Source organism: Lucilia cuprina, chromosome 2 (genome assembly GCF_022045245.1).
Source record: "Lucilia cuprina isolate Lc7/37 chromosome 2, ASM2204524v1, whole genome shotgun sequence".
Lineage (NCBI taxonomy): Eukaryota > Metazoa > Arthropoda > Insecta > Diptera > Calliphoridae > Lucilia > Lucilia cuprina.
In genome coordinates, this window is record NC_060950.1 from 50,758,445 (window position 1) to 50,862,715 (window position 104,271).

The window sequence follows — 104,271 nt, forward strand, 5'->3', positions numbered from 1 at the left end:
CACGACGTCAAACTTAGTCCTAGAATGCCGGGCATCCCTTAACGAGATGGCGAAACATTCCACAATAGGACTGTATTGGATTCCAGGACATCAGCAAATTCCTGGTAAAACCATCGCGGACTCTCTTGCCAAGCTAGGCTCCTCACTTGCAAGAGAGCATACCGACCCTTTTGTCGGTATACCGCTTTCAACCTGCAAACGCTCGATACGTGAAAAACTATATGAGCTTGCGCAATGCAGATGGTCGACTGAAGCCACCTCTAGACAGGCAAGGTTCATGTGGCCATCTTACGACCCACAAAGATCCCAAGCCCTTTTCTGCATTCCGAGAGTTAATCTACGGAACTTAACGGCAGTGGTAACTGGCCACTGGCCTTTCGGACTCCATGCAAGAAGACTGAACTTACCCAGTAACGACTTCTGCAGGAGCTGCCAGGATGAAGAGGAAGAAGAGAGTATAACTCAGTTCCTCTGTCATTGTCCTGCACTAGCTGATCACAGAATGGGTCTGCTAGGTAGCTATTTTCTGCACGACCTAGCGGATCTATCGGAGGTTGATATCCGAAAGATAGACTCCTATATTCGTGCGACAAACTGGTTCGGTGGAGACCAGAGTGATTAGGTTGAAGTGTACTAATACGCCGACCGTTCCCTCTCGTTTCAGGTATCACAAAGGGATCAGAATACTGGACCCAAGTGTGTCCAAAGTGATGACATCGCGAGGACGACCTGCCTACCTAACCTATCCTAGACTAGAGACAGCCTACCATGCGCCCCTGAATTCCTTAATGAAAAACTCAGGTAGCAATTATTGTACATGGTAGTCCGAAATACCCAACAAAATGGATCAGGATCCCTCTCTTATGAACCGATCAGTGTAACAAAGGAAATAGGAATTTCCAAAGTCAATTAATTCCTATAATTGCCCCGACAAATAGTCGCGCAGCATGTATCAATATATCCTGTTGAGATGGCAACAGCACTGAAGAACTTCCCCGAAGCCTAAAAAGGCATACTATATCAGTACTAATCTCCAATATATGAAGACTTTCCCGATCTTTCACCAATTTTAGCATCAGTTCCATTCCCATGATCATAAAGGTCGATCTACGGGATGACAGGCAAGCATTCAATCGGGTTTAGGATTCCAGCATATGCTGCCGACCATATAATACCCTACACCATGAGTAATGTTTACTTTTTATAAAATTTTTATTTTTTATAAAGAAACTTTTATGTTGAATATTACCATGATTCCAAAATATAAGCAATTTATTGATAAAAAAACTAAAATTTCTAAATGAGGCTTTATATATAGGTCAAATATAGGTCAAATATGGGCCGATCATCGGTAAAGGGAAAAGGATATATTTCTAAATAACAGTTAGTTTTGTTGAGTTTCATTGCGATACAAATGGTTACAAGTCAATTTTAGACGTTTAAGAAATTTTTTGTAGGGGGGTTTGTATGGGGGCTAGGGTCAAATAAGGGCCGATCCTTACGGAAATCTGCAGTGTCATTTATACTTATATAAAACATATTTGTGCCAATTTTTAAAGAGATAGCAGAATATTTGACGTTATTATATCATAAAAAGTTCAAATCGGGAGGTACGGTTGTATGGGGGCTAGGTGAAATAATGGACCGATTTCAACCATTTTCCATTTCCATTTCAATAGGCTTCGTCTCTGTACCAAAAAACATGCTTGGTCCAAATTTCATCAAATTATCTTGAAAATTGTGGCCTGTACCTTGCGCACAAGGTTTACATGGACAGCCAGCAGACGAACGGACATGTCTTAATCGACTCTGATTCTGAAATAATTCTGAATCGATCGGTATACTTTAAGGTGGGTATTGGACCAATATTTTTGTATGTTACAAACATCAGCACCAACGTATAATACCCTCCCCACTATAGTTGCGTAAACCACCGTGTAGGAAAGAGAAGTACTGTTATAGGTCATTTTTATGACGAGTGTGTTTTTTGTTATTGCTTCACACATATGTATATTCATAACTGTTTATTACTTCGTTTTTCTTATTATTGTATTTTTTGTGTATAAAATGCAATCATTACAGTTACATCTTCTTCCAACAACCAATTCAAAGGTAAAGCAAAAAATGACCTAGCGTAAACCAACGTTATGGAATGTGCGTAAATAATAGGAAAGAAAAGTTCCAGGTCATTTTTATGACGATTGTGTTTTTTGTTATCGTTTCACACATACTTACATACATATGTATGTATATACAAAGCCAAATATAAATGGTTTTGTAGACTTTTAAATTTTTTACATATAGTGAATCAACTAAGTTTTTTGCCTACCTTTTTTAAGAGAATTTAGTTTTTTGTTCATAAATATAAAAGTAAAAAGTAAACAGGTAAAAAGTAAATATATGTTTTCCAATTAAAAATAGAGATTGTGTAAAATGGGAAAAATTAGAAAAAATATTAAAATAAAAATTTTGGTGCATTTGTTGTTGCATTTTATAATTATTCATCAGAATTTGCATGCCAATAAAGTATTTTGCATATTAAGAATTGCGGTTAATTTCATTGGGTTTTTCAAATTATTTTTGGAATTTATTGTTTTATTGTTAAAAGGAACAGTGCTAAATATTTTTCAATTGCGATTTGCAAAAATCATATCCTCATTGGGTGAAAATGTGATGTTATTTGCCTTAAAATGTTTAAAGGATAATAATGAGGCAATTTCGATATAAAAAATTAGTTTAGATTTCTAGAACAAGTGTAAATCAATAAAACCTAATTATGAAATGTTTAATCAATAACATTAAAAAATATAAAATAGTGTAATAGATGAAATGTTCCAAAGATTTATTACAAAAAACGTACTGAATGCTCTTTCAAAATCTTTAATATATATACTAACTAGGAGGAAGACTATGTTTAAATTTAGACCTCTAAACATACCTTAGGTTGCTTGGAACCAATGTAAAAGGGACTGTCGTGTAGTACAGGAAAAATACTTAATTTAGATATTTTAAAATTGAGGTGGTTATCATACCGTAACGTCAACAAATCCAATATTTTTCACCTAATCCAAATATGCCTACTGTATCTTATTCATAAAATAAAGGATTTAAAATATGAGGTTGAAATTAAGATTTTAGCATTTAATATTTCTATAGTGGTATATGGTGATGTCCCCATACTTAGAGTGGCTAGGATGGTACTTAGTGTTGGATTTATTGAATAAGAATCAATATTATACAATTCCAAATAAAATTTACACAATACTCCCCAAATAGATGGAATTTCCGTAATGTAGTTTTTGTTTATCAATACAAAATGAACAAAAACCCGGAATATTTTTGTTTGTATAGATTTATACCTCACAAAACATTTGTTCTAGGTCCAAATCTATTAATTATATAATATATCATGTATCCAATTCAAAATTACTTATTATTTTCGAATTTTAATGAAAGAAACGATAGATTTCATGTTAAGTCAAATATTGATAAATTCTCATAGGTATATAGGATAATAAATCGGTTAAGAAATTTCCAAATTTAGTCGTTCCACTACTAAAATATCTAAAAAATGTTATTTTAATATATAGGAGTAATAGAAATATTAAATTTTATAAAATAATGCATAAATATTAAAAAATGAACAAAAAAACCTAAAAAAGTAAAATACTTTATTGACCCAAAAAATTAACAATACGTTCACATTTTATCAAAAATCTCGTTAATTAATATAACGATTTTACTTTTTATAGTAGAAAATTAAAATATAAGATATTCTTTAAAAAATACTACAAACAAATTGCTTTATTTTGCTAAAAATAATTGTTGAGATAAAGTTTTTTCTTAAAATTTATAAAATTTTACATACGCAAATTACTTAATTGATTCACTATACATAGATATAGACGTTTTCAATTATTTGCTAAATAAAATTTGGTTATATCTTGCATACATTTTTCACATTTTATAATTTTTTAAGTTTAACATGAAATGTTAAATTTTAGACCATAAGTCATTTCCTATAGTAAATGATATTTAAGTTTGGTAGTATAAATATTGTAACCTGATAGTCGCGACTATCGTTTTGTTTCGTGTTTTCGTCGGCACATATATGATCTGCTTGCGTACATTTCATGTTCGTATATTACTGCTTGCATGGCTTCAATATTGTTGACTTCCAATAATTTGTGTAGGAAAATATTTTAATATTATAGGCAAGCCATATGAAATATATGTGGGTATTATAAATATGTTAGCGATTTGCTGCGTAATATATTATGTATATGTGAAAACATTTTATATTTGTCTGTAAGCTGTAATATGCAATAGCTTGTATGGGTAAATATTTTTAGCAAAAATACTAGAAATATTTCGAATGGGAGCAATTAAATATATTATATTCATAAAATATATTTATATTTTAATATTACATACGTATGCGTAGGAGAAAATATGCATTTTGGTTACTAATATATTGGTAATTTTAATCACTGCTTTAATATTCATCTGAACGTTTTGAGGATAAAGGGCGGACTTTAATCTGGGAAACTTGAAGCCCCCACATGAATAAAATAGAAAAAATAGTTACCTAAGAAACTATTAAAGCTAGAATCCTCAAATTTTATATGAATAAGTTAGACGTTCATGTGAACATTTAGAAAATTTCGGAATGTTATTGGGGGGCTGGGTACCACATATATGAACTAAATACACAATTTCGTATATCTTGAAAACTGTTAGATAATTCAAATTTTTCATAGATAGATAGAAATTGGCGAACTTGCTATTACTATTGTGGTTGTAATTTTCAAAATCGTTAAGTGGGTTTTTTATTTATATAAGAGGGTAAAAAATATTGTATATCGCAAGGCATTAGAATTATTCTTTAAGACTAAAGGTATATATTAAATTTTAGCAAGTAAGAAGTAAATATATCATTAATGTATTATTTTAGAATTTGAATGAAATATATTGTCATCAAGATAAATTATAATAAACCTTTATATATAATAATATATATATATATATATATATATATATATATATATATATAATATATATATATATATATATATATATATAATGTATATATATGTATATATATATATATATATATATATATATAATATATATAATATATATATATATATATATATATATATATATATATATATATATATATATATATATATATATATATACTTACATATATATATAATATATATAATAAGTGTTTGTTTGTATGTTTATGTGTTTTGTTTGAACGTTATAGACTACTAAACGACTGAACTGATTTTCTTGAAATTTCACAAAAATTCGTTTATCTGGGAAACTAACACAACGGGGGAGTTTTCCCGTTTTTCCTACCGAGCGCGTCCCCGGGTGGCGGATAGGGGGTGGTGATGGACCATCTGTCCTCCCCCAGTTTTAGTTTGACTCAAGCTGAGGGAAGGCAGATTGTCCACCACTTGGGAATATTACATTCCCCGCGGACCAAAAAACTGGAAAAAAAACAACATGGAAAAGAAAAATAAAAAGATAAAAGTTACGGTGCAGGGCCTAAATAACCCAGTACCGGCGGCAAGTGTTGATCTACTCGCGAGTCACGTGTCGTCGTCATCCTGCAATCGTGAGCAAAATACTACTACGGAGGTGGGTACCTTGGCCTCCGTGGCGGACAATGCGTCAAGTGTACAGCATGCCACTGGCAAAAACATAGGAGTGAAAGAGAATGATGTACTCGGAGAGAGCTCTAAGCTACATCAGCCTTTCAATATAGGTGAGAGTTCCGACTCTGAATCCTCAGATGATAATAACAACACCATTATAGCAAATCCCAAAAAGGATGAAGTAGAGCAAATGGTGAAACAGGTGAGTGATAGCATAGCTAAACTACCTATTACTAAGAAAAGACTATCTGGAGCACAGAGGAGGAAGTTGAAAAAGATGCTTCAGGAAATCATAGTTAGTCAATCCAACGACACTCCAAAAGAAAAATTGGACTCTCTTACAAGATCTGAGGCAAAGAGGATCAGGTCTCCCGAGGAGTTGACAAATGAGAATAAACCGAAAAAGAAAAAGAGCTCCCCGTCTTCTTATATACAGTCGAAGCCAAGCCATACTTCACTCAAAGGAACCTCAAGTCAGAATCCTGCGAGTAAGGGTGACAACGCCAAGATAGATATTCCGAAGGCGACCACGTCGGCGAAATCAATCTCGAAGGCACGAGTATCTCAAAAGAAGGCCCGAAAAGAGAGGAAAGAGAGGCTAAACAGTGGAAAAGGAAAAGAGCCGCCATCTTACGCCAAAGTTGCCAGAAGAAGACACCGGGACGATCTCTGCTATGCAGTTTACGATGCCGGTAACCCGACAGGCAAAATTCCAATAGACCAACAGAGTAAGGTAGAAGATCTGGTGAACAATAAGATAGTGGACCACGCAATCGCTTCAAAGGGCAGACAACCAATAGAGAGCGTGAGCTGCGAGTTCAGCATGGGCGCGATGTTGATGAGATTGGCATCTCACCAATGTGTTAGCACCCTAAAGAACTTGGTGGAAAGTATCCCTCCTCCCTGGGACGGCGCTAAGCTGGGACTGGTAAAGAAGAGCGAGCTTCCGGTGCTCTTAAAGTCCACTGTATACATAAAAGGATGGGGCAGTAAACTGACAAGTGAACGTATACTGGAAATTCTTGGTGGTCAAAATGCTGAGCTGGCCGTGGAAAAATGGGAAGTCTTTTACAGGAAAGAAGAACCTGAGGGAACTTTATTTGTAATAGGTATCGACCAGAAATCTATGGCTAGTCTTGCCAAGAATAAAGGTAGGGCTTACTTCGCCTCTAAAGCTGTCATATTCAAAATTGGGAAGGTGCCGATTGGAAGGGTTGTTACAACAAGCCTCGAAAAGAACACTTAAAAACCTAAGAACACAGCATCAGTAGCAACTACTGATAACGTTGAGAAGTCAAATCCTAAAAGCGAGGAAGTTACCACTAACTCGCCAAAAGAAGGTACAGCTGCCATTTCCAAAATCGGAGAGGCGCCGATTGAAAGGGCTGTTAAAACCGCTCCCGATAAGGACACTAAAACACCTAAGACAGTAACCAAAGCATCATTAGCAAGTACTGGCAATGTGGAGGAGTCAATCCTAAAGGCGAGGAGGAAATCACTCACTCGCCAGAAGACAGAACAGCAGAGCTCTCCAAAATTGGGAAAGTGTCGATTAAAAAGACTGCTCTTCCTATGCCTGATAGGGACACCGCAGTGCCATCAATAGCCACTTCAGGTTACCCGGAGGAGCCAAATCCAACGGGCGAGGAGGTGATCACTAACTCGCTGGAAGACAGTTTAAGTGGATGACAATGATTGAAGTTATCCAAATAAACCTCCATCGGAGCGAGACGGCCACAAACGCTCTGATGGCTAAAATTAACACAGGTAAGATACATATAGCTTTAATCCAGGAGCCTTGGACGATTCGCAACAAGGTTTCTGGATTAAATCACATAAATTTCCAACTTTTCTACGCTGATACAGGGTCTCGCCCGAGAACATGTATCTTATGCCACAAGAACTTATGTTTTCTTCTCTCAACAGGATTATCTACATCGGATGCAACGGTGCTGAAGCAAGGTCGTGGCAACATATACCTTGCATCTGTTTACCTGCCTTTCGATTCTCCGACACTACCACCAACGTCGGAGCTGATGAAACTGGTCGAAGAGGCACAAAGGAAAAATAAGAAAATTGTAATAGGTTGTGATGCCAACTCCCACCATGTAGCTTGGGGTAGTACAAACACCAATCGCAGAGGACAAGCCCTCATGGATTTCCTTAATACTAAAGACTTGATAACATCGAACTTAGGTAATAAAGCTACCTTCGTCAATAGAATCAGAGAAGAAGTATTAGATATAACTATATGTTCAGAAGAGCTTATAAACGAAATTCAGGATTGGAGGGTTTCCGACGAGCACTCCTTTTCTGACCATCGGTACATAAGATTCAAAATACTACGGCCGCCACCAAAGCCGATAAATTTTCGGAATAAGTCTAAAACTAATTGGACAATGTTCGGTTCCTTACTAAAGAACCGTTTATGTCAGGACACTGTTCAATGTCGAAATAAAGAGGACATAGACGCCAAAGTAGAAATGCTCACAAGTGCCTTGGTTGAATCGTTCGAGGACAGCTGCCCTCTGCGAGAGCGGAGATCTGCCCAGGAGAAACCCTGGGTAACCGGGGAGATCCGGAACCTTGGTAAGACTCTTCGCAAACTATTTAACCGGGCACGGCGTAAAAAGACCGCAGTATACTGGGATGAGTATCGTAGTAAACTTGGTGAATATAAAAAAGTTGTTCGTAAAGCCAAACGAGACTCCTGGAAACTTTTCTGTGAACAGGTAGACAGCGTAAATGACGTATCGAAGATAAAAAAATTCCTATCCAAAACTCATGTCCAACCGGAATCTATGGTCGATGACACGGGCAAGAGGCTGGAGGATATGGAGGAGACAATGAAACTCCTAATAGACTCTCATTTCCCACCAGGTATATCGAATAACATAGACGAACCGATATTGGAGGAAGAGGAGGCAAACACGAAAATTGTAATTACACCTGATATGGTTAAAGGGGCAATCAAGAGCTTCGCTCCCTATAAAGCTGCAGGGCCGGATGGCATTTTCCCGGCACTCTTACAGATGGAGGCGGAACTGGTCTCCGTACATCTGTCTCTGATATTCACTGCATGCTTGCAATTCACATATACCCCCATTAAATGGCAGGATGCAAGGGTAATATTTATACCTAAACCAGGGAAACCTAGCTATGCGACACCTAAGTCTTATCGACCGATAAGTCTTACGTCCTTCCTACTTAAAACCTTGGAACGGATTGTCGATAGTATGGTTAAAAGCAGTATACCCGACAAAGACCTAAAATTTAAGCAGCATGCTTATGTAAAGGGACGATCGGTGGAAACCGCTTTAAACGAAGTTGTCCACTACATAGGTGCATCCTTTGATAGCCTTCAATAACGTGCACACTGATACTCTTATCCAATCCATAGACCAGTTTTATGTTGACCGGGTGCTCCGTAACTGGATCAACCACATGCTAAGGAACAGATGGATAAGTTGCGAGATGTACGATATAACTATCAGGAAAAGGGTATTTCGCGGTATACCACAGGGTGGCATTTTATCACCTTTACTCTGGGTTACCACGATTAATAGCCTTCTAAGGACCCTAACTGAGAAAGGACTTAGACCCGTCTGCTATGCAGACGATGTCGTAATACTTTTAAAGGGAAAGGATCCAAATTACTTGTGTAGAAGAGCTGAGGAGGCTCTGAATACGGCCTTGGGCTGGGCTCAACCGAGAGGCCTCAATGTTAACCCGGCAAAAACGGAAATCTGTCTTTTCACAAGAAAGACAAAAATTTCTACATATACTGAACCTTGCTTCCTGGATAATACCGGTAAAGTTAGTTTAGCTGATAGAAGATAACGGACAGAAATTAAAATGGAAATACCACATAGAGGATAGAATCAACAAGGCACATCGGTGCTGGGCGATATGTAGGAAAGCTATAGGCATGAAATGGGGTCTTAGTCCTACTATGATAAACTGGCTTTATAAAAGTGTAATTAGACCAATTCTAGCTTATGCTTCAATAATCTGGTGGACTGCTTTAGACAAAAAGTGCAATATCAAACTTCTACAGGGAGTTCAGCGTACATGCTGCTTGGGTATAAGTGGTGCCATGTGTACTACTTCAACCAAGGCTCTGGAAACGTTGCTAGATATTCCACCCATTGAAACATATTTAAGATATGAGGCGGCGCTTACAGCCGAACGGCTCTATACTTTAGGCGAACTGGCCAAAAGCGGTTATAGGACACGTCATCAATGTATACTGGACACATTGGAAGGTTATACACAATCATCGGACATGCCAGATCGTATACCAGACACAGAATATGTCGGAAACTTTGAAACGCTGATCCCAGATAGAATGTCTTGGTCAAGCGGAACATTGGAGCAAGTACCAGTAGGAGTCCGTTGTTACACGGATGGCTCTAAATTGGAGGACAAAGTGGGGCTGGGGTTCTATATTGAAGACCCAGAAACGGAAATATACCACCGCTTACCAAATCATAACACAAGCTTCCAGGCAGAAGTACGAGCAATAACGGAATGCGTAAATTGGATTAGAATAAACATGGCGCCCACAGCGCTTAATATATTTACCGACAGCCAGAAGGCAATTAGGGCGATATCAGGTGATAGAACCAAATCTAAGACAGTAATGGATTGTAAGAAAACTTTAACTGAATACTCTTCCAGAGGTAAGGTTCACATTATATGGGTACCAGCCCACTCGGGAGTAGTCGGTAACGAAAGGGCGAATGTAGTAGCTTTAAAAGGAAGGGAGCTCGAGGCAGTTAACCTGACAAACGCAAAACCATTCGACGCAACAAAAACTGATCTAAAAGTATGGGTGAGAGAAACCCATAAGGCCTCTTGGAATAATGAAACAGTGGGTAGAACCACGAAGATTCTATGGGGTGACCCTGATGAGAGCAAGACGAGAAATCTCCTCAAAATGAGCAAGTCTGAGGTTAGTATGATGGTACGTATTCTGAGTGGACACATAGGATTACGTGCACATCTATACAAAATTGGACGTGCGGATTCAGACGAATGTAGAGCATGTGGAGAGGACAGTGAAACTCTGGAGCACTTTCTTTGCCACTGTCAGGCATTCGTCGAAGTTAGATCCAAGTATTTTGGAAGTGATGTTATTCCGGAAATAACATTCCTAACTAACACTGATTGGAAGATTCTTAGGAATTACGTTCAGGAAACTGAGTTCCTGAACACTGAAAAATAATTCAGTCAGTTCCGTTTTTTTTTTTTTTTTTTGATAAGGAGCGCACAACAGGCCCGATAGTGGCCTAGGTGTATTTCTTCGGATTTGATGTAGTATACATCCTCCTATCAACCTAACCTAACCTAAAATTTTACACCAAGAAAAACCAAGTATTCATTAAACAATAATTAAGAACAAAAGAGCGAACTTTAATAGGGATTTGACATCTCCATATGAATAAATACAAAATATATTTGTCTAGTGAAAAATATAGAACTAGACTCATAAAATTTTTGCCATAAATTACTTCAATATTCATCGGAAACATTTTGGAGGAAAAGTGCGGGCTTTTCATCTGGGAAGCTTGAAGCCCTCATATGAATTAAATTAGAAAAAATCATATATTGGAGCTAGAATCTCAAATTTTATATGAATAACTTTGAAATTCTTGTAAACATTTAGGAAATAACGGGCGGACTTTCAAAGGGGGCTTGGCACCACATATATGAATTTAATACAAAATTTCGTATATCTTTAATACTGTTAGATACTTCAAATTTTTCATATGTAACATATTGTTAATCTTAAAAACTATTGTGGTTAGAATATTCATAATCTTTAAGGGGGTTTTTCATTTATACTAGAGGGTAAAATAAAAAAGTATTGTATATTCCAGGGCATAAGAATATAAATTATTTTTTATAAGAATAAAAGTATATATTAAATTTTAGCAAGTATAAGAGTAAATAGATTTATTAATGTTTTATTTTACAATTTAAATGAAATATATTGCCATCAAGAGAAATTATCATAAACCTTTAAAAAATATATATAATTTTTTGGTTATTATTTATTTAATTTCGATTGGGGTAACCGGGTATTAGCTAGAAATTTCTATAACGCTAGTAAATTCTATACATAAAATTTTTATTCATAAAATCAACAACTTTAATTTTTTACACATCATTTCATTAATTTTTGCTTTGTTATTTGCTATTGTATTGGTGAAATACTACGTATTCGCATACTCCAAACCAGTCATGGGCAAACACATACCACCATGTGTATATTTGTGTGCGTTAAGCAGCAGAGAGATGACTGCACGTTATAACAAAATGGTGGTACACTGAGAAAAGTTTTGAAATTTGTTTTCTATTGCAAATACTTTTTACGACGAGAAAAACTCATGAACTTTTGGGCATTTTAAACAAAAATGGAATAAAGGGAAAGAGTTTTTCATTTAAGAAAAGTAGTAGTATTTTTAAAAAGTAGTATTAAATAAAACTACTGAAATATCATTAAGAAAACACGACTTTCTATTCGATTTCGAACTTTTAAGGGATATTACCGAGATATTAACTGAACTTAATTTAAAGTTCAACTAATCTATCCAAATCAATGTTTCCTTTATATTCCTTAATACGCAATAAGTCACCAATGTGTTGATCGGTTAGCCTATTCCGCAATTTACTTAAAATCAGTTTCATACTTGAGAATGCCACCTCACAGTTATATGTGGTGCCAAACATGGAATATAGCTTATATATTTCGTTTTTTAAATTGAAATATTTTGTATCATCTATCTTTTGCCAAAATTTTTCCCCAGATTCCCATAGGAACTTCAAAATCATTACGCATTTTATGCAATTCTTCGCGAAGAAAAGCATCTTGCTCTTCTATTTCACATCTAAGGGGATTATCATGTATTTCTATTGTTTTTTTTATAAATTTTAAGTCTTGAAATCTGTCATTGTAATTCTTTTTTATGGACTCAACTATTTTGGCGTATTTCTGAATACAATCAAACGTATTAAAATTAAATTCTATGAATATTGATGAAGTTTTCTTAAGATTTGATATACTATTACTTTTAATTGATTTATTAAGAGATCTAATTTTGTACTAAATTGGTGAATAATTCTATTCAAATGAAATATTTTTATATTTTTACCTTGCAGGTAATATCACATAAAAATGCGAAATCTAATAGAAAGTCGGGATTTTCAAGACAATTAGTAAGGTGTTTTGTATCTTTATTGGATAAAGTTTTTAAAGATTCGAGTACTTCTTTCTTAAATGGAAAAGTCTTTCCAAACTTTTGCCTCGACTTAGCCAACGGACTTCGGTATATAAAAGTAAATCTCCATAATCCGAATTAAGGTTTTCTAGAAAATCTTTAAATTTTCTGTGTGTCAGAGAATTGTGCCCCCTCTTATTATATTTATTATTTTTACAACAACATCCATTGTGTTTTTCATACCCAACTCTTTGGAGAAAAGAGCTTGTTGGTCAATTTATTCCATTTTTGTTTAAAATGCCCAAAAGTCCTTTATTTTTGCCTCTCATTACCTTTGCTCCATCCGAACATATGAGGCTAATTTATTTTGTCAGCAAATGCAAAAACATTAACATCTAATGCATCATACAGAACTTGTCCTGCTACATGACCTTGAAGTGAAACCACTTCAAACATTTCTTCGAAGCACTCTAAATTTGCATTAACTGTTTTAATACAAATAATTAACTGGCAAATATTATTGTTGTCCGTACTCTCATCTAGAGAAATCGAAAAATATTTGCAATTAATTAATCTTTCTTTTGCTGACATTTTAATAAATTTGCTTATATCTTCCGTTCTTCTTGTTATAGTACGACGAGATTTCATGGCATTTTTCTCCAAAACAACTCAAAATATCTGTAGTTAAATTTAAGAAAAAAATGCCATCCTCAAATGGGCGACATTGTTTTGCTAACGATAAAGCAACTACATAAGATGCCTTTTTATGAGGCAATGATTTTTTTTGGCTATTTAAAGGAAGATTGTTGCAAATTATTTGCTGTTGTTTCATTAATTATAAATTTTAAAAAAAAACTCTGCTTTTAATTGCAAAAACTTTACTTTTTTCTGTCATGTCCCCTAAGGTCATTTAAGGGTCCATGGCAAGTTTCAAAAAAAATAAAGCTTTTCTACATATAATTTTATAACATACGACGCATTGTGCCTCACCGTCCATGTTTTCTATAAAAAAGAAATCATTTCCCAATTTATATCAAACATTTTGCTAGGTGTAATAAAAGAGAAAAAATCATAAGCATAAAAAAATCCGCAACGTGATCTTGCTTCTACAAAAGCTGAACAGCAACTGATTTGATTTTGATCTCTGAGATCGTAACAAAGCAACAAACAAGTGGTCATTTTAGTAAAACACAGACACACTAATACACACAAGCTTATAGTGTAGGTGTGTCAACAAAGCGTCAGCAGAATTTCTTGGCCTATGCACGCGTGCATTAGAATTTCAGTTTTGCTCGTGACTGCTCCAAACATACTTATATTTATATTCACATTGCTTACGTCAAACCTGTTATATTTGAAAGAAAAATGTATGAATATCCGACACAACCAAATGCTGATATTTGGTATGAGTATGCTGAATATGATTGTGCGCTTTGTGTTTCACGATACATATACATACTTGTTTAGTTGCAATACATTACGATTACTACTTTTGTCATTCTCTGACAAGTAATGATGAACTTAATAGCCCTATTCAGCGGATTTAATTGTATGGGGAATAGGTGAAAAAATGGACCGATGTTGTTATTAACTATTTTCAATAAGCTTTGTCTCCGGTACCATAAAATATCATGTTATTAATAATCTCCCAAAATATCGACCTGTAGTTTGAATACTGAGTTTACATGGACGGACGCACTATATGGCATTTAGCTTGAAAAGCTGGCCTAAAAGCAAAAATAAATTAATTTTTTTTAAATATGTACACAATTCGATAGACAACAAAATTCTGCATTAGATTACGATTTGTAGTCAGGAAAGTAATTAAAATTAAATGCGTTTTTAGGGGTTTTCTCATTTTAAGAGGTAAGTATAGGTATATATACTGATTTTTTTCAGTTGAAAGCTATGTACAGTCAAGCTCATTTATAGCGAAGTTCGTATAAGACAGGTGAAGTTTTAGTAGTTCCAAAAATAATATTTTAACTTATTTTTGATTAACAAGTAAGAGTTCTATATTAGTCTGTGCAGAATTTTATATACCATTCACCATGATGTGTTTAAAAAACAGTCAGTACGAATTTTGTTACAAAATATAAAAAATACCAATTGTAAAACGGAAATGTACTTTAGGACTCTTCATACTTAAAAAATTTAAAAAGTGTCTTTCAAAGCCTGAAAAAGTGCCAAAAAGTCCAATTTTATACGTTGTAACTTAATCCGGGCTCTACATGCTTAATTTCTTATTTCTATGTTCAATATTATAGAAATTTCTAAACGAACCATTTGAAGAACGAAATAGTTTTTATTTTTTCTCCTATCCCTATTATAATGCCCCCTTCAGAAAATAACTTTATCGCTAAGAGATGTATCAATAGCGGTGAAATTCAACACAAACATGTTTAATGAGAACTTAAACTTATGCTCATATCTGCTCATAACATATATATAAAGCAATAAAATTCGACGTAAAAAAGTTTTGTAGGAAATAAAATCATTTTCATAAATTTAATGAAAATGGATTTATAATTGACTTTACCAAGGTCCCCTTCTGAAAATGACTTTAAGACTTATTACTGACCTAAAAATGTGAGTACATCAGTAAAATTCTACATTAACATGAATGATTTGATGGTGGGTATATAAGATTCGGCATGGCCGAATATAACACTCTTACTTGTTTATACTTAATATAAAACGTTACCAAACGATAAAATTCGAAAGAAATATAATTTAGAATTGCGTTCCACTTTCAGAAATTAAATTATACTATTTAAGGTTGTTTTATAGTCTTTATATTTGCCATTATCAAGCAGTCCTTAAAAACCTGTATTTAGATCTGAATATCTATTAATATGTACCTTTACAAAGAAATATTTTTGGTGCATATTTTTTACATTTTCTTATTTTATGGTCAGCGCATATTTTATTTTTTTCATAATGAACAGCTATTTGATTCTAAGGCTGATCTGTTACAATCTAATACCGATTTAACACCTTATAGGATTTTATTACTGAAAATTTTAGAAAAATTAATTATTATCGCCTTGTAAAAAATACATTTATCTTAAAAAATATTATTTTGAAATGCATTTTGAAGAAAGTGTACATTGGTAATGTTAATCGAATTTAAATATTTGCATCCCAATTCTGATCAGTACTGCATGTTACGCAGTTTTAAATTCTGTTAAATGTATAAAATATCAATAAAATTAAAACATTCCCTGTGCCAAATCTTACATACCTTTCACTATGCTGTGTTAAAAATACAGTCAGTACCAAAAAATCCTCATTTACATCACTTACTTCGGGCTCAACATGCTTAATTTCATGTTTCTACATTCAATCTATCTATATATATAAAATTCTAACGTTACTGACTGACTGACTGATTGACTGATTCATCATCGCACAGCCTAAACGGCTAAAGCTAAAGAGCTGAAATTTGGACAGGGGGTTGGTCTCCCACCAAATAGATCCACTAAGACGGGATTTTTGGAAATTCGAATGTTTAGGGGGTAAAAAAGGGTAAAAACGGGTAAAATCGGTAACCTCATATCTCCTAAACTAGAAAAGATACAAAAATAGTTTAAAGCTTATCGTCGTTCATTTAAAAAATAAGCGGACAGGTGTCTGGTACTTTTTTCAATTTCGGCCCCTTTAGGGAATAAACGGGTAAAAACTGTATTTTGGAAATATTTTGGAAATTCGAATGTTTAGGGGGTAAAAAAGGGTAAAAACGGATAAAATCGGTAACCTCATATCTCCTAAACTAGAAAAGATACAAAAATAGTTTAAAGCTTATCGTCCTTCATTTAAAAAATAAGAGGACAGGTGTCTGGTACTTTTTTCAATTTCGGCCCCTTTAGGGAATAAACGGGTAAAAACTGTATTTTGGTACTTTTTTTGCACCCCATGTATCTTTTAAACCAGTGAACATTCAAACAATATTTTTGACTCCTTCATAACTTGACGAAAAAATAAAAATATAAATTTAGTACTTTTTGGATATTCGGATGTTTAAGGGGTGAAAATTGTACCTATTTTTGGTACTTTTTTCATAAAACATTGATTTTGGTTTATTAACTTATATACATATAAATACATAATAACGGGCTCCCACTACGATGCTGCAACATTTTGGAATAGAATTTTTATTTCGTTAATGGGTAGAAAAAAGTACCAAAAGGGGTAAAACAGGAAATTTGATTTTATTCAAACACAATGATCCAGTTTAGATAAAATTTTTAGATTCAGAAACACTAAATATGCTAATGAGGTGTTATTTGGAACCCCGGTACCAAGTGATATTTTTTGGTACTTTTTCATTCTCCATCTGGTACCTTTTGAGTTTTCTTTGATATTGAAATCGAAACATGAAATTAATAATAAAGGGACTTTTCGGTACTTTTTCGTTCTACACAGGTATTTTTTGAGTTTTCTTTAAAATTAAACCTAGAAGCATGAAATTCAGCATGTAGAGCCCGGAGTAAATGAGAATCTATAAAAGGGGGCTTTTTGGTACTTTTTCGTACTTCGACTGGTACTTTTTGAGTTTTCTATTAAATTTAACCTAGAAACATGAAATTAAGCATGTAGAGCCCGAAGTAAATGAGAATCTATAAAAGGGGACTTTTTGCTACTTTTTCGTTCTACAAAAGGTACTTTTTGAGTTTTCTATAAAATTTAACCTAGAAAAATTAAATTAAGCATGTAGAGCCCGGAGTAAATGAGAATCTATAAAAGGGGCATTTTTGGCACTTTTTCGTTCTGCAAAAGGTACTTTTTGAATTTCCTATAGTATTGAACCTAGAAACATGAAATTAAGTATGTAGAGGATAGATTAAGTGAGAACCTATAAAAGGGGACTTTTGGTACTTTTTCGTTCTTCAAAAGGTACTTTTTGGATTTTTGTATAATTTTGAACCTAGAAACGTGAAAAGCCCGGAGTAAGTGACAACCCATAAACAGGTACCTATTGAAATTTCCATAATATTGAACCTAGAAACATGAAATTATGTATGTAGAGCCCGGATTATGTGGGAACCTATAAAGGGGACTTTTTGGTACTTTTTCGTTCTTCAAAAGGTACTTTTTGAAATTTCTATAATATTGAACCTAGAAACATAAAATTAAGCATGTAGAACCCAGATTATGTGAGAGCCTATAAAAGGGGACTTTATGATACTTTTTCTTTCTTTAAAAAGTACTTTTTGAATTTTCTATAATATTGAACCTAGAAACATGTAATTATGTAGATATGTATGTATGTATGTATGTATGTATGTATGTATGTATGTATGTATGTATGTATGTATGTATGTATGTATGTATGTATGTATGTATGTATGTATGTATGTATGTATGCATGAATGTATGTATAGCCCGGATTAAGTGAGAACCCATAAAGGGGGACTTTTTGGTACCTTTCTGTTCTTCGCCTGGTAGTTTTTGAAATTTCTATAATATTGACCCTAGAAACATGTAATTAAGTATGTAGAGCCCGGATTAAGTGACAACTCATAAAAGGGCACTTTTTGGTACTTTCGTTCTTCAAAAAGTACTTTTTGAAATTTCTATAATGTTGAATCTAGAAACATGAAATTAAACACGTAGGTCTGGATTATGTGAGAACCTTTAAAAGAGGACTTTTTGGTACTTTTTTGTTCTTTAAAAGGTACTTTCTGAATTTTCTACAATATTGAACTAGACACATGTAATTAAGTATGAATGGCCCGGATTAAGTGAAAACCCATAAAAGGGAACTTTTTGCAACTTTTTCGTTCTTCAAAAGGTACTTTTTGAAATTCCTATAATTTTGAATCCAGAAACATGAAATTAAGCGTGTATGTCCCGGATTAAGTGAGAACCTACAGGGACTTTTTGGTTTTAAACCATTATTAAGTTAATAATCTTTTTTGGACATATATATCTTCTATATATAAAAGAGTAGCGTTACTGACTGACTGATTCATCATCGCACAGCCCAAACGGCTGAACCTAGAATCATGAAATATTGACAGTAGATGTGTTTTTGATTATGTAGATCTACTAAGGAGGGATTTTTGGAAATTTGCACATTTACGGGTAAAAAGGGGAAAAACGGGTAAAACAGGTTTTCTTAAATATCTTACATAATATTAGTGATACAAGAAAAATTTTAAATGCATCTGAATCTACACTTAAAATGAGCAGATGGGTGTCTGGTACTTTTTTGAAATTCGTACTTTTAAGGGGTAAAAATGTGTAACAAATGTGATTTTGGTACCTTTTTTGACCCTATATAACTTTTAAACTAATTAACATAATCAAATTTTTCTAAATATTTTGGATACATCTCTCAAAATTATGAGACACCTGTTTCGTACTTTTTTAAAATTCAGTCCTTTTAGGGTGTAAAAGGCACAAAACTGTATTTATAGTACTATTTTTTAGCACATTAAGAAAACTTTTTCGGTTTATTGAATTATTCTTATTAAATTACGGACTAACTCTGTAATATTTATGGTAATAAAATTTTTGCTGTTTTACTGGGTAAAAAAGTACCAAAAAGGGGAAAAACGGGAAATTTAATTTTATTCAAACTCATTGAGCCAACTTTTATAAAATTTCAAAAAGTAGTTTATTTACTACCACAAAATAAGCTTTTGGTATATTATTTTGGAATTCTAGTACTAAGGGTATATATAGGACCAAATTCGAGTAAATTGTTTGGTACCTTTTTTTAAAGCACAATTTTTCTGGAATAAATGAAAGCAGATTTGAATCGTTTGAGTTTTATCTGTGATATATATGCAGATTTAAATGCGGAACATTTTGTAAACTTAATTATCGAAAAAGTATACTTCTAAGCGAAAAGGGGAAACATTGTACTCTTTTTATTAGTACTTTCCACTTAGGTAAACTTTATTCCACTTTTGGTACTTTTTCTACCTTCAAATGATACTCTATGTATGTTCTTTAATATGAACTGAAAACACATGATTATTAAACATACACGGTCCTCATTGAATAAGATCCTTTAAGAGACAACTTTTTAGTACTTTTTATCTCATAAATTGTAGTTTTTTAATTTTCTAAAATATTCAACCTAGGAACATTAATTTTAACATACATGGTCTTGACTGAATAATATTCTGGAAGTGGGAACTGTTTGGTACTTTTCTATTATTCAAATGAATTCTTTATAATGGTTAACCTTATTAAATGAGAATTTATTGAAAGAGATCTTTGTACTTTTTCGTTTTTCCGATGGTACTTTTTGATAGGCATTTCGTAGACCAATAATTGACCGTGTTTGATTTTTCTTTATACTCTTCTATACTTACATGGTCGTGGGTAAAAGGTACTCACGATCACAACTCTAGTTTACATAAAGAATTGAGAGCTGGTTTTTATTACATAGTTTAGCACTATTTGTACATTAGTGTTCATGTTTCTTAATAATAGGGAGCTTAGATATTATAGGTTCCTTATAACCTCGGATACAGTTATGTCTGGTAAAAACAATTTATATGAATTTATATTAGTTGGTTTATGATAATAATTTTTGGAACCATGGGGAATATTAAAAAGTTTACCGCATTTTTTAAAATAATAATAAATAAACTTAATAACACATTTTAATGACATATTAAAAAAATTTGTTAATTATTTCCAAATTAATGCAAATTGGTAGTCATGCTCGTATTCAAAATAGTCTCAAATAAGCCAAAAAAATGTTTATTATTTTTTTTTATAAAATGGGGTTTTTTTGATGTAGTATGATTATTTATGAAGAAAAAAATATAAAAATTTATTTCGTTAGGTTTTTGTAAAATTATTAAAGTCGATCTAAACTCCAAATTTTATTACCGATAAAGTTATAGGCTGTGCGGTATACACGGGCATGTCGACAAAACTACAATTGAATAGCCGTTATACCGGTAATAAATCTGCCTCCAGTGAGATTTATATTAATAAATTTCTAATATTTTTGGTGGTTATAATGATAGTGGCCTGTATTATTCTATATATGCTGGGAAGGTAAAAAATATATATATTTTTAATCTTTACTAATTTATATCTAATGTTTCTTTTCTTCTTTCAGATATGAAGAACTCAATGTAGTACCTCTGATGGATTATCTTGGACCTCCTATACGTGTTAATGAAATCACTAATATTATTGAAGATTTCTTAGCATTTCTAATACTTTTCAACTATATGGTCCCTATATCGATGTATATGAATATTGAACTTTATCGGATTTTCAATGCCTTCTTTATACAGCAGGATTTGCAATTATATGACGCGGAAACTGATCAGAGAGCTGTGGTTAATTCTTCAAATTTAAATGAAGATTTGGGTCAAATAAATATTTTATTTTCGGATAAGACGGGCACTTTGACTAAGAATGAAATGATTTTTCAGCAGTGTTCCATAAATGGAAGAAAATATATGTATCGTTATGGTTATTTGGAAGATCAGGAAACGCTTGTTCGTTGGGAAATGAATGGATCGGATGATGTAAGTAAAAATAGAATCAGATGATAGATTAGAAATTACGAAAGTAAGATTTTTGAAATCAATCTTTACGAAAACAACAGATAAATCCCTCAATTGTAAAAAATAATGTCACACTATAAAATGTTAGGTATCCAGGGGGACCTCAATCTTGAGTGTGATAACAAGGGTGGCTTAGTTTTGTTATGGATTACTAGAGGGTCTCTGTTCAAAATTTAATGTCGGCTCGATTCTGGTAGATGGTAAAATAAGGGATCATGAAATGAATAAGGGTCATCATTATTCTTTTTAGAATATAATCTTTTTTGATTTAGAAATAACAGGACTACCTTTCATATACGATTAACACTATACTAGCATACCCTGGGTGCTTCGCTACCCTAACTATGTTCAATATCGTAAAAATATCAAAAAGTACCATCGGAAAAACGAAAAAGTACAAAGATATCTCTCAATAAAATTAATGTTCCTAGGTTGAATATTTTAGAAAATAAAAAAAGTACAATTTATGAGATAATAAAAGGACCGTGTATGTTTAATAATCATGTGTTTTTTCAGTTCATATTAAAGAACATACATAGAGTATCATTTGAAGGAAGAAAAAGTACCAAAAGTGGAATAAAGTTTACCTAAGTGGAAAGCACTAATAAAAAGAGTACAATGTTTCCCCTTTACGCTTAGAAGTATACTCTTTCGAGAATTACGTTTACAAAATGTTTCGTATTTAAATCTACATATATATCACAGATAAAACTCAAACGATTCAAATCTGCATTCATTTATTCCAGCAAAATTGTGCTTTAAAAAAGGTACCAAAAAATTTACTTGATTTTGGTCCTATATAGCCTTAGTACTCGAATTCCAAAATAATATACCAAAAGCTTATTTTGTGTGAGTAAGTAAACTACTTTTTGAAATTTTATAAAAGTTGACTCAATGAGTTTGAATAAAATAAATTTCCCGTTTTACCCCTTTTTGGTACTTAATGTGCTAAAAAAGTACCATAAATACAGTTTTCTCCCTTTTACACCCAAAAAGGACTGAATTTTAAAAAAGTAAGAAACAGGTGTCTCATAATTTTGAGAGATGTATCCAAAATATTTATAAAATAATTAGTTTAAAAGTTATAAAGGCTAAAAAAGGTACCAAAATCACATTTTTTACACATTTTTACCCTTTAAAAAGTACGATTTTTTAAAAAATACCAGACACCCATCTGCTCATTTTAAGAGTAGATACAGGCGCATTTAAATTTTTCTTGTATCACTAATATTATGTAAGTTAATTAAGAAAACCTAATGTTTTTCCCGTTTTTCCCCTTTTTCCCCGTAAATGTGCAAATTTCCAAAAATCCCTCCTTAGTGGATCTACATAACCAAAAACACATCTACTGTCAAAATTTCTTGATTCTAGGTTTAAGCCGTTTGGGCTGTGCGATGATGAATCAGTCAGTCAGTAACGCTACTCTTTTAATATATATAATATATAAATATATATATATATAATATATATATATATATATATATATATATATATATATATAAATATATATATAATATATATAAATATATATAATATATAATATATTATTGCAGAAATCTCAATTGGAATTCTTTAAAGCTCTTGGACTTTGTCACACCGTACAAATTGCACAAACTACCAGTGAAATTGACAATAATATAAGTCATACAAACAGCCCCCAATATCAGGCCTCAAGTCCCGATGAAAAAGCGTTTTTGGAAGCATGTTCCAATTTAGGACTTCATTATCTAGACGATGAAAATGATGTCATTAAATTAAAAGTTTTAAATTCCAAACAACCAGAAAATTCCGAAATATTAGAATTTAAACGTTTGCATACTTTAGAATTTACATCGGAACGTAAACGTATGAGTGTTTATAATATCGGACGGAAAGGAACGTAAATGGTTATATACAAAAGGAGCTGAAAATGTGGTCTTTGCGTTATGTGGGGAAAAGTCAAAAGACTTGATACTAAGCACCAATCAACATATAACAGAATTTGCACTACAGGGTTTAAGAACATTAGCTATAGCTAGAAGATTTATACCCGACGAAGAGTATGAGGAATTTCTTAATGATCTAAGGCAGGCACAGTTGGCCTTTGACAAAAGGAAAGAGTTAATGGAAAATTGTTATAAATCTATAGAGTGTGGTAAGTTTAGGGATGAAAAACTCGTTTTATAATCTCAAAAATGTTTGTCTTTTGTATATAGATCTTGAGTTACTAGGAGCTACTGCCGTGGAGGATGCTTTACAGTATCATGTAACTGAAACATTGTGGTCTCTACAAAGGGCTGGTATTAAATCTGGGTTTTAACGGGAGATAAAGTTGAAACTGCTGTTAATATAGCTTTAGCTTGTGGTCACATAACCCCCGATTCCTATAGACACTTTATATTAGAGTGTCAAACTAAACAAGAATTTCTAAATTCTTTAGAGGTTATAAAAGATAAAACCAATATAGCCTTAATAATGGATGGTATTAGTTTGTCTACGGCTTTATCGCTAGCCCCAGATGAATTCCGCGCAATGGCTTTAAAATGTTCGGCGGTTTTATGTTGCCGTCTAAATCCTTTGCAAAAATCCGAAGTAGTCTCTTTAATTAAGCAAGAAAAAGGTTACCTAACCGCTGCCGTAGGCGATGGTGCCAATGATGTGTCTATGATTCAAGAGGCCGATGTGGGTATAGGTATTATGGCAAAGAGGGTTTACAAGCCGCTAGATGTTCCGATTTTTCTATATAGCGAAATTTTTTATGTTGCAAACGTTTATTGCTGGTACATGGTCATTATAATACAGCCCGTTTATCGTTTTTGGTTTTATTCTATTGCTATAAGAATATTTTGATTACCGGTATTATGGTTATGTTCCAGTTGTATGATTTATATTCTTCCACATCGGTTATCATTTCTTGTATTTGTGGATGTTTGATGTGATTTAAATATCATTTAGTTTTACATTCTTGGCCATAAGTGAGAAACCATATACGGAAGAGGTGTTGTTGAGGTAAGTTGGAATGATTTGTAATAGAAAAGTACTATTTCCAGTCATTTTCAGTTCCATTTTTTAAGCAAAAGTTATTATTTTTCTCCTTCCAGCAAGCCAGAACTCTACAGGAAAAATTGTCAAAATCGTCAAGTACGCTGGTCCGTATTTTTACGATGGATTCTCAATGGTGCCTTTCACTCGATAATTGTCTTTTATTTTGGCCTATTTCTTCTTAACCCTCAATAATGTCATATTAAATAATGGACAAACTGCTGAATTTTATATATTTGGTTCGATCTTAATACAACTGTAGTTGTTGTTGTGGGAAATTTAAAACTATTACTGGAATCAAACTATCTGAGTTATGTTTATATAATCATTATAGTGGCCTCGTTTCTAGGATTCATTGTCAGTACTGTGATTTATAATTTTATAGATTTGTAAGTAAAATTAAATAAATAAGTATAAAATTTCTTGTTATATAAAATATAAATATTTTCTCTAGAGATAGATATTGATTACGACCACGGGAATGAATAAAAAAAAGTAAAAAATTACGATAATTTAAGATCACGCCTGATTCGATTATCTCTTGAGTGGTTTTGCTCGTCTTTGTTGTAAACATAAATCGAAACTGAATAAAAATACAATAACAATCATAACGACGAAAACGTTGATAAACAAATTAAGACAAGAAAATTTGGTATATATAAAGGACATATTTAAGAAAAAATAATAAAAATATTTCCAAATGTTTTTATAAATCTATTCTTTTTTCGAACACACATAATTGACTGAAGTTCATGATTCCATAATAAAAATATCACTTTTAAAGTATTAAATATGGTTATACAGTTTCAAAATAGCCCGAATTTAAATTATTTCAACTTTTTGCAAAAACATCAAAATTTTCTGATTTTAAAGCTATGTAGCAGAATAATTCAACAACATATGACATTGAAATTTTTACTAGTTATGTAGAATTTTGTACTCTTTAATAAAGCAAAAATAAATTTTCAAAAAAAAATAATTTTATTTTTTCAGTTAATCTCCATTTTTCTTAAATTCAACCCTTTGTGTGACATAGGCAGATAAGGAGTAAATCCTCTTGTTTTGCCTCGAAGCGAATTGTGATGGCATGGTCCATCGTAATTAATTCAAGATAAATCAAAATGGAAATCATGTAGCTTGGATGATATAAATACTGATTTCGAACCTCGAAAGCTAAAGATGAATATTTCCTTCTTACACAATATCAAGACGTCTTGCTTACTAGAGCTTTATAGCCAACATAATGAGATTTTTTAACTCGTGCCACCCTGTACAAAAACGGCAATTACAAAACAAGATAAATTTCAGAAGAATATGGTTGTCTGTTGGAATAGAAACCCTTACCATCAAATAGTTCACTGATTCCATTAAATCCATTGCTCTTTCATCGAGCAATGGGAAGTAATGCGATTAAATGGTAGATTAGTCAAATCACATTCATTATCTTATCGGGAGCAATGTCCCATTATTCTACCTTACGGTTGTCGGTTAGCGAAACTTAAAGCAGAATTAGTTCATCAGCTGACGATTCATGGCGGAAACGAGCTAATGCTAGGAATATACCGATGTGAATATTGGGTCCCTCGATTGCGAACATTGATACGTACAGTAGTTCATCATTGCAAACGCTGTATGATTGAAGGAAAACGTTCATGTAATCAAATTATGGCGGCGCTCCCTCAGGTGCATACAAATATTGGTATGCAAATTGGGGTTGATTTTGCAGGTCTGTTCAATGTAAAAACCTTTACGCATAGATCGTGTCGAATAACAAAGTCTTATGTACAGTATCTCTCATAAGTATTCGAATAAGTGCAAAAAAAAAAAATAAATTAATATTTTATATTGCCTAAACAGTCTTTAGGTTTGATATCGCGCTTTTTAAACTTGAAAAATTTACATTTACTTAAATTAAATTACCTTTTTTAAAAAAAGTCCATAAAATTGTATCACAAAGTATACGAATTTTTCCTGTATTTCATATTATACGAAACACAAATTTTAGTATCGAATGGTTTTTATGCTTTAAATTGTTTTAAGTGGTTACTATCAACCGAAATTATATATTTTTGGCCAATTTGGTCCACAATTTTTGGGGATTTGTATCCTTTTTTATGTTTTTTATTAAAATGGCGATTTTTGTCAAAATTTGTTGTTTTTTGTCTTTTTTCCACAGATAAAACCAAAATTTGATATTGGGAAATAAATAGTAATGTTACTGAGAGTAAGAAATATTACTCTCACACATGTACAAGTTCTGTGTGAATTTAATACACTTGTACCCTGCCAGCAAATTTGAGTTTAATTTTGGATACATGAACTGAATAGTAACTATAAAGGCTCAATTTTATGTTTCTCAGTGCTAAGTTAAAAAATTTACAAAAACAAATACATTACTTTCTAATTTTGATCATAATTTTGTTAAATTTTAGTGCGTTTTAATATACCAAAAGGAAAATTAAATGATAATAAGTAGATAGAATAAAAATTTCAAAAACTAACACTTTTTAATACACTAAGAAGATAGTTTAATGCAGAATCATTCTTGCTCTCAAAATTCAGAAGGAAAAGTAGTTGCACATTTCAGTAAATATATTTATTTCATTGTGATCAGTTGTGTGATATATTGTGAAATTTAGATTTTGTAATAAATTGTGTTAATATAAAATTCAATATATCTAAAACATAGTTTAATATCAAATAAGCATCAGTGAGAGATTAGTGAGTGCAAAACAGTATAATAAAGGAGAAATAAAAAAAATTTATAAAGTCGCGTTTATTACATAAAAGAGTATAAAATCATTACATTTTCCAGCTTCTCTATACACATACCCTACCACATTGCGAGTAAGTTGCAATAAGTTATATAGTAGTTTTTAATCTAGAAATTATATGTAAATGTACTGCTCAATATAACAATTTACAGTAATATTTTCGTATATATAAAATTTTTTTAGTCGAATTTTGTAAAGATCCTATTCTTGTATAGCATATACCGCTTCTAAAGTCTTATTTTATTGACGGATAACATCATTGCATTGACGCAAGTGTTACTAACTTCAATATATAATCAAAATGCCGTTTCCAAAAGTGTGGTGTAGGGTGTATTTAAACTGCATTTGGGATGCATTGAAATTAACAACAATCTTTTATACTAAGCGTTATTTCAAGCATTTACACAATTCCCATGGCCCAATAGTCCCTGCTTCAGCAATAAACATTGTTAAAAGTTGTGTTTTTGCCACAAAAATATTGAAAACATTTTTAGAAAAAAAAACGAAATTTTCAATTGTATTTATTTTTTTAATATTATTTTCAAGTGTCAATATTGGTCCAACCCAGCAAACACAACGAGTTTATTTCAAATTTAAAATAATTTTTAATTAAAATCGTTCTTGAATTATTCAACTGAAATTTAATAAAAATAACTAATTAAAATCATTATTACATAAAATATCGAAATTTAATATCAAATAAATATAAAAAATTCTTAAACGATAGAGTTTGTGTTTGTGGGGTTATATATTTTTCAACTAAAACACTCTCACGACTTCATTTCTATGTATACCTATTGTATGCCTTGGAGTATCTAAAGATAGTATTTTTTGTTACAAGAATCTGCATTTAAACGATTCAAGATATGTTATTGATATTATTATTCTGTCGCTAATTCAATATATTGGAACTTAAGTCCATTTTCATAATACAAGGGTCAAAAATTTTCGGGGAAAGTTTTCTAGTATATATTCTTTTAGATATCAGCTTTTATATATTTTAAGTTTTCAATGTATTGTGGAAGTGTACAACTCCAAAACATGCCTCGAAGAAACACCATTCAATATATGTATATATACCAATGACGTCCAGGCTGCATGTCACTATATCATTATGGTCTAACTCAAAAATATCGATATCTATTTTAAATATTGATTACTATGATCAAAATAAACCCAACATTTTGCACTTACTGTGTTATTGTAATGGGCAGCATAAGCCTGATATTACGAGTAGTAAAAACTGAAATCTACTGTATGGGATGACGTTTTGTAAAGGCATGTTTTGGAATTGTATACCGATATAATGTATTCAAAACTTTAAATATATTAGCAGTGTTGCCAACTTAGTGCTTTTAGCACTATTTGCGGTGCTTTTTGGTGTGCCAAACGCGGAAAATTTTGCTCATGGTGCCTTTCTTCAAAAAGGCACTAAAGTGGTGCTTTCTAATTTTATGACAGTGCATTTAGTGCTTTTTATACCCAACATATACCCAAGATGAGTGGGGTATGTTGATTTTGTCACTCCGTTTGTAACACATTGGTCGTATATATTTTGGGTCCTTATTAAATTCTATGGCGATCTAACCATGTCCATCCGTCTGTTCATCTGTCCGTCCGTCTGTCTGTTGAAAGCACGATAGGGTTAGAACATAAAGAGCAAACGAGTTAAATTTTCCACAAATTTTTATATGCATCAAAATTTATCTACCAAATGACATTAATACTCATTACCGACTTAAAAATATTCGACATAAATATGTTTTATATAAGCCAAAATCTCTCTAGCAAATTTTACGGCAATCGGTCCATAATTGACCCTACCCCAACATATGGTCACGTTCAAAAATTGATTTTAACGCTCATTACTGACTTAAAAATACGTGTTTAGCGGAGAAATTCGAAATAAACTACTTTAATACAAATGTAATCTTCCTACCGAATTTAATTCGGATTTATCGGTAACGTACCCTACCCCCTATTAAGGTCCCCTTAAAAATATGAGTACAGCGATGAAAATTGACAAAAAATAAGTTTTATATAATTTTTTTACACAATTGAATCTATCCCTCATATATAAAGCCTCCATGATTACTTCATCGTTGTACTCGCAATAAAAAGATTTTTATTATAATTCTTTATGCCGAATTTTATGACGATTGGTCTATAACTGACCAACAAAACAAAATCTATATACAAAATGTACAAAAGCAAATATTCTTCAAAAACAAAAAAACAAAATATTCCAAATACTTTAAAATAAGTTATGTTATTTACTATCAGTGAAATTAACAATTTTTTCAGAACTCAAAAAACTTAAAAATAATATATATAGATTTTGCAAAAAAAAAATATATTTCATAAGTTTTGTAAAATTTTACAATTTGGGCGTGGGTACATCGGTTGGCCAGTTGGTAGTGTGCCTGTCAGTTTGAATGTTTAATGAAATTTTACTATTTTTAAAATTCTCATCTTATTTATCTAATATTCGTCAAACATTAGTTTTAGTTCTTACGTTACTAAAAATCTAACTCACACCGGTGAAAGACTTTAGTATGACGCATGTTTTGTTTTGCAGCCCAATGTTCTAAAAAACGAATTTTGGAGTCTTGTAGGAAATGAGCGAAATAATGTGCAATTTTTATTAAAATAAACAATATTTGACTGAAAAAACGTTAGTGCTTTTTTTACCCATTTTCAGTTAGAAAATTACGCTTTTTTACCCCTTTTTAATTTTTTTGCGCGCGTTTTGCTTGACCAATGTTGGCAACACTGTATATTAGTGCTAATATGTACATCAATGTATACTAGCGAACTTTGTCGGAAAATATCGACCCTAGTGGTATGAAAAGGGACTTAAGATCCATACAATTCAATTAGAAACAGAAGAACGACACCAAAAATACAACTTGGAACTTTTAAGTACAGATTTTTATAACAAAAATTGTTATTTTTATATACCCCGAGGGGTCTATTAAATTCCAATATTAAAGTTTGGTTTTATTTCTGAAAAAAAGGAAAAAATTGCAAATATGGTCAAAAATCGCAATTTTAATGATATTACATGAAAAGTTGGTACAAATGCTCCAAACTTTTGGAACAAATAGGCCAAAAATATATAAATTCGGTTGATAGTAACCCCTTAACACAGTTTTAATCAAAAATCTACTTGATTATTATTTGGCTAGGATCGAAGCTTGTCTAAATTCTCGACCCTTGTGTCCCATACCGGACAATCCAAGCGAACTTATAGCCCCACAGCATTTTTTAGTAATTTTTTTTTTTTTTTTTTTTGTTACAATAACAAAATACATGTAAAATTTCTGCTCAAAATATTCGCTCATTATCTAGAAACAGCAGATAAATAAACAAATTAATAAAATTAAATATTTGGCCCTATGGCCTTGGTTATACAATTGTATTAAATAAATAAAAATTTAACTGTAAGAAAAAACTTAGATTTTTCGTCTTTTGACTTTTATGTACATAATCGACTTTTCGACAAAAAGTCGATTGTTCGATTATTCGCGCAGATATAACGAAGTTAATGGGGATGATAAATTAAAGAAATCCGGCAACCCTGTTACTGAGTATTTTTTTGTTTTTAAAAATAAAGAAATAATAAGTAATCATCGTAAGCAGTGAATAGAAAAAATATTGCGAAATAAATAATGGAGGAACTTTTAAACGAGGTTGTTCCCCAGGATGAGCTAGAGGTAATTTCCAAGCAACATTTAAATATTTATGGCTCTAAAATAGATTTATAAATTTACAGAAATTCGAGAAAAAATATGCTCATGAACTTGAATTAGATGGAGAAGTATCTGTAGAAACCAAATTCGAGTATGGGTTCTGCTTAGTTCGCAGCAGATATACCAACGACATCAGAAAGGTTTGTACATGCTATGTGGAGTGTGACAATGAATCACTAACTTTAATTGATTTTAATTTCGATCTCGTTAACCCGACCTACTGGAATATTCCAATAAATCTAATTTTAGGGCATTATGATATTGGAGGATTTAGCACGAATACATCCGGAGGGAAGACGCGACTATATTTATTATTTGGCTTTTGGTAATGCTCGAATAAAAAATTATTCAGAAGGCCTAAAATATTGTCGGGCATTTTTGGATATCGAATCAAATGATCAAGTTCGATCTTTAGAGGTACAGGCATAGGCAAAGTTTATCAAGCTAAAATTCTAATAACTATTATATGTTTTCGTTGTAGGAATATATTAAAAAACAAAACGACAAGGAAATGGCCAAGGGCATGGCAGTAGCTGGTGGTGCTGCTTTAGTTTTGGGAGGAATTCTTGGACTTGGGATAGCTCTAGCGAAAAAGTAATAGTCAATAATTTCTCGACATATCATATATTCATCGTTAAAATGTACATAAAAAACAATTAGTTTCTGTATTATTTTAGTATTTTAATACCATCATTAATAACGATAGATACATAACGGAAACTAATTAATTATTTAATTTCATTACTATAACATAAGTTTTAAATTCATTTTAAATTTATATATTATTATTCATCTTTTGATTTAGCATAAAATTACGTAAACAATTTACGTATAATTATTAAATTTGTTGTATATTCTCCTTTTTTGTAGTAAACAAAAACGCAATAAATAAATGCAGGATATTTGCTACAAATGTATCTAACTGATATTTGCATTCAATTCAATGGAATCACCCTTAAACAATAAAATATAAATTCATACAAACGTATGTATTCACGCAAATATTAACATTTATACATGAAAAATAGAAGTTAGAGATCACCGAGATATATCCGCTGAATGTGATACTTGTTGCATAAATAAAATAAAAACAAAAGCTTATCATTGATGAAATATATACAATTTGTATATGTTTTATGAATGATATGTGGACAAAATAACCTATTTTTATAAATAGTTAATAAAATTTTTGTTATGTTTGTGATTATAAATTATATTCCATTTTTTCCTTATTTCGTTATAAATTCGAAATAAAACTGTTGTAGCATGTGTTTTAAATAAATTAACATTTCTTAAATAAAATAATGTAATATTTTTATTTGAGATTAAACAAATATTGTACAAGATGAATTGGGTTAGTTATAATAGGAAATATTTACCTAAATATACACATAGTAGTACTATATGGCTCAGAAAAGGGTATAAAAAATATTAGAAGGTAGTTGCAATCTCTCCTTATGTCAACCGGTTAACCATCTGACAATAAAGGCGATTTGAAGTTTATGTTTAACAAAATGCTACCATATTAATATTTTTTTCTTATGTGTATAAATTTGAAATAAAAAACCTATTTTAAATAATATATTGTTACAATTCGCCATAAGACGAAAAAATTCGTCTAAATTTTAGGAATTCGTGAAAGCGTGAAAGTGTTAATATGATTGCAGCCACTTCGTTGTTGTAACAAGAGCCTTCGGATATCCATAAACTGCTTCGTACATGCAATGAAAAGATAATAACTGCATTTGGGATCACTTCTTTATATTGAATTGCCAAAATTGTTTATTTTGTAAGAACTAATGGGACGTGAACATGTTTATTACGATGCGTTTTACAAACGTATTCTGAAATCTCGTATCTACGTTCAAGTGCAATATCAATTAGTGTTCTGTTTGTGGATATGGAATTCCACTTTAAATCATGGATTAGAGTATCAAAAAGTAAAAACATTAAAAGTCCCACTAGAGATTAAAATAAGCTAGAAGTTTATTCCTAAAAACATAAAATCTCCGAAAAACTTTTTAGATCTGAAGACAGGCTATTCCATATTCAAGCAACCACAGTTAAATGCGAATATGAGAAAATTTTATAGCCTATAACAGGTATGTCAATTGATCACGTGACTTCAAGTCTATTAAGGGTATTATTCGATGAACCAGCATTAACTTCAATGCAGTAATTCAAATTCGACATCAGAAGTGGCATATAAGAACTAAAGGCCCAAATAGACTACACAAGCGGCTTGACAAACATATTTTTTTCATTTCAACACACACTACACAAACATTGCTAGTAAAAACACCGATTTTTTCACGTTTTTGTGGACTTGCAAAAATACAAATATAAATTTTTCTTCAAAATATAAATTTTGTAAAAAATTGGTTATTTATGAATATAAACAATACAAACGGTTTGACAAAAATTAAATGTGTTTGTGTAAAGTAAATTGCTAATAATTTCACACACAAAAAAGTAACATTGATGTGCTATTAAAAAATTTAATTATTTTTTTTTTTTTTGAATCCATAAATCTAAAATAAAATTTAGGTATATATGTATGTCATCCACTTTTTTAAGCCGTTATTTTATTATCTTAATATTAAGTTTAATGTATATAATATTTCATTCAAAATTTATACAGTTATACAAGTTATACATTTTTGTAATAGCGTCTTTTATAAAAGAAAACATTTAATATGCTTGTTAAAATATCGTTTAAAAACGTTTATTACTTATTATGAAAATTAAAATTACTCGTAATTGTTTATTAATTAATTTAAAATCTAAATAAATGCATCCGTTACATTAGATATAAAATTGCACAAAATAATTGTTGTATGTTCCTTTTGTTGTCGGCTAAATGTGAGTTTTATAAATAAAATCATCTAATAATTTATTAACTCCTTTATAGCAGTTAAACAACGGAACTTATTTGGTAAATAGAATGGTTCGAAAACATGAGGGAATGGTGTATCCCAACCGGTTACTCGCTTTACTGGTGCTTCTAAATGGAGGAAACATTTCTCTTGAATATAAGCAGCAATTTCCGATCCAAAGCCTTGTGTTAAAGGAGCCTCATGGGAGACAATTACTCGTCCGGTTTTTTTAACAGACTGAAAATATATTTATATATATATATTAAAATTATTAAATACTTGTATACACTGCGAATCACTTAAATAAGGAATTTAATTTTGTTAACTTTGAACGAAAATATCTTGTAAACTAAATATTGGTGTATTACAAAATTATGGACTTTAAAAGGCCACAGTCCTAAAATTAATTAATTATGTTTTCGGCCTTTAAAGTCTGATTTGGATAAATTAACATGCACGAATTTGAAACATGTCTTCAGATTTATTTGCATTTCTTTACGCGTTGTTGCGTATTTGTACATTAGTAAATCTTCAAAATTGGCTGTTCATTTCTTAGTTATAATATGACATTCGACGATATTAAATACCAGATTCCTCCTAGTTAGATGCAAAAAAAATATTTTTTTATTATAGGTAAAGAGGAAAAATTTAATTTATAAAATTCAGCTCACTTTTCATTGTAAAGTCCATAATTTTGTAATACTCTAATATTTTGTTTAAAACATATTTTCGTTCAATGTTGACAAAATTGAATTCCTTGTTTAAGTGATTCGCAGTGTATTATACAGGTTCACAAAAAAGGATTACAGGTTCTCAAAAAGATTAGAGATACAGATGTTGTGTTTTGTCATATTTTTGCTCGAAAGAGCATTTTCCACCGTACAAGATTGGCATAATCCCACATTTGGAGTATTCTGAGCTGATGGCTACAAAACTGCGCAACAAGCCTTTCATATAGCTTTATTAACTTATTATGTTATTTTAATCGACATTTTCAAAACAAAAATATATTATGTAATACGAATTACTGACTTTTTTATGAAAATTTCTTGTTAATATAAAAAATTAGTTTCACAACTTGAAACAAACAAGAAATAAATGTCAACAAATTTAAATTATTTTTTGCGAAGTTTCTGTTAACACTGCTAACAACTAAAATCTGTTTACTCAATGCAAACATCAGCTTTAAATTTCCTGTTTTACTTACCTTAGTAACAGTATCGCGATCCCATGGAAGAATTGATACTAAATCAATTACTTCACAGTCAATCTTTAATTCCTTCTTAGCCATTTCAGCAACCTAAAATATTTAAAAAAAAAAATAAAATTAATAATTATTTATAACTGTTGAGCTTAATAATGTGTATACCTCAAGAAGTACGTGTACTTGCGTTCCCCAACCAATTAGAGTCACATCTTTGCCCTTTCGAAGAACATCGGCCTTTCCAATTTCTGATGTATAGTTATCTACAGGCACTTCTTCAACAGCTGCACGATATAAAGTTTTTGGTTCAAAAACAATGCATGGATTAGGATCCTTAATACAAGCTAAGAGCAAACCCTTGGCTTTGATTGGCCCACGAGGCACAACCACTTTTAAGCCAGGAGTATGGGCAAAATACGCTTCAGGACTTTGACTGTGGTATAATGCACCATGTCCAACAGCACCACAAGGTACGCGGAAGGTCAAAGATCCGCAATCGAAAAGACCACCACTTCGATACCTATATTTAGCAGCCTCGTTTACGATCTGATCGAAAGCGGGAAATATATAATCTGCAAACTGAATTTCTGCTATCGCAGTAGCTCCTACGTTGGCAACTCCAATTGCAAAACCAGCGATACCCTGTTCACAAAGGGGTGTATTAAAAACTCGATCTTTTCCATATTTATCGCGTAGATTTATAGAACAACGAAATACACCGCCAAATCCGACATCCTCGCCAAACAACAAAGCGCTTTTGTCCTGTTCCAAAGCAATATCCATAGCATTGTTAATTGCTTGAAACATGTTCATTTTTTGAACGCCTTGTGATCCAGCTGGTGTTACATTTTTATCTGGATAGTATGTGAAATGTGATCGAGTTAAAGCTGGCTTTTTGGATTTAATTAGTCCTAACAACTGTTTTGAGTATCTATTCATTTTACACTATTTTTGTATCTTCACAATTCTTTTTGAAAGGGACTATCAGCAGATCACTGAAGACGATCGGATAGACGTATTATCGTTTTTCGAGGTTATATAATCAGTTAGTGATGTCAATTTAACTATTAAATTATTATTTAAATTTAGCGATTTCGAACTAATTTAGCCGCTAAAAATTTTTTATCGAAAAGAGGAAATTATAGCGATTTATGGTGCTGGAATAATACTTAAGACTAAAACTGGCTTTACACGATCACACAAGTCATATGATCTGTCAAAATTTTGTGTAGAAGAGTATGGATGGGATCGTCTAAACGCAATATGTAATAAAACCATCACAGATTGAGAGAGAATACGGATGGGAAATTTGACAGTCGTATGGTTCTCTTCATTTTTTGAAATGATTCAAAAAACAAGCAGAAAGCATTAGATCGGGGATGTATTTTTATGTAAATACATACAAAACAGTGAATCAACTGTTTCCATCTTACTTTTGTTATTGTTTTATACCAATCATGTGAACACAAAAAATATAAATCATACGACTTTTATTCTCTTTTTTGTAATACGGATGGAATTTCATTTTACTTTTTCATTAGACTTTACGTACGTAAAGTGTGATCGTGTGAAGTGGCCTTAAGTTCTCACGAACAGTTATTATAAATTGGTATAGCCGTTAGATTTGACGTATATATTCAACAAGAGTGTTTGGTCAACTGTGATGGATATATCCATAAAGAATGATTAGTCAATCGCGACTAACATTTCCATCATCCTTGATTGGTAAAAGCAAAAGAGTGAGCAGATCAAATATATGTTTTAAAATCGGTTGAATTCGTAAGTGCAAGGGAGATGCAAGATCACATGTACACAAAAGTTTCCATCAAATTTTTCATATTACCCTTAAGAACTTGATAGAAACTTTGTTGTACGCAATGGTCGATATTTCATCCACTAGTGTCAGTCAAATGACTGTCACTGTTCTTGTAGGGTTTGTTCTGCGCAATGATCGATATTTCCTTCACTAGTGTCAGTCAAATGACTATTCTTGTAGGGGAATTACTGTGTATATGATACAAAAATAAGATTGTTTCATTATTTTCACAAATTAGGTAATAAGTTTTCATCTTGTAATATTTTTTCTTTGTCTCTAACCAATTAAAAAAAACAGCTGATTATGTCAAATACCCCGCAGCTTTTGTAATTCGCAGATGAAATTTTGTAATTCAGTATGTAATTGAAGGTTGAATGTGGAATGAGAGTTATACGCTTTTGTAAAAAAAATAGTTGAAATATTAGATATTCATATTACAAGTTACACACTGAAGTTTGCAACGCGTCTGCAGCGAAAAGTTTGTGTAAAATAAAGATACATTAATATATAATAAAATATTAATTTTATTCCAACAATGAAAGAACAAGAATAAAAATTTAAAAAAGTTAAAGTTTTGGTTTTTAAAACAGTAATAGTGTTAAAAAAACATTATAAGAAAGATCGAATTGAAGCGTGGTGACTAATTTGCAGCTTAGACCTGGTTCACACTGGGAAATTTTTAATTTTGTGTGTGAGAGAAAGAAATGTTTGATATTTCTTTCTCTCACACACAAAAATCAATAGTTTTCCAAAAAAATTTCCTAGTGTGAACCAGGTCTTATAAAGCATGCAAGGTCTAAGACCTGGTTCACACTAGAAAACTTTTTTGGGAAACTTTTAATTTTTGTGTGTAATTGAAAGGGAAAGAAATATTAACCATCTAGTTGCAGCTCGTGTTGACTGTGTTTGTTTTAATGAGAGCGGTCACAATTAAAACGTCAAACTTGTGCATGAAGTACAAAAGTTGAAAAATATAAAATTTTGGCGTACAAAAGAGAATATGAAAACAAAAACTTTCAAAAATATTGCTTATCGACTTTTTCCGACTTTATTCGACTTTCTGATTATTTTGGACTGTTTTTCGACTTTTTCCAGTTTTTAACCTTTTCCGACTTTTTAATTATTTTCGACTATTTCTTTACTTTTTTCGAGTTTTTCTGACTATTTTAGAGTTTTTGACTTTTCTTGAATTTTGGAATTTTTACGACTTGTCGATTTTATTCGACTTTTATTTACAAAGTTGACTTTTTGACTTTTTTCATAGACGTGACTTTTTTGGAACAAAATTATCGACTTGATTGTTCGATTATAAGAAAGTCGATTTATACAACACTAAGACCTGGTTCACACTAGGAAACTTTTTTGGGAATCTTTTGATTTTTGTGTGTGAGAGAAAGAGAAAGAAATATCAACCATCTCTATCTCTCACACACAAAATCAAAAGTTTCTCAACAAAAGTTTCCTAGTGTGAACCAGGTATAATTGTATATACCATTTAACCATTTTAAATTAAATATTTTTTATATTAAATATTGAATTTTTTAAATTATTTCTTCATTCTTTATCAACTCAACGATTGGACATCTATTTTTATACGTTGCATAGCTGTGAGTCGCAGTTCGACGCAAAGTATTTCATGTGTTTGGGCCTTAACTTGTTAGACCTGGTTCACACTAGGAAACTTTTTTTGGGAAACTTTTGATTTTTGTGTGTGAGAGAATCAACGTTTTGTTACCCCTATGCAATAACATAAACAAAAAAATTTTCTGTGAATGTTAAGTCTGTGATATATAATTGTCGAATATAGACATGGGGTTTACTCTTGAATTAGTGTTTATTTATATTTAAAAACAAGTAAGAGTGCTATATTCGGCTGTGCCGAATCTTATATACCCTTCACCATAGTGTATTTTAAACATAATTGATCTTACAGTCTAGTTAATAAAAACATTAAAAAAATTTGAGTCGATTTAAGCCGAATGTTTCGGCGGCGGCTCAAGCAACTAAAAATAGTTTGGCGGCGGCTATGCTCCGACTCGAAGCCGGTCGACTTCGACCTCTGATTCATTGTTGGTAAACATTGACGAGACGTAGATTTTGTTTTTGTTTATCGTAAAAAAATTGTTTTAAAAAGCACTTGGAAAAAAATTGTATTAGTTTTAAATTTCAAACTTACATTATTCGCATAAAAATTATTGTACAATAACTCACAATCTACTCTCATATAATTGAAAACGTTTTAAATACTTTTTTCTATTCATTAAAAAATATATTTGCAAAACAAAAGGGAAAATTATTTTATTTTAACAAAAAATGCAAATCATTTTTTTTGCTGTGTATTTTTTGTATGTTTGGATTCCAAACATACAAAAAATACACAGCTGAATAAAACCAAATACATCTACACACACACGTGTACATCTATTTCTATGTACAGTGTTTTTGTTGCTTTTTTAAAAATTTTTTGATGAAATTTTCAGAGGTTGTCTTGGATTTTTGCTCATATCTCCGTTATTTACCGACCGATTTTGCTGATTTTAAATAGCGATCTTCTCGAAAGCATGTCTAATAGAATTATTGAAGATTCGGATCTCGCCGATATCTGGGGTCCTCTAAAAACTGATTTCAACAGACAGACAGACAGACAGACAGACAGACAGACGGACAGACAGACAGACGGACATGGCTTAATCGACTCCGCTATCTATAAGGATCAAGAATATATATACTTTATAGGGTCGGAAAATTATATTATAGAAATTACAAACGGAATGACAAACTTATATATACCCTTCTCACGAAGGTGAAGGGTATAAAAAGCAAAATGTGTTTATATAGAGCGGAAACTGCTTAATTGATAACACTGAAACAAAGTGTAAAAACGTCAGTATGTAATAACGCCCCAAACTATTTATTTTATTTCAATTTAAATATTTAAACCACAAATATCTGTGATTTAAACTATTTTAAACAAGTGTATTTATTATATTCTTTTCAATCTTTAAAATATATATATTTTTGTATTTTTATACTCAACATGGATTTTAAAACAGACGACACTCTGCCTGATGATGCATGGATGGATTCATTTGATAAATTATTAGACCAAAGACCGTAAGTTCAAAAATATACATGTGTAAAAAATTTAACTAAAAATCTTGCTTTTAGTGCCTTAAGAGAATTAAATGTAATAAAAAAAGATATACGTGCTTCCTTTAATCTGAACTCAAGCTACGAAAATAGTAGTTATGACAACACTATGTCTAAAAAGCATGAACCACAACAAATGGATACCTCCGTTTCATGTTCATCACAGGCATCCTTACCGACAAATGCACACTATCTTAATATACCCTCAAATTCAAAAGGAAATGAACGATGTATGCTATCTGGTGTAATTTCAACTCCCGTCAGAAATAAAAGTATAGCAAATCCATTCAAATGCACTCTGTCTCCTATAGGACCTTGGGATTTGCGACATTTCAGTAACAAAAGCCAAAATGTGTGCAAAAGCCAAAATAGTAATGTGAAATTTAACGCTACACCAATCACAAATAATCCTATAGTTAATGTTGAATACGTAGAGGAATTAAATAGTCCTAAAGAATCAAATAATATATATTCACTTGGGATCTCCCCGCTTGTATTAGTTAAAAAGAAATGGAAATCCAAACAAAGTCAAAAACAAGTTTGTTTTGCCTCCAATGAATTGAATAAGGATAATGAAATTACAAATAATTCTAAGCTGGAGGTAGTAGAGCTAGACCCTTCACCCTTACGCCCTAAGATAGATTTACAGCCTGGAAAATGGCGAAAATCGTTAAACTGCTTACGTCGAACACAACATCCTACATTAGGTAAGTGGAATCTGAGTTCAATTTGAGTAGAAATATTTTTCATAAACTCTTCACTCAAAACGAATTATTTTCGGATGCATCGTAAAATATGCATATGTTCATTTGAATCGTTCATTGTGTTGTAAAACCGTGTCACGCAAAAAATAGATAGAACAACGTTAACAGGAACCACAACGGTTCTGAATTTCCAGGTGCATTTAAAAGTGGGTAAAATTTATTTTTTTAGTTTTTGCTCAAAACTTGCCAATAATTAATTTGAATTTTATTGTAAAAGATCCTTATACATTGTGTAGATTAAACAAAGTTTATTATAAATTCTCAAATACCATTGACGTGTTGCATAGCACAAGGATTCGAAATGTGAAAACATTTTTTTTGGTTTTATTTCTAAGAAGTTTTTTACTTAGTTATTAACTATTTTAAATACCTTATAAATTATATATAAAATTCAGTCAGTCTTATTATATATAGCCGACAAAGAATATTTTAATATGGTACATTGAGAATTGCGAAGTAGTGCAAAATTTGACCTTTGAACTGCAGAGTTTATAAATTAAGATTAAATACGTATACTCTAAAATATCGTTTTTAAACCTTTTAAAAAATTAAATGTTGTTTATGAATAAGGGCTAATACTTTATGAAAAATATATTTATAAAATTACATTAAATGTTTTAATTAATTTCAATTTGGATTGTAGAAAAAGACCGTATATCATTAACGAAACAGCACCATAAAGGTAGAAGTACAGGTGTTATTGGAAGACCTAAATCATTAGCAACTACCACAAGTATCGCTGGTAACCGTAAATCAATTTATATACCATCAAATTCAACTCAAACTAGATCAGGTTCAAGGTCAACATACAGCTTAGGAAGTAATGATTTTAAGCGACAGATATTGCAGCGTTGCGGGCAACGTCGCATTTTAACATTTGATAGTGCATACAACGAAGATTACTTACGAAATTGTTACAAAATTGGAGAAGGAGCTTATGGGGAGGTTTTTGTTCATTCAAACCCTAATAATCGAGAAGCTAACAACGACAGTGTCGAAAAGACAGTATTAAAAATAATACCCATAGAGGGAAAGGAAGTAGTTAATGGTGAAGTGCAAAAAACCTATGAACAAATTCTTCCTGAAGTTATTATTTCAATGGAACTATGTAATTTAAGCGACGACAACCGCATAAAGAATGTAACGTCTGGATTTGTAAATCTTAAAAAGGTATTAAATCAATTTAATTTGGAAACTCCAAACTATTTATGAATTAAATATAAATTTTAGGTAAGATGCATTAAAGGATCTTATCCTGCATACCTTCAAAAACTTTGGGAGGAATACGATTTGGAAAAAGAGTCAGAAAACGATCACCCAAATTGTTTTACAAAAGATCAGCAATATATAGTCTTGGAATTAGCATATAGCGGTAGAGATCTAGAAGGATTTCAGTTCAAAAATGCTGAACAGACATTTTATGCTTTACAACAGGTAAGAGCGCGTGCAATTAAAAGATAATTATTAAGTGTTGGTATAATTTGCCTTTTATTTTTAGATAATATTAACATTAGCTGTGGGCGAGAATGAATTTCAATTTGAGCATCGTGACTTACATTGGGGCAATGTCTTAGTTCTTAATACCAACCGACCAAGTATACCGTATAAGCTTGGGGATGATAATATTACTATACCCACCAAGGGCATTGAAATAACTATTATAGACTACACTTTATCACGAATGACATTTAATGACTATTGTTTTTACAACGATTTATCCAGTGACGAAGAGCTTTTTACCGCAACCGGTGATTATCAGTTTGAAATATATCGAATGATGCGAAAAGTTTTAAAGTATGAGTCGCTTTTTACAATGTAATTGTAATAATTTCTAATTGTATTATTTCACTATTTTATACTTAATAGCAATAAATGGGAGACATTCGAACCAAAAACAAACATATATTGGATCTCATATATCATATCAAAAATGGTCGATGGCGTTACCTATAAAAATATACGATCGAAGAATCATTTACATTATTTGGAAAAGTTAAAACAGTTTCAAAAATCAATATTAACGTACAAAAGTTGTGTGGATTGTGTTCGGAATGTGCTTTTACAGTAATGTCTTAATTTATTTTCTACTTTATACATATGATAATATCTACTTTATTTTTTTTTTTATTTTATTTTTATCAAATGTTTATTATTTTTTATTAAACCGCTTTTTTCTAAAGGTTCATAACCTCAATTGAATCTTTTGTATATGTACATGTATATGTGCCTGTTTTTATTTTTGCTATTTAATGTTTTTTTAAGTTATGTCACATATCTTGTTAAAATGTTTTACTCGAAACAATGTTTTATAATTATGACTCTTTAGTCAAAATATAAGCGAAATTATTTAATATTTTTGAGCTCATATATACATACAATATTTTTATTTATGCAATTTATTCTGTCGTTAAAATGTAATATGACGTATATGTTACAAACTTAATAAAAAATCCCTGAAAAATAATTTGAAGGAAGTCGTCTTGCAGTTTGTAGATTTTCCATATACCGTAAAAACATTTGAACTCGGATAACTTAAAATTTTGGCATGTACACTTGGGCTTGTTCGTGTTCTGCAACCCTTTTGGCATCAATATAATCTATAACTTCTTTATGTTCATAGTTAGTATTTTTTTAATCAATTAAAAGTACACCTGTTAAAGTAAGTTCTTTGCCATATACTGATCCAGCGAGGGAAATCAGATGCATGAGCTTGAGTCTGGACAAAGGTCACCAAGCATGGCAACCGTGGTATTTTTATTTCCACATTTGACAACATCGATGCCCATGATGCTTGGAGTTCTAGGTGACTCCTCCACAGAGGCTTGCCGAACGAGATTGGCGTCCTTTGCGCAATGTGGACGATCTTCTTCCGATAGCCTACTTTGGTCCTGCTTGGCTTCGTCAGTATTAGGGGACCATGCTCCGACCATGAGCAGACACCACAGTGGTGTCATGTTCCCCGTAGGTTGACAGATCCATCTCTCCAAAATTTTATGTGGCGCTGAACTCTCCAAAGGAGTACTTCAACAGCCCTACACAGAAAAAAATATCGTAAGTAATATTATTATTAAAAATTTTAGTAAACCCTTAACGAAAAAAATTGTTAAATATACAGCTTTTTATACCCTACACCACTATAGTGGGGAGGGTATTATACGTTTGTGCTGATGTTTGTAACATACAAAAATATTGGTCCAATACCCACCTTAAAGTATACCGATCGATTCAGAATCATTTTTTGAGTCGATTAAGACATGTCCGTCCGTCCGGCTTAAATATTTTAGAATTATGGTAATATTCAACGTAAAAATTTCTTTACAAAAAATAAAAATTTTATAAAAGTAAAAATTGTAAAAATATACTCATGGTGTAGGGTATCATATGGTCGGCCATGCCCGACTATACTTTCCTACTTGTTTTTATTAAAATCTACATAAATTTATATTTTTCAATTGCAATTTGCAAAAATCATATCCTTATGAAGTTATTTGCGTTAAAATACAAGTGTAAATCAATGAAATACAATTATGAAATGTTTAATCAATATCATTAAATAAAAAATTAATATAAAATAAAGTAATTGATGAAATGACTCAAAGAATTATTTGAAAAATCGCACTGAGCTGTCTTTCAAAATCGTTAACTACCAAAGGGAGGCGACTTTTATCCATGGAAAATCATTGAACACCTTATTTATATTGTATTCATAAAATAAAGCATTTAAAATATGAGGTAAAAAATAAAGTTTATAGCATGTAATAGTTTTAAAGTGGTATATGGTGGTGTCTCTTAGTGTTAGATTTATTAAATAACTAACTGCTTATACCCGGCATTGCACGGGTATTATTGGTGATAATAAAGTCGATATACAGAATTCCCTTTTTTACCCCTTTTTACCCCCTTTTGGTGGATTTCAAAAATATGCATATTTCCGATACTATAAAAAGGCGTAGTTGCTTTAAAACATAAAAAATGGTCTTAAAGCATAAAAGTACTAATTTTTGCATTTTTCCCCTTTTGTCCTATTTTTTGTCCCCTTCTGGTACAACTTTCGCAACAGTACTATGCTAATTCATATTTCTGAAGCTTTAAAAAGCTTAATGAAATATATTTTGGCTTACGAAAAGACAATAATTGATATTTATGCTCAAAAGTACTAGTTTTGACCGTTTTTCACCCATTTTATCCCATTTTTGCATTCAAGTTTTGATATAGCGTATAACACCTACCAAGGATAGATCTACCAACGTTCCAAATTTGAAGAAAATCGGTTCAGCCGTTTAGGCGTGATTGACGAACAAACAAACGAACAGACTTACAAAGAGATTTATAATATATATTAGGATAATCAATTCTATACAATTCAAAATAAAATCTACACAGTACTCCCAAAATAGATAGGGGTTTCCGTAATGTAGTTTTTGTTTATCAATACAAAATTACAAAAAAAGATTATTTTGTTATAATATGTATATAGTTTTATACCCACTAAACATTTTTTCGAGGTCCAAATCCATAGATTTTCTAGTATATCATGTATACCATTAAAAATTACTTATTATATTCGAAATAAAATCAGAGAAACGATAGATTTCATATTAAGTCAAATATTGATCAAATATCGTTCTTATAGGTATATTGGAAAATAAATCAGTAAAAACATATCAAAAATGAACAATACGTTTACATATTTTATCAAAACTCTAATTAATTAATAAGACGATGGTAGAAAATTAAAATATAGGTTATTCTTTAAAAATACAAGAAACAAATTGCTTAATTTTGCTAAAAATAATTGTTTTTAAAAAGTTTTTTTCTTAAAATTTATAAAATTTTACATAGTGCATTAAGAAAATTTATGGCTTTTTGGATTTCTAAGAATTTGGTTGAGGCTGTGCCCGAATATTTTTATATATTTTTTATATGTATGTACGTTAAACACAAACTTTCAGTCGCAGTTCGACACAAAGTAGTATATGTGTTAGTATTTTAAATAGTAGCTTACCTTAAATTTGTTATTGTGACTACATTAGTCATATCTTTCTTTTATAGGAGTTTTTTTCTATAATAAATTTATCCTTGTTGGAATCTGAGGATACATTAGAACAACCCTTATTAAAGTCGCCATATTTATTTTCCAATTGGTAACAGCTCTTCGGAATTTCATTGGTTCAATAAAATTGGTACCATGATGGTCATGGTACTACTACAAGTAGTAATAATAAACTTTATTTTATTATAAATTAGAACAATTTGCTAGGATAGTATTTTATTAAGGTTTAGTCTGGGATTTTATTGTTCCAATAACAAATAATGTGTTCCTCTTCTGGAACAGTTCCGTAGTATCGTCATGGATCCGTTTTTACGTTTAAATTTAGCTTAAATTATAAATTTTATATTTATTTTGTCAATTTTATATACTACCAATAGAAAAGAATGGCATTTGAAATGACGCCGTGCATCATTTTTTTGACTGGAAATATTAGAAATGGCGCAATTTTTATAAAAAAAATAATATATTCCAGAAGAGAGCAGCACAGCATTCTGCTGTGCACAGAAATTTCCCCGAGCGGTGCACAGCAAAACCATTTTTTTTATATGTGCTGCGTCAAGTCAAAGTGGGCCTAGGGATACGCAGCAGCCTAGCTCCCATAAGAAATACACGTGTTTGTGTGAAGGCGCAGCAAAATCTGCTAATTCGCAGCAACTACTCTCTCTCTCTCATAGCAACTTGAAAGATGAGATGATAGCGAGTGATAATTTGTGAAAATATTTCTATGTGGTTTCAATAAATGTCATATTTTTTTCATATATGATTTGACATTCTGGAAACTCAAAGACATGTGTATGTTATGTTCTTGTATAATTTCTCTGAGAGAGAGAAGAATTTATTTTTTATGTTATATTACGCCATCTATGTTTCACCCTTGGGGTGTTTTTTATACATTTTTTAAAATTAAAAATATTTATTATATATGACACTTAGATGACACTATGCTTTATGTTTTGACTTATAGGTGGCGCTTAAATACAGGTTTGTGCCATTACTTAATTACAGACATTTTTAAATGAAACATAGATGGCACAATATAACATAAAACATAAATTCTTCTCTCTCTGAGAGGAATTATACTAGAGCATAACATACACATGTCTTTCAGTTTCCAGAATGTCAAATCATATATGAAAAAAATATGACATTTATTGAAACCACATAGAAATATTTTCACAAATTGTCACTCGCTATCATTTCATCTTTCAAGTTGCTATGAGAGAGAGAGAGAGTAGTTGCTGCGAATTAGATTTTGCTGCGCCTTCACACAAACACGTGTATTTCTTATGGGAGCTAGGCTGCTGCGTATCCCTAGGCCCACTTTAACTTGACGCAGCACATATAAAAAAATGGTTTTGCTGTGCACAGCGAGACGAAATTTCTGTGCACAGCAGGATGCTCTCTTCTGTGTTGTATGTACTTAAGCAAAATGTAACTAAAAGCTTTAGATGGTTTTTGACCTGACTGAACGAAACTATTTTTATGTACACTGACATGACAGAAAGCTTTTAAAGATTATGCTTCTAATTGTGACAGCGAACAAGGATAACGAAGGATTTGTGCACCAGCAAAACAAGTCATCATTAACATACAAACACACACATTTTTTTGTCGCAAAAATAAAAATATACTTGCATTTAGTGTTGTGCTAAATATTAAAAAAGAAAAAAAAAAAACAAATATATATTAACAATTTAAATACAATAGTTATTAAAAAAATTTATATAAAATCGGTAATAAATATATCAAAATAAAATTATTATTGCTAAAAAAATTCATAAAAGACTACTTCGTTTTTACATTTCACAAATTGCCCAATGTACAAAATCGATACACAGAGTTAATTCTACGCAACTACTCCCTTGTAAACTCATTTATTTTTCGTTGTTGCCGACTGTTGATGCAAAACTATGTGAACATTTACTTATTTATAAATGAAAAACAGGACTCAATTTGACAAATCTTTAAAATTTCAATAAAAAATCTTTAAATTACATACACACGCTTACCATACATACATATATGTTCGAGCACATCTGTATGTATAATGAAGTAGTTAAAATAAAAAATCTAGTAAAGAAACAGTAGGTCAGGGCAAACGTATTATTAATCACATTTTTTTCGTTTATTATTAGAAGAACTTAATAGGTAAGTAGCAGTTTAATATCTACATTCATGTATTTAATTATTCAGACACATAATATTATTTTCATTAAACTACATATGAATGAAATTATAATAAAAGGAATTTATTAAATATTATAAATATTTATTAGTTTTTATTGGATACATTGTATATGTCATATTCATACATGCAGATACGCATGTATGTACATACCTAAATATTATTTGGACTTATTAGTCATTTCCATACTCTGATTTTTAAAAATAAACCTGTTGAGGAAGACAGAGAAGAAACTCTTAAAATTACATACAAAGAGTTATTTTTATTTAATTTTTGTCTTCAGATATTATTTCTAAATACATTTTAAATTTTGATTACATTTTGTTAATACTAGTTAATAATAGAGTAATATGGTGTAATTCTCTTCTTCTTTATTAGGTTAATGATAAAGAGGCGTTACAAAATCTGACATGATGCCACATTTTTCCAAAATAATCAAAAATATAGATTTTATCATTCCATTTCTAACTCATCGAAATATTAGTCATAGACCCACGTATATTTTCTGGATCCTTATTGTATATTAAGATGAAAAAAATATGCGTGTTTGTCTGTTAAAAGCACGATAAAGAAAGTTCACATATATTTTCAGACAACATAAAAAGGGGTTTTTCGCCCTGTTATAACGTCTCAAATATGAGTTATTATTCGATTGTTATTAGTATTATAAATGAGACTAAACTGATATACTTATATTCCTAATATATTCATAGAATCTATTTATATATAAAACAATATATGTTTCTCTGTTTCTACCTGAACCGATCTTGAAATTTTCACTGAGTGTTTCTCTATAGTTGGAAGGAACAATAGGCTACTTTTTGCTTTGAAATTTTAAGTGTGCAAGATGCAACACCCATATTAAGAAAATATTAAATCCGTACATTTGAGATAATATAAGAGTTAGAGTTCTCAAATATACGGATTCTCGGAGCGACTTTAGTGTCAATATGATTATTTATAACAAAAAGTGAGCGGATTACCATTAGGGGGAGTGGCACCTTCCATATAAATCCAATACACAAATTCGTTACTCTTGGAAACTATTACAGTAGTTTTCGCTTATAGCCCACAACTACAGTTGCACAATTTTTATGGACTATAACCGAATTTCTTTTTAAGACACTTTGAGGACTGTAACTGAATCCTGATATAATACACATTATGTACTTTCTTCAATAAAACCACTTCTTTAAACAAAATAAAAGACAATTTGGCCTTTAAACGAAAATGGCCTATAGGCGAAGTGGACTTAAGAACAAATAATTTGTATGATATTCGGAAAAAGCTGCAAGTGAATTGGATTGTTTTGTCTTACATCCGTTTTTGGCCTTTAAGCGGAATGGACTAACACTGTGTAAAATTTTTTAAGTCATGGTTGAATAACCATATACATCACTATATGATAAAAGACCAAAAATAACCATTTTTACCCAAAGTCATGTACTTTTTTAGTTATAGGCTCAAAAGATTTGGGGCCTCGGTGTAATTTTTGAAAACAATTCTCAGGATCATATATTGCAAACCGTTCAAAATTTTGATTTACTCTTTAAGGGAATGTTGTTGCTCTTATTACAAAGAACCAAAAAACATGTAAAGTCAAAAAAATTATGTTCATGATCAGAATCGCAAAAATTAAGTAGAAAATCGTTCAAAATTTAAGAAAACCGTAAGGGGCATACAAATTTCAAAAAAAAATCTGAATTGGACAAAACAAAATGTCAAATAATTTTTGGAATATTTTTCTGTATGAGCTAAAAATTACAACAATTTTGACACCCATTTCATATAACATCATTCCAAAAAATATATGTATATTTTATTTTTCTCGCGTTCAGTACACTAATACGCATCGGTTGAGTTTCCTACATGAAATTTTTAAAAAGGCTGTTCCTCGGGACACTCTATTCAACATTGAGATACAATGCGTCCACAACCTTAAAGTGTGCGATTTGCATGTCAAGGTCCATCAACATTATAAACAAATACTAATACTTTTATATTATTTTTGTAATAGATAGCATTGCATCTTAACTTTATAGTAAAGAAAAAACAAATGAAATTAAACAAATTTCAGAAACTTTTTTGACTTACCTATCATTCCTAAGAAAGTTAAACGGTTTGCTACTTATAGGCCTAAACAAGGAAAAAATGTAAAACAAATTAAATTTTTGCGATTCTGATCATTAAGATAAAGGTTTTTATATGTTCACAATTGGTTCTTTATGATAAGAGCAACAACATTCCCTCAGAGAGTAAATCAAAATTCAAAATTCAAAAGCCCTATTTGGCAGGTTCAGTTCTATGGGGCCTAGGTGAAATAATGGACCGATGTTAACTATTTTCAATAGGCTTCGTCTACAGTACCATAAAAGATCATGTGCCAAATTTTATTGAATTATCTCCAAAATTGCGACCTGTAGTTTGATTACAAGGTTTACATGGACGGACAGACTCAGAAAATGATTCTCTATTCGTGGGTTCAGTTGTAAGGAGGCTAGGTGAAATAATGCACCGATGTTAATCATTTTCAATAGGCTTCGTCTACGGTATAATAGAAGATCATGTGCCAAATTTCATTGAATTATCTCCAAAACTGCGACCTGTAGTCTGATTACAATGTTTACAAGCCCTATTTGGGGGTACCGTTGTATTGGGGCTAGGTGGAATAATGGACCGATCTAAACCATTTTCAACAGGGTTCGTCCCTTTGACAATAGAAGATCATGTACTAAATTTCATTCAATTATCTTCAAAATTCCGGCCTGTAGTTGGATTTCAAGGTTTACATGGACGGACAGACTCAGAAAATGATACTGAGCCGATTGGTATACTTTAAGGTGGGTATAGGACCAATATTATTGTGCGTTACAAACATCAGCACAAACCCAATATACCCTCCCCACTAAAGTGGTGTAGGGTATAATGAACAACAACAACGCTAAACGAAATAAAGAACAAAATACACAAGGCATCTAAACCAACAGAAATCTAAACATACATAACGAAAAACACAGAAAAACAAAAACAAAATAAACAACGCAATAAAACCAACCTACATCCAAATATACGAACAGAATTCACGAAAACAAAATTCACAACTCAATGACGCCAACAGCATCCAAACATACAAAACGAAATACACAGATGAAAAACCAAATACATCTACACACACGTGTACAACTTTTCTAATATACAGTGTTGTTGTTGCTTATTTAACAAAGCATGACAAAAATGTGACATTTTTGATTTTGATTTCTCGCCGTTATATTGTTAAAAGGACGAGTGTTAAGTATTTTTCAATTGTAATTTGCAAAAATCATATCCTCATTGTGTAAAAATGTGATGTTATTTGCCTTAAAAATGTTTAAAGGATAATAATGAGGCAATTTCGATATAAAAAATTAGTTTAGATTTCTAGAACAAGTGTAAATCAATGAAATATAATTATGAGATGCTTAATCAATAACACTAAAAAATATTAAATAGAGTAATTGATGAAATGATCTAAAGAATTATTAGAAAAAACGCACTGAGTGGTGCTTCAAAATCTTTAACTACCAAAGGGAAGCGACTTGTATCCATGGAAAACCATTGGACTCCTGATTTATCTTCTCCAAAATCCATATACGAACTAGGAGGATCACTATGTTTAAATTTAGACTTCTAAACAGACCTTAGGATGCTTGGAACAAATGTAAAGTAAACTGTCGTGTAGTACAGGAAAAATACCTAATTTAGATATTTTAAAATAGAGGTGGTTATCATACCCTAAAAAAATTTTCAGCTAATACATACACTTATAAATATTTAGAACCCAAATCAAGAATAACTATCCAGATCCTAATACGCATATGAGGTTGAAAATCAGGATTTTATCATGTAATAGTTTTATAGTGGTATATGGTGATGTCCCCATACTCAGAGTGGCTAGGATGGTACTTAGTTAGATTTATTGAATAAGAATCAATATTTTACAATTCTAAATAAAATTTACACAGTACTCCCCAATATAATGGGTTTTCCGAAAACCTAGATTATTTTTGTTATAATATATAGATTTATACCTGACTAAACATTTTTTCTAGGTCCAAATCCATTGATTATCTAATATATCATGTATCCAGCTCAAGATTACTTATTATTTTCGAAATTTAATCAAAGAAATGATAGATTTCATATTAAGTCAAATATTTATAAATTCTTATAGGTATATAGGATAATAAATCAGTTAAGAAATTTCCAAGAAATGTCGTTCCACTACTAAAATATCTAAAAATGTTATTCCATTATTAAAATAATTAAGCAATATTGAAAAAATAACAAAAAAACCCAAAAATGCAAAATACCTAAAAAAATAACAATACGTTCTCATTTTATCAAAAATTTCGTTAAATAATATCACGATTTTACATTTTATGGTAGAAAACTAAAATATAAGATATTCTTTAAAAAATACAACAAACAAATAGTTTTATTTTGCTGCAAATAATTGTTCAGATAAAGTTTTTTCTTAAAATTTATAAAATTTTACATAGGCAAATTACTTAATTCATTCACTGTATATACATGGATATAACAAAAGTTAGTAAATGTAAAAGTACAACATATAATCTATATATATAAAATTCTAACGTTACTGACCGACTGACTGACTGATTGACTGATTCATCATCGCACAGCCTAAACGGTTAAAGCTAAAGAGCTGAAATTTGGACAGGGGGTTGGTCTCCCACCAAATAGATCCACTAAGACGGGATTTTCGGATTGGAAATTCGAATGTTTAGGGGGTAAAAACGGGTAAAATCGGTAACCTCATATCTCCTAAACTAGAAAAGATACAAAAATAGTTTAAAGCTTATCGTCGTTCATTTAAAAAATAAGCGGAGAGGTGTCTGGTACTTTTTTTAATTTCGGCCCCTTTAGGGAATAAACGGGTAAAAACTGTATTTTGGTACTTTTTTTTCACCCCATGTATCTTTTAAACCAGTGAACATTAAAACAATATTTTTGACTACTTCATAACTTGACGAAAAAATAAAAATATAAATTTAGTACTTTTTGGTTATTCGGATGTTTAAGGGGTGAAAATTGTACCTATTTTTGGTACTTTTTTCATAAAACATTGATTTTGGTTTATTAACTTATACATATAAATACGTAATAACGGGCTCCCACTACGATGTTGCAACATTTTGGAATAGAATTTTTATTTCGTTATTTAAAATAAGCATGTAGAGCCCGGAGTAAATGAGAATCTATAAAAGAGGACTTTTTGTACTTTTTCGTTCTTCAAAAGGTACTTTTTTAATTTCCTATAATATTAAACCTAGAAACATGAAATTAAGTATGTAGAGGATGGATTAAGTGAGAACATATAAAAGGGGACTTTCAAAAGGTACTTTTTGGATTTCTGTATAATATTGAACCTAGAAACATGAAATTAAGCATGTAGAGCCCAGAGTAAATGAGAATCTATAAAAGGAGACCTTTTGGTACTGTTTCGTTCTACAAAAGATATTTTTTGAGTTTTCTATAAAATTTAACCTAGAAACATGAAACTGAGCATGTAGAGCCCGGAGTAAATGAGAATCTATAAAAGGGAACTTTTCGTTCATCAAAAGGTACTTTTTGAATTTTTTATAATATTGAACCTAGAAACATGAAATTAAGTATGTAGAGCCTGGATTAAGTGAGAACATATAAAAGGGGACTTTTTGAAACCTTTTCGTTCTTCAAAAGGTACTTTTTGGATTTTTGTATAATATTGAACCTAGAAACGTGAAATTAAGCATGTAGAGCCCGGATTAAGTGAGGACCTATAAAAGGGAACTTTGTGGTACTTTTCCGTTCTTTAAAAGGTACATTTTGAATTTTCTATAATATTGAACCTAGAAACATGAAATTAACCGTTTAGAGGCTGGATTAAGTGAGAAACTATAAAAGGGCACTTTTCGGTACTTTTTCGGTCTTCAAAAGGTACTTTTTGTGTTTTTTATAATATTGATCCTAGAAACATGAAATTAAGCATGTAGAGCATGTAGAAAATGAGAATCTATAAAAGGGGACTTTTTGTACTTTTTCGTTCTTCAAAAGGTACTTTTTTAATTTCCTATAATATTAAACCTAGAAACATGAAATTAAGTATGTAGAGGATGGATTAAGTGAGAACATATAAAAGGGGACTTTTGGTACTTTTTCGTTCTTCAAAAGGTACTTTTTGGATTTCTGTATAATATTGAACCTAGAAAACAGAAATTAAGCATGTAGAGCCCAGAGTAAATGAGAATCTATAAAAGGAGACCTTTTGGTACTGTTTCGTTCTACAAAAGATTTTTTTGAGTTTTCTATAAAATTTAAACTAGAGAAACATGAAACTGAGCATGTAGAGCCCGGAGTAAATGAGAATCTATAAAAGGGGACTTTTCGTTCATCAAAAGGTACTTTTTGAATTTTTTATAATATTGAACCTAGAAACATGAAATTAAGTATGTAGAGCCTGGATTAAGTGAGAACATATAAAAGGGGACTTTTTGAAACCTTTTCGTTCTTCAAAAGGTACTTTTTGGATTTTTGTATAATATTGAACCTAGAAACGTGAAATTAAGCATGTAAAGCCCGGATTAAGTGAGGACCTATAAAAGGGAACTTTTTGGTACTTTTCCGTTCTTTAAAAGGTACATTTTGAATTTTCTATAATATTGAACCTAGAAACATGAAATTAACCGTTTAGAGCCTGGATTAAGTGAGAAACTATAAAAGGGCACTTTTCGGTACTTTTTCGGTCTTCAAAAGGTACTTTTTGTGTTTTTTTATAATATTGATCCTAGAAACATGAAATTAAGCATGTAGAGCACGTAGAAAATGAGAATCTGTAAAAGCGAATTTTTTTGGTACTTTTTCGTTCTACAAAAGGTACTTTTTGAGTTTTCTATAAAATTTTACCTAGAAAAATGAAATTAAGCATGTAGACCCCGGAGTAAATGAGAATCTATAAAGGGGACTTTTGGTACTTTTTCGTTCTTCGAAAGGTACTTTTTGAATTTCCTATAATATTGAACCTAGAAACATGAAATTAAGAATGTAGAGCCCGGAGTAAATGAGAATCTATAAAAGGGGACTTTTTGGTATTTTTTCGTTCTTCAAAAGGTACTTTTTGAATTTCCTATAATATTGAACCTAGAAACATGAAATTAAGTATGTAGAGGATGGATTAAGTGAGAACCTATAAAAGGGGACTTTTGGTACTTTTTCGTTCTTCAAAAGGTACTTTTTGGATTTTTGTATAATATTGAACCTAGAAACATGAAATTAAGCATGTAGGGCCCGGAGTAAATGAGAATCTATAAAAGGAGACTTTTTGGTACTGTTTCGATCTACAAAAGGTACTTTTTGAGTTTTCTATAAAATTTAACCTAGAAACATGAAATTAAGCATGTAAAGCCCGGAGTAAATGAGAACCTATAAAAGGGGACTTTTTGGTACTTTTTGGTTCTTCAAAAGGTACTTTTTGAATTTCCTATAATATTGAACCTAGAAACATGAAATTAAGTATGTAGAGCCCGGAGTAAATGAGAATCTATAAAAGGGAACTTTTTGGTACTTTTTCGTTCTTCAAAAGGTACTTTTTTAATTTCCTATAATATTGAACATAGAAACATGAATTTAAGTATGTAGAGGATGGATTAAGTGAGAACCTATAAAAGGGGACTTTTTCGTTCTTCAAAAGGAACTTTTTTGCACTATTATTTTTTTCTTAAACTTAATATTAGCTTACACAATGTTTTTTTTTTTTTGGAAATAATGATGACCAAATCGAAATTTCGAACTTCAAAAACAAAAAGTCATTAAAAACCCTCTAATCAACATTAGTAATAATTTATGACCATTTTAATTTTTACCCTAACAAGAGCTATATAATATCTGTAAGAATCGAAGAAAACCCGAGCAACGCCGGGTACATTTAGCTAGTTTTTAATAATTATTTAAAGTATCCAAAATTTTTGCTACAAAATAAACATCACTATTGTACATGTTCTTTATTTTACTTTTTTCTTGCAATTTTTGATAAATTATTGCAAATATTGATAAAATTCTTTGATATTTGATCAATTTTAACTTAGGCGAATATATTTTGTATTGGTACAACAATATATTGGTCTGTTTGACAGACGGGCATTTCTAAATTGTCTAAAAATTGCTGCCCAATTTGTATACTGTCAAATATCCATCTATTAATCCAATAATGCCTATATTTGAGTTTTTTTCCTTATTGTTGGCCTACAATAGAATTCAATTTTGTCTAAAATTGGTTAATAAACCCAAAATAAGTTTTTATGTTTAAGTTTTTATGAAAAAAGGGGTCTTAGCAATTCCTATATAAATTAAATTTTTCATCGATTACATAAATACTAAAATTCGTTTTTCTCAAAATTTGTACGAAGAACTTTAACGGGCGGACTATCATTAGGGAGGATTAGCACCTCCCATATTCGTACATCTGGGAAACGGTTAGAGCTAAATTCATAAAAATTTGCACGGAAAACATTACCATCCATGTAAATATAAGGGTAATAAATTGGTGGACTTTCAGTAGGGGGCTTCCATCATATGTTTGGTATATATGGGAAACGGTTATGGTCGAATTTTTAAAAATCGTAATATTAGATAAGTTGATTTTTGGAAAGGAAAGCACACAAGGTATATCTAGTATTTAATAAAAACACAATTATGTAAAAATATCAGTATTTTATTGGGGATACTTTGCATTTTAGTTAAATCTTGAATAAATTTTAGCAGATATTTAAAAAAAATATTACAAATTCAATCAAACACATTAAAAATGTGTGTGATTTTCCAATCATTGGGGAATATTATTTCCGGAATAACATCACTTTCAAGATACTTGCACGTCCAATTTTGGATAGATGTGTTTCCATTCAAAATACGTACCATCATACTATCCTCAGACTTGCTCATTTTGAGGAAATTTCTAGTCTTGCTTTCATCAGGGTTACCCCATAAGATCATTGTGATTCTGCCCACCGTTTTATTATTCCAAGAGGGCTTATGAGATTTGTTCATCCATAGTTTTAATTTAGCTTTAGTTTAGTCGAATGGTTTTGCGTTCATCAGTTTAACTACTTCGAGCTCCATTTCATCAGGGTTACCCCATAAGATCATTGTGATTCTGCCCACCGTTTTATTATTCCAAGAGGGCTTATGAGATTTTTTCATCCATAGTTTTAATTTAGCTTTAGTTTAGTCGCATGGTTTTGCGTTCATCAGTTTAACTACTTCGAGCTCCATTTGCTTAACAGCAATTACATTCGCCCTTTCGTTACGACTACTTCCGAGTGATTTGGTACCCATAATATGTAAACCTTAGCTCTGAGAGAATCAGTTAAAGATTTTTTACAATCTAATACGGTTATAGATTTAATTCTATAACCTGATATCTCCCTAATTACCTTCTGACTGTCGGTAAATATATTAAGTCCTGTGGACGCCATATTTATTCTTATTCAATTTAAATGCTATGATTAGGTAAACAGTGATATATTTCTGTTTCTGGATCTTCAATATAGGACCCAATGCCCACTTCTTTTCCCCAATTAGAGCCAGCAGTGTAGAAACGGATTCCTGTTCTGGGATTAGCTTTTCAAAGTTTCGACATATTCTGTGTCTAGTATGCAGTCAAGCACGTCCGAAGTAAACTTTCAATGTGTCTATTATACAATGATGACGTATCCTATAATCGCTAAAGTTACGTTCGGTAGTAAGCGCCGCGTCATATCTTAAATATGATTCATTGGGTGGAATAAATAGCAACGTTTCCAGAGCCTTGGTTGAAGTAGTTCATGTGGTACCACATATACGCTAGTAGCATGTATGCTGAACTCCCTTTAGTAGTTTGAAGTCCACCATAAACTAGTATTAATCTAATTACACTTTTATAAAGCCAATTTGTCATAGTAGGACTAAGACCCCATTTCATCGCCAAGCACCAATATGCCTTGTTGATCCCATCCTCTATGTGGTGTCTCCATTTTAATTTCCCGCTAAGTATTCAACTTTGTCTGTCACCGGTATTTTCTTACTCAGAAAGCAAAGTTCTGTATATGTAGAAATTTTTGTCTTTCTTGTGAAAAGACAGATTTCCGTCTTCGCCGGGTTAACAGGTCTAAGTCCTTTCTCAGTTAGGGTCTCTAAGAGGATATTGATCGTGGTAACCTAGAATAAAGGTGACAAAACGCCACCCTGTGGCTTACCGCGAAATACCTTTCTCCTGATAGGTTAGGTTAGGTTTGCACAGGTAGCCAATGTCGGCTTTACTTGGGTCCATGTTGATCCCTTTGTAAAAATACCTGTAAGAAGAAGAAAAGAGAAGAGAGGGAGAGATTGAGGAGAGTGAAAGAACAGAAACAGTTGCAAAGAGAAGGGGAAGGAGAGGATGAGAAGTGAGAAAGCCAGGGCAGTTGCCATGGGTGGGTAGTGTGAGTTATAGGATTCACACCCAATTTGACAAATTAATGAACTCTAGAAGACGTTCTAATTTAATATTTGACAGCTCGGTTAGATCTCCAAAGTAGGTCGATCCAAGCGTCTGAAAACGAGCCTCCGCCAAAGCAGGACAATCACAGAGAAGATGAGTAATGGTCTCTTCTTCATCCTCATTTTGACAACTCCTACAGTAATCGTTGAACGGGAGACCAATGCGTCTGACATGGTTTCCAAATTTACAGTGGCCAGTGATAATCGATATCAGCCTACTTAACTGCGGTCTTTGGAGACCAAGAAGATATTTAGATCTTTGAGGATCCATTTGTGGCCACAGCACTCTACATGTTGTGCACGTATGTTCACGCGACCATATGTCGCGAGCGATGCAGAGGCATTTTTCACTGATTTGCCTCTTAACTGCAAGTAGTGGTATACCGCAGAACTGATCTATGTCCATGCTGCTGAGCATAGTGCCAGCTCTTGCCAATGTGTCAGCAATACCGTTGCCATACGAAATCCCATGTCCCTTTACCCAAATTAGGGTGTTGTTCGAATGACTCGACATCTTATTGAGAGACGTCCGGCATTCATGGACAATTTTGGATGTGGAGAACACACCAGTTAAGGATTTAATAGCAGCTTGACTATCAGTATAAATTCTGATATCCCTATTAGATATCCGATAGTACCTTAGCCAATTTACCGCCCTTCTTATCGCCGATATTTCAGCCTGAAGGATACTACATTCATCATTAAGTCGGAAGGAGATTTTCGTTCCAAATTCCTCAATGAAAATGCCACCACCCACTCCTTTCGTCGTCTTGGATCCGTCTGTATAAACCCGGAAACAATTAATTGGCGGAAGGAGAGATTCCTCAGACTCCGAAGAGATAAGATATTGGAACCTTCTCACTAGAGACGGTACTGGAATACAATAATCAACAATATACTGATTATCCGATATAAGATCCATGATCCTAGCATGGCCTATAGAGCATTGATTCCACTTGCCAGTTACACTCAGTCTGGCCGCAGTTGACATAGCCAATTTCCTTGCAAGGAGATCGACCGGAAGCCAGTTGAGCATAGTAAACATCGCATTCGAAGGAGTTGTTCTGAGAGCGCCTGTAATAAGAAGCGCAGTTGATCTCATTACTTTTTCCAGTTGTTGTCTGAGTGAAGCCTTTTCAAGCGCCTGCCACCAGACAACAACCCCATATAGCATAATAGGCTTAATAACTGCCTCAAAGAGCCAGTGAACATTCATTGGATTTATGCCCCAGCATGTTCCAATGGCCTTCCTACAAACATATAGTGCCGTAATGGCTTTAGATGTCCTAGAGAGTACATTTGTACTACAAGATAGTTTCTTATCTAGGATAACGCCCAGATATTTAGCGCTGTCCGAGAGTTTTAATACTTCGCCATTAAGGCATGGAAGAGGAAATGAAGGAATCTTATATTTGTTAGAGAATAGCACAAGTTCCGTTTTACTAGGATTAACACTAAGACCACATTCGACACTCCACGAGCTAATGATCTTTAGTGCTTGTTCTAGCCTTTGGGATATGGTTTCAAGGTGATCGCCTGATACCGCAACCGCGACATCATCAGCATAGGCGACTGTTTTATAGCCAAGAGAGTCTAGTTTTACCAGAATATCATTTATGACCATGTTCCATAAGAGTGGTGAAAGTACTCCCCCTTGTGGAGTACCTCTTAAAGCTTTTCTAGAGATTACTGTATCTCCTAAGGAGGATTCAATGATCCTATTTGAGAGAAGATTCTCAACAAATCCCACAACGGACCTACCAAACCCAGCTCGAGATAGAGATTGGCAGATAGATACAGGATTGACGTTATTAAAAGCGCCCTCTATATAAAGAAAGGCGACCAGTGAATAGTTCCATACCCATGGATTTTTCAATGTGACCAACAAGAGTATGAAGAGCCGTCTCAACAGATTTGCCCTTCGTATATGCATGTTGAGAGACAGAGAGAAAGGATTTATCTATCGAGGTCCTAATATGGATATCGATTATTCTTTCCAATGTTTTGAGCATAAATGATGCCAGACATATTGGTATATAATCTTTTGCCTTAGTATGTGAAGTTTTACCCCCCCTTGGGAATAAAAATCACATTACACTTGGTCCATTGTGTAGGAATGTATGACCAAGAGAGACAGGCTGTGTATAAGTTCCGCAGCCAAGGAACTACAAGATCTATATTGTGTTGAAGATCTGCAGGAATAATACCATCTGGGCCGGGCGCTTTGTAGGGATCAAAGCTTTTAATTGCCCAACGGATAATGTCATCTTCAATAGGCACGTGGGTACAGTCCGCATTGAAGTTGGAGAGAAATTAGTCGAATCACTTATTGGAATACAACCAGGAAAGTGAGTATTAAGGAGAACCTCTAAAGTCTCCTGACTACCTGAAGTCCAGCTCCCATCTATTTTCTGTATATAGCTAGGAACAGAAGGGGACTTAGACAAGATTTTACGGAGACGACTGGTTTCGGAAGAGCTTTCAATATTACTACAGAAAGCCCTCCACGAGTTCCGTTTCGCATTCCGAACCAAATTTTTAAACTTATTAACGTTTGCCTTATAAAGGGACCAGTTACCTGATCTCTTAGCCTCGTTAAAAGACCGGTGGCATGTCCTTCTTATGCTCGTTATATCAGGACTCCACCACGGTGGTATGTCCCTTCCCAGGCCACTGGATAGTTTGCAAGATCTCTTCGTGGCAACGCTCAGAGAACTAGCAATCCAATTTGCAGCCAAATCAATATCCCCTATACTTTCTACCGTCAGAGCAGAGGGAAGAATAGTACTCAGAGAAGCTTTATGCCTCTCCCAATTTGTTTTCCTTCTATTTAAAAAGGGTTTTGAAACTTTGACCTGGACCTCTATGTCAAAGTCCAGGTAGCGGTGATCAGAGAAGGAGCAGTCATTGGAGACATTCCACTCTTTGATCAATTCTATATAGTTTGTACTAATAGCTGTAATATCAAGAACTTCCATTCTGTTTGCCACAACAAAAGTAGGTTCTGAACCTCTATTAACGACTGTCATATTAAATTCTAATAAAAAGTCAAGTAAACACTTACCTCTACTGTTGGTGTCTGAACTGCCCCAGACACTGTGATGAGCATTTGCATCAGCGCCAATTATCACAGGAACGTGACGCCTATTTGCTTTGCGCATTAAGTCTCTGACCAGGTCGTTTGTTCAACATGGTCATGCGCCATGTAGCAGCTTAGGAGCCAGATGGTGGAATTTCCGGTCTCAAGTGCCGCCGCTACCGTATCCTCATCACTGTAATCAGATAAGATGAAGATATCTAAATGGTTTTTGGCCAGAATACAGGCTCTAATATTTTTAATATTACCTGCAGGATTTGAATACAGAAGTTTGTAGCCTCTGAGAGATAGTCCAAGGATTTTGCCGTGGTGGGTCCACGGTTCTTGTACCAAGATGAGCTCCTCTCCTCTCTCAGCCAACCGGAGGAGCAAAGCAGCTGATGCTGCTTTGGAGTGGTGAAGGTTAATCTGGGTTACCTTCACCATCTCCAAGATCAGGATCGTACACGACAGTGACGTCGACGTCCTCAGGATCGGAATCCTGCGAACTGTCTCCATCCTCCGCTAACTTCAGATTGCCAAGAAGCTCACCCATCATACCTGTGGTAGACTGGGAGTCTTCTTGGTTCTCAGAACCAGCGGGATCGTCGGCCTTTCCATTATCCTCTTTGGGCGGAGCCTCCAGTTTGGAACCAGAGGCGGCGGCGCTGCGTTTGGCGTCACTGCGGTAAATGCGAAGGGAGATACTATCAAAGCCATAGTAAACCTTACCTCCGCATTCACGCAATGGCGCCAACGTTTCCTTATTAAGGACCACAGTCGCCTTTCTAACATTTCCCATCGGGGCGGAAAACTTCACCACCTTCCAGTCATGGGTAGGTAGATGAGGATTTCCGCTTTGTGTGGTCCTTATTAAGGACCACAGTCGCCTTTCTAACATTTCCATCGGGGCGGAAACCTTCACCACCTCCAGTCATGGGTAGGTAGATGAGGATTTCCGCTTTGTAGGAACGCCAGAATTTCCACCGGGTCATGTGGCTCAGTTGGGATGGTGGCAATTGATCTCGGTCTGCGAGGAATTTCGCTTACCGGGATCACGTCCAACCTTGCACCTGGCCACACTTCCCCAAGGGACTTAATAGCTAGCTTGAGCAGAAGCGCAGAGCGCTCGTTTGAACAAGCTAGCAGCTTTATGTGACCCTGGTACCAGCCAGCATCATCATTTGGGGAGCGGGTCCTGGATTCTCCATGAGGATCTTCCTTGAGGTTTCTAGCAGCTTCACTGAAAGGCCTATTGATGACAATGGTTTGCGCCTGTTTTTGACGTTTAGTCGGCTGGTCGTTCGGCATAGAAGTAAGGGTCTCCCCCTCGGATCGTTGCAGTTTAGGCCCCTCGGCAGCAGGTCTAACCACTTCTGCCTCGGCTGGAGGATTGGAGCCCTTTAGCCTAGCCAGGAGGCTTTTCGCCCAATCGAGGACGATAAACAAAAGCCCTTCTGGAAGGTGTTTTGTGCCTGGGGAAGACTCTAGGGATACATTGGAAGAGCCCGACAACGAGTTCGACGACTTTTCCAATGTAGGGGGAGGTGCGGCAGAGGAATCCGACATCAGGGTCGACGATTCCACATTCGCACAGGGCACTTGGGAGACCTTGTTGTCACCCGAAGTCAAGGATTGAGCTGACTTTGAATCAGCAAGGGCTGCTTTGGGTGGGTTGGTGTTTGTTGCATTTTTGGCCGACTGCCAGGACTATAAACTGCCGTCCCACTGGGAGCAAACAGACCATCAAGCCGCCCAATCTGGAGCAGATGCTTGATGGATTTCAGGACTTGCACACTTAAGTGCGTGAATCAAAAGATTCAAAACGGACTATCTGTTGATTGCCCTGTCTCAGTGACAGGAGAAGCAAATCAACAGATAACTAACAGACCGCCCAATGTGCCCTCCACGAGTTCCGTTTCGCATTCCGAACCAAATTTTTAAACTTATTAACGTTTGCCTTATAAAGGGACCAGTTACCTGATCTCTTAGCCTCGTTAAAAGACCGGTGGCATGTCCTTCTTATGCTCGTTATATCAGGACTCCACCACGGTGGTATGTCCCTTCCCAGGCCACTGGATAGTTTGCAAGATCTCTTCGTGGCAACGCTCAGAGAACTAGCAATCCAATTTGCAGCCAAATCAATATCCCCTATACTTTCTACCGTCAGAGCAGAGGGAAGAATAGTACTCAGAGAAGCTTTATGCCTCTCCCAATTTGTTTTCCTTCTATTTAAAAAGGGTTTTGAAACTTTGACCTGGACCTCTATGTCAAAGTCCAGGTAGCGGTGATCAGAGAAGGAGCAGTCATTGGAGACATTCCACTCTTTGATCAATTCTATATAGTTTGTACTAATAGCTGTAATATCAAGAACTTCCTTTCTGTTTGCCACAACAAAAGTAGGTTCTGAACCTCTATTAACGACTGTCATATTAAATTCTAATAAAAAGTCAAGTAAACACTTACCTCTACTGTTGGTGTCTGAACTGCCCCAGACACTGTGATGAGCATTTGCATCAGCGCCAATTATCACAGGAACGTGACGCCTATTTGCTTTGCGCATTAAGTCTCTGACCAGGTCGTTTGTTCAACATGGTCATGCGCCATGTAGCAGCTTAGGAGCCAGATGGTGGAATTTCCGGTCTCAAGTGCCGCCGCTACCGTATCCTCATCACTGTAATCAGATAAGATGAAGATATCTAAATGGTTTTTGGCCAGAATACAGGCTCTAATATTTTTAATATTACCTGCAGGATTTGAATACAGAAGTTTGTAGCCTCTGAGAGATAGTCCAAGGATTTTGCCGTGGTGGGTCCACGGTTCTTGTACCAAGATGAGCTCCTCTCCTCTCTCAGTCAACCGGAGGAGCAAAGCAGCTGATGCTGCTTTGGAGTGGTGAAGGTTAATCTGGGTTACCTTCACCATCTCCAAGATCAGGATCGTACACGACAGTGACGTCGACGTCCTCAGGATCGGAATCCTGCGAACTGTCTCCATCCTCCGCTAACTTCAGATTGCCAAGAAGCTCACCCATCATACCTGTGGTAGACTGGGAGTCTTCTTGGTTCTCAGAACCAGCGGGATCGTCGGCCTTTCCATTATCCTCTTTGGGCGGAGCCTCCAGTTTGGAACCAGAGGCGGCGGCGCTGCGTTTGGCGTCACTGCGGTAAATGCGAAGGGAGATACTATCAAAGCCATAGTAAACCTTACCTCCGCATTCACGCAATGGCGCCAACGTTTCCTTATTAAGGACCACAGTCGCCTTTCTAACATTTCCCATCGGGGCGGAAAACTTCACCACCTTCCAGTCATGGGTAGGTAGATGAGGATTTCCGCTTTGTGTGGTCCTTATTAAGGACCACAGTCGCCTTTCTAACATTTCCCATCGGGGCGGAAACCTTCACCACCTTCCAGTCATGGGTAGGTAGATGAGGATTTCCGCTTTGTAGGAACGCCAGAATTTCCACCGGGTCATGTGGCTCAGTTGGGATGGTGGCAATTGATCTCGGTCTGCGAGGAATTTCGCTTACCGGGATCACGTCCAACCTTGCACCTGGCCACACTTCCCCAAGGGACTTAATAGCTTGAGCAGAAGCGCAGAGCGCTCGTTTGAACAAGCTAGCAGCTTTATGTGACCCTGGTACCAGCCAGCATCATCATTTTGGGGAGCGGGTCCTGGATTCTCCATGAGGATCTTCCTTGAGGTTTCTAGCAGCTTCACTGAAAGGCCTATTGATGACAATGGTTTGCGCCTGTTTTTGACGTTTAGTCGGCTGGTCGTTCGGCATAGAAGTAAGGGTCTCCCCCTCGGATCGTTGCAGTTTAGGCCCCTCGGCAGCAGGTCTAACCACTTCTGCCTCGGCTGGAGGATTGGAGCCCTTTAGCCTAGCCAGGAGGCTTTTCGCCCAATCGAGGGACGATAAACAAAAGCCCTTCTGGAAGGTGTTTTGTGCCTGGGGGAAGACTCTAGGGATACATTGGAAGAGCCCGACAACGAGTTCGACGACTTTTCCAATGTAGGGGGAGGTGCGGCAGAGGAATCCGACATCAGGGTCGACGATTCCACATTCGCACAGGGCACTTGGGAGACCTTGTTGTCACCCGAAGTCAAGGATTGAGCTGACTTTGAATCAGCAAGGGCTGCTTTGGGTGGGTTGGTGTTTGTTGCATTTTTGGCCGACTGCCAGGACTATAAACTGCCGTCCCACTGGGAGCAAATAGACCATCAAGCCGCCCAATCTGGAGCAGATGCTTGATGGATTTCAGGACTTGCACACTTAAGTGCGTGAATCAAAAGATTCAAAACGGACTATCTGTTGATTGCCCTGTCTCAGTGACAGGAGAAGCAAATCAACAGATAACTAACAGACCGCCCAATGTGGGAAACAGACATCTGTTAGGTGGGAGGGGTAGTTCTTTGTTTCGTGCTCGTCTCATGACCCGTCTGACAAGGGTGACCCCTAGAAGGCAGCCAGCTCAAGCAAAGCTGTCTCCGTCAGCATGGCCCATGAGATTCATCGCACTTAAGCCTTCACATCGCGACAAGATGACTATCCTTCCTGATAGTAATATCGTAAATTTCGCAGCTTCTTCATCTGTTTTTTACTATAGAGTTCAAACAGTTACGGAGCACTCGATCAACATTAAACTAGTCTAGGCATACAGAAAAGTTTCCAGAGTCTCGTTTGAAAGTCCATTAGGAGTTTCTTTACCTCTTCCATATCATTTAGCCCGTGTCATCGATCATAGATTCCGTTTGGAAATGATTTTTGAATAGGAATTTTTTACCTGTTTACAGAAAAGTAATACTTTAAATTTCTCGTTTTAATTTAATGGATTACTTTGCCATTTAGTTCCTATACAAATGTTCATACAGCAGAAAGTGGGAAATAGAATATTGGTATTGCCGCAAAATTATGCATATGCATATAAATCTAATATCAACATTGTCTTTATAAAAACGAAATTAGACAAATTCTAATAGTACCAAATTAACTGCGATAACCAACAATACATATTTTGATATACATACACACACACATATATATATATATATATATATATATATATATATATTATATATATATATATATATATATATATATATATATATATATATATATATATATATATAATATATATATATATATATATATATATATATAATATATATATATATAATATATAATATATATATATATATAATGAAAAACATTTAAAGGATCAACAAGGCACATCGGTGCTGGGCGATATGTAGGAGAACTATAGTCATGGAATGGGGTCTTAGTCGTATTATGACAAATTGGCTTTATAAAAGTGTAATTAAACCAATTCTAGCTTATGCTTCAATAATCTGGTGGACTGCAAAACAAAAAGTGCAATATCAAACTACTACAGGGAGTTCAGCGTACATGCTGCTTGGGTATAAGTGGTGCAATGTGTACTACTTCAACCAAGGCTCTCGAAACCTTGCTAGATATTCCACCCATTGAAACATATTTAATATGAGGCGGTGCTTACAGCCGAACGGCTCTTTACTTTAGGTGAACTGACCAAAAGCGGTTATAGGACACGTCATCAATGTATACTGGAGACATTGGAAGGATATACACAATCATCGGACTTGCCTGATCGTATACCAGACACAGAATATGTCGGAAACTTTGAAACACTGATCCCAGATAGAATGTCTTGGTCAAGCGGAACATTAGAGCAAATACCATTAGGAATCCGTTGTTACACGGATGGCTCTAAACTGGGGGACAAAGTGGGGCTGGGTTTCTATATTGAAGACCCAGAAACAGAAATATACCGCCGTTTACCAAATCATAACACAATCGTTCAGGCAGAAGTACGAGCAATAACGGAATGCGTAAATTGGATTAGAATAAATATGGCGCCCACAGCGCTTAATATATTTACCGACAGCCAGAAGGCAATTAGGGCGATATCAGGCGATAGAACCAAATCTAAAAGCGTATTGGATTGTAAGAAAGCTTTAACTGAATACTATACCAGGGGTAAGGTTCACATCATATGGGTACCAGCCCACTCGGGTAGTCGGCAACGAAAGGGCGAATGTAATAGATTTAAAGGGAAGAGAGTTCGAGGCAGTAAACCTGACAAACGCAAAACCATTCGACGCAACAAAAGCTGAACTAAAAATATGGGTAAGAGAATCCCATAAGGCCTCTTGGAATAATGATTCTATGGGGTGATCCTGATGAGAGCAAGACGAAAAATCTCCTCAAAATAAAGTTAGTATGATGGTACGTATTCTGAGTGGACACACAGGACTACGAGCACATCTATGCAAAATTGGACGTGCGGATTCAGACGAATGTAGAGCATGTGGAGAGGACAGTGAAACTCTGGAGCACTTTCTTCGCCACTGCTAGGCATTCGTCGAAGTATCTTGAAAGTGATGTTATTCCGGAAATAACATTTCTGACTAACACTGATTGGAAGATTCTTAGGAATTACGTTCAGGAAACTGAGTTTCTGAACACTGAAAAATATTTTTTTTTCATGGTAAGGAGCGCACAACAGGCCCGATAGTGGCCTAGGTGTATTTCTTCGGATTTGATGTAGTATACATCCTCCTATCGACCTACCTACCTACATGTTTCTAGGTTTAGTATTGAAGAAATTTCAAATAATACCTTTTGAAGAACGATAAAGTACCAAAAAGTCCTACATACTTCATTTCATGCTTCTAGGCTCAATACATGTTAAATTTCACTATGTTCAGTATTATAGAAATTTCAAAAAGTACCTTTTGAAGAGCCGAAAAGTACCAAAAATACCCCTTTTATCGGATCTCACATAATCCTGTCCATACATGCTTAATATTATAGAAATTTCAAAAAGTACCAGAACTACCCTTTTTATGGGATCTCACCTAATCTTGGCCATACATGCTTAATTTCATTCTAGGATTCTAGGTTCAATATTACAGAAATTTAAAAGTACCTTTTGAAGAACCAAAAAATACCAAAAATACCTCTCTGAGATCCCCTACACTCATAAATACGCATATTTGAATTTAGCTAAATTTCGACAAAAAGGTTAAACATTAAAAACGTTTATTGCAAAAGAAGCATTTTAAATATACTCCTTACTGGCATACGATATCAAACGGTCGGACTTGGCCGACTATACTTTCTAACTTGTTAATTATTTACTTGTTTTAACTAGTTCAAAAACCATTTAACATTTAAAAATTTATTAAATCATTATTGTTATTTAGCCTAAAAATGCATGCAGTTGGTATACATTCCGCCATGGCAATAAAACGCCAACGTAAGAGGCGTGATGAACAGAAACGTGCTAGAGAAAGACGTTACAGTACACAGAGTTCCGAAAGTGGAGAAACATTTCATTCTCCGAGTGGATCATTTCGACGTAAATTTCATCAAGCCCATAATTCTGTTAAGCCTGGACCAGGTCTGGATAGTCAGGTAAATGTTTTCTAGCTTTAAAAAAAGTTTTAAATCATGATCAATCAAAAATAATTTATATTACTCAAAAATATATTTTGTATCATACTTGGATTATTTTGAAAACATTGATTCATATCTCCGTGGACTAAAATGAAACAAATGAGATTTGCAAAATATGTTTCCTATTTAAATTTAATTTGTATTTATCTAATATTCTTGAAAACATTAGTTTTTATATTTACAATTAAAAAAATTAAAAATTTAAATTTTATAAAATCATATGAAAGACTTTAGTAAAAAAACTCAGTTAATTATGCCAGTTTTGTAGTATTAAATGAGCGATATAATAATTCAAATTCTGTTATAATTGTTTTGACAAATATTTATGATATCAATTTATTTAATAGGTTGTAACAAGTATTGGAATGCTGCACATTGGTATTGTGTTTATTGTATTCGGTTTATTTTTGTGTGGAGCTGGAATTATACCTGATGAAACGATGTCCTGGAATGTTTTCAGTGAGTGTTTTTTTATGTATTCTGAATATAAAATAATAATATATACACAAACTAAAAACTATTTTATAGTCGCCGTTTAACTATAATTAGTTAAATAAAGCTACATATTTATGTATGTATGTACATTGTCGAGCAAAACTGGATACATATCAATCAAGTGTGTGTTAAAAACCCTATAAAACCCAGAAAATATTAAAAAATAGGTATTTGTTTTAAAATAAGCAATAGAGGAATAAGAAAACAAAACAGTAGAAAATTTAAACTTTATCTCAAGTTTTAGTTAATTTTATTAAAAATGTAAATGTTACCTCTTTTGCACTTATAAATTTAATTAATCTAGCAACACAAGTTACCGTTCTTTAAGTCATATTTGTAATATTTTGCAAGTATTTTAATTTTCCAGTTTTAATAAGAAAAATATCAAGTTTATTGGAAAACCAAAAGGTCGAAATGACATAAAATAATTACTGTACTTGTCAAATTGCCAAGAAGTTAGGAATTTGCCACCGAAAAGTTCTACAAGTGCGAAAAAGAAAAAAATATAAGCACACAAGAAGTTAAGAAAGGTCGATCGCGCTTGCTTTCGGAGAGAGATGCAAAACTATGGCTTTATATCAGCCGTAAAGCAGAAAACACCAACGTTATAAGAAAAAAATATGAAGGATCGTCTTATATTTTGGAAGACGCACAAAAAATTGGAGTGTTGATGACTGGAAAGGGTTATATGGTCCGATGAAACGAAGACTAATCGTTTTCAGTCTGTTTGCAAGGAATATTACTGGCACCGCCCTTATGAAAGCTTAAAAAAGCACCAAGTAAAATATGCACCAGTTAATAAAATATGATGCTTGATACTTTTTGTGACCCCTTGTCAAAATGAACTAAATTGGCGACTTTTTGCCCCTTTTTGAATAAAACATCCCCATTCCTCAAAAAGGATAGGGATTCCTTTTGTCATTCCGTATGTAACACATCGAAATATAGGTCATAGATTCTGGGTCATTATTGAATTCTAAGACTATCAAACCATGTCCGACTGTTTGTTGAAAGGATTATTTTCATAGGTACGGTTTGTATAATGGGCAATATTAGCCAACGTTTTCGCATAGTCCCCATTAAAGTGCCTCTCGTAAAACAACTTTAACAGATGACCCCCATTTTCGCAATAGTTATAGTTTATCGTAATGATAGATTGGCAGTTTTTATTCAAACATATTTTAAGTCGGCAAAATATCTAACTGTTAAACGATAACAAAATATTCCTATCCCCGATATAATGACCGCTTCAGAAAATCACTTTAACGCTAAATACTGGCTTGAAAAATTTGTTTATAACTATGTATAAGTTTTACTAAGTTTTTATAAGAATCGTCCATAATTGTTTTTCTGAAGAGAACCTTGTTCGGGAGCTATGACCAATTGTGGATAGATCGATATTTTACAGTGACTTTTCTGTGCATAGAAGTAATATTTTTATTTTAATTTGTTAACGAGTTACATGCGTTTAACTGATCTTATATAGAAGATATGACCAATTGTGGGTAAAATGAAAAAAGCATTTGCATCTATAAATGTGATATTTTTGTCAAACTTTGTATGAATATGACCAATTGTGGACCATTGTGGAAAATTATATTTGCGCCAAATTTTGTAAAAATATCTTAATTTTGTCTTTAAGTTATTTTCGGCAGGAGATCCTGTATGGGAGCTATGACCAATTGTTAACGGAAGTTGATAAAAATAAACACATTTTCCGGGAATATGAACATTTGTATGGGAGGAATATGAAATCGGAACCGATTCCGCTAATTTTCAATTGGTGTCAAGCTCTCATAGAGAAACAAAAGTGTGGTGAATTTAATGGAATTATATTGCACAGTTTGTTTTTCTGTCTGCAAAAATCACTTTATAGAAGCTGTATACGTTTTTTCATGCGATTTACAAAGACTACTTTTTCTAATTACTTGTATGCGGTTGTGGTAAGTAATTGCCTTCAATGACTTAAAATTATTAAAATGTCCTACATAGTAGTGGCGTTTTTGCTGGCTTCCTCAACACCAATCATATTTCCAACGTAGACTTTTATCAGTTCATAATTGGACATAGATCCAATATATAGAGAGATTTATATTGTTTTTCGAATGTCGAATATATTTGACTTTAACCTTCTATAACTCACTAGACAAAACTCAAACTCAAAAAATATTTTTCCCCAAATTTATCATACTTAAATTATCTTAAATATAAGATTTCAAGTTTTTTACTCGTCATAAATTATTTTTGACCCTGAAAAGGTTAATATACATTAATTTGAACAAATATATGTAAATATCACAATAGAATGTGTAATCAATATATATTTTGAATTTGATACATATCGTGCCTGTTTTGAATATTCAGGGGTATACTGGACCAATTATAATGCCATGCAGCGGACGTTAGCTTTGGAAACGTATTATATCTAAATTACCGGACAAATTGGCCAAAATGAAGAATTTTAGAGGGTAATATAAAAACAGGTATACAGCATCGTCTAAACAATCTAAATAAAGATCTAAAAGTCACGATCCTAATGAGATAGTGGAAGTCAATGATCATAAGTATCAAATCTTTGCGTATATCTCTATGATTGTTCGTCGTACAACTTTTGATGTTATTACAACTTTTGTAAAGAATACAATTTCCGATATTATTCTAAAGATTGAAAATAGGCCATATCGGTCCACGTTTTCGGATAGCCCCCATACAAGTGGACCACAAAAAGTCCCTGAAATTCAATGAAATTCAACATAAATAAATCGGTCCATAATTGACCCCATCCCCCATATAAGGTCCCCTTTAGAAAATGACATTTACGCTCATTACTGACTTAAAAATACGAGTTTAGCAATGAAATATGATATATAAGTTATGATATGTTTCCACATACATTTTTGATACATCCAAATCTAGTTAATCTACTAGATTTGATTTAAAACATGTCGAAATTGCATTTTTTCCAACAAGATTTGCTTATGCAACGAAACGAAAACTACAAATAGACCAAAACACCTTAAAGAGGTTTACGCAAATCTAGCAGATTTCAAGCCAGTGGAAACATACCATTAGTTTCTAATGAGCTCCAAATTAATCTATTATGAACGTAAATCTCTCCACCGAATTGTATGAGGATCGGTCCATACTTGACCCTATCCCAGTTTAAGGTTCCCTTCAGAAAATTATCCCAGTTTAAGGTCCCCTTCAGAAAATTACCTTAACGCTCTTTACTGGCTTAAAAGTACGAGTATTGAGATGAAATTCGACATATGTATGTTTCTTGTGAGACAAACCATCTCAACTGATTAATATAATATCCGTTTCAAAAAATTACTTTAACGCTCACTACTGGATTAAAAATACGAGTAAAGCAATAAAATTCGACACACACAAGTTTTATACGAGTTAAAATCTCTCTACCAAATTTATTGCGGATCAATCCGTTATTGTCCCTAGCCGCAAATAGAGTCCCCTTCAGAAAAATATTTGATGATCATTTCCTTCTTAAAATACGTGTAAAGTTATACAATTTGATATAAAAAACTTTTATAAGAACTTAAATCTTCCTGCCGAATTGCATGCAGAAAGTGTTTTTAACTTTCCCGACCCGCCCATATATGTAAGCCTCCAGAAAATTACTTTAACGCTAATTGCTGACATAAAAATGCTAGTACAGCGATAATATTCGATGTAAACATGTTTATATTAAATCGGTCAAAAATTTTAATGAAAAACGGTCAGTTTATTTGATGAGTGATGGGAAGCATTCCTTTTATGGCATATGGTTTGATGGTGGATATATGAGATTCAGTACAGCCGAATATGAAGAAGCGTTGCCGCTTCAACGCGTGTTGTGCGCTTCCACCATAAGTATTCCACGCGTTAAGGCATTCTACGCTTTTGTACTTGTAATACCTGATTTACACTAGGAAACTTTTTTTGGGAAACTTTTAATTTTTCTGTGTGAGAGAAATAGAAAGAAATATCAACCATCTCTTTCTCTCACACACAAAATCAAAAGTTTCCCAACTAAAGTTTCCCAGTACCTCATATTGCTGAATTATTTAAAAGTGTATTTTTTAAATTGAGCTAATTTATAAGATCACTAAAGACTTATTTGAAATAAAAGTAATTTTTTTTATTCCAATTTTAGGCTCAAGTTCGGCATGGTGGAATGAAGTGACATGCACAGGATTATTTTCTTTGGGTTTGGGTTTATTCTTGCTGATATTAAACTGTTTGATAAGTCGAAAAGAGGAAGAAGATCTAGAAGACTACGTACAGCGTCAACTTACTAGATCACGATCAGGACATCGTTTGGAACGGGATGTCGAAACTGGCGTCTTAACAACACGCCATGCCCGAAAAGCAGTCGCCTTGCAAAAAAATGTGCGAAATGGTTCAACTACTGATGTGGCTTTAGTAAATAGTTCAGCAACAGACAATGTACCAAATGGATCCATAGTTGGACGTAATATAAATGATTACAAATTATCTATTTTTATTATTACTATAACTACCTAATATTTTCTTACAGGTTTAAATACTTCCGGTGATATTTTATTAGAAAAAATAGTGGAAGAAGACAACTCATATCTAAATAATGGTAGTGTTGGCGTTTCGCCAATTGAAATAGAAAACGATACCAAACAGCTCCTACGAAGCGAATCAATAAATGAAACAATCAATATTACGAGAATATAAAATTACGTACTCACCTAATCTAATATTTAATATTACGAGTATTCTTAATGCAATTTATTAGGTAATAATTATTAATTTATCTTTATATCTCCTTTCCTCCTATCTCTCTCTATTTCCCTTTTTTATGCAAAACTTTAATAATAATTGTAGTTTAAAGTGAATAAAGTAAAAAACAAAAATATATACAATGTATTTTTAGGATAAGGACCATTTTCTTGATTTCTTAAGTAATAGATAAAAAAATTAGAAACAAACGACCATTACATTATTAAAATTATAATATAATCCTTATACAACGATGAAATACCATACGTTTTTATTCTTGTTAAATGCATCTTGTTTAAAAACGTTGGCAAAAATATATTCCCCATAAATATTACACGCAGCATAATAATTAAATCACACATCCTAATCTTCATTAAAAATATGTACGAAAAATTCTAACTATTGTTCTTTTTTTTATTCTGTGAACGTCAAGGAGTGTGAATAATATATATTGATAGCTTCCGTTAAGCAGTTATATTCTTTTACGTGTAAGGCAAAGGCTATAGTTTTTAAGTTATTAAAAATGTCTACAACAAATTTCCTCTTCTATGGAAATTTTGGTAGCATATTATTTTCACTTTTAATCGAAATAGGTGTCAAAATTATAGTAAAACAGTATTTTTACGGTTTTAGAATACTCATTTTAGCGAATTTAAGATTTAATGAGCGGACAAATTTTTTCAATGAGTACCTTGTAATACGAATGAATGAGTAAACTTTAAACTCGATATAATGAATTTTAAATATTTTTTTAAGATCCTCAACAAAACTTTGTATTAATATCAGAGTTTCATTGTCTTTAATACAAAATAAAATTTGTTGTCAAAATTCTCATTCACGTATTATGAAACCCGTTTTTTGAGTTTATTTTCAATTTTAAATTGATTATGAAGAAAATTATGGGAAAAAAAAGAAACTCATTTTACAAATTAAAATCCAAAAGAAAACTACAAATAAATTGTGTATTTTGTAAAGAAATAGATTTTAAAAATTTTCTAAAAGCTTAATACATTTCAAACTAAAAAATGTTTTAGTTTTTAAGACTACAATACATTATCAAATAATACTTTGTATTAATACAAAATCAGATAATGTAAAGTACCTTTAAGTGGTACTGTATACCTAATACTTTCAAAAAATCTTTTAATATAAATAAAAATTACATATAGAAAACAAATTTTTAAAATAGAAAAAAGATTTGTATCTTTAAAACAAACATTTAAACAAACAGAGAGAAATGGAATTACAAATTTACTCGAAAGAAATTCCTGAAAGTTTTTTGGAGTTTTTGCAAGTTAGACCTGGTTCACACTAGAAAACTTTTGATTTTTCTGTGTGAGAGATAGATAAAGAAATATCAACCATCTCTTTCTCTCACACATAAAATCAGAATTTTATCAACAAAAGTTTCCCAGTGTGAACCAGGTTTTATTCTCTAGTTTGCAATTTGTGCAGCTGTTTTTAAAACTTTTTTTTGCCATTTGTAAAACAAACTGCCGATCCACACTAGGAAACTTTTTTTGGGAAACTTTTGATTTTGCATGAGAGAGAAAGAATATCATTCATCTCACTCGCGGTACGGAGTTTCTCGTACTCGGAAAGTTGTTTTGTTATATTTCTCGTTCGTACAACAACAAATCAATGCAATTAACACGTAGTTTCTGAAACAAAAGTTTCTTTGTTAAGGAAACTTCAAAAGAGAATTAAGAAAAATTGTCTCTACAAAAGTTTCCTAGTGTGGACCAGGTCAAAGCTACATCAAGATACTTTGTTGAATCAAGCAACTAAAAATATTTTTCAGAGACTTTGTTTTTATGAGGATAATTGCTGTGATCACCATTAAAAATTGTGTTTTTGCAGTTTATCACTGAGAGAAACCGAAAAGAAGAACAAAATAAAATTTAATTTTATTTAATTTTAAATTTTGTAAACATTTTTAAAAATATCTGGTTAGACCTGGCTCACATTGGGAAATTTTTGTTGATAAACTTTTGATTTTGTATGTGAGAGAAAGAGATAGTGGATATTTCTTTCTCTCACACACAAAAATCAAAAATATCCCAAAAAAGTTTCTAGTGTGACCAGGTCTTATGACTTTTTGTTTAAAAGCAAAACAATAAATCGCAAATATTAATTTTATTATTTTTTATAACAAATACAAATTTTAATAATTTTAAAAAAGTAAAGAGAGTTATTTCACCGTATTTATTATGTTTTACGCACACACGATGTTATTTGCTCTGCGGTCACCACAAAATGACGAGTAAAACCGAATAATGTTGTACGACAAGCATTTTTATGTTGCGACCCGTTTGTAGAATATCAAAACTTTTTGATCTTTCGTACAACCAAATCAAAAAAAATAAGTATACAGAAATGATGACTCATTTCTTTACTAAAAACAATTATAATAATTACACTGCAAGTATGTCAAAAAGACACAGAAAAACGCCCAGACACTTAATTTTGGGTCGTAGAATATAGTGGCATACTTCGTTTTGAAAAGTTGAGTCAAAATCGGGAAATATTGCGTTTTAAAGTATGAACTTTTATTAGGTGATATTTTATTTTTTTTTTTTAAATTTTGAAAAAAATCAAAAGTTTCTCAGTGTAAACCAGGTCTTAATGTTAACCTACACAGATAAAGTATTGTTGCTACATTGACTTTTTTTGTACGAGTACAAGAAACACCGTACCACAAGAGAGATGATTTCATCTCCCTTCCACTCGAAGGTGCACAAGACTTAAAACTTTTATTAAAACAGACTTATTAAATAATTTGTTATTTTTAATCTCCATTATTTCAGTTTAAAACTAGGATTTTTTCTTATGAAATACTTTTTCAACTCTGGTTTAAGAAAATTTCATATGGAATACGTGTCAATTTGTATGGACAATTTTATGGAGTTATTTCATTTTATCCATTAGAAGTTATTTCTTTTTGGGTGCTATTACACTTTACCGCTTCCAACAATTTTTCAAAATATATAGTTAGTCAGATAATTAGGGGGTGTGATATACTTCGCATTAAATCAAAAGACAAGTTCACAACCCGTAATACCAAGTTCACACGAGTTAAATTACTTAATTCGGATTTACGTAATTCGTTCATTTATTTTATTTTTTAATATATGTGTATATGATACAAAATACGTTTGATACATTATTTTAAACAATTTTGTAATATATTTTGTATTTTTTTTATTTTATTTTTTATTTATTTCTAACAAATAAAAACAAACAGCTAATTCTGATAATGATTAAAATTAGAAATGACACTCATTCATTTGAAGGTAATCCAAACTGAATTACGTACAGCTTGTGCAATTCGCAGATGATTTTTTATGGCGAATCATTTAATACAATTAAACGTGAAGAATAAGACCTGGTTCACACAAGGAAACGATTTTTTGTAAATTATTGATTTTTGTGTGTGAGAGAAAGAGAAAAAAATATCAACCATCTCTTTCTCCCACACACAAAGTCAAAAGTTTTTAAACAAAAGTTCCCTAGATTTGGTTCACACTGGGAAACTTTTGTTGAGAAACTTTTGATTTTGTGGGTGAGAGAAAGAGATGTTTGATATTTCTTTCTCTTTCTCTCACACATAAAAATCAAAAGTTTCCCAGCGTGAACCAGGTCCTAGTGTGAACCAGGTGTAAGAGAGTAAATGTTTGGATTGTGTGAACGGGGTATAAGGAGGAAATTACATACAAAGTGACAAATTTGTATATGGTGAAGTATTAATAATTTATGTTCTTTAAATAATGAGGTCAAAATTGAAAATGTCATCCTCGTAGTTGATACGGTATTTTAAAATTACAAAAAATATAAAGTCTGTCTTGTTTTCTTTTGCTGCAATTAGATCTATTTTGATGCGTTAGCATCATTTAAGCTTTATAAAACTACAATAAGGAAAAAATATGCAGATTTTTTAACGTTTTTGTGTAAAATTATTGCAAGCAAGTTTAAAAAAATAAGAAAAAAAAACAAGTTTTCCTTTTAAATTAAATTTTATCAACCTGCCTTTATGAGTGTAATCGTAAACATAAAAAACTTAATAAAAAATAAGATTATATTTACTAAAATAAATAAATTGCACATTTATAAAAACATAACTATGTACTGTTTACATACATATAAATTTACCTACATAAAAAAAATAATTCAAATAAAACATATAAGAAACATAAACAAATAATATTAAATTATATAAAATTAAAAATATGTATAATAAAAATGTAAGACTTTTCCTCGAAATAAAAAAAGAAATCAAACTTATTTTATGTAAATGTACAAAATACTATGTATTTAACCTTTTTATATTATCGTTATTATTATGTAAAACTGAAATTGATAATTTCTATAATAAAACAAAAGACTTTTCTGTATGTAATCCGCAAATACGAGTACTTAAATGCTTGTTAAATGTATTTTTATATAAGTTTAAATTTTCTTTTATTTTATTTCTTTAAAAAAATAATTTTTAAATAATCGCAAAAGGCTATAATATTATTAAAGTAAACATTCTTCAAAAATGATAAAAATAAGATTATTTTCTACGTTGCACACTTAAAACTAATTTAAATGTAAATAACCCATAATTCAAGTTTTGTCAATAAAAAGTTAATTTTTTTCTTAACTAAAATATTGTGAGTTATATTTATATTCATAAAAATTCACAGGAACATATCTGAAGATAACGATATATGCACAATTCGGATGAACGACGAATTTAGCTTATCGCGACAAACGATTCCACAAAACATTTTACGTAAATTCGTCGATTGAAGCACAATTCTCTGCATTTCTTTGTTTTGTTTTTTTTTTATACCCACAATCAATAAAGAGGGGGGGGGGGGTCGAAATATTGTTCACAGACCCCATAAATATATATATTGTGGGACCTCGTAAGATTCTGTCTGTCTGTTGTTGGCACGATAGCAACCACAAAACAAGAGATATTGAGATGAAATTTTCTCAAAATTTATTTTATTGATCAGATATGTTTGGTATTTAAAATGCGTAAAATCGGTCAACGATTTCACATAGTCCCCATACAAATGTACACCCCGGAATATTGTATAAAGCGCTTCAAACATTCACAAATTCGTTGTTTATTAAGCAAATACCACAAAATTTCACATAGGTCAGTTTTTTGTCGTCTGAAATAAAATTCTGAATTATGCCGGACATAGGATTAAAATTGGCCCTACCCAAATATAAGGTCCCCTCCATAAAATTACTTTAACGCTCATTATTGGCTTAAAAATACGTGTACAGCGATGAAATTTTACAGATGTAAATTTTATACAAGCCAAAATCTATCTACCAAATTTTATGTGGATCGGTCTATAAATGACCCTACCCCCCAAATAAGGTCCCCTTCAGAAAATTATTTTAAGGCCCATTACTGACTTAAAAATACGAGTATAGCAATGAAATTCGACTCAAGTAAGTTCCTTGCGACCCAAAATCTCTTAAACAAATTTTTTGTGAATCGGGTCTTAATTGACCCTCCCCCATATAAGGCCCCTTTAGAAAATGACTTTAAAACTCTTGATCCATAGATATTTTTAATATATTAAAATCTTGTGAACTTAATTTCCGACTCTGAATCCTCAGATGATAATAACAACACCATTATAGCAAATCCCAAAAAGGATGAAGTAAACTACCTATTAATAAGAAAAGACTATCTGGAGCACAGAGGAGGAAGTTGAAAAGGATGCTTCAGGAAATCAAAATTAGTCAATCCAACGACACTCCAAAGGAAAAATCGGACTTTGTCACAAGATCTGAGGCAAAGAGGATCAGGACTCCCGAAGAGTTTACAACTGAAATTAAACCTAAGAAGAAAGAAAGAGCTCCCCGTCTTCTAATACACAGTCGAAGCCAAGCCATACTTCGCTTAAAGGAACTTCAAATAAGGGTGAAAACGCCAAGAAAGATATTCCAAAGACCACCACGTCGGCGAAAACAACCTCGAAGGTACAGGTACCTCAAAAGAAGCCCTGAAAAGCGGGGAAAGAGAGGCTAGACAGTGGAAAAGAAAAAGAGCCGCCATCTTCCGCCAAAGTTGCCAGAAGAAGACTCTGGGACGATCTCTGCTATGCAGTTTACGATGCCGGTAATCCGACATGCAAAATTCCAATAGACCAACAGAGTAAGGTAGAAAGTCTGGTGAATAAAAAGATAGTGGACCACGCAATCGCAAGCAAACAATCAATTGAGAGCGTGAGCTGCGAGTTCAGCATGGCCGTTATGATAATGAGGTTGGCCAATGTGTTAGCACCCTAAAGAACTTGGCGGAAAGTATACGTCCCCCCTGGGACGGCGCTTAGCTGGGACTGCCAAAGAAGTGCGAGCTTCGGGTGTTTTTGAAGTCCACTGGCTACATAAAAGGATGGGGCAGTCAAAACCGGCCAAATAGGGACACTAAGACCATACCCAAAGCATCATTAGCAAGTACTGGTAATTTTGAGGAGTCAAATCCTAAAAGTGAGGAGGAAATCACTCACTCGCCAAAAGACAGAACAGCAGTGCTGTCCATATGCCTGATAAGGACCCCGCAGCGCCATCAATGGTACCCACTGCATCAATAGCCACTTCAGGTTCCACGGAGGAGTCAAATCCAACGAGCGGGGAGCTGATCACTAACTCGCTAGAAGAAAATTTAAACCTCCATCGGAGTGAGACGGCTACCAAGGCTCTGATGGCTAAAATTAACACAGGCAAGATACATATAGCTTTAATCCAGGAACTTTGGACGATTCGCAACAAGGTTTCTGGATTAAATCACGTAAATTTCCAACTTTTCTATGCTGACACAGGGTCTCGACCGAGAACATGTACCTATCTTATGTCACAAAAACGTATGTTTTCTCCTCTCAACAGGATTATCCACATCGGATGCAACGGTGCTGAAGCAAGGTCGTGGCAACATATACCTTGCATCTGTTTACTTTTAAAGGGAAAGGATTCCAATTACTTGTATAGAAGAGCTGAGGAAGCTCTGAATACGGCCTTAAGCTGGGCTTAACCGAGAGGCCTCAATGTTAACCCGGCAAAAATGAAATCGGTCTTTTCACAAGAAAGACAAAAATTTCTATGTATATCGAACCTTGCTTCCTTGGCAAGAAGAAACCAATGGCCGACAAAGTTAAGTACTTAGATGTAATTCACGGGCGAATATTAAAGTGGAGACACCACATAGAGGATTGGCGCAACAAAGTACATCGGTGTTGGGCAATATGTAGGAGAACTATAGGCATGAAATTTGACCTTAGTCCTACTATGACAAATTGGCTTTATAAAAGTGTAATTAGACTAATTCTATCAGAATATGTCGGAAACTTTAAAACGCTGATCATAGATAGAATGTATTAGTCAAGCGGAACATTAAGGCAAGTACTAATAGGAATCCGTTGTTACGCGGTTGGCTCTAAATTGGGGGATAAAGTGGGGATGAGGTTCTATATTGAAGATCCAGAAGCAGAAATATACCACCGTTTACCAAATCATAATACAAGCTTCCAGGCAGAAGAACGAGCAATAACGGAATGCGTAAATTGGATTAGAATAAATATGACGCCCTCAGCGCTTTATATATTTACCGACAGCCAGAAGGCAATTAGGAGATAGAACTAAATCTATGACCGTATTGGATTGTAAGAATGCTTTAACTGAATACTCTCCCAGAGGTAAGGTTCACATTATTTGGGTACCAGTCCACTCGGTAGTAGGGGTAACGAAAGAGCGAATGTAATAGCTTTAAAGGGAAGGGAGCTCGAGGAAATTAACCTGACAAATGCAAAACCATTCGACGCAAATGAAGCTGAACTAAAAATATGGGAGAGAATCCCATAAGAATATGGGAATAATGAAACAATGGGTAGAACCACGAAAATCCTATGGGGTGACCCTGATGAGAGCAAGACGAAAAATCTCCTCCAAATGAGCAAGTCTGAAGTTAGTATGATAGTACGTATTCTGGGTGGACACACAGGATTACGAGCACATTTATGCAAAATTGGACGAGCGGAACCAGACGTATGTAGAGCATGTGGAGAGGACAGTGAAACACTGGAGCACTTTCATTGCCACTGTCAGCCATTCGTCAAAGTTAGATCCAAGTATCTTGGAAGAGATGTTGTTCCTGACTAACATTGATTGGAAGATTCTTAGGAATTGCGTTCAGGAAACTGATTTTCTGAACACTGAAAAATAATTAATTTTTTATGATAAGGAGCGCACAACATTTTCGAAGTTTTTTTTTTAGTTTCTATTATTCAGAGTTTATTTTAAAACAGTTTGATACAATTTTAAATGTTCGAACATAATATTGTATTACCATCCTATATAATCATAATTATCAAATCTAAGTCAATCTGTACTACAAGAGCAGGTTTAACCATGATAAAAATAAAGAAGGTAGTGTCAATCAAAAATTTTTTTATCAAATAAGGATTTTTGAAGTTTAGTTTTTTGTGAGCATTATATAAAGCGTTGCCACATTCTTAAAAATGATTTTGATTTTCGAGAAATTTTTTACAAAAATGTGTAATTTAAAATTTACAATTTAAATAATAATTTACTATTACGTTATTTTGGACTATTTGGACTAGCAGTTTAGAAATTTCAGATTTATTTCCAAAAAAAATTCGATTGTGATCGGAGATATGTATATACATACCTTAAAACTCAATGTTTGCAGATCAATTAGTATTTTAAAGTTACCTTGTGGTCATTGGCACAGCATTTTTATCCAATCTTACACGTTTTGCATTAACTGAAATATTACTTTTAATGCAATGGTCGGAGCATAAGATTGGCTCTTTTGGCAAATCTTCTTCGGAAATTTTACATATATCTAGCCATTGTTGTCGTTTGTTGGGTAATGTATGTTTGCTTAAAAAATAGTTGGTATTTTAGCAGTTGGGGACTCATTTTTAATATTTGAAAATTAAGATCTTCCCTTTAATTCATCATGTTAATAATCTCAAACTTCTTTTAACTCGTTTGTATGAATCTGGTTTTCGAGGTTATTTTGAAAAATGCTCCTTTATGCACCCAAAGATAGAGTATCTTGGTTATATTATTAGTTTTTCTGAAATTCAACAATGCGAAAATATAACAGAAGCCATTAGTAGTTGCCTCGACCAAGAAATATTGCAGAACTTTAGTCATTTTTAGGAAAAGTTAACTATTACGCTTCGTTTATTAAAAACTTATCTACAATTTGAATCTATTAAGAATCTGAATCTATTAAGAAAGAAAATCGGAATGTCCGAATGCATGTACTTCAAAAACCTTAAATGAAGGTCAGAAAAACTATAGTCAGATAGAAAATGAAGCATTATCTATTATTTATGATATTGTCTTGTGCCGAAACATTTGGGAAGGGGATAAATGGATACCCGAAAAAATAATAAAAACTATTGGGAATATGATGTTTCTAATTGATGTTGGAAATAAAGTTTGGAAACGTCATATTAATCAAATTCGTTTGAATAAATCGCTAAATAACTCTAATTTTAGCAAGACGGATTTCTATATTCGGCTGTGCCGAAAATACCAATTATGTTTTAAAAAACAGTTTTTATTTATTTTTAGAACTTAATTTAATTTTATAAAATATCAATTAATTTTTGTATTTTATTATAACTTTACATTTTATATCTGCATCAAAGTAAGTAAAAACAACAATAACAAATAAACAGTTAATTTGTAGTACAAGCCGCGTTTTGCATTCGTAATTCAGCTCTGGGTGGAGGAAGACCGTTGTGCGCAATAGTGGTGCTTAAGGGTAATCAGGTCGTCCTTTTTGCTCTGCCTTCTAGAGTTTTACGTTTCAAACCGCATTGGACAATGTGTGACGTCAGATAACTGTACCGAGTTACAGTTTTTCTTGAGGTGCATATTTACATGTGCAATCGTGTTAACTTAACCTAAGTTTTAATTTTGATTATGGTGGTGAACCAAAGAACTCGAATTTGGAACATATGAGCTATTTTTTTTTTCTAGCTAAAATTGGTGATGGAGTTGTATAACTTTTTATTGCAGGCCAAATAAATCTTAGTTTTGGAAACTAAGTAACTTAAAAAAACAAACAAGCCGCGTTTTGAATCTACTTGTATATCTGCACACATGTCACACATAACATACACACAAACAAATATAAACTGTATTAGCGCAGAAAGAAATATTAACCGTTGTACTGTACTACCACCATCAAACTGTATTACCACTCTCAAATAAATATGAGCTGTATTACCAACATTACTGCTTTATCTCCTTGTTGTTGCTTTTATGCTTTTATTTGTAATTTGTTGAGGAAATTTTCGGAGGTAGTCTCAGCTTTTTGCCCATATCTCAGTTATTTATGGACTGATTTTGCTGATTTTTAATACAGACAGAAATATTGAAGATTTTGATCCCGAAGATATCTAGAGTCTTCAGAAAACTGATTTCAACAGACAGACGGAAATGGCTTAATCAACTCCGCTATCTATGAGGATCCAGAATATATATACTTTATAGGGTCGGATAATTATGTTGTGGAAATTACAAACGGAATGACAAACTTATATATACTCTTCTCTTTCATTATAGAATCAGTTCAACCATCGCAACAAAGTCCTCAAACTTTTGAAAATTTACAACAAAATATTGGAAATAGTCAGAATCGAAGAGCTGAAGTTAATGATCCTAGAGCCCTAATGGATGAAAATCCTTCGGTATCAATTTCTGAAACGTCATTAGCAATAGCAAAACCACAACTACGCAAATCAAGCCGCATTAAGAAGTCTGATCGTTACTCTCCTTATTTTCCATGTTTTGAAATAGACGAGGAGGAAATGTTATGTTTTTACTTTCTTTAAATAATTTTGAATAATTCACTGAATTTTATAATTTTGTTTTGTCAATTGTTTTTAAATAATTTTCTTTATTCAATTAACTTTTAATAAACTTATAACTATTTGATTTTGTAAAATATTATATTGTGTTGAGTTGAATAACATTTTAGATTCAGGGACTTTTTAAGAACCATTAACAATTTTTTGACATTTATTTCTAATTTTCGAACACAATTTCGAGAATATTCGAACACAATATTGTATGACCTGGTTCACACTAGGAAACTTTTGTTGAGAAACTTTTGATTTTGTGTGTGAGAGAAATAAATGGATGATATATCTATCTCATTTTCTCACACAAAAATGAATAGTTTCCCAAAAAAAATTTCCTAGTGAGAACCAGGTCAATGTTCATCTGATTTTGTATGTGAGAAAAAGAGATGTTGATATCGCATTCTCTCACACACAAAAATTAAAATTTCACAAAAAAAGTTTGCTTTCTGAACCGGCACATGATTGCCAAATTTCATTTAATTCGAACTACGCGAACTGATGCCAGAAGCTATAAATGTTTTTATCACTAGTGAAATACACGTTGAATATTCCATTAAAACGCCATATTCCATTAAAACGCCATATTCTGTAATAGATTCTCGCCATAGTAATACTTCTGACGAATATCAAGCATTTTGAAAAATCAACTTGTGTTCGCATATGTACATAATATAAGGGTGAATATGTACTTTGAGAGCGCACATTTAAATATAACGTATATTTTCCGCATTACCGTACCGTTGGCGTTATGGGAGCGGCACATATTATGAGTTACCCTGTCTCCAATTCCACAACGTTTCTATTATGAAACAACATTTTATTTGAAAGTCAGTAAAAAAACAGCTGTAGTAGTCATCAATTTGTAAAAATATTAATATTATAAGGATACAGAGAAAATTATTGTTTTTTATTATTAAAAAAAACTGGATTACTTCTTATGTATGTTCAGTGCGTTTGAAAATATTTGTGAGATCTGGTTTTAATTTAATAAGCTTTTAAAAGAAAAATAAAAAATGTCCGAAGAGGACGTGATAAAAATCGATCAGCCCCAAGAGCTGAGCTTTGAAAAGTGTAAGTGTATGTTCGTCTACACCATTGTTAAACTTTGATGCATTAAAAATTGTGTCATTTCGTTTAACAGAAACAAAAATATAGAAAATTATTAAAAAATTATAATTTACCTTTGCCCTCAAATATCTATTTAGATTTAAAAAAAAACAGATTGATAAAATACATGCATACATATATATGTATGGGTCATATTTAACAAACAAAAATATTAATCATTTTAATATAACCTGTCCTTGATTGGGCACAGGGACTTCCACCTCTGTAGTTTATCAAATGCCGACTTCGCAATAAATGCTTTCTATTCATGGAATTAATACTCCAATTTTAAAGTTTGATTTTATAGCCGTAAGATTGTAGAATTGCACAAAAACAACCAGAATAAGAAGAAGAAATATGTTAAAGCATACGTAAATAATTTATCATTAGCAAATACACATAAAATTTTTGATTTTTGGCATACCCATATCAGAAGAGAATATTAAGAACTAGCATTTGTTTTGCGAAATCTATACATACAAATAAAAATTTATTTTCATATTACTAGGTCCGGAAAGTCAAGAGGAACAAGAAAAACGTCAGAAAATTGAACAACTATTAAAAGAGGGTAATGGAAAAATTGAGTTGAAATTGTTAAGGGAATTGGCTCGATCAGATCATGGTCTTGTAACAGATGAGTTGCGAAGAAAACTATGGCCTCAATTGGCTGGTGTTGATGTTACCTCTTTGGATCCAGCTCCCAAATTAAGTGACTTACAGACTCATCCTGAATACAATCAGGTCGTACTAGACGTAAATAGATCGTTGAAACGTTTCCCACCTGGTATTCCTTACGAACAACGTATTGCCCTTCAAGATCAGTTGACCGTCTTAATATTACGAGTAATTAACAAATATCCAAATTTACGATATTACCAAGGCTACCATGATGTGGCAGTAACTTTTCTTCTCGTCGTTGGCGAAGAGGTGGCATTCGCCGTGATGGAAGAACTCTCAACAAATCATTTTTCCGAATGCATGCAAGAAACCATGGATGCTACCCAAAAGAGACTGATGTTCATATGGCCTGTTGTTAATTTTGAAAATCCAAAACTTTTTCAATTTTTGCAACGTTCTTCCGTCGGTACTTTATTTGCTTTGCCGTGGTATTTAACATGGTTCGGACATAGTTTGAACTCGTACAAAGCAGTCGTACGATTGTACGATTACTTTCTGGCCTCTCCAATTTATTCGCCTATTTTTGTAACGGCATCGATAATATTGCACCGCGCTGAAGATATTTTGCTTGAAGAATGTGATATGGCCATGATACATTGTCTACTCTCCAAGGTAAACTCACAATAAGATTTTAAATACATCATTTTTTCTCACATATGTTCATGTGTATATTTGCAGTTACCAGACAACTTGCCATTTGAAGATCTCTTAAAAACATCGAGTAATCTTTATGAAAAATACTCTTTGACTGTAATCGAAAAGGAAGTGGAAAAATTAATTCAACTAGAGTAAGTTATATGATGTGCTTGCTAAAATTTCTTTAATTAATAAATTGCGTTTTACTTTCAGAAAACAGCAAAGAATATTGGAAGAAAAAATGGCTTTGGAGAGACGAAAGAAAATTGCACGAAATACGAGGCCCAATGGCAATTATTTGATCAATCATTTATTGCCACAGTTGCTTACACCAAAATCCTTTATTGTTACCACGGCATTTTCGTTACTTGTTGGTATTTGTGCATACTATTACAAAAGTCAATATATGTCTACCGGTATTAGTTGAGTAAGTCTGAACTTGCTGCCGTCTATGTCAAGAGCTCTACGGCATGCAACACCTCCGCATTCAGGTTGGATGATAGGATTTACAATATTTTAATTTTATTATATTATTAAGAGATTGTGGGTTGCTTTAGTCTCTATATAATTAGTTTATGGGTCTGTTCCTTTAAAAGCGAACGAACAAGTATTTCATAGTTTTATAATGAAAACAACAAACAAATTCGAAAATTTGTTATTGTTTTTTATATAAAATGAGAAAGAAATGTTCGTTCGCATTTAGAGGAACACGCAGTATATCTTACATCATTATTATTATTATTTTTTTTTTTTTGTTTACCAGCATTTAAATTTAAGTTGAATTATTAAATATCATAAAAAAATGTTATTTGTTTTTGGTTATTTGTACTACTTTAAGGAATAAACTATGTGGTATACTTACATATTTTTCTATATTTGTGGTTTACTTTCGATAATATGTAATTCTTTCAGACAAAAGAGTGATCGCATAATCTTGTATAATAAAATGATTTATGAATTTATTTATAGGTACATATTTAATTTATTTTCTATTTTTAAAATATTGTTAAAAAGACAAACACTAACATTAAACGAGCAAAATTTTAAAAACTAATAAAAAATTATTTAATTTAAAAGGCTATATTACATGTGTTTAAACATTTTTTCATTTGTTTTTATGCAATAGTATTGAATATTAAATAAAATTATTGAATACATAATTTAAATAAAACTTTGGAAAATAGAATTGTATTATTTATTAGTTTTTTTTTTTAATTTATTGTAATATTTTAAAGCCACATTTAAATATAATTATATTTTATATTATTGAACCTAGAAACATGAAATTTAGCGTGTAGAGCCTTAACTAGGTAAGAACCTACAAAAAGGGACTTTTTGGTACTTTTCCGTTCTACAAAAGGTACTTTTTGAATTTTCTACAATATTGAACCTAGAAACATTAAATTAAGTATGAAGAGCCCGGATTAGCCCAGAACACATAAAATGGGACTTTTTGGTACTTTTTCGTTCTACAAAAGGTACTTTTTGAATTTTCTATAATATTGAACCTAGAAACATTATGTAGAGCCTGGATTAAGTGGGAACCCATAAAAGGAAAGTTTTTAGTACTTTTTCGTTCTTCAAAATGTACTTTTTAAAATTTCTATAATATTGAACCTAGAAATATGAAGTTAAGCATGTAGAGCCAGGAATAATTTAGATTTTTGATTTTTTTAATAAAATTCGTAATGACTGTTTTTTAACACATCATGGTGAAGGGTATATAAGATTCGGCACAGCCGAATATAGAACTCTTACTTGTTTAATTTTTATTTATTAATATTGTATTTTTTATTGATTTATCATCAATATTATTTAATAAACTTCTAAGAAAAAACAGGTAAGAATGCTATATTTGGCTGATCCGAAACGTATATACCCTTCACCATATTGTATTTTAAACATATTAGTTTTATAAATTGTAAATTTTTCCCGATACTATTTAGAAAAATAAAGCATTTGGTTTGTTTTTTAACTATATTTCGGAATATTTTTACTTTTTTTTTTTGTCAAAAAATAGATTTTTTACAATAGGGCTCAAAGGGGAGTAGAGCAAAATATGGCCCTATCCTTAAAAATGTTGGTAGGTCTCCTTCAATATTATTTATGTAGAATTTAAAAGTGTTATTAGTGTTTGTAAGTGAATTTTGACCTTTAAGTCATTTAAGCGGTTGTATGGGGGCTAGTCGAAATAATGAACCGATTTCAACCATTTTCAATAGGCTTCGTCCTTGGACCAAAAGAAGCGTGTGTGCCAAATTTCCAATTATTCCAATTATCTTGAAAATTAATCGACTCAGAAAATGATTCTAAGCCGATTGGTATACTTTAAGGTGGGTATAGGGTATATTTTTGTATGTTACAAACATCAGCACAAACCCAATATACCCTCCCCACTAAGGTGATGTAGGGTATACCTATGGTAGTCTATGGTAGTATGTGTTTGAGCACCACTGATCTAAACATACAAAACGAAAGATACAGAAAAACAAAAACAAATTAAACAGCGCAATAAAACCAACCTACATCCAAATATACGAACAGAATTCACAAAAAAACAAAATACATAACTTAAAGAAGCCAACAGAACAAAACAAAATACGTGGTTTATCGTTGACGACATAGTGGTGGATATAATCCTATACAATGTCGTCATTGAATATATAGCTGACTTTTTACTGTAATTGTTGCTTATTTATATAAGCATGAAAAACAAATATTTTTTTCATGCTTTAATAAATCAACTCCGCTATCTATGACGATCCACTTTTCAAACTACATACATACATACATACATACATACATACATACATACATATTTTTTTTTAAATCGCGGAGATTATTGATTTAAGTTATTAATTTATTAAAATGTATTTGATACTTTTGCTACCATTAAGATTAATAATAATTGATCATCTATTTGCAATCGACAATAGCATCTTCAATCGTTTTAATAAATTCATTTAATTTGTTATAATCCATTTGAATATGCAGTTGCTGCATTTGATCATTTCGCCGATGGTTTTGACGCAAATTCAAGCTTAAAGTTGTTAATATTTTATTATTTTGTGCAAAACTGCTATCGCCCAGAATTAAACGTGTATCCCAATCGAATGATTCGATTAGAGGATACTCATTAGCGTTTTGTTCTCGTATCAAATAACACAGTACTTCATTGCGTCTGGACTGCAAAGCAGATGTAATAATTTTTTGAAATTCCGGTGTAAGGTTGGATAATTCCGATCTTACAAAATCGCTTTGTTGGCCACTATTTACATCGCTAGTGCAGATACTACGATAGAATTTTGCAATACTTTTTGTTGTTAATAGAAAGTCATCAGGATTGTGAAACCCGTATTTGTGTGACATGCGCATCGTTTGTTGTTCATCTTGATTTCCAATTAAAAAGTCTATGGAATGATTAAGAATCTAAATTGAACAGAATTTTTTACATGTATATTATTACAAAACAATAGCAACATTTTGCTTACCTCAATCAAAATCTCTTTATTATCTATATTCAATAATAATTCATGTTCCTTCATTATTTCAAAGTATATTTTTATATCTACATAGACAACTTAAACTAGCTTTTCGCATCTCCACAACAATAAATAATCCAAAAGAGCGGAAACTTTATTTTTGTTATGTGGAATAGTTCTTTTAAAGTTTGTTATTCCACTTAAATATACAACATAAGGTTGTCCAGGGCACACTCAGAAAGGTGACTGCATCACTACAACAGTACAAATACAACATGTATTTTGTTTTTCTACTAGAATCATACTAATGTCAAAAATGACATCAGAAATATAAACAAATAGCATTCTTAACATGTAAACAATAACAACTTTTGACATTATGCATACTCTACACAAAAATAAAAAAAATAATCAGCTGCTTTATTGCAGTCACCTTACTTTATTATGCCATAAATTGTCCCAAGGCGAATTCATATAAGGTGGTGTTATTCAATCAGCTGATAATTTTTGTCTTAATTCGCTGGTTTACATAGCTGTCAAAGTTTGTTATTGTTTACATTTTTATATTTAAAAATGTCCGTTAAACGGAGAAAAACTTCGTTAATATTTTGAATTATTTATGTAAAATATCTGAAAATACCAAACATTTCGTAAACAAATATCATTTTATTTAAATAATGACATAATTGGTATGTATACAAATATGTTATTTAAGAAAAATTCGAAAGAGCGAGAAATAGCTATTTCATTGTGACGTCTCTGTTTACCCTGTGATATTATATTACGAATGAGTGAATATTTGTTGCGAATGGATAATTCTATTCCAGCGGAGTATTTTTCAATATTTGGCCATAATGTAGCAGCCGCCGGACGAGTAAATACCTTATATGGGTTTTGTTATAGAAAGCGTTCCGGAACAGACTTTTTTAGTTAATCTCTTTACCTACATAGTGTATATATAAAACAATATTGTTTAATTTGTTAACATTTAATAGATTTCAAAATTAAGCCATAACGTAGAAGTCAGCTGCCGCCTGTCGGGAAAATACTTCATATGTGTTTCTTAATATTAAGTGTTCCGAAAGAGATTTTGTTAAGTTAGTCACGTTATCTACACAATTTTAATATTAAATATAAATCAATATTGTGTAATATGTTAACATTTAATAGAAAATATATTTTTCTTAAATAACATATTTGTATACATACCAATTATGCCATTATTTACGTAAAATGATATTTGTTTACGAGCTGATTGGTATTTTCAAAATGTAAACAATAACAAACTTTGACAGCTACGTAAACCAGGCGATTGATTGATTAACATCACCTTATATGAATTCGCCTTGGCCACCACCTTATCTGAATTCGCATTGGGTTGTCCTAAACAGAGAGCTGCGCCGACAATTATTAAGGGCGGCGGCGACTGACACTAAATATGTCTGCGGCGGTTTAAAAACGACAGTAATCCCAGCTAAGTCTTCAACTAAGTTTTGTTTTTAAATTTTCAACGACTTTAAATAAAAACGGAATCCGCGAGATCAGAAAGAGGGATTTTGGAAGCAAATATATTGTTTATAACAACAAAACAGAGCAGGCACAAAATTTGTGTGAGAAATTATGCTGGGATGGATAAAAAATTCTTAAAAATTAAAAACAAATCCTTTCTCTTTACGATGATCGGCCTATATTTGACCCTATCCTCCGTATAAAACGTGTTGCTGAAAATCAGTTTTTTTTTTTAAAAAATTGTATTAAGAAAATGATCAATAACGTAAAAACAAAGATATTTTATTTATTATTCAGCAATGAAAAAGCCAATTGGGGCAGTCCTCTAAAACGACACCGAGTAAATTTCTCGTTTAAAAATGAATTCGCATAATTTTTCTCGTTTTAAAGCCGAGTACACAAATCCAGTAGAAAGTAAATCGAATGTAATTTTATTTTAACCTAATAAACCAGAGAACGATATAATAGCAAAACGGTATAATTTTTTAATGCAACTATGATATTATATTTTACTAGCTATACCCAGTGTGCTTCGCTACCCTCATCGTAATGGAATAAAATAAATATCATTATTGTAAATGTATATATATCTGCAATATCAAAATTTCCCCTTTTAGAGAACTCTTTAAGTTTGATTTTATGATTCTAGTCTCAATATTACAGAAAATAAGAAAAAACAGTTGAAGAACGAAAAAGTACCAGACAGTGCCTTTTATATATTTTCATTAAATGAGGATGACGCATGTTTAATTTTCAACCAGAAACCAAAAAAATCGCATAAAGATTTTTATACAATCAGGAAGCTACATGTCCAATTTAATGTTTTTAGGTTCAATATTATAGAAAATTCGAAAAGTATTAGTAAAAGAACAAAAAAGTACCAGAGTATGCTTTTTTAATTTTCGTTCAATTGGGATACTGCGTGTTAAATTTTATGTTTATATATTCAATATTTTAGAAAGCTCTAAAAGTACCAGTACCAGTGAAGTACGAAAAAGTACCAAAGGACCTTTTTTTTAATTTCATGTTCCTAAGTTCAATATTATAGAAAACTCAAAAATTAACTGAAAATATTCCAGTTTCAATTTTCATTTACTCAAGTTCCTGATTGCTTTTAAAGATTCTAATTAACTCCGGGCTCCACATGCTTAATTTCATGTTTCTAGGATCAATATTATAAAAAACACAAAAAGTACCTTTTGAAGAACGAAAAGGTTTCAAAAAGTCCCCTTTTATATGTTCTCACTTAATCCAGGCTCTACATACTTAATTTCATGTTTCTAGGTTCAATATTATAAAAAAAATCAAAAAGCACCTTTTGATGAACGAAAAGTCTCCTTTTATAGATTCTCATTTACTCCGGGCTCTACATGCTTAATTTCATTAACGAAATAAAAATTCTATTCCAAAATGTTGCAACATCGTAGTGGGAGCACGTTATTACGTATTTATATGTATAAGTTAATAAACCAAAATCAATGTTTTATGAAAAAAGTACCAAAAATAGGTACAATTTTCACCCCTTAAACATCCGAATAACCAAAAAGTACTAAATTTATATTTATATTTTTTCGTCAAGTTATGAAGGAGTCAAAAATATTGTTTGAATGTTCACTGGTTTAAAAGATACATGGGGTGCAAAAAAAAGTACCAAAATACAGTTTTTACCCGTTTATTCCCTAAAGGGGCCGAAATTGAAAAAAGTACCAGACACCTGTCCGCTTATTTTTTAAATGAACGACGATAAGCTTTAAACTATTTTTGTATCTTTTCTAGTTTAGTTACCGATTTTACCCGTTTTTACCCTTTTTTACCCCCTAAACATTCGAATTTCCAAAAATCCCGTCTTAGTGGATCTATTTGGTGGGAGACCAACCCCCTGTCCAAATTTCAGTTCTTTAGCTTTAACCGTTTAGGCTGTGCGATGATGAATCAGACAATCAGTCAGTCAGTCAGTAACGTTAGAATTTTATATATATAGATTATTGAAAACAATATTATTATAATATCGTTTTAAAATTGTGCGTTTCCAATAAAATAAGAAAATACAAACTTCAATCTTAAAACATTAAATTTTCGAACTAAAAAAAGATAATATAAAAGCCAAATCATTTAGCAATAAATAACTATTATTAATTGTGATAACCATAAATAAATGCCTCGAGTAGAGGGAAAAAATGCCTCGAGTAGAGGGAAAAAAGTGTCACGATTATTTAATATTACACAGAATTTTCAAAAAATTCCACTTTAGAAATCCTAATATAAGAATAGAAGAGCCTCTTTGATTCCTATTTAGATCCAAATGACAGTTTTAGTGAGGGTAGTGATTTTGAAAAAAGATCAATTCGAGACCAAATAGCTGAATGGTCAATCAAACACAATATCACAAATTCAACTTTAGTATACCTAATTTGCCAAAAGACTGTAGAACACTAAAAGAAACTCCTAGAACCTGCAGCAAAGAAAATATTTAAGGCGGAATATATATCCATTATAAAATAAGTAATTTCCTGAATGAGTATCTTTCTCACAGTAAACGTCGTTATTTTTATTGTATGATGTTTCGAAAGTAATTCCAAATTCCAAAAATTTCTGATGAATATCTCAGACCTTTTGTGGAGGAGATGAAAGTCATAGTGTATGAGGGATTCACTTATGAAAACATAGTTTACAAAATTTGAGTATGGTATTTTGTTTGTGACGCACCTGCAAGGGCATTTATGCTGAACATAAAATCGCATTCAGGATTTTTTATTGCTCCCACAAATATCAAATTAAAGGTGACGTTGTTAACAATAAAATGATATTTGATAACGAAAAGTTTCTAGAAAGAAGTAATGTTGATTTCCGAAATGAAACATTCCCAGAACACCACACAATATTAAGTCCAAATGTTCTCGAAACACTCCAAATAGACATTGTAAGGAAATTTTCATTTGATTACATGTCTAGGAGTAATGAGATCTCTATAAAGAAAACTAAGTTATTCGTTATCTTCAGGGAACCTTTCAACTTTAAATTCGGAATTATTTAATCCCATATACCACGTGAATTTAATAGTAAGCCAAGAACTATAAAATAATTAGACCGTTGGAAAGCAACAGAATATCGATTATTTTTATTGTATACTGGTCCAATAATTAAGATGATGAAAGATACATACATTTTTTAAAGCTTAGCTTGGCCATGAGAATATTATTAGAAAAAAATCAGCAACAATATTTTTTATCAAAAAAATTTTTAAATTCCTTTGTTGAAGGGAAGCCTCAACTTTACAATAGTACTTTTGTAATATATAATTTTCACTGCTAAACACATCTGGCAAATTATGCTAAATTAGTTGTTTCATTAAACAATGTAAATGCTTTTGAATTTGAAAACTACTTACAAGAAATTAAAAGGTTAAATTACAAAAAACTTTCATTAACATTCAAATTATAACCGAATGATTGAAAAATAAAATAAATATAAGAAAATTTTAAGAAATGAATATTTAAGTTAACTTCCGGGATGTTACATTCGGACAATTATTTCATATTTCAAAGTAAAATTTTCAAAATTATTAGTATTATCTGCGAACGCTTCAAATATATGATTATAGGAAAAGAAGTTCAAAATTTGAGCGACATATTTGGGCTTCCAATAAAATCAACATACTTAAGCATATTTTCGACAAATTTCCTAAATTTTTCAAATGAAATATCCAAAATAAATGTTGTTTTTGTAACTAAATGTTTATGCTTACATTTTAACGATGAGTTTATTTTTATTCCTTTTATACATTAAGAAGGTAATGAAGCGTTCAAATGACTTCAATATATTCTTTGAGATCGAAGAAGATGAGTTTACAAATAATAGATGTAAGAAAGGTAAGAAATCTATAATAAGATATTTTAAATGTACTTAACTATATAATTGTTTTCTATTTTTTTATTTTTAGATAAATTGGACATAGTTTTAGAAAAACTATCTAATGTAGAGGCTAAAATCAATAACAAAACCAATTTATTATCCAGATTAACGGATGAAATTATTGCAACCAAAAATTGAATGAAAAAGTTATATTATAATATTATTCTTGAAATTTTTTCATAAAAAAATTGAAAATTCGTGTGGAGAATAATTTTGAACTAAAATTAGAAAATTTATTTTAAAATGAACAAAAATGTTTGAATAAATTAATATTTCCTAAATTTTACCATATTTATTCAAAATTCCCTTTTTTGAATTAATTTTTTTACATAATATTAAAATATTTCGTACAATTTCGTACATATTACGAAAGAATTTCGTGGTGCGAAACAACGAACGATTCGTACAATGTACGACATTTTTCGTATATATTAAGCATGGATTTTTTTCAGTGTATAAACATAAAATTAAGTATATAGAGCCCCAATTAAGGGCCCTTCAGACGATAACACTTTACGTACGACAAGTCTAATGAAAAAGTAAAATGAAATTCCATCCGTACAACAAAAAAGAGAATAAAAGTCGTATGATTTATATTTTTTGTGTTTACACGATTGGTATAAAACAATAAAAAAGTAAGATGGAAACAGCTGTTTCACTTTTTTTATATGTGTTTACATAAAAATACATCAATGATCTAATGCGACCTGCTTGTTTTTTGAATCATTTAAAAAAATGAAGAGAGCCATACGATTGTCAAATTTTCCATCTGTATTCTCTCTCAATGTGTGATGGTTTCATTACATATTGCGTTTTGACGATCCCATCCGTTCTATTCTACACAAAATTTTGACAGATCATATTACTTGTGTGATCGTGTAAAGCCTGCTTTAGGCGATAACACATAAAAGGGGACTTTTTGGTACATTTTCGTTCAGCAAAAGGTACTTTTTGAATTTTCTATAATATTGAACCTAGAAACACGAAATTTAGCATGTAGGTCCTTGACTAGGTAAGAACCTATAAAAGGGGACTTTTGGGTACTTTTTCGTTCTACAAAAGGTACTTTTTGAATATTCTATAACATTGAACATAGATACATGAAATTAATTATGTAGAGACTGAATTGGGAACCTATAAAAGGGAACTTTATAATAATGGAACTCATATAATAATGGAAAATTCTGAAATACAATTGGAAATTTCTGAAAAATAATTAGAAATTTCTGAAACATAATTGGAAATTTTTGAAATATAAAAAAATAATTCTGGTATATAATTTGAATTTTTTTATATAATTATAATTAGAAAGGTTTGAAATACAATTAGAAATATCTGAAATATAAATGGAAATTTCTGAAATATAAGTGGACATTTATAAGATATAAGTAGAAATTTATGAAATATAAAAAAATAGTTCTGAAATATAATTGGAATTTTCTGATATATAATTGGAAATTTGTGAAATATAATTAGAAATTTTTTAAACATAATTAGAAAATTCTGAAATATGAATGGAAATTTCTGAAATACAATTGTAAATGGTGTAGTCTCAATATTACAAAAAAAAAAAAAAAAACAGTTGAAGAACGATAAAATACCAGACAGTGACTTTTATAGATTTTCATTAAATCAGAAATTCCTTGCATGTAGATTTTTATACAATCAGGAAGCTGCGTGTCCAATTTTAGGTTCAATTTTATAAAAAATTCTAAAAGTATTAGTAAAATAACAAAAAAGTACCAGAAATTATCCTTTTTAAATTTTCGTTCAATTAGGATACTGCGGGTTTAATTTTATGTTTATATATTTTAGAAAACTCAAAATGCTCCTAAGTTCAATATTATAGAAAAATTAAAAAGTACCAGTTAAAGAACGAAAAAGTAAATACTCCAGTTTAAATTTCCATTCCGTCAAGTCCGTGAAGAACGAATAATTACCAAAGGGCTCACTTTTATAGATTCTCATTCAAAAAATATTTCATTATTTAAAAAATATTTTTTTTATTTAAAAAATATTACTTCTGTCTTTAGATTTTTGTGCACACACCACAACAAATTTTTTGCGAATAAAAAAAGCAGAAAACAGTTTGGCGCGAAAAATTCTAGCAGAATTTCTTTTTTCAAACGGCAGAATTGACATCAACTGTATTTCCCATTTTAAATAGCAATTCAAAAAGGTACAGCTTGCTGCCGGTCCACACTAGGAAACTTTTTTTTGGGAAACTTTTGATTTTGCGTGAGAGAGAAAGAATATCATTCATCTCTCTCGCGGTACGGAGTTTTCCGTTCTCGGAAAAACCTGGTTCGCACTAGGAAACTTTTGATTTTTGTGTGTGAGAGAAAGAGAAATAAATATGAACTATCTCTTTCTCTCTTAAACAAAATCAAAAGTTTCTCAACAAAAGTTTCGTAGTGTGAACCAGGTCAAACTTGTTTTGTTTTGACCTGGTTCACACTGAGAAACTTTTTTTCAGAAACTTTTGATTTTTGTGTGTGAGAGAAAGAGAAAGAAATATCAACCATCCCAAAAACAAATCAATGCAAGACCTGGTTCACACTGGGAAACTTTTGTTGAGAAACGTTTGATTTTGTGTGTGAAAGAGATGGTTGATATTTCTTTATCCTTCTCTCACACACAAAAATCAAAAGTTTCCTAGTGTGAACCAGGTCTTGCATTGATTTTATGTTTTTAGGATGGTTGATATTTTTTTCTTCTTCTCTCACACACAAAAATCAGAAGTACATTTTAAATAAAATATTTTCCGATCATTGTAGTCCAGATAATATATATACGACGTTTTATTAAAATCGGACATTCTTAACCCATAAACTGTGGAGTTCAAAAGTTCAATTTTGTAATATTTGGGAATTATCAGTGTACCATATCGAAATATTTATTTGTCGGTCATATTTACCAAAAATGACTGGAATTTATCGTATATAAACCGATATTTAAAATAGAGTAAAAGAAATCTAAATTAACTCTTTGAGGCACTTGACAACAATTTAACACCAAAGTTCATAAATACAAAAAACACTATCTATTTGAATAATGCTATATGTAATAAGAGGAATAAGAGGGTTAATTCATAAGCTTTTATACCTAATATATAATTTTTTTATTATTTCTGTTGTAATATATGTATATGATATATAGCATTATTCAAATGGATAGTGTTTTTAAAATTTTTTGAACTTCGGGATTAAATTTGTTCCATGTATTTAAAAGGGTTAATTTTACTTTTATAGCAGTTATTTTAAACACAAAACTTCATACTTAGAATTAAAGTCGTATTTATTAAACATGGACAATAAATATAATTTCGACGTGGTATACTGAGAATTTACAAATTTTGCAAAATTTGATCTTTGAACTTCAAATTTTATGGGTTAAGAATGTCAGGCTTGAATAAAATTTGAATATATATTTTATATTATCTGGTCTTAAAAAAATAAATGCGATTCTCCCAAAATTCGCAGAGTTCAAATCGCAGCTAAACTATTTTTCCACCGAGTAAATATAGATATATTTAAAGAAAGAAAATGTTTTTTTTAGAATAAAGTAATTCAAAAATAAGTACATTTTGTTGTTACATTTTGAATTTATGTATGTATGTGCCGTGAGACACGTTAATGGCCTGGGGAATTTGCAATAACTTTAAATATTTCCAACCAATTTTTGTGTTTTATATCTTTCTGAAACGCTTATTTTGTGCAGATTTTTCCTTTACAATAAAGTTCAAAATTTATTACAAAATGGCCAAATTTGAGCAAAAGCTGAAAAAAACGATTTTCCGTTGGAAACCATAAAGGAAGCTCCGCTTCCCTAATCGAAATTAAATTAAAAATTCAGATTATAAATTTATTTACACTTATGTATAAAGATATTTAAAAAATATACGATTCAAAGGAAAGCACCATCAGAAATACCCTCCTCTCTTTTTTTAGAAGCTGTGTTGTTTACATTTTATGTTTTGTTTCTTGCTTTGTTTGTTTTTTAGTTCAGGCATACGTGTGACTTTTGTTTCTATGTAAATGCTTATAGATCATAACATTCTGAACCGATCTATTAATCTATATATTATGTACATCTGCGTACAAATAACTTTTAAAATGAAGGCCAAATAGATGATATTGATAAATATTAACACTGAAGCAAAGAATAAAAATAAATTAGGGCTGGTCCACACTAGGAAACTCTTTTGGGAAACTTTTAATTTTGCGTGAGAGAGAAAGAGAAGGAATATCATTCATCTCTCTAAGACCTGGTTCACACTGGGAAACTTTTGTTGAGAAACTTTTGATTTTGTGTGTGAGAGAAAGAGACGGTTAATATTTCTTTCTCGTTCTCTCACACACAAAAGTCAAAAGTCTCCAAAAAAAGTTTCCCAGTGTGAACCAGGTCTGCCGGTCCACATTAGGAAACTTTTTTTGGGAAACCAAAGTAAATTTATAAAGTAGACTCATTTGAACAGCTGACTATTTTTTTAAACTTGCTATTTGTGGACTTACTTGTCAAAAATGTTTATGTTGCCATATTTGTTTTCATTATTGTATAATTTGTTGTATTTAATGTGAAAAAGTGTATTTTAAGTATATAATATTTTTAAAAATGTTCTAATTTTTAAAAAATAAAGAAAACTCTGTGACTTTTAATATAAATAACAATATATTTTTGAAAAGTACAACAATAATGCCATATTTTCCATTAATTAATGGTTCATTTTTGTAAACAAATTTTGACAAGTGAGTATTTCGAACAAAAACAAATTGCCTGTGGTTTTTGTAGACGTTTGTTGTACAACAACTTGTGTCGCTACTTTATTAATTTACTTTGTTGGGAAACTATTGATTTTGCGTGAGAGAGAAAGAATATCATTCATCTCTCTCGCGGTACGGAGTTTCTCGTACTCAGAAACTTGTTTTGTTTTGTTATTCTTCTCATTCGTACAACAACAAATCAATGCAATTAATACATAGTTTCTGAAACAAAAGTTTCTATGTGTGGACATTAAGGAAACTTCAAAAGAGAATTAAGAAAAAGTTTCTCAAAAAAAGTTTCCTAGTGTGGACCAGGTCGGTCTAACAGTGCGGAGTTTCTCGTACTCGGAAACTTGTTTGGTTTTGTTATTTTTCTCGTTCGTACAACAACAAATTAATGCAATTAACACATAGTTTCTGAAACAAAAGTTTCTTTGTTTCTCAACAAAAGTCTCCTAGAATGTATTCGTAGCATTTATGTAGAAGTATTGAATGAAGCTCCAACCACTTTTGCTTTTTTCAAACTCTTCATAGAAAAATAAAACCGTATGTACGTAAAAATTTTAGGAAAAATAAATAACATTTAAGAGACCAGGTTCACACTGGAAAACATTTATTGAGAAACTTTTAAAATCAAAAGATTCCCAAAAAATGTTTCCTAGTGAACCAGGTCTAAGTTTCAACTTTCGCATATTTCCCAATTTATTTTGCCTCACATCTGATCATTAAACATTTAATAAATATATTTTTCGGACTGTCCCTTTTTGCAAAAAAGATAAGTTTATTTCGATAACTTTGTTCAGCATGTCAGCTGATTTTGACATATTCTTTATTTAATACATAAGGAGGACCTCCGGCATTAGTGTGTGAAAAATAAAAATATTTTGGGTTGTTAAAGGCAATATAATTGTGTAAAAAATAATAAATTGTTATGTCTTTGTGAAAAAATGTCTTGTATTATTTTAGTATTTTTGCGAAATTTTTTTGAAGCGTTATGGGAGTTCTCACAAGCGTGTTGAATGTACAGAGAGCTTATCTGTGAAGACGATGTTTTAGTCCAAATTCTTTTAATTCATCTTTTACGCATACACCAATTATTTCCAAATGATCATATGGATTTTAGTGTTGATCAATTTCAGGATTCTACCCTTTAAGGTTTCCCAGATATAAGAGTATTTAATTCGATAATCCATCGGGAAAAAACACCGTAGATAGTTCGGCTTTGTGACAACAGGAACTTCAGCTGGTGTGAATGAATGTGTAATTCGGTGACTGAATGTGAAGTTTGTCTATATATGGGTACTCAATAAATTACCTGAAAAAATGCGCGATAACATCCTTCAGGCTAGAAAATTTTCTTACTAACACCACAACTAAAGTTGCGCTTCTTCATGTAATTTAGCTTTATCTGCAATTTTGGATCGCATCTCTTTCATCTGCAATCATCGTTTTTTCTGCTTGAAGTGCGGTTGAACTTCAGAGACTATGAAATGAAATAAAATTATAAGGTCGATCCAGACAAGCTATTATAGATAAGTGGTCCCCAACTACTACTCGCCATGTTACGTAGTCGATGAAACATATAATGATGTCAGGAGAGTTCGCCCAGGTATTAAATTGAATCGTAATTCAATGAACAATTCTCTTTTAATATTGCTTTAATATCCACATGCTTATGAGAAAAATAACAAAGCAAAATAAGTTTCCAAGTACAAGAAACTTCGTATCTCGAGAGATATGCTTAATATTTCTTTAAATTTTTCTGTCACGCAGAATCTAAAAAAAACTTTATGCAGGCCTTTAGTTTGAATTAAGTACTTTGTGAGAGATTATGAAATATTATGATTGATATTTTTTCTCTTACTGACAGAAAAAATATATCACGATTGATATTTTCCCCCTTTCGCTTACACACAAAATCAGAAGTTTCAAAAAAAAGTTTCCCTTTGTAGACAGCACATTAGAAAGGTGTGTTGAAAGGTGATTGTTAATTCAAATTTTATACTTACAATATTAGGAAAATTCCAAAAAATATTATAAATATGAGCTTTTTCTAAAGATGTATAGTAGTATAATTGGTTGTTGGGTAGAATTCTCAATAAAAAAATTTTATAAATGTATACATATACGTATAAGCATTATGTATTATTATTATTGTATTATATTATTATTATTATTATTATACCACCACCAGTGGTGATAGAGGATCGGTTCATATTTGGTCATAGCTCCAATACAAGGTTCCCTCCCGAAAATCACTAAAACGCGCATAACTCATTATTAAATTAAGATATCCACATAAAATTTGGTACAAGTATTGCTCATATGCACAAAAATATTACTGTTTATTTTCCCTATCGGTCCATAACTGATCATAACTTCCATACAAGATCCTCTCTGGAAAATCACTTAAACACACATAACTCATTAACAAATATTGATAACTACGCATTTACCACAAATATTGCTCTTATATACATAAATTACACTATCAAATTGTTTTACGATAGGCCCATATTTGGTCATAACTCTCATACTAGGTCCGCTCCAGAAAGGTCCCATACAAGGTCCCTTTAACAAAATACTCATTACCAGGGCAAGGATTTCTGTGAAAATGCATGTTTGTAGTCATAAACTCAAGTAGTTTTCTTTTCGAATCAAAGAATTTGCTACAAAATGGCATCGTTTTGTTGTTGCATATTTTGTTCAAAAACAAATTGTTTTGTTTTTTCTGTATTTCTTATTTTTACAACAAATTTGGTATTTATTTCGATTTAACAACAAAATACTATGTTCTATGATAAAAGTCGGAAGAAATATAATTTATAAATTAGAATTGCTATCAAGCTTTTCAGTTTCAGA

The 104,271-nt window shown here is 32.1% G+C and overlaps 8 protein-coding genes and 1 pseudogene across 10 annotated transcripts; 5 read left to right on the plus strand and 4 right to left on the minus strand.

Moving 5' to 3' along the window:
- The first annotated feature begins 20,384 nt into the window (after positions 1-20,384).
- On the plus strand, positions 20,385-24,852 carry LOC124420929 (annotated as a pseudogene).
- Positions 24,853-30,790: 5,938 nt separating this feature from the next.
- Positions 30,791-32,287, plus strand: LOC111680018 (mitochondrial fission 1 protein). The gene is made up of 5 exons (XM_023441625.2): positions 30,791-30,949; positions 31,009-31,125; positions 31,235-31,402; positions 31,467-31,579; positions 31,856-32,287. Exons 1-5 carry the CDS (start codon positions 30,905-30,907, stop codon positions 31,875-31,877), a joined length of 465 nt encoding a protein of 154 aa, XP_023297393.1. The 5' UTR covers positions 30,791-30,904; the 3' UTR covers positions 31,878-32,287.
- Positions 32,288-33,682: 1,395 nt separating this feature from the next.
- LOC111680010 (2-oxoisovalerate dehydrogenase subunit beta, mitochondrial) lies at positions 33,683-36,109 on the minus strand. The gene is made up of 3 exons (XM_023441616.2): positions 35,231-36,109; positions 35,069-35,161; positions 33,683-34,098 (listed from the first exon to the last, which is right to left on the minus strand). The coding sequence occupies exons 1-3, from the start codon at positions 36,002-36,004 to the stop codon at positions 33,871-33,873; spliced, it is 1,095 nt and encodes a 364-aa protein (XP_023297384.2). The 5' UTR covers positions 36,005-36,109; the 3' UTR covers positions 33,683-33,870.
- A 3,636-nt stretch (positions 36,110-39,745) lies between these two features.
- Positions 39,746-43,166, plus strand: LOC111680015 (serine/threonine-protein kinase haspin homolog). 3 transcript variants are annotated; one of them, XM_046945068.1, is made up of 7 exons: positions 39,746-39,764; positions 39,935-39,995; positions 40,050-40,738; positions 41,439-41,965; positions 42,026-42,229; positions 42,294-42,589; positions 42,662-43,166. In XM_046945068.1, the coding sequence occupies exons 2-7, from the start codon at positions 39,961-39,963 to the stop codon at positions 42,861-42,863; spliced, it is 1,953 nt and encodes a 650-aa protein (XP_046801024.1). In that variant the 5' UTR covers positions 39,746-39,764; positions 39,935-39,960; the 3' UTR covers positions 42,864-43,166. The 3 variants fall into 3 exon arrangements, with proteins under 3 accessions (XP_046801024.1, XP_046801023.1, XP_023297390.2); XM_046945067.1 differs by having other exon boundaries at positions 39,750-39,768; XM_023441622.2 differs by lacking the exon at positions 39,746-39,764 and having other exon boundaries at positions 39,788-39,995.
- A 4,343-nt stretch (positions 43,167-47,509) lies between these two features.
- On the plus strand, positions 47,510-74,639 carry LOC111680019. Its single transcript, XM_046956326.1, has 5 exons — positions 47,510-47,996; positions 68,913-69,123; positions 69,513-69,624; positions 73,814-74,131; positions 74,198-74,639. Exons 2-5 carry the CDS (start codon positions 68,920-68,922, stop codon positions 74,362-74,364), a joined length of 801 nt encoding a protein of 266 aa, XP_046812282.1. The 5' UTR covers positions 47,510-47,996; positions 68,913-68,919; the 3' UTR covers positions 74,365-74,639.
- Positions 61,617-62,500, minus strand: LOC124421329. The gene is made up of 2 exons (XM_046956328.1): positions 61,933-62,500; positions 61,617-61,859 (listed from the first exon to the last, which is right to left on the minus strand). Exon 1 carries the CDS (start codon positions 62,463-62,465, stop codon positions 62,088-62,090), a length of 378 nt encoding a protein of 125 aa, XP_046812284.1. The 5' UTR covers positions 62,466-62,500; the 3' UTR covers positions 61,617-61,859; positions 61,933-62,087.
- LOC124421328 lies at positions 64,214-65,282 on the minus strand. Its single transcript, XM_046956327.1, has 2 exons — positions 64,411-65,282; positions 64,214-64,337 (listed from the first exon to the last, which is right to left on the minus strand). Exon 1 carries the CDS (start codon positions 65,040-65,042, stop codon positions 64,566-64,568), a length of 477 nt encoding a protein of 158 aa, XP_046812283.1. The 5' UTR covers positions 65,043-65,282; the 3' UTR covers positions 64,214-64,337; positions 64,411-64,565.
- Positions 74,640-86,159: 11,520 nt separating the features above from the next.
- Positions 86,160-88,809, plus strand: LOC111680016 (TBC1 domain family member 20). Its single transcript, XM_023441623.2, has 4 exons — positions 86,160-86,393; positions 86,938-87,719; positions 87,786-87,895; positions 87,957-88,809. Exons 1-4 carry the CDS (start codon positions 86,336-86,338, stop codon positions 88,168-88,170), a joined length of 1,164 nt encoding a protein of 387 aa, XP_023297391.1. The 5' UTR covers positions 86,160-86,335; the 3' UTR covers positions 88,171-88,809.
- Positions 88,810-90,017: 1,208 nt separating this feature from the next.
- LOC111680020 (COMM domain-containing protein 8) lies at positions 90,018-91,504 on the minus strand. Its single transcript, XM_023441627.2, has 2 exons — positions 91,235-91,504; positions 90,018-91,172 (listed from the first exon to the last, which is right to left on the minus strand). Exons 1-2 carry the CDS (start codon positions 91,286-91,288, stop codon positions 90,660-90,662), a joined length of 567 nt encoding a protein of 188 aa, XP_023297395.2. The 5' UTR covers positions 91,289-91,504; the 3' UTR covers positions 90,018-90,659.
- Positions 91,505-104,271: the final 12,767 nt, after the last annotated feature.

Bases quoted from the DNA above. Each gene is read 5' to 3' on its own strand.
- LOC111680018 (XM_023441625.2), top strand. From the start codon at position 30,905: ATGGAGGAACTTTTAAACGAGGTTGTTCCCCAGGATGAGCTAGAG. The intron at 30,950-31,008 runs GTAATTTCCAAG...ATAAATTTACAG, and splicing joins TTCCCCAGGATGAGCTAGAG to AAATTCGAGAAAAAATATGC. The intron at 31,126-31,234 runs GTTTGTACATGC...ATCTAATTTTAG, and splicing joins ATACCAACGACATCAGAAAG to GGCATTATGATATTGGAGGA.
- LOC111680010 (XM_023441616.2), bottom strand. From the start codon at position 36,004: ATGAATAGATACTCAAAACAGTTGTTAGGACTAATTAAATCCAAAAAG. The intron at 35,162-35,230 runs GTATACACATTA...TAAATATTTTAG, and splicing joins AAGTACACGTACTTCTTGAG to GTTGCTGAAATGGCTAAGAA. The intron at 34,099-35,068 runs GTAAGTAAAACA...ATATATTTTCAG, and splicing joins ATCGCGATACTGTTACTAAG to TCTGTTAAAAAAACCGGACG.
- LOC111680015 (XM_023441622.2), top strand. From the start codon at position 39,919: ATGGATTTTAAAACAGACGACACTCTGCCTGATGATGCATGGATGGAT. The intron at 41,966-42,025 runs GTATTAAATCAA...TATAAATTTTAG, and splicing joins GATTTGTAAATCTTAAAAAG to GTAAGATGCATTAAAGGATC. The intron at 42,230-42,293 runs GTAAGAGCGCGT...TTTTATTTTTAG, and splicing joins CATTTTATGCTTTACAACAG to ATAATATTAACATTAGCTGT.
- LOC124421329 (XM_046956328.1), bottom strand. From the start codon at position 62,465: ATGGGAAATGTTAGAAAGGCGACTGTGGTCCTTAATAAGGAAACGTTG.
- LOC124421328 (XM_046956327.1), bottom strand. From the start codon at position 65,042: ATGTTAGAAAGGCGACTGTGGTCCTTAATAAGGACCACACAAAGCGGA.
- LOC111680019 (XM_046956326.1), top strand. From the start codon at position 68,920: ATGCATGCAGTTGGTATACATTCCGCCATGGCAATAAAACGCCAACGT. The intron at 69,124-69,512 runs GTAAATGTTTTC...TTTATTTAATAG, and splicing joins GACCAGGTCTGGATAGTCAG to GTTGTAACAAGTATTGGAAT. The intron at 74,132-74,197 runs GTAATATAAATG...ATTTTCTTACAG, and splicing joins AAATGGATCCATAGTTGGAC to GTTTAAATACTTCCGGTGAT.
- LOC111680016 (XM_023441623.2), top strand. From the start codon at position 86,336: ATGTCCGAAGAGGACGTGATAAAAATCGATCAGCCCCAAGAGCTGAGC. The intron at 86,394-86,937 runs GTAAGTGTATGT...TCATATTACTAG, and splicing joins AGAGCTGAGCTTTGAAAAGT to GTCCGGAAAGTCAAGAGGAA. The intron at 87,896-87,956 runs GTAAGTTATATG...TTTTACTTTCAG, and splicing joins GAAAAATTAATTCAACTAGA to AAAACAGCAAAGAATATTGG.
- LOC111680020 (XM_023441627.2), bottom strand. From the start codon at position 91,288: ATGAAGGAACATGAATTATTATTGAATATAGATAATAAAGAGATTTTG. The intron at 91,173-91,234 runs GTAAGCAAAATG...TGTTCAATTTAG, and splicing joins ATAAAGAGATTTTGATTGAG to ATTCTTAATCATTCCATAGA.